The sequence below is a fragment of the Saccopteryx bilineata genome, chromosome 2 (assembly GCF_036850765.1).
Source record: "Saccopteryx bilineata isolate mSacBil1 chromosome 2, mSacBil1_pri_phased_curated, whole genome shotgun sequence".
NCBI classification, from domain to species: Eukaryota; Metazoa; Chordata; class Mammalia; order Chiroptera; family Emballonuridae; genus Saccopteryx; species Saccopteryx bilineata.
In genome coordinates, this window is record NC_089491.1 from 151,644,376 (window position 1) to 151,767,209 (window position 122,834).

Sequence of the window (122,834 nt, forward strand, 5' to 3'; positions counted from 1 at the left end):
CACATTAACCAAAATGGGTTTCAGGTCATTCATATTTAACTTTTACAAAAGGGGGTGCAGAACACAGCCCTGCTCTATGCTACTGAATAGTTAGCTGAATTATATAAAGAGAAGCCGGAACAACCTAAGTGTCTGTCAACAGATGAATGGTAAATTCTCTTGGTTTGTTTTGTCCTGCTAAAGCAGTGGGACTCCTTTGATGAAACAAAGTATTACACAGAAAGTCTAATAAACAAAGCAGACGAGGAGCAGAGCAGAGAGCCTGAATTCCTGCAGATGCAGCCCCTCTCCCTTGGAAAGCAGCAGGGGCTAATGGTGGGGGGGAGGCCTTCGGGCTCCACTGTGAAGCCCTTGAAAGTTAGAGCATGCCTGACCTGTGGTGGTGCAGTGGGTAAGGCGTGAACCTGGAGCGCTGGGGTCCGGGATTTGAAGCCACAAAGGAGAAGCAATGATGAGTTGATGCTTCCCATTTCTCTCTCTCTCTCTCTCTCTCCTCTCTCTCTAAAGTCAATAAAAAAAAGAAAGAGCAAGAGAGTGGTGAGTGAAGTGGGGAGGAGAAGGGTGTTGTGAATGGAGAAACACAGGAAACAAAAGGCAGATTGCTAAACAAAAAGGACATTATCAAGTATGACATTTTATAGAGCTGTTTTCTCATTGCTTTCTTCTAAATAATTTAGGCAAGAAGTGATGGGGCTTGAATACAAACGTCCCAGACCTTTCCGATATGCACTAATATGTGAAAACTGCTGCTCTGAACCTAAGGTGTTGAAATAAATTCCCAGGCTCAAGAGGGAGCAGCTCCCGCGAGGGGTGTCACATGAAGGAAATGAGTCAGAAAACTTCTGTGTTCCTGTAACCGCTCTGCTTGACCAGAAACGTGGTCTATCCTGTCAGCCAGCCACCAAATGCTAAGACAACTCTGGGCTCTATACTCACCTCCTTGGTCCTTCCTTATTCACTTTCTGTTTTTCTCTTCTTGGTTCCTCATTCTATCCTGTAAAAGCATCTTCCTTCCACCCCATTTTGCAGCTCTCTGGAACCTCCAAAATGAGACTGCCTGCTTCGTGAAGTGTTTGTATCACCTCGGTTGTCTTCTTTATTCTTTTTTAACACAAGACTCAGAAAAGAGTTCTCCTCTTCCTCCTCCTCCTCCCTCCATATCTCGTTCTGTTTCTCCATCTTCATCTTTTATTTTTCTTTCTTTCTTTTTCTTTTCCCTCTTTAATGTTAGCAAAGCATCCAATGCCTACCCAAGAACACACACTGTCTTTTCAAGCACCATTGTCTCGACTGCACTGTAAGCTCCTGAGTTGGCGGCCATGTGGGATGTGCCTTGAAGCCTCACATCTAACACAGTACCTGGCATACAGTAAGCACTAGATAAATGACTGTTGAATTATGAACGGCCTAAGGAGTAATAAGTACAATTTTTTAAAGTTTACTAATTTTAGATACTAGGTTCCTTTACTCTCATACATTTTTTTAAAAAGAATGAAGTATCAGCAGCACTTTTCAGGTGAGCATTTGCTGATGACATTCACATTCTCTCAGTCGGTCCCACTTCTAATGCCTAGCACTGCCTGGTTTCTGCAGAATAATGGTTGATCATACGCTTAATTATGAGCCTGCAGCTCTGCAACATTCTCAATCACTACAGGAGCACAAATTATGTTCAGTAGGAATTTAGAACACGTGTATATTGTGCCTGGCATATCCTGGTGGTGACGTCGACGCCCCACTGGAGAAACCAGCCAAAGACTGAATGGCGGCCGGAGATGGGGAGGAGAAACTCCTACAACCGCAAGGGAGAGGGGAGAGGTAGCCGAGATAGAGTGCGATCCACACGTATAATACCGTGTGTCCATAAAGTCATGGTGTACTTTTGACCAGTCACAGGAAAGCAACAAAAGACAATAGAAATGTGAAATCTGCACCAAATAAAAGGAAAACCCTCCCAGTTTCTGTAGGATGATGTGGCAGCATGTGCGCATGCGCAGATGATGACGTAACACCGTGTATACAGCAGAGCAGCCCATGGCCATGCCAGTCGAGATGTGGATGGTACAGAGGAAAGTTCAGTGTGTTCTGTGGCTCGCTAAATTCAAATCCGTGACCAAAGTGCAACGTGAATATCGGCGCGTTTATAACGAAGCGCCACCACATAGGAATAACATCACTCGGTGGGATAAGCAGTTGAAGGAAACCGGCAGTTTGGTGGAGAAACCCCGTTCTGGTAGGCCATCAGTCAGTGACGAGTCTGTAGGGATAGCTACCTAAGGAGCCCTAAAAAAATCTGTGCATGAGCCCACATCGAACTGCACTGAATAGATATTAAACTGGGAGAGTTTTCCTTTTATTTGGTATAGATTTCACATTTCTATCGTCCTTTGTTGCTTTCCTGTGACCGGTCAAAAATGCACCATGACTTTACGGACTACTGTATTTCATGGTCACGGTTTGTAATTACTTTAAATTGTCAGTAGAATACAGCTAGTTTTGTATCAACAGAACCCCAGTTGAATATATTTTGTCCTTCCCACAGGAGCACCCACACAAGAAAGAGGTCAGCGCTGTAAATACAGGCGTGGAAGGAAACCCAGGATCTGCCTACCTCAAATCACAGAAGATTATGTAAACAACTGAAATTTCAATTTTACAAAGTAAAAGTTGTGTGTTTAGGGGGAGAGAGAAGAGTTTTAAATATGCATAGAAGGGTCCAGGCTATACACTAGCCTAGTGGTGGTCCAGAGCTCTTAGGCAGGAGATGGGGGGAGGCCAGAGGTGGTGAGCTTTTGCTGTAATTTGTTTTTGTGCACATTCCTATTGTTTGAACTTTTTAGAAGTATGTAGCATTGTGAAAATATACACTCAGTCACCCAATGTGCGCTAGTTTTTCATGAGCCAGCGAACGTACAGATATCTTGTTTCTCACCCAGCAGAGCTCACTTTATATGGAGCAAGAACGAGAGGCCACATCTGCTCCCCCCACCCGGGGCCCCAACCAGCTGTGTGCCCCTAAGCAAGTCGAGGCACCTTTCTAGCCTCTATCAACAGGATGAAACCACATTTCCTCCAAAGCTCTGCCTGAACTCAAAATTCCTTAAGGAGGAAATGAACTTGATGTAAGTAAGTGTCCATTTAAAAACCTGATTCAGCTGAAACTACCCAAATAGAACATTTCCTTGGTGAATCAGGAAATTCAAATATTTAAAGAAAAAAGTTCAGTGAGAATTAAAAAACAAAAATCTATTGGACTTGACATCCAGTGCTGATTTTCCAATAAATATTTGCCACCCAGCTCGAACTTCCCTCAGTTCTCTGGTGCTGGGTGTGGTTCACCCAAAGTCACCTGGGCTGAAGGTCGCTTTCCACCTCCTCCTGCTCTGTGCATATCTATAACTTCCCATCCTCTTCTGTAAAAAAAAAGAAGAAGAAGAAGTTATATAAGGGTTTGCTGTGGGGGATAATTAACCAGCCATTAAGCCAAACTTTATATCAAAGTAAGAGTTAGAAAAAGAGACAAAATGATTTATTTTGAACCTAAACAAATATAGAGTGGATAATATATCAACACTATGAGATTTCATGTAAACTCCAGAAACAAGGAAATGGGTTCTATTTCAGCAATATTTTAATAATAAATAAATTTTAGTTGGAGCCAGTCTAACAGATTGTGTTTACCAGTCACAGGGAGCCAAACTAATAAATAGCCCTCAAATGCCCTTTTTAAAATGATCTGACTCCCATGCAAAGAACAAGACCTAGAGTGCAGATATATTAAATTGTCAACAGCGACATGAACACAGCGCTTCCACACGGCTGTGTGAAGTTCGGGGATGGTGGGTGGATAGATAATTGGGCTGAGACCGCACAGCCAGCCCAGCCAACACCACCCTCGTCTGGGAGAAGCCCTATTCTGATGGCCCCACTGGAAAAGTCCAGTCAGAGGTTGTGCTCCATGATCCCTGGTAGTTCTGGGCTTTGGAGAAAGAAAACAAAGTTTAAATCCATCTCCACTTCTTACTAGGGCAAGCCACATAACCTTTCTGAACCTCAGTTCTCTTCTCTGTAAAATGGGGATAACATATAACAGGAAAGTGGTCACACATGATGAAAAAATACAGGTAATATAACCGACCATGGGTGCGTTGGACACAGCGAGCACTCAGTAAATATTAGCCCCCTTCCTTCCAAGCAAAGACTCTATTTCCAAAGCCACTGGATCCCAGAGTAAGCTTAGGAACTATTTTACACTTCTGTTCTGATCATTTTGCTGAGGTAAAAATTGACCACCGTGTGTATTCCTAAGTAATTTGCTTAAGCTCTCTAAATCTATTTTCTTATTTGTAAAACTGGAATAGTGTCTCCTTGTCAGCCTACATCATTGGGATATTATAAACACTGAGAGTTTCTATTTCTATAAATAATAAAGTATTTATTCAAATGTAAGCAATAACATAATTATTTTATGCTCTTCAGATGGAATGGCAGGTGCTGCTTAAAACTCTAAGATGACAAAGAGCCATATAGAAGATGTAACCTCTCCCCTAGATTTTGTCATTATAAAACCAAGTCCAGAGAGGTGACACAACTTGCTCAAGATCACACAGTGGTTAGGAACAGAGCTAATGGTAGAGTTCAGTCTCCTGAATCTCAGAACAGTGGCCCTCACAGAACGGGGAGCCAAGTCCTAATAAACTGTGCATAGCATACCCCACCTCAAAGTCTACTTCTGGGTAACCTACCCTGCCACACAAAGCCACATCCAGCTACTCAGATGACTGATAAGTGTAGTATTTTAGCTGGTAGCCATATATATTCCATAGTATCCCCATAGTAGGCTTTATACAATGTCTAATGGATAGGAGGCACTCAAAAATACTTACTGAATGAATTGGTGAGATAGTAACTGAAAGAATAAATGAATAATAGGAATCTTCAGGGAAAGGAAAAAAAACCCCAATTAAATGTATTGGTCATGAGGGTGTATACATAAATACTTTAGTTATCAATAGTGAGAAATATACAAGTAAACTTTATGACACTCGTTCTAATTTCACTTGAAGAAAGAGAGAAGGATAGTTTCAAAGTGACTTTATCATATTTGTAAAGAAAAGGAAAAATATTTTAATGTCATTTTCTGTGAGAATTGCCATTATATCACACTAGTGGAGAAAAGGTATTTTTGTTTTGTTTTATTTGCTTGCTTGTTTTTGCCAAAGCAAAGCATTTAGGAAAGAAGCCTGCTGTCTTCTAGGAATCTTAATTCCCTGGGACAAAAGGGAGATTAAAAAAAAAAACTTTGTATTTTTCAACACATTTGGCATGCCAAGGAATTTTACAATGAAGGAGGAAATTAATCTATAAATGTATTTCACAAAAGTACATATACTTTACTCAGGGGAATAAAAAGTTGCCAGACCCAACAGTAAAGGCTCTGTAAATGCGGTGCTCCTGAGCGGGCAGGGAGAGGCAGCGAGGGGCATGGACAGTGGACAGAGAGTGGGAGGCCGCGGGGGCCTGAGGCCCGAGGTCTGCAGGAGGGATCTGGGGCCGCACAGGCCGCTGTACCCACACTGCTACCTCCAAGGAGGGGCACTAAGTACGAGGGACAAAAACTCCCATGTAGCTCTCTCTGGAGCTAATGGCTAGTGACAGAACTTTCAGCTAGCAGGCAGGGAAGATATTCGGGGACACGAAAGTCCTCAGAGTGGCCGAATTTTCTCAAGTCCTTGGGCATATAGTGCAGTGGCTTTATTATTATTATTTGAAGATTTTATTTATTGATTGTACAGAGAGAGGAGAAAGGGTGTATCAAGTCATAGTTGCTTCACTTAGTTGTTCATTGATTGCTTGTTGTATGTGCTCTGACCCAGCAAGCCCAGGGTTTCGAACCGGTGACCTCAGCATTCCAGGTCCAGTGAGGAGCTGCTCTTCCAGTGTCTCAGGGGCCAGGACGCTCCTACTCTGAAAGCCCGGAGCCAAAGCTGAACCCTATTGGTGACATTCTGTTGGGATTTGACATTTTTATTTAATGTCCAGCCCAAGACCAACGATATGATACACTTTTATTTTTCTTCCAGAAAGCAAACAAATTTAAAGCTTTGCAAAAAGGTAAGGGAACCAAATATGGCTATTATTATCTATTACAACTTAGTGTCAAGCTCTAAATGCCGAGGAAGATGCTGAGAGGTAATAGCTAGGAGACACTTAGTGACTGGAAAGAAGAAATGACAGATGGAAGAGAGGGTAATTCAATTTCCCCATCTCTCTCTGCTATGTGCAGAGTCTCACTGTGGGGAGGCTGCACAGTAGCAGGAATTTCCATCACATGCGTAAAGCCACATTTGTCATTCTGTAGCCCCAGCCACTGTCTCTGATCTCAGCCTCATTCATTCCTGGAGGGATGAAGTGGGAGTACTCTCAGCACAGCAAGGGCTCGGATCCAGACACCCTGACATTGCCCTGGCCGGGTAGCTAGGTTGGTTGGAGTGTTGTCCAATGCACCAAGATTGCGAGTTCAATCCCTAGTCAGGGCACATGCAGAAATTGACCAAACTCTAATAAAAACAAAGGTGCATTCTCTCATTTAATCCTTTCTACAACGCAATGGAAAGGTAATATTTTAATCCCCATTTTATGCATGGGGATATTAAGGTTTTGAGAGATTAAATAAATTGAAAGAGATTAAAACTATCAAAAGAGGACCCAGGATGCAATGGAGGAAGGGGATGGGTGTGGAAATGGCAAAAACGCCTCCTTTTAAAACAAAATATCTCCTACATTTCCTGTCTGCTCCCGAGCAACACAGAAAGGGCAGATATGTTGAGAAGGACACATGAGATGATGACGTAAGGAGACACAGTGGCCCACAGTGAGCAACAGGCCAGCGGTAGGTGACATCATTAACCCTCATAGCAGCCCCATGAGAACCTGTACCTTGGCCTGTTTACTCGTGAGGAGACTGAGTTTTGGCCAAATCAATACAGGCCGTCCAGGTAGGAAATGGAGTTGCTGGAAGGGGCCCCGATTTCCAATGGGCCTGGAACTCTTTCCACTCCCCTCAGCTCCTGCTAAGCCCTTCCTGCCCTCTTGTGTTATGCCCAGGCCACATCATGTGTTTATTATTGTATTTAATGCATACGACAGCCTGATGAAGGTGGTGTACTGTTATGCATGAAAATTACCCACTATTAGAGCTTTGAGACTTCCAAATGACATGCATGCATCTTTACTTTTCAATTCTTGTACTGTCATTAAGATTTGGGCTTTTTGAGAACATTCAGCCAGGGAACACATTGCCCATTTTTGCAATATTTCAGCTCTGGTTCTGAACGATCTAAACAGAGGGAAAAAAGCTTATTTCTTGTTTGATTCAACCAGCCCAGGTAACAAGCAGTGCCTCTGGTCATCTTTTAACATCGCTCAAAAAAGAGGACAGAGGGAAGGGGGATGATAGGATGGGATAAACCTGAAGGGAAGGGGGGAAGCCGCTATGGGAAGGGGGGTAAGGGAGATATTGGGGGAATACGGAAGAGGGAGGATGCATTTGGGGCAGCACTAGAATCTATGTAAACATAATAAATTAAAGTCAATTAAAAAAAAAAACATCGCTGCAGACAATGACTGCAGACGGCCTCTCCAGCTGGCTTCACTCGTATGAGGCTGGCACCGCTGTGATTTTAAATAACACTTTAATATCTTCATCCCACCATGAGAGGAGTATGCATTTATGTCTGAAGATTCTTTATGACATTATGTTCTCAGAATTAGATGTGAATCAGGAACAAGTCTGCCCCAGAGCTGCTCCATTGGCTTGCTATTACCAAGTGAAAAATCTCACCTGTAATAATACATGTCTGAGTGGTACTGTTTGGTAAAGCTCGGAGACAATAAAAACCTTTTGAAAGAAAGAAAAAAATTTAAAATCTCACTTTTAGAGGGCAAAGTAATACCAGAAGAATGTTAAGGGCAGGATTCTGAACTTTGTCTTTGACTCTTACCGTAGCGCTAAAATACACTCTTGATGGGAAGGGGACGTCATGATTTAAGGGAGCAAAGAAGGAAGCCCCCTGCTGATCGGCAGGGTGCTGGGAAGAGGGGAGGCAGGGTCGTGACTGCCTGACGATTAAGCTGTCTATCTGTATTACATAGTTTTCTGAGTTTGTGTTATATTTAACAACTTTTAAAAGTTAGTCTGAGAGAGACCTACTATGGACAAGGCAGGGTGCCTACTCCATGGGTTGAAGATCCCTTGTATCTGCTTTTTCACTGATGAGATTCAGCATCTAGCACAGTCCTTGGCCCACAGCAGGGACCTGACGAACACTTGCTGAAGAAGACTGCACAGATGACGGAAAGGAAGTTCGTTCACCCATTCCTTCACTGAGATGGGATACTTGATAAAATACAGATACCAATGAGAGGTTAAGGCTCCTTTGGCAGGTCTGGTTGGGGGCGTAGAAATAAGAATTATTTTTAGCTTTCTACACTGCTCACAAAAATTAGGGGATATTTTATTGCTTCATATTCATTTTGGCATATCCCCTAATTTTTGCGAGCAGTATAGTAGGCATATTTTCAAACATATGAAAAAAGAGTGTAATGACCACCCATATACCCCTCATCCAGATTAATAGTTGTTAACATTTTTACCTCGTCTGACTCATCAATTTTTTTGCTAAAGTTTTTTAAGTAAATTACCATATTTTTTGCTCCATAAGATGCACCTGACCATAAAACACACCTAGGGTTTTAAGGAGGAAAGTCAGAAAAAAAGTATTATGAACCAAATGTGTTAAAATATTTACTAAAATACTGTATTTTGGATTAGAAGATGGCAGCGGAGTAGGCGGATGCCCAGAAACCCAGCTCTCACCACCAAACTGGAATACAAATCAATTTAGGAAAAACCAGCATGTAAAACCAACTCTGGACTACAAGAACAGCTCTCAAAAACCAAGGAGCAAAGAAGAAGCCACAACAAACCTGGTAGGGAGCACCTGAATCTCCCCTGTTTACAGGAACGGAGGGGAGGGGGAGGCTGAAAGCCCAGAGGGGATCGCACCCCAGGGAAAAGAGCAGAAAATACTGCTCACAGCCACCTGCCTGGCGACCAGGGAGCGAGGTATGTTGAAAAGACCAGCTTGTCTCCCAAGTGGAAAGGACAGGGAGAGGGACAGACTGTGAGGGGCTAGGAATGCAAGAGATGAACTAAAAAAGCTGACTCATCCATGCTGGAGGTGGCCATAGCTGGGGGAGGGACTGAACCTTCCACAAAACAGAGCTGAACTGCTTCTGGATCAGAGATCTCCGGACATCTCTCCAGCTCCAATCAGCACAACAAGACACAGCTGAAAACAAGAAGTGGGGAGGAGGGGCAGTAACTCAGGTCTCCATGGAGATCTGAGATACACTTCCCCCTACTGAAGCTAAGAAAACACCCTGCCCCCAGAGAGATTAGTTGGTGGAAGAGACCTTCAGAGTCTCAGGTTACACCCATTGCATTCCTGGATACAGTTTCAAGAAAGCCCCCTGCTGAGATCAATAAACAAGACTATCACCTGTTAAGAAAACAAACAAATCAAGACTTCAAAGCTGCCCAAATCCGAAAGTGCATTACAAATAATAGCTGATACTATCCCAAGAAGACCTAGAAATAACACAACTGAAAACTGGAGGCAGACAACACCAAGCCTAGACTCAACCAACTCTACAAATAAAACACCCAAACACAATGAGAAGACAAAAAAGTGCAATCCAAATGAAACCACAAGAGATACCTTCAGGAGATGAACTGAGTGATATGGAAATAATCAAACTTCCAGATGCGAAGTTCAAAATAATGATTGTAAGGATGCTTAGGGATCTTAGAACAACAATGGATGGTCATTATGAACATCTAAATAAAGAAATAGCAAGTATAAAAAAGAATCAGTCAGAGATGACAAATACAATATCAGAAATAAAGACCACAATGGAAGGACTTAAAAACAGGATAGATAGAGCTGAGGATTGGATCAGCAAGTTGGAGGACAACTGGAATGAAGGCATGAAAGCAGAGAAGAAAAAAGAAAAGAAACTCAAAAAGTCTGAGGAAACTCTTAGAGAGCTCTGTGACAACATGAAGAGAAATAACATCCGCATCATAGGGGTTCCTGAAGAAGAAGAGAAAGAACTAGGGATAGAGACTTTGTTCAATCATATCATAGCTGAAAACTTCCTTAAATTAATGCAGGAGAAACTCTCACAAGTTCAAGAAGCACAGAGGACTCCATTAAAGAGAAACCCAAAGAAACCTACACCAAGACACATCATAATTAAAATACCAAAGCTAAGTGATAAACAGAAAATACTAAAAGCTGCAAGAGAAAAAAAAGCTATCACCTACAAAGGAGCCCCCATAAGGATGACATCCGACTTCTCAACAGAAACACTTGAGGCCAGAAGGGAATGGCAAGAAATATTCAAAGTAATGCAGAACAAGAACCAAGACTATTTTATCCAGCAAGGCTATCATTTAAAATCAAAGGAGAAATAAAAAGCTTCCCAGACAAAAAACAACTCAAGGAATTTATTACAACCAAACCAATGCTTCAGGAAATGTTAAGGGGCCTGTTGTAAACAGATCAAAGTGGGAAAAGAATATAGCAAAAAAGGAATACAGCTTTAAAGAATAAAATGGCAATAAACAACTACATATCAATAACCATAAATGTAAATGGATTAAATGATCCAATCAAAAGACATAGGGTAGCTGCATGGATAAGAAAACAGGACCCATACATATGCTATCTACAAAAGACACACCTTAGAACAAAAGATACGCATAGATTGAAGGTAAAAGATGAAAAAAAAGCATTTCATGCAAATGGAAATGAAAAAAAAGCTGGGGTAGCAATACTTATATCAGACAAATTGTACTTTAAAACAAAGGATATAGTAAGAGATAAAGAAGGCCACTACATAATGATAAAGGGAGTAATCCAACAGGAAGATATAACTATTATAAATATCTACACACCTAATATAGGAGCACCTAAATATATAAAGCAGACTTTGATGGATTTAAAGGGTAAGATCAACAGCAATACTATAATAGTAGGGGATTTCAATACTCCACTAACATCACTAGATAGATCCTCAAGAAAGAAAATTAACAAAGAAACAGCAGACTTATTGGACACACTAGGTCAACTCGATTTAATAGATATCTTCAGAACCTTTCACCCTAAAGCAGCAGAATATACATTCTTTTCAAGTGCTCATGGTACATTCTCTAGGATAGACCACATGTTGGGGCACAAAAGTGTTCTCAACAAATTTAAGAAGATTGAAATCATATCAAGCATTTTCTCTGATCACAATGGCATGAAACTAGAAATGAACCACAACAGAAAAGCTCAAAACATCTCAAACACATGGAAACTAAATAGCAGGTTGTTAAATAACAAATGGATTAAAAATGAGATCAAAGAAGAAATTTAAAAATTCCTAGAAATGAATGACAATGAGCATACAACATCTCAAAATTTATGAGACACAGCAAAAGCAGTATTGAGAGGGAAGTTCATAGCACTACAGGCACACTTTAAGAAACTAGAAAAAGCTCAAATAAACCACTTAACCCTGCATCTAAAAGAACTAGAAAAAGAACAGCAAGTAAAGTCCAAATGTAGTAGAAGGAAGGAAATAATAAAGATCAGAGCAGAAATAAATGACATAGAGGCTAAAGAAACAATACAGAGGATTAATGGAACTAGGAGCTGGTTCTTTGAAATGGTAAACAAGATTGATGAACCTTTAACTAGTCTCACCAAGAAAAAGAGAGAGAGGACTCAAATAAAATTAGAAATGAGAGTGGAGAAATAACAACTGACACAACAGAAATACAAAATATTGTAAGAAAATACTATGAAGAACTGTATGCCAAAAAACTAGACAACCTAGATGAAATGGACAAATTTCTTGAAACATACAACATTCCAAAAATCAATCTGGAAGAATCAGAAAACCTAAACAAACCGATTACCCCAAATGAGATTGAAATAGTTATCAAAAAACTCCTAACAAAGAAAAGTCCAGGGCCTGATGGCTTCACAACTGAATTCTACCAAATATTCAAAGAAGAACTAAATCCTATTCTTCTCAAACTATTTCAAAAAATTCAAGAGGAAGGAAGACTTCCAAACTCCTTTTATGAGGCAAGCATAATTCTGATTCCAAAACCAGGCAAAGGACACAAAAAAAGAAAATTATAGGCCAATATCTCTGATGAATATAGATGCTAAAATCCTCAACAAAATATTAGCAAACTGGATCCAACAATATATGGAAAAAATCATACACCATGATCAAGTGGGATTTATTCTGGGGAGACAAGGCTGGGACAATATTCGTAAATCAATCAATGTGATTCATCACATAAACAAAAAGGAGAAAAACCATATGACAATTTCAATAGATATATAAAAAGCATTTGATAAAATCCAGCACCCATTCATGATCAAAACTCTCAGCAAAGTGGGAATACAGGGAACATACCTCAAAATGATAAAAGCCATCTATGAGAAACCCACAGCCAACATCATACTCAATGGGCAAAAATTAAAAGCAATCCCCTTAAGACCAGGAACAAGGCAGGGGTGCCCCCTTTCACCACTCTTATTTAACATAGTCCTGGAAGTCCTAGCCACAGCAATCAGACAAGAAGAAGAAATAAAAGGCATTCAAGTTGGAAAAGAAGAAGTAAAACTATCATTATTTGCAGATGATATGATACTGTATATAGAAAACCCTAAAGTCTCAGTCAAAAAACTACTGGACCTGATAAATGAATTCAGCAAAGTGGCAGGATATAAAATCAATACTCAGAAATCAGAGGCATTTTTATACACTAACAATGAACAGTCAGAAATTAAGGAAACAATCCCCTTCACAATTACAACCAAAAAAATAAAGTACTTAGGAGTAAACTTAACCAAGGATACTAAAGACTTGTACTCGGAAAATTACAAAGCATTGATAAAAGAAATCAAGGAAGATACAAACAAATGGAAGCATATACCGTACTCATGGTTAGGAAGAATAAACATCATTAAAATGTCAATATTACCCTAAGCAATCTATAAATTCAATGCAATGCCAATTAAAATACCAATGATATACTTCAAAGATATAGGTCACATATTCCAAAAATTTATATGGAACCAAAAAAGAACACGAATAGCCTCAGCAATCTTATAAAAGAAGAATAAAGTGGGAAGTATCACACTTCCTGATATCAAGTTATACTACAAGGCCATTGTACTCAAAAGAGCCTGGTACTGGCATAAGAGCAGGCATATAGATCAATGGAACAGAACAGAGAACCCAGAAATAAACCCACAGCTCTATGGCCAACTGATATTTGACAAAGGAGGTAAGGAAATACAATGGAGTAAAGACAGCCTCTTTAACAAATGGTGTAGGGAAAACTGGACAGTTACCTGCAAAAAAAATGAAACTAGACCACCAGCTTACACCACTCACAAAAATAAACTCAAAATGGATAAAAGACTTAAATGTAGGCCGTGAAACCATAAGCATCTTAGAAGAAAAACATAGGTAGTAAGCTCTCCGACATCTCTCGGAGCAATATATTTGCTGATTTATCTCCATGGGAAAGTGAAATAAAAGACAGGATAAACAAATGGGACTATATCAAACCAGAAAGCTTTTGCACAGCTAAAGACAACAAGAACAAAATAAAAAGACAAACTACACAATGGGAGAACATATTTGACAATACGTCTGATAAGGGGTTAATAACCAAAATTTATGAAGAACTTGTAAATCTCAACACCAGGAAGACAAACAATCCAATCCAAAAATGGGCAAAAGAAATTAATAGACACTTCTCCAAAGAGGACATACAGATGGCCAACAACCAGATGAAAAGATGTTCAACATCAGTAATCATTAGAGAAATGCAAATTAAAACCACGAGATATCACCTCACACCAGCCAGAATGGTGCTCATCAACAAAACAACACAGAATAAGTGCTGGCGAGGATGTGGAGAAAAGGGAACCCTCCTGCACTGCTGGTGGGAATGCAGACTGGTGCAGCCACTGTGGAAAACAGTATGGAGATCCCTCAAAAAAACTAAAAATCGAAATTCCTTTTGATCCAGCTATCCCACTTTTAGGAATATACCCCAAGAACACCATAGAACGGCTCCAAAAGGAGAAATGCACCTCCATGTTTGTGGCAGCATTGTTCACAATAGCGAAGATCTAAAAACAGCCCAAATGTCCCTCAGAGGACGAGTGGATAAAAAAGCTTTCGTACATATATACTATGGAATACTACTCAGCCATAAGAAATGATGACATCGGATCATTTACAACAACATGGATGGACCTTGATAAAATTATACGGAGTGAAATAAGTAAATCAGAAAAAAAATAAGAACTATATGAATCTATACATAGATGGGACATAAAAATGAGACTCAGAGACATGAACAAGAATGTGATGGCAACAGGAGTAGGGGATGGGGGAGGGGGGATAGGGCAAGGAAGGAGAGAGGGGTTGGGGGAGGGGAGGGGCACAAAGAAAACCAGATAGAAGGTGACAGAAGACAATTTGACTTTGGGGGAGGGGTATACAGCACAATCAAATCTCAAAATAATCTGGAGATATTTTCTCTCAACATATGTACCCTGATTTATCAATGTCACTGCATTAAATTTAATAAATAAATTTTAAAAAATACTGTATTTTTTGCTCCGTAAGATGCATGGGCATTTTGCCCTCCACTTTTGGGGGGGAAAAAGTGCATCTTATGGAGCAAAAAATACAGTATATGGACACCATGAAAATAAGAACATTGTTCATCTTAAAATCAATACCATGAGATGACGTCAGAGTAATGGCGGGGTAGGAAGTGATACCGATAAATCTCCCCCAAAACTCAACAAGATCTTCAACCAGAAACAGAAAAACCTATACTTGGAGCCTCCAGATGCTTCGCAATACACCCGAAGGTATGTTCGAGTGAAAAATTGGCTAAATATATAACCAAACCCCGAAGGAAAAAGGGAGTAAGAAATGCTCTGCCTTCCTCGCTAACCTAAACAGGGCGGCTTTATCTGGTAACTGTGAATATAGAAACTGAGGCGGGCAAAGGGGGTGAATAGATCCAGGCTGCAGCACAAACGGCCGAACCAGGCTGTGGCACGGAGATCCAAGCCGAGGAAAAACTGATCCTGTGGCAACCCGGGTAATACAAGCTAACACTCGCGCCAAACCCAAACAAAGAAAGACAAGCGGGACAGCCATTTTACCCGATCTCCTGGTCGGCGCACGCGCAGTTAGTGGGCGAAAGATTTCTTCCTAAGACCCGGGATTGGGTGCCTGTGTTACCCCACAGAGAGGCAGAGTCAGAGGCCTTTGTGTGGGCCAAAAGCAGAATCTCTGAAAAACCCCAGCGCCTTGCAAAAGCCGCACACGGGAGGGAGCGAGAACTAATTCCAATGCTGCAACTTTTCCATGCGGTTGGGGGTTTCACTCAGAGCGTGAGACTGCTGGCCGGATATCCTGGTCTGCGCGTGCAGATAGTGAGCGAGAGTTTCCTCCAAACGCCCCAGAAGTGGGCGCCCGCCTGTGTTACTGGACAGAGTGGCAGAGCCAGAGGTCTTTGAGTGGGCGGAAACCCCGCCTGATTATGCTAGCAGCTCTGACTGACTGAGCCTTACCCAGAGCCCTGTGCTGAGTGGAAATAGAGTGGGGAGTTGCCAGCTCTTTGAACCTCTTACTATCCAGGCAGAGGCAGCAGCAACCCCATAGCTGGATTATCAGGCTACTAATTGAGGAAGGAAAGACTAGGAGAAAGGCTCCAGGAACACGGACTCTCTCACTGTCGGAGCTTATAAATGCTAATGAGCCTCGACTGCCAACGAGACTAAAGCACAATACATGACATTGCCATAGAGACTTATCAACTGCAAACCTCTACCTGAGCGTGCCAAAGGGGCAGAACCCGGGGTACAGAGTCACCGACCAGGAAGAGGGAGAGAAAAGAAAAAGCAAGAAGATAACCTCTCAAAATCAAGAATAATCTGCAGACTTTATAACCTATCCCATTTTATTATATTTGTTCATTTGTTTCTCTTATCTTCATTCTTGATTTTTTTTTCCTCCTCCAATTTGGCCCATTAACTCTCTGCCGGTCTTACTCTCATCTCTCCTTGAACTACACTACCCATAAGTGTTACATCTCCCACTATCTTTTCTCTCCTCTTCCTTTCTCTCTATGAGGGTTGCACTCCAAAACCCTTAACTCTCTCTCTCTCTCTCTCCTTTCTTTTTTCTTCTTTTAGTGGTTCCCTCTTTTTTTTTCTCTCTCTCTCTCTTTCTTTTCTCCCTCTATATTAGTTTCTTCCTTTCTCCTTTACATCTCCTCTCATTCAAACCTCAATAACAAACAAATTATCTTATCTGGGACTCAAACTTATGTTTGTGGCATTTTGGGGGGTTTTTACTTCACCTTTTTAACTCACTAGCAGTGCTCCCATCCCTGGCTCTCCATTTTATCTAGTTCTTGTTCCACTAAATAAAATAGTAATTTTTTAATTTGTCCCCCCATTTTTCTATTTTCCTCTTATTCCTCTCATCATAACTCTTAGACAACCAACACCTAAAAGCAAATCATTTTATTCTTGACCCAAATTTTTTCCTTATTTGCTTTTTGTGGGTCCATACCCCCTTCTTTTTTCTTTTTTTTTCTTTTTTTTTGCCCCTTTATTACTTTTCCCCAATTCAGGCCCTCCATTACAGGCATTGTTTGTTATAAATCACAGTTCACCACAAGATTTTCTCAAGAAAGAGGAGAGAGGCCCTGGCCGTTTGGCTCAGTGGTAGAGCGTCGGCCTGGTGTGCAGAAGTCCTGGATTTGATTCCCGGCCAGGGCACACAGGAGAAGCGCCCATCTGCTTCTCCACCCCTCCCCCTCTCCTTCCTCTCTGTCTCTCTCTTCCCCTCCTGCAGCCGAGGCTCCATTGGAGCAAAGATGGCCCGGGCGCTGGGGATGGCTCCTTGGCCTCTGCCCCAGGCTCTAGAGTGGTTCTGGTTGCAACAGAGCGACGCCCCGGAGGGGCAGAGCATCGCCCCCTGGTGGGCAGAGCGTCGCCCCCTGGTGGGCGTGCCGGGTGGATCCCGGTTGGGCGCATGCGGGAGTCTGTCTGACTGTCTCTCCCCGTTTCCAGCTTCAGGACAATACAAAAAAAAAAAAAGAAAGAAGGGAGAGGAGAGGAGAGGAAAAAAGGAGGGGGGAATAATTTCCTTTTTTAAAATTTTTTATTTTATTTTATTTTATTTATTTCAATATTAATTTTTTAAAAAAAAACCAACTCTTCGATTTTTTATTTTTTTAACTTTTTTTCTTTATTAAATCTCATTAATACTATCAACAAAACCACCCTCAGATGCCATTAAGGAAGAGAAAATCGAATATCATGGATACAAAAGAAAGAGAGGTAACACAGCTAGATGAGGAAAAATCTATGGAGAAAAAATTTAATATATTGGAAATCTTGGAGCTAAATGACAGAGAATTTAAGATAGAAATCCTAAAAATCCTCCGAGATATACAAGAAAACACAGAAAGGCAATTTAGGGAGCTCAGAAAACAACTCAATGAACACAAAGAATATATGTCCAAGGAAATTGAAACTATAAAAACAAATCAAACAGAGATGAAAAACTCAATTCACGAGCTGAAAAACGAAGTAACAAGCTTAGCTAATAGAACAGGTCAGATAGAAGAGAGGATTAGTGAAATAGAAGACAAGCAACTTGAGGCACAACAGAGAGAAGAAGAAAGAGACTCAAAAATTTTAAAAAATGAGATAGCCCTACAAAAATTATCTGACTCCATCAAAAAGAATAACATAAGAATAATAGGTATATCAGAGGGAAAAGAAAGAGAAAATGGAATGGAGAACATACTCAAACAAATAATAGATGAGAACTTCCCAAGCCTGTGGAAAGAACTAAAGCCTCAAGTTCAAGAAGCAAACAGAACTCCGAGTTTTCTTAACCCCAACAAACCTACTCCAAGGCATATCATAATGAAATTGACACAAACCAACGGCAAAGAAAAAATTCTGAAGGCAGCCAGGGAAAAGAAGAATACAACATATAAAGGAAGGCCCATTAGATTATCATCAGATTTCTCAGCAGAAACTCTACAAGCTAGAAGAGAGTGGACCCCAATATTTAAAGTCCTGAAAGAGAGGAACTTTCAGCCACGAATACTATACCCATCAAAGCTATCCTTCAAATATGAAGGAGAAATAAAAACATTCACAGATACAGAAAAGATGAGGGAATTTATCATCAGAAAACCCCCACTCCAGGAATTACTAAAGGGGGTTCTCCAATCAGATACAAAGAACAAAAAAAAACAGAGCCACAAGTAAAAGCTCCAAGAAGAACACAATAAAACCAAATTTAAACTATGACAACAACAAAAAGAAAGAGGGGGAGAAGATGGAGATTAACAGTAGCAAAGGATGATGGAGTGCAAAAGTACTCACAAAATAGTTCGCTACAATGAACAGGATAGGGACCCTTTTCATTACTCAAAGGTAACCACCACTGAAAAAACCACCACAGAAGCACATGAAATAAAAAAGATAGCAACAGAAGAAAGATGTATGGAATACAACCAAATAAAAACAAAAGACAGAAAAACGAAAGAGAAGGATCAAACAAGACACAAAACTAACAGAAAGCAAGATATAAAATGGCAATAGGGAACTCACAAGTGTCAATAATTACACTAAATGTAAATGGATTAAACTCACCAATAAAAAGGCACAGAGTAGCAGAATGGATTAAAAAAGAAAATCCAACTGTATACTGCCTACAGGAAACTCATCTAAGTAACAAGGATAGAAACAAATTCAAAGTGAAAGGTTGGAAAACAATCCTCCAAGCAAATAACATCCAAAAAAAAAGCAGGTGTAGCAATACTCATATCGGATAATGCTGACTACAAGACAGGAAAAGTACTCAGAGACAAAAATGGCCATTTCATAATGGCTAAGGGGACACTGAATCAAGAAGACATAACAATTCTTAATATATATGCACCAAACCAAGGAGCACCAAAATATATGACAGCTACTTATTGATCTTAAAACAAAAACTAACAAAAATACAATCATACTTGGAGACCTCAATACACCGCTGACGGCTCTAGATCAGTCATCCAAACAGAGAATCAACAAAGACATAGTGGCCTTAAACAAAACACTAGAGCACCTGGATATGATAGACATCTACAGGACATTTCATCCCAAAGTGACTGAGTATACATTTTTCCCCAGTGTACATGGAACATTCTCAAGAATTGACCATATGTTGGGCCACAAAAACAACATCAGCAAATTCAGAAAAATTTAAGTTGTGCCAAGCATATTTTCTGATCATAAAGCCTTGAAACTAGAATTCAACTGCAAAAAAGAGGAAAAAAATCCCACAAAAATGTGGAAACTAAACAACATACTTTTAAAAAATGAATGGGTCAAAGAAGAAATAAGTGCAGAGATCAAAAGATATATACAGACTAATGAAAATGACAATACGACATATCAGAATCTATGGGATGCAGCAAAAGCAGTGATAAGAAGGAAGTTCATATCACTTCAGGCATATATGAACAAACAAGAGAGAGCCCAAGTGAACCACTTAACTTCACACCTTAAGGAACTAGAAAAAGAAGAACAAAAACAACCCAAAACCAGCCGAAGAAAGGAAATAATAAAAATCAGAGCAGAAATAAATGAATTAGAGAACAGAAAAACTATAGAAAAAATTAATAGAACAGGGAGCTGGTTCTTTGAAAAGATCTACAAAATTGACAAACCCCTGGCAAGACTTACCAAGGAAAAAAGAGAAAGGTCTCATATAAACAAAATCCAAAATGAAAGAGGAGAAATCACCACGGACATCGTAGATACACAAAGAATTATTGTAGATTACTATGAAAAACTTTATGCCACTAAATTCAACAACCTAGAAGAAATGGATAAATTCCTAGAACAATACAACCTTCCTAGACTGAGTCAAGAAGAAGCAGAAAGCCTAAACAGACCTCTTAGTAGAGAAGAAATAGAAAAAACCATTAAAAACCTCCCCAAAAATAAAAGTCCAGGCCCTGACGGCTATACCAGCGAATTTTATCAATCATTCAAAGAAGACTTGGTTCCTATTCTACTCAAAGTCTTCCAAAAAATTGAAGAAGAAACAATACTTCCAAACACATTTTATGAGGCCAACATAACCCTCATACCAAAACCAGGCAAGGATGGCACAAAAAAAGAAAACTACAGACCAATATCTCTAATGAATACAGATGCTAAAATACTAAACAAAATACTAGCAAATCGAATACAACAACATATTAAAAAAATAATACATCATGATCAAGTGGGATTCATCCCAGAATCTCAAGGATGGTTCAACATACGTAAAACGATTAACGTAATACACCATATCAACAAAACAAAGAACAAAAACCACATGATCTTATCAATAGACGCAGAAAAGGCTTTTGATAAAATACAACACAATTTTATGTTTAAGACTCTCAACAAAATGGGTATAGAAGGAAAATATCTCAACATGATAAAGGCCATATATAATAAACCATCAGCTAACATCATATTAAATGGCACTAAACTGAAGGCTTTCCCCCTTAAATCAGGAACAAGACAGGGTTGTCCACTCTCTCCACTCTTATTTAATGTGGTACTAGAGGTTCTAGCCAGAGCAATCAGACAAGACAAAGAAATAAAAGGCATCCATATCGGAAAAGAAGAAGTAAAGGTACCACTTTTTGCAGATGATATCATCCTATACATCGAAAACCCCAAAGAATCCACAAAAAGACTACTAGAAACAATAAGCCAATACAGTAAGGTCGCAGGATACAAAATTAACATACAGAAATCAATAGCCTTTCTATATGCCAACAATGAAACAACTGAGAAGGAACTCAAAAGAATAATCCCCTTCACGATTGCAACAAAAAAAATAAAATACTTAGGAATAAACATAACAAAGAATGTAAAGGACTTATATAATGAAAACTATAAACCATTGTTAAGGGAAATCGAAAAAGATATAATGAGATGGAAGAATATACCTTGTTCTTGGCTAGGAAGAATAAATATAATCAAGATGGCTATATTACCCAAAGCAATATACAAATTTAATGCAATTCCCATCAAACTTCCATTGACATTTTTAAAGGAATCGCGCAAAAAATCATCAGATTTATATGGAACTATAAAAAACCCTGAATAGCCAAAGCAATCCTAAAGAAAAAGAATGAAGCTGGGGGCATTACAATACCTGACTTCAAACTATATTATAGGGCCACGACAATCAAAACAGCATGGTATTGGCAGAAAAATAGACACTCAGACCAATGGAACAGAATAGAAAGTCCAGAAATAAAACCACATATATATAGTCAAATAATTTTTGATAAAGGGGCCAAGAACACACAGTGGAGAAAAGAAAGCCTCTTCAATAAATGGTGCTGGGAAAACTGGAAAGCCACATGCAAAAGAATGAAACTGGACTACAGTTTGTCCCCCTGTACAAAAATTAACTCAAAATGGATCAAAGATCTAAACATAAGTCCTGAAACAATTAAGTACATAGAAGAAGACATAGGTACTCAACTCATGGACCTGGGTTTTAAAGAGCATTTTATGAATTTGACTCCAAAGGCAAGAGAAGTGAAGGCAAAGATTAATGAATGGGACTACATCAGATTAAGAAATTTTTGCTCAGCAAGAGAAACTGATAACAAAATAAACAGAAAGCCAACTAAATGGGAAATGATATTTTCAAACAACAGCTCAGATAAGGGCCTAATATCCAAAATATACAAAGAACTCATAAAACTCAACAACAAACAAACAAACAATCCAATAAAAAAATGGGAAGAGGATATGAACAGACACTTCTCCCAGGAAGAAATACAAATGGCCAACAGATATATGAAAAGATGCTCATCTTCTTTAGCTATTAGAGAATGCAAATCAAAACAGCAATGAGATACCACCTCACACCTGTTCGATTAGCTATTATTAGCAAGACAGGTAATAGCAAATGTTGGAGAGGCTGTGGAGAAAAAGGAACCCTCATTCACTGTTGGTGGGAATGTAAAGTAGTACAACCATTATGGAAGAAAGTATGGTGGTTCCTCAAAAAACTGAAAATAGAACTACCTTATGACCCAGCAATCCCTCTACTGGGTATATACCCCAAAAACTCAGAACCATTGATACGTAAAGACACATGCAGCCCCATGTTTATTGCAGCATTGTTCACAGTGGCCAGGACATGGAAACAACCAAAAAGCCCGTCAATAGATGACTGGATAAAGAAGATGTGGCACATATACACTATGGAATACTACTCAGCCATAAGAAATGATGACATTGGATTATTTACAGCAAAATGGTGGGATCTTGATAACATGATACGAAGCGAAATAAGTAAATCAGAAAAAACCAGGAACTGCATTATTCCATATGTAGGTGGGACATAAAAGTGAAACTAAGAGACATTGATAAGAATGTGGTGGTTGCGGGGGGGAGGGGGGAATGGAGAGGGAAAGGGGGAGGGGGAGGGGCACAGAGAGAACAAGATAGAAGGTGATGGAGGACAATCTGACTTTGGGTGATGGGTATGCAACATAATTGAACGACAAGATAACCTGGACTTGTTGTCTTTGAATATATGTATCCTGATTTGTTGATGTCACCCTATTAAAAAAATAAAATTATTTTTAAAAAATCAATACCATTATAGAGCTAACAAAATTAATGATAATTTTTATCATTATCTAATGCCTGATCTATGTGTAAATTTTGCCAATTGCTCCAAATTGTGTGCTACTGACAGTGCAGTTCTACCAGGATTCTGCCCACATTTCGTTTGTCTCCTAAGTCACTTACAACTAGAACAGAGCGCCTCCTGCCCCTTTCTTTGGCATGACATTAACTAGGCGAAGAAACCAACCAGTCTGGCTGTCCTGCAGAACAGCCTTCTCTCGGAATTTGTTCCACTGCTAAATTTGTAGTGTCATTACACCTATTCCACTCTCCCATGCAGTCTCAGTAACATAGAGTTTGGATCTAGAGACTGGATTACATTCTCTAGTAGGTTTAAATGTTTTAGGTCAGATATGATTACTGAGGCTGTATGATACTGCAACACATCACAAGGTGCATTATATCTAATTGACCCACTATCAGTAAGGCAGAGGCAGCTTTATTGCTCCATTGTAAAGTTTCATTTTTCTTTTTAAACCATTAGGTAATCTGTGGAGTAATACTTCAGCAGCACTAAAGTATCCAAGTGTTCATTACCTAATAGCTTTATCATCTACTAGCTATTCTTGCCTCAAAATGGTGACTTTTCTATTTCTATCATTCCTTCTACATTTACTGACTGACAATCTTTATAAGACAAAGAACAAGATAGGGGGTGATTTTATCTCATCAACTGCAACTGGAAAAGCAAGATAAATAATTATATTGAGTCACCTCTTTTCAGAGTAAGGAATAAGTAACATGGTGGTTTTTTGTTTTGTTTAGTTTCTCTTTGTTTTTTTTTTCTGATTATTACTTTATAGATTTACAGAGTTGTATGTATTCACTGTGTTTCATTCCATTGCAGTCATCCTTTTTGAAGCTCAAATTGTCCCATTTTTGGCTCTTATTAGAGTCCCTTCAAATTGACTCTTTTTCAAGCACAGCAAGATGTCCCAGCTCACCTTATACACTTGCTCACCCAGACCCAGAATCAGCCATTTCTTTAAGGAGCCCTGATTCCTTCCAGTGGGAATGGTACTTAGAGATCTAAATCAGGATGCTAAGGGTACTCACACATACTGGGTTGTCAATGCTTTCAGGTCCTTCAATAGACAGGGTTGGGAGAAATATACATGTATATATTTTTAAATAATATGTTATTATTGAACTTTTCAATTTATATTTAACAATATGAAGGTTTTACTTTAACATTTTTTAATATTTGTACTAACATTGCTTTTCTCTTACACAAATATCTTAGTTGTTAAGAACATTAACATATCGCTTATTTGTGTTTTATCTTATAGTATTCAGGGATGGGCAAAGGTGGTTTTACATGTGTTTATATGGAAAAAGACATGCAGGTTATGAGTATTACAACAGCTTCATTAACTCTGTTTCATGTACTCACAACTATAAATCTACTTTTGCCTGTATATTAGTTTCAAAATAAAAATATCATTATTACAACTTGCTTTAAATTCCTCAATTAAATTTAAAATTTCTTTTATCTTGAGAACGAATTCCATTAAGCATGTTAAAATAGAGTCTTCTAAAGCATTTGAAATAATTATTTCATTGGTATGTTTGTTACCAATTTAATATAATTACATTTATTTATTTTCAGTTCTGGGAACTCTCTTTTTAAATACTAAAATATTTGTCAAAAACAAATCAGGCCCTGGCTGGTCAGCTCAGCAGTACAGCATCGACCCAGCATGTGGAAGCCCTGAGTTCAATTCCTGGTCAGAGCACACAAGTAACCATCTGCTTCTCCACCCCTCCCTCTTCTCTCTCTCTCTCTCTCTCTTTCTCTCTCTCCCCTTCTCTCCTACATCCATGGCTCGAATAGTTTGAACAATCTGGCCCCGGGCACTGAGGATGGCTCCATGGTCTCTGCCTCATGTACTGAAATAGCTTGGTTGCCGAGCAACAAAGCAGCGGCCCCAGATGGGCAGAACATCACCCTGTAGTAGGTTTGCTGGGTGGATCCTAGCAGGGCACGTGCAACCCCCCACCTCCCCACCTCTCACTTAATAATAATAAAAAAAATCAAAATTATATAAAAATGTACATGAGTTTTGATTACATTTGTCTTCTAAGTCTTATAAATTTTTTTGTGACAGAGACACACAGGAAGGGAGATAGATGAGAAGCATCAGTTCATCATGGCAGCACCCCAGTTGCTCACTGACCACTCTCCCATATGTGCCCTGACTGGGGGGCTACAGCAGACCCAGCGACCCCTTACTCAAGCCAGCGATCTTGGGCTCAAGCTGGTGAGCCTTGCTCAAACCAGATGAGCCCGCACTCAAGCTGATGACCTCGGGGTTTCAAACCTGGGTACTCTGCATCCCAGTTTGACGCTCTATCCACTGCGCCACTGCCTGGTCAGCCTCTATCTTGTAATTTTTAAAAATGTTTACAAGCTTCTACTTTCTCACTTTCTTCCTTCTTCCCTTGCCTTTCTGAACTATTTAGTCCTAAAGCTCTCATGCAGGTCAGAGTAAAAGTAAGCAGCTATGGCAGAAGGTAGGGATTGCTGTAATCCAAAGTAAGGAGCCAGAGCCCAAGCCTAGTAAGGACAGATCCACAGGGGCAGCAGCCTGGCATGTGTCATCAGGGCCTGAGAAGGAGCAGGAGGGCATTCACCTTCAAGGGCTATCAGAAAACCCAGCAAGGCTAGTACTGATGCAAGAATCAGATGGAGTGAGGAGGGCCTCTGAATGGGGAAACAGGGAACAGGCAGTGATGGAGATTGGTTACATACAGGTAGATTGAATAAATAAGTGACTATATTAAGAAAAATTGGGGCCTGGTTTCTCAGTGTCAGAAAAAGATTATAAATAATGGAAAGGAGCATATTAGAATGAATCCTGTGGTGTTAGATAGGAATTGGAGATATCAAGGTGAACTCAGTTTTCAAGATATATTCTAGACATGGAAGTCAGTAGCCTGACCAGGAAGTGGCACGACGAATAGATCATCAGACTGGGATGCAGAGGACCCAGGTTCAAAACCTCAAGGTTGCCGGCTTGAGTGCAGGCTCATCTGGTTTGAGCACAGCTCACCAGCTTGAACCCAAGGTCTCTGGAACCCAAGGTCACTGGCTTGAGCAAGGGGTCAGTTGCTTTGCTGTAACCCTCCCCCACCCCCATCAAGGCACACATGAGAAAGCAATCAATGAACAACTAAGGTGCTGCAATAAAGAATTGATGCTTCTCATCTCTCTCCGTTCCTGTCTGTCTGTCCCTATCTGTCCCTCTCTCTGACTCTCTCTGTCTCTGTCACAAAAAAAGGAAATATAGATGTATATTTATATGCACATAAACACATACGTATATTCATCTGTCCACTGAGATCTCCTGAAGATGAGAGCAGTAACACCTCAATTGTATTGAGCACAGCTAGCACATAGTCTGAGGGTTTTTTTGGTTTGTTTTTTGTTGTTTTTATTTATTTTTTACAGAGACAGAGAGTGAGCCAGAGAGAGGGATAGACAAAGACAGACAGACAGAAATGGAGAGAGATGAGAAGCATCAATCATTAGTTTTTCATTGCGCGTTGCAACACCTTAGTTGTTCATTGATTGCTCTCTCATATGTGCCTTGACCACGAGCCTTCAGCAGACTGAGTAACCCCTTGCTGGAGCCAGTGACCCTGGGTTCAAGCTGGTGGGCTTTTGCTCAAACCAGATGAGCCCGCGCTCAAGCTGGCGACCTTGGGGTCTCGAACCTGGGTCCTCTGCATCCCAGTCCGACACTCCATCCACTGCGCCACCGCCTGGTCAGGGTAGTCTGAATTTCTAAACACCATTTCCATTAAAAAGAACCAAGGATCCTTGGAGAAATGGTTGATTACAGGGTTGAAGCAGGGAAAGTTTAACATTAGAACATCTTGTGCCAGAAAGCAAGGATGTACTCTAGGAATAATGAAAACATTTCAAAAGGGCACAGAAACCAACTTGAAGATACTCCCACTAATTCAATCTGGGACAATTTGAGTCTCCAAATAAATGATTATTCATGATAATCCATGAATAAAATAGAAAATTATAATATTAATTAATTAAAATGTGTTCAGAAACAGAATATCTACATAGTTTCAACAGCTCTTCCCACAAATAGTTATTAATTACAAGGGAAAAAGAGTAACTACAGTGGACCACTTAATCAAATCATCAATAATGAAACCACGAAGAATTATGCGCCATCTGATAAGATGTAACAAGAACATGTATCATTTGTATGAATTATGTGCCATCTGATAAGATGTAACAAGAACATGTATCATTTGTATGATATTTTTGCAAAAACCACACAGTCATGAATGTCATAGGGAGGAAACACCAGACAAACCCAAACCAAGGGACATTCTTCAACATAGCAGGACTGCAATATTCAAAATCCTCAAAAGGTCCTGAAGTGAAGAGGAAAAAAAGTGAACAAATCAGAATACTCCCAAGGGGTATCTCATATGTCAGTTCAGACTACATAGCTTTATGGATATAAATCTGTTTATCACCCATCACGTGCTATAAACAGATTTAGATTCACTTTTCACTCCACTCCACACCCTAGCATATTAGTTCAGAGAAAAAATAACTATTTGGTCAATTAAACCAACCAACTGTTAAAAAATGACACAAAGCAGCAACTTGGAGATTGGATTGTAAAAGCTTTAAAATAAAGATGAGAAAGAAAAAAGAGGGAGAGCAGCTTACAGAAACCTGCAGCTCATGTTGTGTGTGGGGTGGGGGGATGCTCAGGGGCCATGGGGAAGGGGCTGGGGAGGAAGTCAGGGCTTCTGGTGACCTGAGGCTACACAGTCTGATGACTTCCTCACTTGCTTTTCTGTTCACTTTTCCGTTAATCTCTGAAGTTCCTGAAAAAGTCAACATTGATAGTACATAAGATGCAACTAAACAAATATTCATGTTTTTTGAACAAGCTCAAAAATTTTTTTAAATTGATGCTGCTGCCACCAATATCTAGCTTCTATTTCTACATTTCTGTTTGGTTACACTTTAACATTTTCTTATAATAAAAGATATCCCAGCCTCCCCTGAAACTTCCCTGATAGGGGTTCTACTTGAATAATTCTTTTCTTCTCCCTCTGTGCTCAGGGATCTAGAGAAATCAGACAAAGCTAGCTCACCATTCGCTAATACTGTGACCCAGAGCAGGCCTTTTTTATTTAATGAGCAGGAAGAGTTTTAGTCTCTGGCTAGCAATCCATGTAAGGCTGCAGTGAACTGGCATTTTGCCGAGGGTGAAATGTGAGCATCAGCTGTTGTGTTCTTCTGAGTTTGTAGAATGAATTTAGATTCAGAAAAAAATTTTAATGTTTTCAAAATGCTCACCAAAGTGTTATTTCTGTCTCTTAACACACTCAAGAAAATTTGTAAGGTTCTTCCTCAGATAAACTTGGCAATTTCTGTCCCCTTTTGGTAGCAACTAATGGAAGGAGAAGATACAGCCCGTCCACCCTGAGTGTAGAGATAGCACTCAATGCCTTGTTCCCAAGTCTCCTCCATTCACTTTGATAATGTTACATCATATCCGCACAACTGTGGTAGTAACTAAGTCGTATTTATTGAGCACTTACTACGTACCATGTTTAGCGCTAAGTGCTTTACATTCATTAACTCATGGAAGTCTCATGAGATGCTGTTCGTCAAATAAGTTTGTAAATATGATATACAGGTTTGCTCGCTTATAGTTTGCATTGGGTGTGGGGGACAGGCTGTAAGCAGGCAGGGTTGTTATAGCCTAAGGCTTAGTTTTAAGACTAAGCCTTTCCCACCCTAAGTGACTTTGTATCAGAGACCTCCTTGTTTGTATATTGGATTAAAGGTTTTGATTTCCACACTATAAAGTGGGGCAGACCGGGAGCTTGCTCTCTCTCAGTTCCTGAGATTAGCATTAGAGGAGAGAGCAGAGAAAGGGGAGCAGAGAAAGGCCATGTGGAGGAGAGAAGAAGCAGCCAAGATGGTGGAGTGCTGAAGGAGAAGCCAGTTTGTACAGAGTTGGTACAGACAGAAGGAGATGGGAAACAGAGATGAATAAGGCTGGTGAGGTTAGAAACCTTTGATTCTAGGAAACTCAGATAAGTCAGTGGCTTTGGGAGCCCTGAATGGAAAGGGAAGTGTTTTCCCACTGTGTGTATTTCTTGCCCGCCAGGTGCAAGCTAGGATTAAAAGGTAATGGCGCACCAGTTCTTGGCTCCATTGTTTCATTGCCATCTGTCCAAATCCAATGCAAACCTGCATGGGCCAGGCAGCTCTGATGGTGGCCGTGCCTACTGGCTTTACAGATGCTACAAGGTAGATATCATTATTATCTCATCCTATGGATATCCAAGAACACACATCTATTAAGCAGAAGAATTAAACCTGGATTTGCTGTACTTTACACATATTTAACTCTTATGGAACTAATTATTCCAGGAGTGTGCAGGACTACAGATTCTAAATCATTTTAACCATTGTAATAATGGAGTTCAGGACATGCTACCCAAGAATATGGCACCTTGGCATATTGACTATTTTGGCATATTGACTATTTTAAGCTGAAGGAGTGTGAGAAAACCAAAGACGCAAAAACGTCACTTTAAGCCTGACCAGTGGTGGCTGGCGCAGTGGGATAAAGTGTTGACCTGGAACACTGAGGTCGCCAGTTCGAAACCCTGGGCTTGCCTGGTCAAGGCACATATGGGAGTTGATGCTTCCTGCTCCTCCCCCTTCTCTCTCTCTCTCTCTCCCTCTCTCTCTCTCTCTCCCTTTTTTCCCTCTCTCTTTCTCTCTCTCTCCTCTCTGAAAACTGAATAAAATCAGCCCTGGCCAGCTGGCTCAGCGGTAGAGCATCGGCCTGGCGTGCGGGGGACCCGGGTTCGATTCCCGGCCAGGGCACATAGGAGAAGCACCCATTTGCTTCTTCACCCCCCCTTCCTTCCTCTCTGCCTCTCTCTTCCCCTCCTGCAGCCAAGGCTCCATTGGAGCAAAGATGGCCCAGGCGCTGGGGATGGCTCCTTGGCCTCTGCCCCAGGCGCTAGAGTGGCTCTGGTCGCGGCAGAGCGACGCCCCGGAGGGGCAGAGAATCGCCCCGGGAGGGGCAGAGCATCGCCCCCTGGTGGGCAGAGCGTCGCCCCTGGTGGGCGTGCGGGGTGGATCCCAGTAGGGCGCATGCGGGAGTCTGACTGACTGTCTCTCCCCGTTTCCAGCTTCAGAAAAATACAAAAAAAAAAAAAAAAGAAAACTGAATAAAATCTTTAAAAAAAAAGGGTCACTTTAACGCTCTTCCCTGAAATAAGTCATTAAACCCTCATGTAAGAGATGTCTTCCCTATAATGCAGGAGAAAGGCGCATCCTTATCTCAAAGACAAAGGGACATGGAGAAGAACCCTAACAAACAGGCGGGGCTAAGCTCCCCCAGTTCATCCACTTACCGCAGCTTCCTTACCGCCAGCCCTCTGCATCAGCCCAGCGTAAACATACTCGATTTGATTTCTCCTGGTCTTCAATTCCCCATGGAGGCTTGCATGTCATGTAAAACTTATACAGAATAAATTTGTATGCCTTTCTCTTGTTAATCATTGTCAGTTTAATTTTCAGACCCAGCAGAGACCCAAAAAGGGTGGAAGAAAACCAGCTTCATCCTGCCGTGACCCCCGCTAGAGCAGGCACAGCCTCTAAGGTATCATTCCACCTGTCTTTCCCATGAGAAAATGGAAGTTCTAAGAATTTAGGTAATTTAAAGTAGGGTTGGCACTGCAGGCTAAGAGGGGGAAAGTACAGGATACGCAGTTCAGTTTGGATTTCAGATTAAGTTTTAGACAATGTTTTAGAAGGAGTATGTCCCAGTTATTATTCATTACGCACAATTCAAATCTAAGTGGGGGCCCTCTATTTACCTGGCAGCCTTAGCTCGGCGCCACCATGGTGTGAGGCCATGTGGACTGTAAGATAGGGCTTCCCCTGGCCCAGAGCTCTTTTAGTCACCCCGGGGAAAGGAGCCTAAACTCCCCACCCAGATTTTAAATGGACAGTGACAGAAAACAGCTTCTATCAGATACTCAAATAGCTGTGTACAGTACCATTTCTATCACTAACTCCACCTTGTAACAGGTATGAACTTCAAGCCATATACCCTGGTATCAAAAATTATAGCTTTCCAGTGATAAGAGGGAAGTTCATATCACTTCAGGCATATATGAACAAACAAGAGAGAGCCCAAGTGAACCACTTAACTTCACACCTTAAGGAACTGGAAAAAGAAGAACAAAAACAACCCAAAACCAGCCGAAGAAAGGAGATAATAAAAATCAGAGCAGAAATAAATGAATTAGAGAACAGAAAAACTATAGAAAAAATTAATAGAACAAGGAGCTGGTTCTTTGAAAAGATCAACAAAATTGACAAACCCCTGGCAAGACTTACCAAGGAAAAAAGAGAAAGGTCTCATATAAACAAAATCCAAAATGAAAGAGGAGAAATCACCACGGACATCGTAGATACACAAAGAATTATTGTAGATTACTATGAAAAACTTTATGCCACTAAATTCAACAACCTAGAAGAAATGGATAAATTCCTAGAACAATACAACCTTCCTAGACTGAGTCAAGAAGAAGCAGAAAGCCTAAACAGACCTCTTAGTAGAGAAGAAATAGAAAAAACCATTAAAAACCTCCCCAAAAATAAAAGTCCAGGCCCAGACGGCTATACTAGTGAATTCTATCAAACATTCAAAGAAGACTTGGTTCCTATTCTACTCAAAGTCTTCCAAAAAATTGAAGAAGAAGCAATACTTCCAAACACATTTTATGAGGCCAACATAACCCTCATACCAAAACCTAGGAAGGACGGCACAAAAAAAGAAAACTACAGACCAATATCTCTAATGAATACAGTGCTGAAATACTAAACAAAATACTGGCGAATACAACAACATATTAAAAAATAATACATCATGACAGTGGGATTCATCCCAGAATCTCAAGGATGGTTCAACATACGTAAAACGGGTAACATAATACACCATATCAACAAAACAAAGAAAAAAACCACATGATCTTATCAATAGATGCAGAAAAGGCATTCGATAAAATACAACACAACTTTATGTTTAAGACACTCAACAAAATGGGTATAGAAGGAAAGTACCTCAACATGATAAAGGCCATATAGGATAAACCATCAGCCAACATCATATTAAATGGCATAAAACTGAGGACTTTTCACCTTAAATCAGGAACAAGACAAGGTTGTCCACTCTCTCCACTCTTATTTAACGTGGTGCTAGAAGTTCTGACCAGAGCAAGAAATAAAAGGCATCCATATCAGAAAAAAAGAAGTAAAGGTATCACTTTTTGCAGATAATATGATCCTATACATCGAAAACCCCAAAGACTCCACAAAAAGATTATTAGAAACAATAAACCAATACAGTAAAGTCGCAGGATACAAAATTAACATACAAAAGTCCATAGCCTTTCTATATGCCAACAATGAAATATTAGAAAATGAACTCAAAAAAATAATTCCCTTCACAATTACAACAACAAAAAAATAAAATACTTAGGAATAAACATAACAAAGAATGTAAGGGACCTATATAACGAAAACTACAAAGCATTGTTAAGGGAAATTGAAAAAGATACAATGAGATGGAAGAATATTCCTTGTTCGTGGATAGGAAGAATAAATATAATCAAAATGGCCATATTATCCAAAGCAATATATAAATTTGATGCAATTCCCATCAAAATTCCTGACATTCTTTAAAGAAATGGAACAAAAAATCATCAGATTTATATGGAACTATAAAAAACCCTGAATAGCCAAAGCAATCCTAAGGAAAAAGAATGAAGCTGGGGGCATTACAATACCTGACTTCAAACTATATTATAGGGCCACAACAATCAAAACAGCATGGTATTGGCAGAAAAATAGACACTCAGACCAATGGAACAGAATAGAAAGTCCAGAAATAAAACCACATATATATGGTCAAATAATTTTTGATAAAGGGGCCAAGAACACACAATGGAGAAAAGAAAGCCTCTTCAACAAATGGTGCTGGGAAAACTGGAAAGCCATATGCAAAAGAATGAAACTGGACTACAGTTTGTCCCCTTGTACTAAAATTAATTCAAAATGGATCAAAGACCTAAATATAAGACCTGAAACAATAAAGTACATAGAAGAGGACATAGGTTCTAAACTCATGGACCTGGGTTTTAAAGAGCATTTATGAATTTGACTCCAAAGGCAAGAGAAGTGAAGGCAAAGAGAAATGAATGGGACTACATCAGACTAAAAAGTTTTTGCTCAGCAAGAGAAACTGATAGCAAAATAAACAGACAGCCAACTAAATGGGAAATGATATTTTCAAACAACTGCTCAGATAAGGGCCTAATATCCAAAATTTACAAAGAACTCATAAAACTCAACAACAAACAAACAAACAATCCAATAAAAAAATGGGAAGAGGACATGAACAGACACTTGTCCCAGGAAGAAATACAAATGGCCAACAGATATATGAAGAGATGCTCATCTTCATTAGTTATTAGAGAAATGCAAAACAAAACTACAATGCAGTACCACCTCACACCTGTTAGATTAGTTATTACCAACAAGACAGGTAATAGCAAATGTTGGAGAGGCTGTGGAGAAAAAGGAACCCTCATTCACTGTTGGTGGGACTGTAAAGTAGTGCAACCTTTATGGAAGAAAGAATGGTGGTTCCTCAAAAAACTGAAAATAGAACTACCTTATGACCCAGCAATCCCTCTACTGGGTATATACCCCCAAAACTCAGAAACATTGATACGTAAAGACATAGGTAGCCCCATGTTCATTGCAGCATTGTTCACAGTGGCCAAGACATGGAAACAACCAAAAAGCCCATCAATAGAAGACTGGATAAAGAAGATGTGGCACATATACACTATGGAATACTACTCAGTCATAAGAAATGATGACATCGGATCATTTACAACAAAATAGTGGGATCTTGATAACATTATACAGAATGAAATTAGTAAATCAGAAAAAAACAAGAACTACATGATTCCATACATTGGTGGGACATAAAAACGAGACTAATAGACATGGACAAGAGTTACCGGGGATGAGGGGGGGAGTGGGAGGGAAGGAGGAGAGGGGGAGGGGGAGGGGGGCAAAGAAAACTAGATAAAAGGTGACGGAGGACAATCTGACTTTGGGTGATGGGTATGCAACATAATTGAATGACAAGATAATCTGCACATGTTTTCTTTGAATATATGTACCCTGATTTATTGATGTCACCCCATTAACATTAATAAAAATTTATTTTAAAAAAATATAGCTTTCTTTCTTTCCTTTCTTTTTCTTTCTCTCTCTCTCTCTCTCTCTCTCTTTCAACTCAGATTACTTTCTATTTTAAATTCTCTTTCTGCTGGGAGTTTAGCAACACTGCTTCCTGATCCTCTTCCTGGAATTTGCCTCGGAGCAATAATAGGAAATCTATGTATCAGTCTCTGTGGCTGGTTCCTGGCACAGAGCTCCTAATATCCTTGTAATCTCCTAAGTGATAAGAGCACTAGGAGCATCTTTTGTCCTAATATTTGGTCGTTGACCCAGGTCCTTGACACAGAGCTCCAAAATACCTTACAATTTCCTGGATGATAGGAGAGTTTTCTGTGCTGATGAGTAACTCTGGCGGCTCCTGGATGAGGGCTGGTCACCAGGAAGACCAAGCCATGATTAGAAGCTTGGAATTTTCAGCCGCATTCTCCCATTCTCCAGGTAGAGGGAGCAGGGCCGAAAGTGGAGTTGATAACACTGGAGAACAAAATTTTTGTTGTATCCACAAAAACACTTGTTCTTACCTAATTTGAGTGTGCTAATCTCAAATCTGACATTAGTTTTTCTCTATACACTACAGGTTTTTTTGCAATTCAAGATTTTAGGTTTTCATCTTGTAAAATTTTCAACATTTAGTTTAACATAATGAAGTAGAATGTCTTCTTGGGCATCATCTTTGTGAAGATATAATCATTTATATAAAGCAGTAAATACACTAATACACTAAAAGATATGATTGCATTAGAATTTGTCTACAATTTCAAAATAGAACATATTAAAACACTTATTTTAATGATAAAATTTGGGCAAAACTTATTTAAATTCTATTCGGGCAAAAATTTGCGTTTGTAGCTCTTGCGTTTGTGTACTTGTTGAGGACAATTTTGTTTGATGCTCCAGCAGTAGTCTGCTCATCACTAATCGCTCCAAGATTTATGGGAAATTTATCAGGTGACTGCTCAGGAAGTGAATCTTTTTTATTTTTAATTTTTTGTTTGTTTTTAATTTATTCATTTTAGAAAGGAGAGAGAGAGGGAGAGGAGAGAGAGACAGAGAGAGAGAAGGGGAAGGAGCAGGAAGCATCAACTCCCATATGTGCCTTGACCAGGCAAGCCCAGGGTTTCAAACCGGCGACCTCAGCATTTCCAGGTCGATGCTTTATCCACTGCGCCACCACAGGTCAGGCCAGGAAGTGAATCTTAATGCTCATTATACATCCAATGTCGCGGAAAGCCAACAGCATCCTTTGAACCAGAAGTTTATAGTTTTCTACTTTTTTGTTGCCAAGGAAGTTCTTTGTAACTGACACAAAAGATTGCCATGCTGCTTTCTCCTCCTTATTCATCTCCCTAGCAAATTCTTTGTCACGTATGAGGGTTTGAATTTGAGGTCCATCAAATACACCTGCTTTTATCTTCTCGAAAGACAAGGCAAGAAAAGCAGAAATAATATGTTGAAAGCATTCACTTTCTCTATTCAAAGCCTGAACAAACTGCTTCATTACACCAAGTTTGATGTGATGTGGGGGAAAAATGATCCTGTCTCAATTAACTACAGGTTCATTCACAATATTTTGCATCCCTACTTCCAGAGCTTCACGTTTTTGGCCACTTCTTCTGTGTCCAGTGTTTCTCCCGAGCTCGGCTGTCCCACAAACACAGAAAACAAGGATACTTTGTGAAACCTCTCTGTTGTCCTAGCAGGAAATTTACCATTTTAAGATCCACACAAATGATCCAGTTATGCTCCTCATACTTCAGAAAGTCGAGGACAATTTTTATGTCATTATAATCTTCTCACAGATGAGTTGAATAACCAATTGGAACCACTGCATAAACATTACCATTGTGTAGGAGAACACATTTCAGATTCCGTTTAGAGCTGTCAAGAAATAGCCACCAATCTATTGGACTGTAAGTGGTAACATCTAGCTGGCTGAGAAGACTACTGATATCATGACAGTAAACAAAGTGTTTGTCTTTGGAAAGAAAGTCCACAAAAAAAATTTTCACGCTTCCTGAAATGGGATACGTTAGCTGATTGGTGAAGTATATTCTTTTCTTGAAGCTGGAGGCTAATAACTCAGCTGCTTTCTTTGATAGACCCAAATCTCTTACTAAGTCATTCAATTCAGGTTGGCTAAATTGCTGAGGGGTTAATGACTGCTTGGCATCAGAAGAAGACCCTTCAGATTCTACAACCATTTCTTCATGCATCTTATCAAAATACACTTGATCACCATGTTCACTTTCTTTGTCCTTAGAATAAATAAAACCATTGAAAACTGGAACCAGGAGTGTCTCAGAGTGTGGGATAGGTTGTATTGCTGAAGGAATATTAGGACGTGTGATCATATGCCATTTTTTCTTGCCAATGCCCTTTGCATGGATCAGACAAAAATAACAGTCACTGCTGTGGTCCTTAGGTTCACGCCAAACTATGGGAATACCAAAAGGCATTTCTTTGCATTTTCCTTTTGTTCAGTCATAAAGCATTTCCTCACAATTATGACACTCAATATGAGAAGCTCAATTCTTGTCTTGATCGCCAAAGGGAACTTGAAAATAGGCAATATATGCACGTGTCACAAATGATGAAATATTGCGCTTTTGACGTTGAAGTGTATAACAGCCACATATATAACAGAAGGTGTCAGGACTATTCTTACATTTATGCCTACTTGAAGAAGCCATGATTCAATCTTAAAACAAAATAAGAGGGTGTTTTTATCAGATAGTAATTTTTTTACATTTAACAACTACAATTATGTAAAAGTGATGTTTGTAAAATATTAATTGCCTTGTGGTTGTGTTCAATCCAAGAGTCATTGCCCTCTAACTCCAATTTAAAAACCAATGCATGCCATTAACTGTAACAAAAAGAAATTAAAATTGCATAAAAACTAGAGCATGCAGCAAAAAAAAAATTTCAGATTTGGAATCAGCGATGCAGAAATATATAGAAACAGTTCTAAAATCTCATGCAACAGAAAATGAAAAAAAATTGTTCCCCGGTGCATTGACCATGCCTATGTGAGGAAGCCTCCAGGGAGAGCACAATTGTAGAGCATTTGGGAGCTTCTAGGTGGGTGAGCATATCAACATGAGAGGGTGCTGCACCCCAACTCCACAGGGACAGAAGCTCCTGCACTCAGAACCTCCCAGACCCCTGTGTATGCCTTCATCTGCCTGTTCATCTGTATCCTTTATCATATCCTTTATTATAAATTAACCAGTTAAAAACATGTTTCTCCAAGTTCTGGGAGCTGTTCTAGAATAATAGAATCCAAGGAGGAGGTCATGGGAACTCCCGATTTGTAGCCAAGTCAGACATAAGTGTGAATAGTCTGAGGACCTACTACTTGTGATTGGCATCTGAAGTGGAGGCAGTCACGTGGGACTGCTATCTCCAGGTAGATAGGGTCAGAATTGAGTTAAATAGTAGGTAGTATCAGGGAAAACTGCTTGGCATGGGAAATACTGCCATACATCCAAGGTCAGGAGTGTTGTGAGAGTAACAGAGAGACACACAAAAGTGTATGTTTCCAGCCACAATTCTGGAACCTTACCCAGTGCCAGGTGCTATGGGGACAGGGTTTCCTCTGGTGACCATGTCATTTGCTCATATTGGGTACTGTCCATGAAGCCCTTCAAGTCCCAGCCTTTTTTTTGGAGAGGGATGCCGAAGGCCAGTTTCCAGGAGACTCGCTGCCTCCGTGGGGCTGACTGGGGGGTTCCAGCTGGAAAGTAGGGTACACTCACCATCTCCCTACCCTTGAGGACAAGATGGAGACTTCTTTTTCTAGCCTTGAAAAATGACACTTCCCTTCAGTTTCTGGCCAGAAACTTTTATCTATTCTTCATAATCTTTTTCCTGTTCCTTGGGGTTTTGACTTTTGAAAACAGAAATCTCTACCACATCCCTTTCCCTGTGGTAAGGAGCACAGGACCAACTAATTGCTTAAATGAGGAAGAGACAGAAGGAAATTCAGGGAGGGAAAAAAGTATCCGTTCGTATCTGAAAATATTCTCCTGCCACAACATCATGTAAAAATTATGCTTTTTGTAAATAAAATAGTTGTATGTTATGGTTTCTTCATTCAATGCACTGCTGTCTACAACTCAGCAATTAAAATTAATGCAATCATCTTACACATCGTAGTCAAACCAATTTCCTAACGGCAGCCTCATCAGATTACTTCTGAGCTCAGATCCCTCTAACTCCTCCTCAGCTTGGTGCTTGAGTGTATCCAGATCTGCCCCATTTCAATTCTATCTTCCATGACTCCTCAACACAGCCAGTCAGAGCCCTGCCTTATCCTGCCTGCAGTGCCCCTGTCCTCCCACTGCCTCTTCAAACTCATCACACCTAACTGTTGAGTTCAAGTTCCAGCACCCACAACTCCTCCACCCCATGCCAACAAATTTCAGTTTACATAACCAACTCCTCCTTCAGCCACCTTACTTGGTGTCCCTTTAAGAAGGATACATTGCTATTTTATTTATTTATTAATCTTTATTTAAGTGAGAAGAGAGGAGATAGAGAGACAGACTCTTGCATGCACTCCAACCAGGATTCCCCTGGTGACCCCCCTGTCTGGGGCCAATGCTTTGCCCATCTGGGATCATACTCGAAACTGAGCTATTTTTAGTGTCTGAAGCAGAGGCTCCATGGAGCCATCCTCAGCATCCGAGGCCAACACACTTGAATGAATCAAGCAATGGCTGCAGGAGAGGAAGAGAGAGAGAGACATGGAGAGAAGGGGGATGGCAGAAGGGAGAAGCAGATGTTCACTTCTGTGTGTCCTGACCAGGAGTCGAACTTGGGACTTCCACATGCCAGGTCAACACTCTGCCACTAAGCCAGTTGGACAAGGCCACATTGCTATTTTAAAACATGAATAAAAATGACAAGTGCTAACACAGCGTAGCTAGCTGTAACTAATATATCCAAGATTCCTTGCTTTGCACTGGAATCACCACCTCAATGTAATAACACTGGTTATGTGAACAAATAAATGGCTGACAAAGACCTGGATCAAAAAATAAAGTAACCACCATACTGTTGTCTGTGTCTGAGTTTCAGTTTTATATTCCAAATATGAGTGAAATCACATAATTCTCAGCTTTTCCTGACTGACTTATTTTGCTTAGCATAATATTCTCAAGATACAGCCATGTTGTCAAAAATGGCAGAATTTCATCTTTTCTTATGGCTGAGTAGTATTCCATAATATATATGTACCAAACCTTCTTTATTCAATCCTCTATCAAAGAACACTTTGTCTCTGTGTCTTGGTGACTGTGGGTAGTGGGCACACAATGCAATAAATAGATCATGTATCATAAAAATGTACACTTAAAATTCTATGTTATCTTATTAACTAAGGTCACCCCAATAAATTCAAATTTTTAAAAAAGTGAGAAAGTTGGCCCTGGCTCGTTGGCTCAGTAGTAGAGCATTGGCCCAGTGTGTGAATGTCTTAGGTTCAATTTCTGGTCAGGGCACACAGGAGAAGTGACCATTTGTTTCTCTACCCCTCCTCCTCCCCCTGCTCTCTCTCTCTCTTTCCCTCCCACAGCCATGGCTCAATTGATTCTAGTGCATTGGCCCCGGGTGCTGAGGATGGCTCCATGGAGCCTCCACCTCAGGTGTTAAAAATACCTCAGTTGCAAACATGGCCCCAGATGGGCAGAGCATTGGTCCCAGACAAGGGTTCCCTGGGTGAATACCAGTCTGGGCACATGTGGGATTCTGTCTCTCTATCTCCCCTCCTTTCACTTGGAAAATAGAAGAAAAAGAAAAAAAGTGAGAAAGTCATCTAAAACTTGTATAAAATAATACTGAATGTCAGCTGTAATTGAAAAATACTTTTTTTTAAAGAAAAAAGTGAGAAAGCAAATGTTTTATTCAATGCAGTGTGTCTGGTAGAAAGACAAGGGGCTCACTGAGATATGAAAGGTATAAAAGTCACCTTTAGGGGTAAAAATGCAGAAACCATCCTGGTCAGTGCACCCTTCATCTGAGGGTGAAGAAAGTACTTCCCCACCCTCTTATTCCCCAGAGACAGGATCCCACCCCCTGCAGTGAAGGTGATATTTCTCACATGCCACACAAGGTGGAAAACCCACCTGCTGAGAAGCTTATAAAAGCTCGAAGGCATAATTAGTGACAGAAATGTATTAAATGTGTGCATGTCATGAATGACACCAAAACAAAGACACGCTGAGAAGGGTGTTGAGGAAAAGGGAAAGTGCTCCAAACTGTGTCTTTCTAAGCCTCCACTCTCTAAATTTCCCCCATTTAAATTTGCATTATTTATCAGAAATTCCTCCATGAAGCTTGGTGGGCAGTCCTTGAATGAATATTTTTTAAATTTGTTGTGTTTACATAGTTCCAAGTGCTCCCCCAAATATATCTCCCTCCCTCCCCCACTGTATTCTCCTTAATACCCCCTTTGCCCCCTCCCCCACCACCTTCTCCCCTTCCCTCCATGATTTACTATCCTGCCTTCTATCTCTCTGTGTTATGTGTATATACTTTCACTAATGTCTTTCCTTTCTTTGATCCCCTCCCCTCACCCCCTTTCCCTCTGTCCGCTTTCCCTCTGGACTCTTTGACCCCTTCTCTGCCTCTCTTCCATTCCTCAGTTTACAATGTTCATTGGATTCATCATATGACTGAGATCATATGATTTTTTTTTTCTCTGCCTGGCTTATTTCACGTAGCATAATAGTTTCCAGGTCCATCCATGTTGTTGCAAAGGGTAAGATTTTCTTTTTTTTCGCAGCCACATAGTATTCCCTTGTGTAAATGTACCACAGATTTTTTTTATTTATTTATTTATTTATTTATTTATTTATTTATTTGACTGTTTTTACATAGATTCTAGGGTCACCCCAAATGCATCCTCCCTCCCCCATATTCCCTTCAATATCTTTCTTGCCCCCCCTCCCTATGGCGCCCCTGCCCCCTTCCCTTCAGGTTTATCCTATCCTGTCATCCCCTTTCCCTCTGTCCTCTTTCCCTCTGGTCCCTTTGATCCCTCCTCTGTCTCAATTCCATTCCTCAGTTCTCATTATTCCTTGGATTCCTCAAATGAGTCAGATCATATGATATTTTTCTTTCTCTGCCTGGCTTATTTCACTCACCATAATAGTTTCTAGGTCCCTCCATATTGTTGCAAAAGGTGATATTTCCTTCTTTTTCATGGCCCCATAGTATTCCATTGTATATATGTACCACTGCTTTTTAATCCACTCGTCCACTGATGAACACTTGGGCTGTTTCCAGATCTTTGCTATTGTGAACAATGCTGCCATAAACATGGGGGTGCATTTCCTTTTTTCAGTTGGTGATATGGTGTCCTTGGGATATATTCTTATAAATGGGAGGGCTGGGTCAAAGGGCAGTTCCATTTCTAATTTCTTCAGGAATCTTCAAACTGTTTTCCACAGTGGCTGCACCAGTCTGCATTCCCACGCAGTGCAGGAGGGTTCCCTTTTCTCCACATTCTTGCCAGTACCTATCGTGTGTTGTTTTGTTAATGAGCGCCATTCTGACTGGTGTGAGGTGGTATCTCATTGTGGTTTTAATTTACATTTCTCTAATGATTAGTGATGTTGAACATCTTTTCATCTGGTTATTGGCCATCTGTATGTCCTCTTTGGAGAAATGTCTATTCATTTCTTTTGCCCATTTTTTTTATTGGATTGTTTGTCTTCCTGGTGTTGAGTTTTACAAGTTCTTTATAAATTTTGGTTATTAACCCCCTATCAGATGTATTGTCGAATATGTTCTCCCATTGTGTGGTTTGTCTTTTTATTCTGTTCATATTGTCTTTAGCTGTGCAAAAGCTTTTTAGTTTGATATAGTCACATTTGTTATTTTGTCTTTTATTTCATTTGCCTGTGGAGATAAATCAGCAAATATATTTCTGTGATAGATGTCGGTGAGCTTACTGCCTATGTTTTCTTCTACGATGGTTATGGTTTCCCGATTTACATGTAAGTCCATTATTCATTTTCAGTTTATTTCTGTGCATGGTGTAAGTTGGTGGTCTAGTTTTATTTTTTTACAGGTAACTGTCCAGTTTTCCCAACACCATTTGTTAAAGAGACTGTCTTTACTCCACTGTATGCTCTTAACTCCTTTGTCAAATATCAATTGTCCATAATGATGTGGGTTTATTTCTGGGTCCTCTGTTCTGTTCCATTGATCTATATGCCTGTTCTTATGCCAGTACCAAGCTGTTTTAAGTACAATGGCCTTGTAGTATAACTTCCGAGATCAAACGAGATCGGGTGCGTTCAGGGTGGTATGGCCGTAGACATTGTATTATAACTTGATATTAAGAAGTGTAATATCTCATACTTTATTCTTTTTTTTCAAGATTGCTGAGGCTATTCGTGTTCTTTTTTGGTTCCATATAAATTTTTGGAATATGTGTTCTGTATCTTTGAAGTATGTCATTGGTATTTTAATTGGTATTGCATTGAATTTATAAATTGCTTTGGGTGATATAGACATTTTAATGATGTTTATTCTTCCTAACCATGAGCACGGTATATGCTTCCACTTGTTTGTGTCTTCCTTGATTGCTTTTATCAATGTTTTATAATTTTCTGAGTATAAGTCTTTAACCTCCTTGGTTAACTTTACTCCTAGGTACTTTATTTATTTATTTTTTTGTTGCAATACTGAAAGGGATTGTTTCCTTAATTTCTCTTTCTAACAGTTCATTGTTCATGTATAAAAATGCCTTTGATTTTGTGTATTAATTTTATATCCTGCCACCTTGCTGAATTCATTTATTAGGTCCAGTAGTTTTTTGACTGAGACTTTAGGGTTTTCTATGTATAGTATCATATCATCTACAAATAATGATAGTTTTACTTCTTCTTTTCCAATTTGGATGTCTTTTATTTCTTCTTCTTGTCTAATTGCTGTAACTAGGACTTCCAGTACTATTGATATGTTGAATAAGAGTGGTGAAAGGGGGCACCCCTGCCTTGTTCCTGATTTTAGGGGAATTGCTCTTAATTTTTGTCCATTAATTATGATGTTGGCTGTGGGTTTGTCATAGATGGCCTTTATCATGTTGAGGTATGTTCCCGGTATTCCCACTTTGCTAAGAGTTTTGATCATAAATGGGTGCTGGATTTTATCAAATGCTTTTTCTGCATCTATTGAAATTATCATGTGGTTTTTCTCCTTCCTTTTGATTATGTGGTGAATCACATTAATTGATTTAGTTAGGAGTTAGTTCTTCTTTGAATATTTGGTAGAATTCACCAGTGAAGCCATCGGGCCCACAGGGTTTTATTTTTTGGGAACTTTTTGATAACTGTTTTGATCTCTTTTGTTGTAATTGATCTGTTTTGGTTTTTTTATTCTTCCAGATTAATTTTTGGAAGATTATATGTTTCAAGGAATTTGTCCATTTCATTTCATCTAGGTTGTTTAATTTTTTGGCATACAGTTCTTCATAGTATTTTCTTACAATATTTTGTATTTCTCTTGTGTCGGTTGTTATTTCTCCACTCTCATTTTTAATTTTATTTATTTGAGTCCTCTCTCCTCTTTTCTTGGTGAGTCTTGTTAAAGGTTCATAGATCTTGTTTACCCTTTTAAAGAACCAGCCCTTGGTTTCATTGATCCTTTGTATTGTTCCTTTAGACTCTATGTCATTTATCTCTGCTCTGATCTTTATTATTTCCTTCCTTCAACTACCTCTGGGCCTTACTTGCTGTTTTTTTTTCTAGTTATTTAAGATGAAGGGTTAGGTTGTTTATTTGAGCTTTTTCAAGCTTCTTAAGGAATGCCTGTAGTGCTATGAACTTCCCTTTCAGGACTGCTTTTGCTGTGTCCCATAAATTTTGAGTTGTTGTATGCTCATTATCATTCATTTCTAGGAAATTTTTATTTCTTCTTTGATCTCATTGTTAACCCATTCATTATTTAATAACATGTTATTTAGTTTCCATGTGTTTGAGTATTTTTCAGTTTTTCTTTTGTGGTTGATTTCTAGTTTCATGCCATTATGATCAGAGAAAATGCTTGATATGATTTCAATCTTCTTAAATTTATTGAGACTGCCTTTGTGCCCTAATATGTGGTCTATCCTAGGGACTGTACCATGAGCACTTGAAAAGAATGTATATTCTGCTGCCTTAGGGTGAAAGGTTCTAAAGATATTAAATCAAGTTGATCTAGTGTGTCCTTTAAGTCTGCTGATTCTTTGTTAATTTTCTTTCTTGAGGATCTATCTAGTGATGTTAGTGGGGTATTGAAATCTCCTACTATTATAGTATTGCTGTTGATCTCGTCCTTTATATTCATCAAAGTCTGCTTTATATATTTAGGTGCTCCTATATTAGGTGCATAGATATTTATGATGCTTATATCTTCCTGTTGGATTGCTCCCTTTATCATTATGTAGTGACCTTCTTTATCTTTTACTATAGCCTTGGTTTTAAAGTCCATTTTGTCTGATATAAGTATTGCTAGCCCGGCCTTTTTTTCATTTCCATTTGCATGAAATATTTTTTTTAATCCTTTTACCTTCAGTCTATGTGCATCTTTTGTTTTAAGGTGTGTCTCTTGTAGACAGCATATGTATGGGTCCTGTTTTCTTATCCAAGCAGCTACCTTATGTCTTTTGATTGGATCATATAATGCATTTACATTTAAGGTTATTATTGATATGTAGTTGTTTATTGACATTTTATTCTTTAAAGCTGTATTCCTCTTTTGCTATATTCTTTTCCCACTTTGATTTCAATCTTCTTAAATTTGTTGAGACCGCTTTTGTGCCCTAACATGTGGTGTATCCTAGAGAATGGGGACCTTTACAACAGCCGCTTAATATTTCCTGTAGCATTGGTTTGGTTGTAATGAATTCCTTGAGTTGTTTGTTTGTTTTTTTTGTCTGGGTAGCTTTTTATTTCTCCTTCAATTTTAAATGATAGCCTTCTGGATAAAGTAGTCTTTCTTGTAGGCTCTTGTTCTGCATTACTTTGAATATTTCTTGCCATTCCCTCTGGCCTCAAGTGTTTCTGTTGAGAAGTCTAATGTCATCCTTATGGGGGCTCATTTGTAGGTGATAGCCTTTTTTTCTCTAGCAACTTTTAATATTTTCTCTTTATCGCTTAGTTTTGGTATTTTAATTATGATGTGTCTTGGTGTAGGTTTCTTTGGGTTTCTCTTTAATGAAGTTCTCTGTGCTTCTTGAACTTGTGTGACCCTTCCTTGCATCAATTTAGAGAAGTTTTCAGCTACAATTTGATTGAATAAAGTTTCTATCCCTTGTTCTTTCTCTTCTTCTTCAGGAACCACTATGATGCAGATGTTATTTCACTTCATGTTGTCACAGAGCTCTCTTAGAGTTTCTTCAGACTTTTTGAGTCTCTTTTCTTTTTTCTGCTCTGCTTCCATGCCTTCGTTCATCTTGTTCTCCAACTTGCTGATTCGAACCTCAGCTTCATCCATCCTGCTTTTAATTCCTTCCATTGTGGTCTTCATTTCTGATATTATATTTGTCACCTCTGACTCACTCTTTTTAAATATTTCAATGTCCTTTTTTATACTTGCTATCTCTTTATTTAGGTGTTCATAATGACCATCCATTGTTGTTCTAAGATCCCTAAGTATCCTAACAATCATTATTTTAAACTCTACATCGGGTAGTTTGGTTATTTCTATATCACTCAGTTTCTTTTCTGGAGGTTTCTCTTGTGGTTTCATTTGGATTGCACTTCTCTGTCTTCTCATTATGTCTGTATGTTTGGGTGTGTTGTTTGTAGGGCTGGTTGAGTCTAGGCTTGGTGTTGTCTGCCTCCAATTTTCGGTTGTGTTATTTCTAGGTCTTCTTGGGTTGGCATCAGCTGTTGTTTGTAATCCACTGTCCAGTTTGGCTTTTCTAGTAGAGTGCTTGGAAATCTTGATTTGGTTTTTTTTCTTCTCAGTTATCTTTTCTCAGTGATAGTCTTGTTTACTGATCTCAGCAGGGGCTTATTTGAAACTGTGTCCAGGAATGTGGTGGGTATAACCCGAGACTCTGATGGCCTGATCTGCCAGTTATTCTCTCTGAGGGCGGGGTGCTTTCTCTGCATCAGTAGGGGGAGGTTTATCTCAGATCTCCATGGAGACCTGAGCTACTGCCCCTCCTCCCTATTTCTTGTTTTCAGCTGTGTCTTCTTGCACTGATTGGAGCTGGAGAGATATTTTGAGATAAGTCTGTACCACAGCTTTTTAATCCACTTGTCTACTGATGGACACTTGGGCTGTTTTTTGATCTTGGCTATTGTAAACAATTCTGCAATAAACATGGGGTGCATTTCTTCTTTTGAATCAGTGACTTGTTATTCTTAAAATATATTCCTAAAAGTGGGATAGCTGGGTCAAAAGGCAGTTCCATTTTTAATTTTTTGAGGAATCTCCATACTGTTTTCCACAGTTGGCTGTACCAGTCTGCATTCCCACCAGCAGTGCAGGAGGTTCCCTTTTTCTCCACACCCTCGCCAGCACTTATTATGTGTTGTTTTGTTAATGAGTGCCACTCTGACAGGTATGAGGTGGTATCTCATTGTAGTTTTAATTTGCATTTCTTTAATGATTAGTGATGTTGAACATTTTGAATGAATATTCTTAATTATTGCTTCATTGTTGGACATGTTAAGGACAATCCTGCTTTCTTTAAGCAGAGAAAGGATTGCACCTGAAATGCACCATCCTTTTGGGTGGCTGGAGAAAGATCCATCTAATTCAGACAAGCATTTAAAACTCAGTGAGCAGTCCTTACATGAGAGGCAGAATTAACATTTTTCCTTGGCTTTGGCCTTGACCTTGAAGAACTGGAAGTGTGAGGGAAGCCAAGCGCTGACATCTGGGAAACCAGATTCTGGCTAAGGGAAGCATGAAGGTGCTCTCCACATGGAGGCAGTCTAGGAGCTGAGACCAGGGGACACTGGACTGAATGGTGCAGACTACTCATTGACATAGGGACCTGAACCATGTGAGCTAAACTTTTTATTACTCTAGTAACATCTTCAGTTATAGTCTATTCTCTCTTAGAGCTTGATAAAATCCTCTTGAAAATGCCAGTTTGTCCATGTTCTGCTGAGGGGAACCAAAGTAATGAGTTTGCATCTGTTTGTGGGCCTCAGTTTTCAAGTTTAATCCCTTGACCATGGGAGCCAGGCCTAGTGGTAGCAGTGGTTATTCTAGGATAAGTGCTCCAAGGGAAAACCAAGCCATAGCCCCGTGGTCCCACCACACTTCCCCGTCTGACAGGTCCCTTCAGCCCTGTAAGAGAGACCTCCATATACTTGGCCCACAGTAGCACCATCAGTTACCCTCATCCCCACCCCCAGCTCTACCCACAAGTGTGTTACTGAAAAGAGCAACAGTGCCCAGGACTGTTCGCAGCTGGCCTCCGGCAGTGTTCTCAATCCAGTACGGAAGTCTGAGCTTCCAGGTTCACTTCCTTGACCTGTAGATCTCTAGCTTGCTATTTCATGTCACTTTTTCCCTGGGAGTTTATCTGTTCATCCAAAAAAGAGCCAGGCAAGCATGAGAGGCAGAACCTCAATGCTGTCCTTGGGACTCTGACTTCAGAGCCTGTGAGGGACGTTCTGGAATTACTGGTGGACAAGGACCTGACTTCATGATAACACTAGTGTCACTGGCTGACAATTTCCCAGTGAAAGGAATCAAAGGAAGCACTAACCTTTAGAGCCACTGTGGTCTGGCTGAGTATGCAGAACAGTCAGCAGGGAGCCCAGACTAAAGTAGGAGCCCTAGGGGCACTTGTTTTTGGAGATGCAAGTCTTGACTACTGTTTCAAAAATAGGAGCTGATAGCCAAAGGGCTCCCCAGTGAAACAGAGATTTAATTTAGATAAAACATACAGAGGGAAACATGAAATCTGAACAGACAACAGATAAAGGCCTAATATGTTTCTTTTAATACATGACCCCAACTCTAAATGAGAGAAAGGGATCTCAAACACATCCGATTATTCAGGTCGCTCACTGGCACCCCTAACCACAGAGTGTTGCTGGAGGGCTGCTGCCTCCACCATGATGAAGACCTCGATTCTTGGGCTGGTGTTGAATGGACAAGAGCCAGCAAGGGCCAAAAAAAACTTGGGTATAATTCCTCCAGTACTAGGATGCCAACGAGGATTCTCATCAAAGTGGTTTGTTGGTTTGGGTTATGGGCATTACCAGCTGGATATGGCTCTTTAATGAAATTCACTGGGGGCAAGCCTGCCCTCTACCTCCTCTCATCCTATTTACTACCATTTCTTACATGCTGCTACATTTTATTGTATTATCATTAGATTCACTCCCAGTAATAACAAAACATAAATTTATTGTCACTATGTTGCACACCCAATGCCAAGCACTTTAGATGAAAATTCTTATTTAATGATCAAACCAACTCTGTGAAGTAGATGTTTTATTATCTCCATTTTAAAGATGCAGAATCTGAAGCTCAGGGACTTTGGATCATTAGACTCAGAGCTGGTATTCAAACCCCTGGCTGTCTGACTCTTATTTTTAAGTTCTCTACACTGTAAGCACATAGGCAGGAACAGTGCCATTCACTCATTCATTCATTCATTCATTCATTTATGCATGCAACAGAATTTATTGAACAACTACTATAGATGCTTCTGAGCTATTCAAAGTGCCAGCAGTATAGTAAACAGGCAAGTTTCCTGTTTGCAAGAAGCTAAGATTCTAGAGGTTAGAAAACAAATAAGAAACAAGTAACATTTAAATAAAAAAGATAAATCAGGTAGTGATCGATAGTAAGACTGCAATAAAAGAAGCAGATATGCTGGCTAGAGAATGACCAATGTGGGTATGTGGCTGCAGAGAGAGTGTAGCTTCAGTCTGGATGATTGAAGAGGACTCTCTTAGGAGGCAACTTTTTGAGCTGAGACTTTCAAGATGAGGAGGGAAGAGAATCTCAAAGAAAGGTCTCAGGCATGTTCAAGAAATAGAAAAAACTATACTGGCTGGGCAGCTCAGTTGGTTAGAGCGTCATCCTAATAGTGGGTTTGATCCCTGCTCAGGGCACATACAAGAATCAACCAATGAATGCATAAAATAAGGTAACAGCCTGACCAGGTGGTGGTGCAGCGGATAGAGTATAGGCTGGGGATGCTGAAAACCCAGGTTCAAAACCCCAAGGTTGCCAGCTTGAGCACAGGCTCACCAGCTTGAGCCCAAGGTCGCCGGCTTGAGCAAGGGGTCACTGGCTTGGCTGGAGCCCCCCCCCCCAATCAAGGCACATATGAGAAAGCAATCAATGAACTAAGGTGTCACACTTAAGAGTTGATGCTTCTCATCTCTCTCCCTTCCTGTCTGTCTCTATCCCTGTCTGTATCTCTCTTTCTCAGGAAAAAAGAAAAATAAGTAGAACAAATTGAGTTCTCTCTCTCTCTCTCTCTCTCTCTCTCCCCCTTGCACCCTCCCCTCCCCCAAAGTCAATCCATTAAAAAAGAAAAAGAAATAGAAAGGAGTGTCTGGAGTAAAATAAATGAGGAGAGTCAACCCGATACTGCAGGTGAGATTTTATTGTTATTGTAATAAAGAGCCACACTGTCTCCTTTACCACGGAATTTAGTGATGTGTTCAAGCTAAAGGTAAGAGTCACTGAATAAAATATTTGTTAACTAAAGGCGTAAAAGAGTGAACAATATCCAGCTTCCAGCTGTAAGGAAGAAGGTACAGAACAATGTGTCCTACAGGGGACTGAGTCTGACAGTGACCCAAGGTGCATAGGGAGAGCCTGCCTCACTTGGTGGCACTTTGTTGCACACCTATACTATAAGGAGTAGGAGATGGGTGGGCCATTTGTGTGTGTGTATGGTGTGCTCCTACTCGCAACAATCACAATAGCTTCCTTGTTTGGCTGTGTGTACAATCACCTTTAATCAGTGCTGGGATTCATATAATTTAACAACTGGTTCTCTGCCCTAATAACTGTTTTAAGTATAAAAAAATAAAATACTGAAAGGTAGGTTATTATTTCACGCATTTAATACTTAAATAAGAACAATAAAATAGGTACACAAAACTAGATAAGAGATTTTAAATATTAATGAAAAAAATATTAAATAATACCTGACAAAAAACAATACAATTGTTATTTAAGATATTTCCATATTGCTTCTTGATTGGCATCCGCACTTGCAACTTTTTTCACCTGTGGACGGAATGAACATTATTACTATAGGCACTTAGAATATGCTGTTGTGCAGATGAATGTTAAAAAAGAGTAAGGAATATAAATTTGTGATTTCCATATTGGGCGGCTGCCCAGGAACCCAGAGTTAGAGAGAACTCTGATTACAAGTGCCATTTTAACAACCGGTTCGCTGAACTCAACATAAAATTAGATACTAGTTCTGACGAACTGGTGTGAACTGGCTGAATCCCACTACTGCATTTGATCTTCATCCTTGTTCTCTCGTCACTCCCCCACAACCAAGGACCCATTCCCTTGCCATTCTCCTGAAGATGTTAATATCCAATATTATTTTTATGTGTTTCCTTTCCTGGTGATATTTGTGCTCCAACCAGTAAGATGAGTTCCACAGCAAAAATTTCTAGTTAAGGATTTCATGCTATGTGGACATATTGGCAGGGTTAGTAAGAGAGCCTTCCCTCAAGCCAGCACGTCCCCCTGAACAAGACCGGGCTATTGGTGAGCTGACCATACCCTTATCCCCACTTCTACATGGTGCAACCTAGTCCATTCAAACAGCAGAGGCCAATGGAAGAAAACTATATAGAGCTTTAAAAAATACTTACACAAAGCAAACTTTAATTGACTCTAGGAGACAGGTCAAAAGGTCATTCACTCTGAAGAATGAAAGTCCATTCATAGTTTTTCAGCCAGAATTCAATTTAATGCTGACTTTAATAAATGTGTGGGCCCTGGCCGGTTGGCTCAGTGGTAGAGCGTCGGCCTAGCGTGCGGAGGACCCGGGTTCGATTCCCGGCCAGGGCACACAGGAGAAGCGCCCATTTGCTTCTCCACCCCTCCGCCGCGCTTTCCTCTCTGTCTCTCTCTTCCCCTCCCGCAGCCAAGGCTCCGTTGGAGCAGAGATGGCCCGGGCGCTGGGCATGGCTCTGTGGCCTCTGCCTCAGGCGCTGGAGTGGCTCTGGTCGCAATATGGCGACGCCCAGGATGGGCAGAGCATCGCCCCCTGGGGGGCAGAGCACCGCCCCTGGTGGGCGTGCCGGGTGGATCCCGGTCGGGCGCATGCGGGAGTCTGTCTGGCTGTCTCTCCCTGTTTCCAGCTTCAGAAAAAAAAAAAAAAAAAAAAAAAAGATTAAAAAAAAAAAAAGATTAATAAATGTGTGAAAGTCCAGTCCGCTTTCAAATCGTTAACTAGCTGAGATGAGCTCTTTCAAGCCTCTCTGCTTTCACATCTCCTCTCTCTACCTGGAAGCTCTTATCACCCCTTCTGCACTCGGCAAAATCCTACTCCTTTTTGAAGGCCTAGCTCAACTGCCATCTTCTCTGTAAAGCTTTTTAAAATCCACATCCAACCATCCCACAAAATTAGCCACACAATTCTTTATCTTTTAATGCTTTGTTCCTACCTTTTGAATAAGGTTTACCACTGGCTGGTTCACACATCACCTTGTAGTACGATGAGTGGTTTGTGCTCAGACTCCCACGCCAGATTGAGCAATCAGAGGGCAGGAGCCTGGCTACATTCCCCTCTGTATTCCTGGTCTCATGCTCTGTGCCTAGCATATAGTGTGCCCTCAGTAAATGTCGGCAGAATTGAATTCATTAACATCGGGGGAAGTACAGAATCTCCCCAAGCCTCAGTTTCCTCCTTAATAAGAAGTGAGAATGATATTTGTAACAAAAGGTCAATGTTCAGGTTCAATGATATGTCAGATATGAAATTCTGTCTTGCATCCAACATAGACCCTTATATATAATTCACTCAATATTTGATTAAATTCATCCTTTCAGTAAAAATGATTGATACTGTGTCCCCCAGTGCATCTCAGTAGACAAAGTAGGTAATGACCCTGATCTCATAAAGTTTATATGTCAGAGGGAAAAGAGAGTTGATGACTAGTAAGCAAATAAACAGACCAGAGATATTAGTGATAGATACTTTGTAGAAAATTAAGCAGGGTGTTGATACAAAGTTATTTGGGTAAGGAAAGTGGTAGGGAAGGCTTCTCAGAAGAGGTTGTGTTTAAGCTGGAATTCACACGAGCAAAAGGAACTCCGTGAAGAGCTGAGAGCACTCAGGGCTCTGTAATAACAAGTACAAAGGCCCTAGGGCAGGTACAAGATAGAACTTGGGAGAGAAAAATGAGGTAAATATGATGGGAACATTTTGATTTAAGGAAGGAATAGAGGAGATGCAGTTGGAGACATAGGCAAGGGGTAGATAATTTTGAGGCTCTCATAAGGTGCTCCGGCACCCAGAGGAGATATAAGTAAAGTCCTGTAGGGAGCCAGGAATTTTATCCCCACTGGCCAGTAACTAGCATGCCTTCCCTTCCTGGTATCACTGGAGACCACTGGACTTTGTCCCCACCCAGCAATAAAGACATGCCCATCCCCCTCCCTGCTGGGGTGGGGTCAAAGGAGGCCTCATGGAGAGTCAGGGCTTTATAACATTGGCTGATGTGGTTCTAAATATGTAAAAAAAAATGTTTAAGACTTAAACAAACATAAAAATCTCCATGCCCAGATTGTTTCACTGGAGAACTTAATCTGATATTTGAAAAATAATTAGTACCAATTGTACACAATCTCTTCCAGAAAATAGGAAGTAACATTTCCAAATTCATCTGATGAAGCCAATATTATTCTGGTACCAAAATCAGACAAAGACAGTCTCAAAGAAGAAAACTAAAAATCAGTAGCCCCATGGATATAGATGTAAAAAAATCCTTAACAAATTATCAAAAAATTCAGCATTATATTAAAAAAAAATCTGTACCTTGACCTGGGTATATTCCCTGGTATAAGATCCTGGGGCTTATTCCAGGGGTATAATCCTAGTTTATTATTTAGATATCAATCAGTGTAACCCACCATGTTAAAAAGCTAACGGAGAAAAAAAAATCACATGATCTTATCATGTACAGAAAAAGCTTTTGAAAAAATTTAACATTCATTCTTAATATTTTTTTAAAACTCTCAGAAAAAACCTGACCAGGTGGTGATGCAGTGGATAGAGCGTTGGACTGGGATGTGGAGGACCCAGGTTCAAAACCCCGAAGTCACCAGCTTGAGCATGGGCTCATAGACATGACCCCACGGTCCCTGGCTTGAGCCCAAAGTTGCTGGCTTGAGCAAGGGGTCACTCGCTTTGCTGCAGCCCCCCAGTCAAGGCACATATGAGAAAGCAATCAATGAACAACTAAGATGCTGCAACAAAGAATTGATACTTCTCATCTCTCTCTCTTCCTGTCTGTCCCTCCCTCTTTTGACAGAGATTCTTTCTGTCTCTGTCAAAAAAAAACCCAAAAACAAAACCAAAAAATCTCTCAGAAAAATAAAAATAGAAGGACCTTTACTCGACTTAATAAAGAGCACTTACAAAACAAAGAAACAAAAAACTCCAACCAGTATTATACTTAATGGTGAATGACTGCTTTCCCTGAGACTGGGGGCAAGGCAAGGATGTCTGTTCTTCTTCAGCATAAGATGGAAGATCTGGCCACAGCAGTTTTCACAAAAATCAACTCGAAATGAATCACAGATCTAAATGTAGAACACAAAACTTCCAAAACTGAAATGCAAAGAGAAAAAAATATAAAGACAGAATAGAATATTCAAGAACTGTGGGACAATTACAAAAGGTATAACATACATATAATAGGAATACCAGAAGAAGGAGCGAAAGAAATCTTTGAAGCAATAATGACTAAGAACTTCCTAACATTAATGATAGACACCTACCTATTGAACCTGGTATCCCATAGTCCAGAGCCTCTCAAATGTTCTAGAAAGTAGAGTACCTTCTGTATTAGCTTGCTAGGGCTGCCACAGATAAGTACCACAGACCATGACTTAAACAGTAGAAATGTATTTTCTCACAGTTCTGTCAGCTAGAAGACTGAGATCAAAGTTACAAGGGTTGGTTTCTTCTGGATGCCTTAGCTTACAGATGGCCCTTCTTCCCAGTATTCATGTGCTCTTCCCTCAGTGTATGTTGTTTCTTTTTTTCTTTTTTTTTTTTTTTTTTTTAGATCTAGAAGTTTCCAAACCTGTCTTATGAGGACAACAATTATCTTGGATTAGAGTTGTCTTAATTACCTCTTGAAGGACCCTATCTCCAAATACAGTCACATTATGAGGTGCTGGGGGTTAGGACTTCAACATATGAATTTTGGGGATGGAGCCCAATTCAACCTGTAACACCTTCCTAATGCTCCTTCATGCAAATCCTTTCTAGAACTAACTCCACCATCATTCCAAAACTTATCTCATTTCCTAATGTTCTATTGCCTTTCTGCTGTTGATAATTTTCTCATTTTTAATCCTGTACTATTACTTTAGTGGGATCTGAGGAGAAAAGAGAAATAAATGTGCTTATTCCCCCATCTTTATCCAGAAGTCTCTATCCGTCCTTCAACTTACCACCTCCCTCTGAGAAGTCTCTTGCCAGTGTCAGGCCATAGCAATCTCCCCTTTCGGTTAATGCCTAACTTAATATAAAACTGCTTTGTTTCATTTGTGAGTTCACAAATTCCTATTTTACCCAGAGTATCCAGTACATTATTAAGTGTTCACTATTTGATTGATAAAGAGGTAATTTTATAAATCTATAATATAACCCCATTCTTATCATTGAGATTCAATTTTTTATTGTTTTAATGTAGATCAATGAACACATTACATCATGATTTAACAATGTCATCCTATCATACAGGACATCTTACAGGAGGAGTTTCACATCCAAATTCCAAAATAAAAGGCATACCGCCATCTCCTGGATCAAAGCTAATAAAGCAGCCCTTTAAAGGACAATAAACCAGGTAGGTCCAAGTCAAAAGCAGGTCTAAGAAAATTATACACATGAACTCTTCACTTTCCTTCTAACAAATTCTGGAGGTAATGTAACTAAAATCAATATTGATCTCTATAGTAATGAAAACCTTAGACATGAATGCAAGTGATTTACAGAAAATTAAGTTGACCTGTTAACAAGTTCATCTAAGGAGCCTCACTCTCCTATGTGATTTCCTGAATTTCTTTCAGGCCTGTATTCATAATTCTCTGGTGGTTAATGTTTTTGCTTGCCTGGTTAGCGAGAACTTTGTTCTGCTTTGCTCAATCAAATGCAGTGACAAATCAAGTGTGGTGAAAACTGAGGTAGTAAACACGCCGCACAGCCCGAGGTCGTCACATTTTAGACTTGGGCTGGAGTCAGCCCAATAGATGATACACCCATGGTGAGGATTTTGACTGACTGACTCTTACTCTCTAAATCAGGCTTTTCTAGCTGGAAAAGAAGGGAGAGGCTACGTTAAAAGGGCAAAGTCAAATCCCACCTATCGAATATAACAGACATGAAACAAACAAAAAGTTCCAGTCACCTTTGGGGAATCACAGCACCTTCTCCCTTGGAAGATTCTCCCACTGTTCTGAAAACACAATTTATGTTTTGGTCAAGCATGTCTAAAGTTAAGTGCCCACTCATTTTTTGAGGGAAGTCCTGACAGCAGGAGCGATTCAAGTGCAAGAGCAGAGGCTGCAGACTGAGATGCTGAGGAGTTTCTAATGAAGCCCATCTCCACGGAGCTCAGTGAGCCTCTGCGGGGACTGGCTTTTGCTTCCTCTGCCTTAGGCTAGCTGGTGGAGAATTCAGGACTGGAGGCAGGAGGGACATGAAAAGAAGCAGGGGAGCACAGACGCCTTTCCTTTTCTCTGTCCCATAATCTGACAGCATCAAGTATTTGGTTATGTTGCATCAGACTCTGCCTTCCAGTATAACCTGTGAATGGGAGGCGAGCGGCGAGTCCTGCGCCCATGGCTGGGGTTATCAGGTCTGTGCAGGAGCACAAGCAGGGAGAAAATAATACCCGGTGGCCACGGCAGGGAAGCCTGCAACAGCAGTCCAGAGAGCAGACAAGGGACAGTCAGGATGAATGTGTGCCCTGGAATCGGTGCTTCTGGGACCCAGTGAGGCTGACCTTCCAAGGACACAGGAAGGAGGTTCAGGTTGTTTTGTGCCACCAAAGGGATGAGAGACCCCTGGAGCTGGAGTCCTGGAGGCTGCCAGGTGACAGTTATGTTATGTATATAAGTCAACCTGAATCTGATGCTCTCTGGAGTCTGCATAATGGGGGCTTCAGACAGCTTTGCTATTTGGTTTACAGAAGGGTCGAAGGCAGTGGAGACCACCCCACCCTTCCCCCTCAATCTAGTCATTATCGAGTTAATAATAACCAGAGCTCTAAGTTAAGAGTGCCTGGCTCTGAATCAACTCAGAAGGCTCGCCCTAGAGAGCCAGATACTCTCGTATCAAGTTGTGAACCTGAATTCTCAGCATCGCAGGCCCCTCTCATGCAAAACTCAGCCTGTGGGAAGGGGAACAGGATTTACCTTCCTCTTCTCTGTTTTCTCAGATCACTCCGCTTTCGCTCTGGATTATGGTAAACTTCACTTTTGCTTTGGCCTCCCACAGCCTGCTATGAACTCCTTCAGGACCTCTTCTCCAAAGCATGAAGGCGGCATGGGCGTTATCAGATAAAATGACTTCTGCTGACCAATTAGCTCATGTTATTACTTGTCACATAATCATATTATTTAATAGTAATTTGCCCGGGCCAAGGTAAATCTGTTGTCTCCAAGAGGTCTACAATAGGTTTTCAGGCACTGCAGCCTGCCAGAGGGAGGATATAACTGGCAAGGGGGTGTCTGATCCAGGGCCGGAGAACAGGATGCGGTCAGGTATAGAACACAGCAGAGCTTCCAGCCAAACTTCCAGATAACACTGCCCTGAATTTTGAATTGAAGGCTTTAAGGCTAAACTCAGGTTAGCAGCTAGAGAACCAGAATAGCATGTCAGTTGTCTCTATTTATTGCTGGGTAATAAATAGATGAGTCCTTTCCTTTGGTCCTCTCGCCATCCTAATAAGCTACCACCTGGCCAATAAGCAGTAACTAATCAGAAAAAAATTCAAGGATGTTTAGCACTCACAAAAGCTCAGTACAAAAAGTAGAAAAGAGAGGATTGAACATGGCATAATCTTTAGAGTATCAAACCAATGACCACAGAACTATAACAACTTCTTGGTCTCAATCTGGCCTTGTGCCATTGCAAATGCACTATTTTACCCTAATTTAGGATCTGCCTTGACGTCATACTTTTTGCTCTGATGTTATATGCATAGTCAATTATCCCACTGAGAATAAACACCAAAATCTCTGTATTAAATGGATTTCATAAGGTTAACATTAAAACAATTTATTGATGATGTAAATGGGGAAGACACAGGAAGTAGGAGAGAAACAGACCCATGTATCCTGTCCAGGCTCTTAGCCATTTCCCTCCGACATAACCACAAACCTGTGGACAAGCACACATGCCACCGCACACCTCTGCAAGGAAGAACTTGTGCAGTCTTTTGTGACTGCCTTTCTGTGACCTCTCTTCCTCTTCAAACTCCAGTATGACATTTACTTTAGATCTAGGTCCCATGCACTAAAGTACTCAAGGAAGAACTTTCCTCACACACACCCTCCAAGTCCCTGTGATGCACCAGAAAAGGGGCCTCTGCTTAGTGGAGGAAGATGGACTTTCTGATGTGGCCATGGCTTGGCACTGACTTTGAGGGGTCCTCCCTGCCTTTGAGGTGACACCCCATAGTGATCTCAAAGCCTCCTAGTGTGCCCGAAGGCACAGAAATCAGGCAACTATGGCAGGACAGAGTGAATGAGACTAAGAATAGAGCCCAGATAAACACTAATTCCTTTCCCATGTTCCAACTACCAATCCAACCACCGCAGTGATGGGCATGGGCAGAGGCCTCCAGGACCTGTGATCGAATGAACTGCAGAACTCTTTCTTGCAGGACTGTCAGCCACACTCCCTCCTCTCACCATCTTCTCTTCTCAGGTGTCAATATTGGACAACAGGATCAAAGATTACACCTTCAAGTTTGCTGGATGCACTGGAAGAATTCTACAGACACGGAACAGCCTTGCTAAGAAAATTCACTTTCACTTTCTAGTCAGCATGCTTTTAGCCATGTACATTCTATTTTCAAAAACGCCAGTGGGTGGCAGTAATACCAAAGACATGCCAGCTGCCAGCCTGCTTCTCTGTTACCAGGACTTACTTGTAGGAGAGCCTGAGTGTCTGCAGACTCCTCTGCCTGACTCCCAGCTTTGCAGGACAACTTACCTCTCAGAGCCTGTTTCTAGGATTGAGATGATACATGCAAAGCCCCGGTACAATGCCTAGCACACAACAGGGTACATATAAGTGGCAGCTACATTAATCACTAAGCTTATTTGAACTATGACCAATAAGAGAAACAGAAAATTCCCATTCCCTTTAAAAGCCATGGGGGGGGGGGGGAGGGTGAGGAACACAATCCTGTAAAAGAATTAAATTACTCCCCAGTGATGATGAAAGTCTTCAATATTCAGGCAAGTTCTTTGGGCCAAATTTTGTTTGGAGACTTCCATCTTTCTTTTGTGCTTGAACTCATTCATTCATGTATTCAGCAGATATTAACTTTGTATTATATGCCAAGTAACATGCTCTGGAAAGTCATCTGGTGAAAACGCACTGTTTATAATTCCACTGATATGAAGTCTTATCCTAGTTCCCACTGAATCCACTCAGGTCATCCATGCATACAACCTTCAGGACAACTTGCTTGTTGTAGGACAATGACAGTCTTTAGAACTTAATCTTGGAATACATGATGGTATGACAAAAGGTCTTTCAGATTTGTGGACTGAATTTTAAATTCAGCAACATATATTATACACCAGGCACTGTGCAAACTGCTGCAAATATAAAAATTAAAAAGCTATAGCCTCTGCCTTCGAGGATCTCAGGGCCCAGAGGGGAATCAGCAACTATGATAAAGGGTGACAAATGCAATGACAGAAGCCCAAGATGCAGGACACAAAGCTCACCTGATAGGATGGAGGAAGGCATCCCCAAAGAGGAGACATCTAAGTTCAGACATGGAGAATTAGAGAAAATAGTCCAGGTGAATATGTATTATGCTCTGCATGGTCCAGGCAGAGAACAGCCTGAAATGGAGGGGCATGAGAACAGGACACAAGCAGGGATTTGCAGGCAGCAGGATGCTTGTGGGGACTTGGCAGTGGGGAGATGGGGGAGCCAGATCATGAAGGGTCTTCTATGTAGTAACAAAGCCAGAAGTGACATATAATTTGAGTCTTAAGATCATTCTGGTAGCGATGGTGATGGGTGGGTGAGCTGGGAACAGAGACCATATACAGCAGGAATGGAGGAGTTAACTAATGCACATTTAAACTAGTAATAATGAAAAATAGACTAACATTAAAAAAATTTTTAATGCAAATTCTAAAGCAAGTCTTAGGATTTATTCTTCTTCAGGCCAGTCCCTACACAGTAACACAACATAAATAATGTAACTGGATTAGTTAAAAAAAGCTGTGGATGGCCTGACCAGGCAGTGGTGCAGTGGCTAGAGCATCAAACTGGGATGCAGAGGACCTAGGTTCGAGACCCCGAGGTCGCCAGCTTGAGCGTGGTCTCATCTGGTTTGAGCAAAAAGCTCACCAGCTTGGACCCAAGACCACTAGTTCCAGCAAGGGATTACTCGGTCTGCTGAAGACCCGCGGTCAAGGCACATATGAGAAAGCAATCAATGAATAACTAAGGTGTTGCAACACACAACAAAAAACTAATGATTGATGCTTCTCATTCTCTATTCCTGTCTGTCTGTCCCTGTCTATCCTTCTCTCTGACTCTCTGTAAAAAAAAAAAAAAAAACAAAAAAAAAAACTGTGGATGAAGAGTTAGAAGACAGCATGTTCTGAACCTGCTATGTATTTTTAAAATTTATTTTTACTAATTTTTAGAGAGAGAAGAAGGAAAAAGGAGAGGGAGGGAAAGAAAAAGAGAAACATTGATTTCTTGTTCCTTTTATTTATGCATTCACTGGTTCTTCTATGTGCACTGACCAGGGATTGAACCCACAATCTCAGTGTATCTGAATGATGCTCTTAACTAAATGAGCTACCCAGTCAGAACCATGCTCTGCTATTTTTAAGCTTCGTAATCATGGAAACATTTACTCTAAAGCTTTTCTGACATTAAAAATGGCAATAACACTACTACCCTATCTTATAAGTTTATTAGAAGGACCACATATGAAAATATAAGAACTTTTCTGCCTTTGGGGTACTTTTCTATTCATCTAAATCAGCAATTGTCCAACCAATGTGCCACAAGAGTTTTTAAAACATGCAATACCTGACTATTTAGTCAAGGGCTCTGACCTTTTTTTCCTTAGAATGTCAAATTAAAAAATGACAACAGCCAACACAACAGCCATGCAGTGTGACTGAATTATACCTATTTTTTTGCCAGATAGAGAAAAATATATATTTTTGGTATGCCACAGAATTTTAGTAATTAGTTTATGTGTACCATGAGATGAAAAAGGTTGAAAATCACCTATCTAAATCAATTTATTAATGACTTGAGAAAAATTCATGTAATTCAAAATTCAATACACATGTAGAAGCTACATAGAAAAGGCTAAATAAAAGGACAATACATTTAGCAATGTATAACATTAATAAATTCTATCTTAAATGTATTGCAAAACACTGAGGCTATAGAAATTATGATCATTTCAATAATTTATACCTGGAGAAATTATCTTTGTAAATAGATTTTGATTGTTCAGGTAATTGTAAGCATAGTAATTTATAATACAACAAAAATTATCAACAGTATAAAATAAAGTTTTAAATTTGATTGTATTATTGATGCTGAAAACAGCTATAAGATGGTGATGCAGTATTTTTTAACAACTTGTATTAAGTTGATTTTAACATATAGGATGCCCAATTTGCTAGGCTGCTACTTTAAACATTTACTAAAATTAATTCTTGCTGTCAAATTAAATTAAATCATAAATATCAACTGAGCACCTAAGCACGTAAAATGGACTATGCCAGGTACTGTACAGAACAAGGGAGAGTAGAACACCAGCTTTGCTTTTACAGGCTCAGAGATGCCACACTCACACACAACACATGTGTGCAAGCTATATGCTAATTACTATTTACACTTATGGGACACTGGAAAATGTGTATATATCTAACACAATGACTTATAAAATACTGATCTTTACACGTATACCTCATTATTTATATTTTTATTTTCAGTAGAAGACTTATAAATACTACAGTTCACTTGAATACATTTCTCACTAGTTAAATCACAAGTCACTTTGTAATTAACTGATATAAGATAGTATCTTCCCTGCATTTCACTTTCTTAAAAGCAAAACAAAACACTTTATTTCAATAGGAAAAAATTTACATGTAAAAGTCAAAGACAGTAATTTCAGTAAAAATGGAAATCAACCACCATATCTTTTCTTGAGTTCTTCAACAGAATTACCCTTCAATCCTGATTTCTCTAAGTGATTGAATAATACATGTGCAACTGAAAAAGAAAGAAAAAAGTATTCATTTTTAATCTCAATTTTTAAAAGTTTAGTGAAACAAAAATTAAAGGGAGTAATTTGATTTGACAGATAAAACTTCACATATGAAAGCAATAATCATCAAGAAGATTCTTAATAAATTCTAACTCAAATGTTTAAAAAGCCAATCCAAGAACAGAAAATTATACAGCAATCCAACAATGTTTCTTACCAAAATATTTTGCTTCAGAGGTAAAACATTTCCCCTATACCAGTGGTCCCCAACCTTTTTTGGGCCACGGACCGGTTTAATGTCAGAAAATATTTTCACAAACCAGACTTTAGGGTGGGACGGATAAATGTATCACGTGACCGAGACAAGCGTCAAGAGTCTTAAGACGGATGTAACAGAGGAAATCTGGTCATTTTTTAAAAATAAAACATCGTTCAGACTTAAATATAAATAAAATGGACATAATGTAAGTTATTTATTCTTTCTCTGCGGACCAGTACCAAATGGCCCACGGACGGGTACAGGTCCACGGCCTGGGGGTTGGGGACCACTGCCCTATACCCTCAATGACATTAATCTTGCAGAATAAACAACTCATTCTGAGCTTCCAAATTTTTTTACTCTATTTAAAAGTAGACTTTTATTTATTATAAATTGTTTTTCAAACTTGTCATTTTATTTTAGATAATTTTATTTTATTACTCTAAATTGAAAACTAGCAATAACATCTACAAAATCATGTTTGATGGGCTAAAAATACACTTTATAGTATATAAAAAATAAAATATATATTGAGTTAAAAGATCTTTCTATGAACCATGTAAAATCTCCCTAGGCCCTGGCCAGTGGCTCAGTGGATAGATGGCTGGCCTGGCATATGGACATCCCGGGTTCGATTCCCAGTCAGGACACATAGGAGAAGCGATCATCTGCTCCTCCATCCCCGTCATCTCCTCCTCTCGCAGCCAGTGGATCAAATGGTTCAAGTGCGGCCCCAGGCACTGAGGATACCTCCATTGGAGCATTCAAGCCTCAGGCACTAAAAATAGCTCATTACTCCAATATCAGCCCTAGAGAGGGGTTGCCAGGTGGATCCCGGTTGGGGTACATGTGGGAGTCTGCCTATCTCCCCTCCTCTCATCTAAAAACAAAACAAAACAAAAACAAAAACACTCTCTAAATTGCCTGACCTGTAGTGGAGCACTAGATATATAGCATCAGCCTGGAATGCTGAGTTCACTCGTTTGAAATTCCAGCCTTGCCCGGTCAAGGCACATATGAAAAGCAATCAATGAACAACTAAAGTGAAGCAGCTATGATCTTGCCTGCCTGCCCCCAAAATCAATAAATAAAATCTTAAAAAAAAAAAAAACAAAAAAAACCTCTCTAAATTATATATTTACTTGCCTAAGTACAACATAAATTTATTTTTTTTAGTTACTGAGACTCATTCAATGTCACTGCTAGAAACATAAAAAAGAAGAAAGAAAAGGAGCCCAAAGTATGTTTCCTCTAGGAGGCCTGAAAATGGTGTGAGTTTTTGCTATCTTTAAAACAAAAAGAAAGGCCCTAGCCAGTAGCTCAGTGGATAGAGCATCGGCCTGGTGTATGGATGTTCCAGGTTAGATCCCTGGTTAGGACACACAGGAGAAGCAACCATCTCCTTCTCCCCCTGTCCTCTCCTCCTTCTCTCTTTCTTCCCTTCTCTCACAGCCAGTGGCTCAACTGGTTTGAGCACTGGCCCTAGGCGCTGAGGATAGCTCAGTTGATTCTAGCATTGGCCCCAGACAAGAGTTGCCAGGTGGATCTCAGCTGAGACAAAGGCGGGAGTCTGCCTCACTATCTTCCTTCCTCTCACCTAAAAAAAACCCAACAAATAAAAACAACAAAAATACCTGGCTCTGGTTCTAATGATTTTTCCCCCTAAAACTACAGCATAACCCAAAACTCTTAAGTGAATGAAATTTCTGCAGAGTTCGATCTTACTTATACTAGGGTTTCCCTCCCCAAAAACGGGCATTCTGCCAAAGACTGAGGGAGATACAGAAGTAAGGGTCTAATTCTTCAGGCTCATCACCTGCCACTCTTTCCCCCTAACTCTACAATCCAGCCACACTGCACTTCTTTTATTCTCTAAACTCAATTTGCTTTCCGGCCTCAGAGCCTCAGAACACATTACTTCCTCAGTCTTAAACTCTTCCCTAACCCCTTCATCTAATTGAATCCTGCATTTGAGCTTAAATCAAACAAACTCCAGGAAATTAGTTCTCCCAGAACCGGTTAGATTTCCAGTGTACCGATGCCCAGTTCCACGCCCCTTGTGGCAGGAACCTTTATAAGTTCCATAACGGCAGGAGCACACAAATTCTGTATTATTGCATTTTTAAGTACAGCAGCCTAGACCCCAGAGCAGGACTGCCTGAGTTTAAATCCTGCGTCTGACTCCTAGCTATATAACATTGATCACATTACTTATCTCCCTTTGCCTCAGTTTCCTCCTAGGTAACAGCTGAATGTCATCATACCAATACCTCAAATTGTCATTGTCAGGATTAAAATTTTTAATTTTATTTAATTTTATAATTAATTTAAATTTAATCATATGTACTTTGGACATAATAAACATTCAACAAATGTTTATCATTTGATTAAAAAATAAACAATGTAAGAATAAAGAGATATGGAAAAGCTCTCTACACAGAACTTACTTTTTTTCTCAGGTTCTGACATAAACATTACTGCCATTTCAAACCTTTTCAGTTCAGAAAGCCTTTGTAAAACTTCCAAGATGAGTGATGGCTTTTCCCGCCTGAAATAAACCAAATGTGAAACAAATGGCCCATTAAAAGTAGCTCATTTAATTCTTTACTAACACAATATTACTAGTTATATATAAATAAGGTCTTTGTCCTTCTTCCTGAATACTATCTTTAAATGCCCAAATGAAGAAATGTATCAAGTCAACTAAAGAAATTATAATATTCTCATATGTGGGGCTTAGCACAGATGTTATTAATCTGCTCTACCACTTGCCACTTACATACCCTACTTTTTTCCAAAAAAAAAAAATATCAAAGTTCTTTTTCCTCCTAATCATTTCCCTTATTACTGCTTGCATGCATCATCTCTTTCCAACTTCTGCAACTGTAAAATTTACGAGAGCTAATTTTGCTATATAGAAAGTAGTAATCATATCAAAATGAATTTCCCATACCACTAGAAATAGAATAGCACAACAAAATGAAAGTATAACTAAAAAATTCAACTTACTCAATGTAAGAGTCATGCAGAATTTTAATGATTTGGTTGAATACATCTGGATCTAAATTTTTCTGAAACAACTTAGGATACAAGGATGGTTCAATTTTCTTGGAAAAAATAAGAGTTAGAAAATTAAATTATGACAACATTCACCTATAAATCACTTATATAATAATTGGTTAGGTGAATAGTAAAGAATAACAGTAAGCATTAGTACATAATGAATAATAGGGGGAGGGCCACACCGAAATGTAATTGACAGAAGAAAGAAGGTTAAAAGAACTACAAGATAATCACTCTGTACAAGTCGGAAAAAAACCTCATGAACAGATAGTGGTCCACCGCCCTAAGAAAGACTGGAAACTTGAAAGCTCTCAAGGAGCAATAAAAATAGAGTTTAAAAAGTAAAATTACATAAGATACTGTATTTGGAAATAACTGTATACTGCATAATTATAAAGGATTATTACTATAATTATTCCAGAGAAAAACTATGTTAATTCATTATTTGGTAAATTTCATATGATTTGATTCTTAAAGCAAATGAAAGCTCATTTTCAGAATGACTGCCTAAATATTGCAAGCATTACTTGACACAAAGAAGGCAGTCAATGTATTTTAACTTCTTTCCTCATCTTCTTTTCCCCATCTTGAAGAGGAAAAATTAAGTTGAGGCCCTGGCCGGTTGGCTCAGTGGTAGAGCATCGGCCTGGTGTGCAGACGTCCCGGGTACGATTCCCGGCCAGGGCACACAGGAGAAGCGCCCATCTGCTTCTCCACCCCTCCCCCTCTCCTTCCTCTCTGTCTCTCTCTTCCTCTCCTGCAGCGAGGCTCCATTGGAGCAAAGATGGCCCCGGTGCTGGGGATGGCTCCTTGGCCTCTGCCCCAGGCGCTACAGTGGCTCTGGTTGCAACAGAGCGATGCACCCGGAGGGGCAGAGTATCGCCCCCTGGTGGGCAGAGCGTCACCCCCTGGTGGGCGTGCCGGGTGGATCACGGTCGGGCGCATGCGGGAGTCTGTCTGACTGTCTCTCCCCGTTTCCAGCTTCAGAAAAATACAAAAAAAAAAAAAAAAAAATTAAGTTGACGTTATGATATATGAAACCAGGTAAATTATCTTTAGAGAAGAGAATTTAAAACAGAATCTATTTACACAGATTCCCTGACTGTAAATATTTAAAATGTTCTGGCTAGGCTGATATATGTGTCAGGCAAAGGATAAGAGCATTTTCTATAATCATAATATACAAAAAAACAAGTAAAACACTATTATCACATAGTGACAAAGATGTTCTTTAACCTTTTATTTACAATAGAACTACTAGCTTCCTCTTTCTTACCTTCAAGTACTGATATAACATATCAGGACAACTTTTCAGTTGTCTGAAGTCAGATTCAAGCTGGAATGAGTTGGCAGGAACTAGAGGAAGAGCAGTTGGCATAAACTGAGCAGGTGTTCTGTCTACCTCTATAGAAATCTTCTCACTGAAATACTGACATACATCCTGTTTCAAATTAACTTGAGGGCTGAAATATTTCAGAGACATCAGTCAAACAACTGAAAAGAACCAAAATTAGTCAAAGCTTACATAAGACAACATCAATGGAGATTTTTACTTTTCTGATTTTACTAATGTTGTATTATCTATTTATATTGAAAATAATAGGTTTATAAAAAATAATATACACATATGTGTATTTCACAAGACAGATTATGTATGCCTCTGTAAATTTTTCACATGCTACACATGACTATTCTCATCTGTGGGCTATTAACCTGGCCACATTTTGAGCACACTATTTCTATACACTGCATTTACATCACATATACTTCCAATTCAGCCTTTCAGAAATCTCAATTATGAATTTCAAGAAAGATATTCTGAGAAGGAAGAAATGCTTCCTCCTTAAAAATAAAACCAAAACAGCCTGCCTGACCAGGGGTGGTGCAGTGGACAGTGTTGGCCTGGGATGCTGAGGACCCAGGTTTGAAACCCCGAGGTTGCTAGCTCAAGCACAGGCTCACTGGCTTGAGTGTGGGATCATAGATATAACCCCAAGGTTGCTGGCTTGAGCAAAGGGTCATTGACTTGGCTGGAGCCTTTCCCCATACCCAAAACAAGGCATATATGAAAAGACAATCAAGGAACAACTAAGGTGCTGCAACTGTAAGCTTCTCATTTCTTTCCCTTCCTGTCTGTCTGTCCCTGTCTGTTCCCCCCCTCAAAAAATAAATAAAAACAAAACAAAACAAAACAAAAAAACTACAAGCTAGTTTCCCACAATCCATACTAACACTTTAAACAGAATTACTAAAATTCAAAAAAATTTTTAAACTACCTAATAGGATTATTGAGTGCAATGCAAGAATATATGAATCAAGTTTCAATACTCTAAAATAAAATCTAGTCAACATCTTTTATATTCTCATCATTAAGAAAATATGTGAATATTTTTTAAAATTCCAAATAAATTTAAACAGCCCACAAATCATCTTAAATATGAATGACTGGAATAATGTTAATGTCTGAATTCTACATTTTTAGATGCTTCCTTTTAAAAAATCTTTTTTTTTTTTTTGCCAAATTAACAATGAAATAATACACTGATGTTCTAAGAAACTGAACAAAATCAGTTTGTTAAAGACAATGTCTTATCCTCTTTCAATTCCCTCTATAGTAAAGAATTGTTATCATTTCTTATGTAAAACATCTCTGAAGGCCCTGGCCGGTTGGCTCAGCGGTAGAGCGTCGGCCTAGCGTGCGGAGGACCTGGGTTCAATTCCCGGCCAGGGCACACAGGAGAAGCGCCCATTTGCTTCTCCACCCCTCCGCCGCGCCTTCCTCTCTGTCTCTCTCTTCCCCTCCCGCAGCCAAGGCTCCACTGGAGCAAAGATGGCCCGGGCGCTGGGGATGGCTCTGTGGCCTCTGCCTCAGGCGCTAGAGTGGCTCTGGTTGCAACATGGCGACACCCAGGATGGGCAGAGCATCGCCCCCTGGTGGGCAGAGCGTCGCCCCTGGTGGGCGTGCCGTGTGGATCCTGGTCGGGCGCATGCGGGAGTCTGTCTGACTGTCTCTCCCTGTTTACAGCTTCAGAAAAATGGAAAAAAAAAAAAAATCTCTGAAGAGTTAAGAACAAATAAAATAAAAAATCAGAATATGAAGGTTGACAATTCAAAAAAATTATAGTGATAAATACAAACCAAAACTCTCATTGATAATAACAATTTTCTAGTGGAATTAATAAATCCTACTTACTGCAGGGCTGAAGTATCACTGGTTTCTTCTATTCTCAACATTTTTGCTTTTGGAATATCACTTGTAGGCAAAAGGTCATCCTGGCTTGAATTCTTCTTACTTGCAGTGCCTGCGGTTGCTATGGCATTTGCCAGATTAACAGGATCCCTCTCTGGGGCAGCAACAGTAGTGCTATCTGGCACATCAATAGTCTGTATCAAATTACCAGTTTCTTCAATAATAACCTTCTTGAGTGGTTTCTAAAATAATTAAAATCAATTCCTTAAATCAACACATACAGGTTTTCTATTTTAGGGTTGCAAATTAAAAGATTGCAGTGTTCTTACAGCCAATATTCCATTTACAAGTAAAGTCAATTTGATGGCTAGACAGACTTAGGAGTTGTACTCAGAGAATACAAATAGAAAGATGCACAGTACTTAGCGTATGTAGTTCTAAATGGGGGGAGAGAAGATGTACATATATATAAATAAATGCAAGGCAATGGGATACACACCACACAAGGGGAAAGCACAGAACTGCAAGAGAACACAGAGGAAGGTAGATCATCACTGGCCTCAGCAGACTTCCCAGAAAGAGCACACAAAGATGGCAGTGTGGAAGAATGATTATGGTCAGTGAAAAGCAGGTGAGTCCAGTGGGGCTGGTGATAGAGACAAAGCCAAAAAGGCTCCTTAAAAACAGCTTATAAAGGCACTTGTGAGCCAGGTCAAGGAGTCTGGACTTTGTCCTAGAGGCAATAAAGCCAAAAAAAAACAAAACCCGACCAAACTTACTGCAATATTGTGGGCTGACCGAAGGCAAGAAGAACAAGGTCAGGTAATAACCAAAGTTCAGTATGAAACAGACCAACATTCAAACCTAAGTATGTTTTCTATATAAATAGTAACTGGATAAAACCAGCCCAGGATTAAAGGTTTGCCAAACAATATTCACAAACTCAGTAAGTACTTGGCCAAAATAATGGTTTATAATTTAATAAAATAAATTGCATCCCCATTTCAATCATTACAAGTGTCAAACATTTTCAATTTCTTCTAAACTTTATATATAGATAGTACTCTTATTTTTAATGAAAAACTTTCTTCAGTATGCTCTAAGTGTTCAATTCAGTTTTAGAGCTGAAGTGTAAATCAGAAAGTTATAAATATAAAAACTTTTGATATATACGAAATTCAATGTTAAAACCAGACATTCTATTGGCATAGCTAACATCCGTTGGGAACACTTGTTACTGGATCAGTACACATAAATAAGAAAGCCATTAGCAAATTTGTTAAAAGAATCCTGTTAGCAGTTGTATTTTAAAGGAGAGTCATATTAAGCTAAGGCCTCTACTTTGTTGATAACTATCATCAATAGTTTTCTATCAAGATATTGATCAAGACTATAATTTGATAGACAGGCAATAATTACTAAATAATATCAATACAGTATCATTTAACACCAAATTCTTTCACTGATAAAAGATATGTAAGCATGATCCTAATTAACAAGTTTCCTAATAGATCATCTCCATTAATCACAGAGCAATGGGTACTGAGAGCTGCTGAAGGCTACTACTGATGTCTGGGGGGATGGGGAATGACAGGTGTGCTGCTAACAGGAGTAAAACTCAAAAGATACCACTACAGAGAAATTCACAGAAAGATATGACAGGTTCAATTCATTACTTTTTAAAAATTAAAATTTCGAAGAATGACATTTTACTTAGCTCTTTATTACGGCCATTTCAAGAAAAAAAAAGAAATAAGAATAAAGGGAAAGGGGGGGGGAGGCTAAGGATCAAATAGAAAGGTGAAGTTTTTATTTATTTAATTGTTTTTTGAATTTTTCGGAAGTTAGAAGCGGGGAGGCAGTCAGACTCCCGCATGTGCCCGACCGGTATCCACCCCACATGCCCACCAGGGGGCAATGCTCTGCCCATCTGGGGCGATGCTCTGTTCCTGCAGGAGCCATTCTAATGCCTGAGGCGGAGGCCATGGAGCCATCCTCAGCGCCCCAGCAAACTTTGCTCCCATGGAGTCTTGGCTGCGGGAGAGGAAGGAGAGAAAGGAGAGGGGGAAGAGCTGAGAAGCAGATGGGCGCTTCTCCTGTGTGGCCTGACTGGGAATCAAATCCCAGACTTCCACATGCCAATCCAACACTCTACCGCTAAGCCAACAGGCCAGGGCCAGAAAGGTGAAGTTTCAATATGAGAAAACAGAAAAATGAAAAATTATTTTAGCGAGACCAAGGAAGCTGGAAAAACTTGCATTAACTACCACCCTATCAAGGAGTCCCCGGCCCTACCTTAGCTGATACACTTCACTGGTCTCCCACACTCTCTCTGCAGATTTGCAAAAAGTACTCCCAGGCTGCCAGCCCTGAAGCACAGGCTACCCTCTGGCCTACCTCCTAGACTATCTTCCTTTCCTGACCAATTTCCTCAGTGATAAGACAGACTTACAATTATGTAACTAGAAAGAAAAGTAACATTTGTTTCATCTGACACTGCCTTAGCATTAAAGGACATTACTCCTTTGATCTCAACTAATCTGTGAGGTATTCTCAATTTGAGAAAAAGTAAGGATCACACAGGGATTGGGTAATTTGCCTAAGATTTCAAAATTTATAAAGCAGGGCTCAAATCAACTTTAAAAAGCATTATGACAAACTACACCTTCTATTTTGAAATAAATACCCACATTTTTATTATACAAACATAAAAATAAACAGCCTTTTCCCCTTCTTTCTCAGTAGGATAACAACTTTTGTTTTTCATGAATCATTTATAGAGTGGTTTACCCAAACATCTCATTTCATAGAGGTGTTCTATTTTAAGATTCTGTCACAAGAGACTAAAATTCATGTGGCATTTTCACAACTATTAATATAAGTTGATTTTAAAGTGAGGGAGAAGAGAACCAAACAGTTTTATAAAAGCTGCTAAAGGTATATGGCCTGAAATATTACTGTACATATACCAATATCTGACTTATAACAAGGCAATGTCTTTATAATTATGATAGCAAAATCTGGTAAAAGTTTTTTTAAAACCTGTGAATTAGTCATACAAAAATGCAGAAGTCTCAGTGATATGTAATTAAATATTTAATCACTTTTATTGAAAAAAGTAAAATTACAAATAAATATAATATATGAAAGCAACTAGATTTATGCCTGGCACATGAAACAAGTACTAGAAACAAGTAACAGAAAATTTAAGAGTAATATCACAAGAACATTGGAAGTACTAAACCAAGGATTCCTCCATCTGCTACTAACCTGAAATATGAACTTGGCAAAATAAACATTCTTTATTTCACTTTCTATGTAAAAAAGAGGAAAAAAATATCTGCTCTGACTTCTTATAAAATTGTTATTTCTGTCAAAGCAATATCCATGCATAATAGTTAATTATAGGGCACAGGGAGGGAATCATAGTCAGTGCAGGGCATGCAGGGAAATTTTGGGGTGCTGATGCTTTTCAATTTTTTAACTTGGTTGATGGTTTCACGGGGGTTCACTTTAATTATTCTCTAAATCTTAATTTATCTTGTATACTTTTCTGTATGTATTTTATCTTCCAAAAATTTATATATATATAAAAGCATGCTCCAGTGGCGCAATTGGTCAGCGCGCGGTAGTTATACAAAAATTTATATATTATATAGACATATATATATTTTAATTTATATATATGTTTTAATATACCAATGTTGGAAACTACCTTAGAGTCACATTATACATTTGTCTTAAATTAATTCAATTTTTAAAGTTTAGCACAAAATAAACTGCTGAATTCATGCCAGCTATTCTTTTTGTTCTGATATTAGCAGGAAAGAACTTGGCTTTGTTAGATTTAATGAAAATCAGTATGGTATACCAAAAACAATGTACAGCACATATAATCCTGCCTATACAAGATTTTAGATGTAACCTCACACAAGATCCAAGACTATTATAATCCTAACTCTTGGCCCTTGGCGGTTGGCTCAGTGGTAGAGCGCTGGCCTGGCATATTGACATTCCAGGTTTAATTCCTGGTCAGGGCACACAGGGCCCCTCTCCCTTCTCTTTCTTTTCCTCTCCTGCAGCCATGGTTACATTGGAGCAAGTTGGCCCCGTGGCCCCAGGTGCTGAGGATGGCTCCACATGCTCCATGGTCTTGCCTCTGGTGTTAAAAATAGCTCAGTTGCCAAGCAACAGTCCCAGGTGGGTAAAGCATAGCTCCCTAGTGGGCTTGCCATGTGAATGCTGGTTGGGGTGCATGTGGGAGTCTGTCTCTCTGCCTCCCCACTTCTACTTAAGAAAAAAAATTAAAAATAGAATAAAAAACAATCCTAATTTCAAATAATAGTAATAGAAAATTTCTAATTACCAAATGTAAAACTCCTTCAAATTCCTTTATCAGAAAATAATGTGGAAATATTTAGCTTTACAGTTTAAATTGAAGGCACTTAAAATGATCCTAGTGCCTGACCTGTGGTGGCACAGTGGATAAAGCGACGACCTGGAAATGCTGAGGTCGCCAGTTCGAAACCCTGGGCTTGCCTGGTCAAGGCACATATGGGAGTTGATGCTTCCAGCTCCTCCCCACCTTCTCTCTCTCTCTCTCTCTCTCTCTCTTTCCTCTCTAAAATGAATAAAATAAAATAAAAAAAAAAGATCCTAGAACTCTACATAGCTAAATTTTCCCCAATTTTGTTCCATCAATACTCCCAAAACATTTTTAAAACATTCTAAAAATGGCCTCAAGAAGAGATTTATGAGATTTTTTTCCCTTTCTTTCATTTATCAGGGCTAAGTTCAGAACCACTCCTTCCAAGTGTTCTCGAATTCTTCCTCAGGATTTGTAACCTGTTAGGTTGTAAGCATGGTGACAACGGTATACCTTGCATAGATCTTGAATGCATGAAGGCTACATCATTTTGCAATTTGTCAATTTTAGTTTCAATAACTCGAAGCTGCATTTCAAAAGATTTTTCCAAGTTGCTTATTGATCCCTTTAATTTATTTACTTAAAATTTTTGAGTGAGAAGTGAGAAAGCAGATCCAACATGCATCCCAACTGGGGTCCACCTGGCAAGCCCCCTATGTGGCGATGCTCTGCCCATATGGGGCTGTTGCTCCAGTGCTCAGCAACCGAGCTATTTTAGCGTCTGAGGCGAGGCCATGGAGCCATCCTCAGTGCCTGGGACTAACTTGCTCCAAACCAAGCCATGTCTGCGGGGAGGAAGAGAGAGAGAGAGAAAGAGAAGGGAGGGGGGAGGGGTGGAGAAGCAAACAGTTGCTTCTCCTGTGTGCCCTGAACGGGAATTGAACACAGGACATCCACATGCCAGGCCGACGCTCTACTGCTGAGCCAACTGGCCAGGGTTCCTTTAATTCTATAACATACTATAAATACTCATTGGCTGAGTGATTACATTGTTCCTTACTGCTGGACACACTCTCAGGTGAGGTGCTGGATTGCTTGTGCTTGGTATCAGTGACTCATAAGTGTTAGTTCTTCTGTGTATGTTTCTTCAGTCATCATTTTTGGTTCAGGAACCATAAGAAATAATGCCCCTTTGTGGTCATCATCCACTTGGTGGCATATCATGGCCAGTTGGCAATGCAGGTGACCTGGGGTATACAGGTAGAAGGGGGAAGTTTGTTGGGTGTGGCTTCCTTAGCACTGAAGATCTGCTGGGTAATCACCTTGTAGTGCGGCTGTGTGGTGGGCTTGCCATGGTGGGTGTGAATGTGTTGTTCCTCTTTTAAGAGATTATAATTCAGTAGTTTGTTTCCAACTCTTATTCATATCACAGACACTTAAATAGCAAGGAAAAAAACAAAAATGTTTACTTACAGTTGATCCAAGATGAGGTGGATTATCAGTGGGTTTTATCACGTTTTGCCTTTGAGTAGAATCAAGAAAGACATCATCCCAGTGCCCTTTCTCAATTAATTCCTTAAAAATAAATTTGCAACTTTGACCATAAAAATATTCTCAAGTTAATTAAGCAACAAACAAATGTCTTTATGTTGCAAAAATAAAAGCATATTTTGGTGAAAAAGAATATTACCTTTTTAATTTTGGAAAGTTCAGTTACTGCTTGCTTATTTCCAGGTTCCAAAAGTAAAACAGTTTCAAAATCTAAGATGAATTTTTAAGAAATATAATAAATTAATGAAAATACTTTATAAAGTTCAGGATAATATATTTAGTTACTTTAGTAACCCCATGTTTATCTCAAGAAGTTTTACTCAGGATGCTTGGAAACAATTGGGCAACAACAAGGACTAACATTTACTGAATGCTATTCTTTGTAAGAATTCTCAAGTATCCTTCATTATAACCCCACTTAACAGATGATACAACTGAGGCCTAAAGGTCATCAACCAACCAAAGCTACACTCTTTTAACAAGTGACAGGATAACTCACTAAATGTCAAACAGAATGAAGATAATTCCATATAATGGAGTTATCATTCAATAGCCATAAAAAGGAATTGAATTGTGATACATGTTATAGCAGAGATGAACCTTGAAGACTTGTGAAATAAGACAGACACAAAAGGTCAAATTACTGTATGATTCTACTTATATGAAGTACAGTCGTCCCTCGCCATATCGCAGTTCACTTTCTGCAGTCTCACTGTATTCTGGAATTTTAAATTGTATATATCTAATTTTGTATTGTGGTTTTGCTATATTGAGTGATTTTGTAGTATATATAGGTATTTTATATTTATTATTTTAATTATTTCTGCAGTAAAATAAGCACTTTCTACCCTAAAAAACTGAACATAAAAATATTAATTAAAAGATATTAAAAGAATATTAAATTGAAATAAAATATGTAGCATATATGTTGTTAAAATTACATAGGTTTAAGAGAGTAGAAAATGTTTAAGAGCATAGGAAGTGTTTATAGGAGTGTGGGAAAGGTTTATAAGAGTGGGGAGAGGGTTTATAAAGACTTAAAATACATATAAATAATAAATATAAGGTCACAACTTCACAGACTTTCGCCTATCATGGGGGGTTCTGGAACCTAACCCTTGCGATAAGATGAGGAACGACTATAACTAGAATAGTCATATTCTATTCAAGGACAGAAGGTAGAATGGTGGTTATCAGGGCCTGCAGAAAGAGGGAAATGTGAAATAACTGTTTAACAAGTAGTTTTCAGAATAAAATGATAAAAAGGTTCTGGAGACAGATAGTGGTGATGGTTGCACAACAAGGGAAATGTACTCAATGCCACTAAACTTAAAAATAGTTAGAACAGTACATTTTATGCTATGTGTGGTTTATCATATGAAAAATACATGGGCTACAGCTGAAGCCAGGCTTAGAGAGAAACTGACAGACTTAAAATACATGTATCAGGGCCCTGGCTGGTTGGCTCAGCGGTAGAGCGTCGGCCTAGCGTGCGGAGGACCCGGGTTCGATTCCCGGCCAGGGCACACAGGAGAAGCGCCCATTTGCTTCTCCACCCCTCCGCCGTGCTTTCCTCTCTGTCTCTCTCTTCCCCTCCCGCAGCCAAGGCTCCATTGGAGCAAAGATGGCCCGGGCGCTGGGGATGGCTCTGTGGCCTCTGCCTCAGGCGCTAGAGTGGCTCTGGTCGCAATATGGCGACGCCCAGGATGGGCAGAGCATCGCCCCCTGGTGGGCAGAGCGTGGCCCCTGGTGGGCGTGCCGGGTGGATCCCGGTCGGGCGCATGCGGGAGTCTGTCTGACTGTCTCTCCCTGTTTCCAGCTTCAGGAAAATGGAAAGAAAAAAAAAAAAAGAAAAAAAAAAATACATGTATCAGGAAAGTAAAAAAGACTGAAAATCAACTATCTCAGTATTGATGTTAAGAATTTAGAGGGCCCTAGCCGGTTGGCTCAGTGGTAGTGTTGGCCTGGCGTGCAGGAGTCCCGGGTTCGATTCCCGGCCAGGGCACACAGGAGAAGCGCCCATCTGCTTCTCCACCCCTCCCCCTCTCCTTCCTCTTTGTCTCTCTCTTCCCCTCCCGCAGCCGAGGCTCCATTGGAGCAAAGATGGCCCGGGCGCTGGGGATGGCTCCTTGGCCTCTGCCCCAAGCGCTAGAGTGGCTCTGGTCACAACAGAACGAAGCCCCGGGGGGGAGGGGGGCAGAGCGTCACCCCCTAGTGGGCGTGCCAGGTGGATCCCGGTCGGCTGCATGCGGGAGTCTGTCTGACTGTCTCTCCCCGTTTCCAGCTTCAGAAAAATACAAAAAAAAAAAAAAAGAATTTAGAGGTAACTCAGTTGGTTAGAGCATTGAACCAATATATCAAGGTTGCAGGTTCAATCCCTGGTCAGGACACATAACAAGAATCAACCAACGGACCTAGCTGGTTGGCTAAGTGGATAGAGTACTGGCCCAGTGTATGGATGTCCTGGGTTCAATTACCAGTCAGGACATACAACAGAAGTGAGCACCTGCTTCTCTCCCTCTTTCTCTCCCCTCCCGCAGTCAGTGGCTGGACTGGTTTGAGTGTTGGCCCTGGGAACTGAGGATAGCTCAACTGCGGTTTGAATTTGGCCTTAGGCACTAAAAACAGCTTGGTTGATTCAAGCATCAGTCCGAGACGGGTGTTGCTGGGTAGAGGGTGTTGCTGGGTAGATCCCAGTCAGGGCGCATGCAGAAGTCTGTCTCACTATCTCCCCTTCTCTCACTTAAAAAAAAGAAAAGATAAAGAACCAATGAATGCATAAATGAGTGAGACAACAAATCAATGCTTCTCTCTCTAAAATCAATGAACTAAAAAAATAAAATAAAATAAATAATTTCAAAAAGCAGCAAATTAAACCTAAAGACAATTGGAGGAAGAAAATCAAGACCAGAAAAAAAAAAAAAAAGAAACAAAACATGCAATAGAGACAAACTGGTTCTTCAAAGACTAATAAATACCTAAGAGATTATGGAAAAGTAAAAGAACTAGTATCAAAAAAAAGATGGGTGCATCATTACAAATTTCACATTATCCTCTATCCCTAGTTGCTGATTTCCCTTCCTTATCATTCTTGCCTCTTCTTTTCATTTTCACCTATAATTCAAATCTTTCACTAATTTTGACTGGCAATTAGCCAGATTGTTCTATGCTATCAAAATATAATCAGGTCTACTATGGAAACTGTATTCCTTCAAATCTACAAACCTATTCATGATCTAAACCATGTAAGAAAATGTACTTCTCTAAGTTGTGTATCCCTGAACCATGAGAAGGCTACACAAATCTCTGCTTTATAAATTGGGAGTCTTGTCAGGAGGAATAGGTACCTACTGTTATAAAAAGTCAGGCCCTGGCCGGTTGGCTCAGCAGTAGAGCGTCGGCCTGGCGTGCGGGGGACCCGGGTTCAATTCCCGGCCAAGGCACATAGGAAAAGCACCCATTTGCTTCTCCACCCCCACCCCCTCCTTCCTCTCTGTCTCTCTCTTCCCCTCCCGCAGCCAAGGCTCCATTGGAGCAAAGATGGCCCGGGCGCTGGGGATAGCTCCTTGGCCTCTGCCCCAGGTGCTAGAGTGGCTCTGGTCGCAACATGGCGATGCCCGGGAGGGGCAGAGCATCGCCCCCTGGTGGGCAGAGCGTCGCCCCTGGTGAGCGTGCCGGGTGGATCCCGGTCGGGTGCATGCGGGAGTCTGTCTGACTGCCTCTCCCCGTTTCCAGCTTCAGAAAAAATACAAAAAGTCATACCTTGTTTGGCCTCATTTAACTTTCCCAAAAATGTTCTTGCAGTTCCTCTTCTGGCAAAAGCTTTAGAATATGAGCCATCTAGTAAAATTGCTTGTGTGCAGTCTTTTTCAGCCTCTTCATATCTTTAAACATAATACAATTACCAACTGCAAAAATGCGGCCTATAAAAAAACTTGATATAAACTGAATTTCTAATAAAAAAGCATGCATATAATTTCAATTACCAACCCCCAAATCTGTGTTTGAGGGAAAAATGATTGTAAAATTTTATATTCTCACCAAATCTTGGAATCATCTGCTAAGGAGGGAGAAGGTACCAGATTAAGGGAAAGTCAGAGAGGGTGGCACTAGGGTGGTAGACTATGGGCAGGGCAGACAAAAGACCAGCACTGCTGGCAGTCTACCTCCCGTCCATCCCTCAATATGCACGTGCACTACATTAGCAATCGTAAGTGGCATTAATTTTCTAATAAAACTTTGTATTTATCTATAGTCCATATCACTTAAAAGAAAAACAATCCACACATAACATTGTATATGTGAGGATATATATAAAATATATTACCTGACGTTTTTCATAAATTCTACTCAGGCATGCAACCAACAATCAGCTCAGTCTGACCTGGTACTGCTCTCAAATCACAGAGCTAAGCTAAACCACAGAAAATTGAGACTTTCCTATATATTGACAGCATTAATGAATTACTGTGAATTTATTCAGTATGATAACAGTACTGTGGTTTACAAATTATTCTTTAGGGATGAAATGTCATATCTACAACTATTTACAATAATTCAGGGGGAAAAAAATCTGAAACAAATATGACCAAAATAAGTATGGCTTTTTGAAACAAGATGACTTGGTACATGGACCATATTATACTACTTTTATGGAAGTCTGAAAAGTTTCATAATAAAATTACTTTTTTAAAGACTTCCTGGCCCCAGCCAGTTGGCTCAGAAGTAGAGCATTAGCCTGGCATGGGGATGTCCCAGGATCAAATCCTGGTCAGGGCACACAGGAGAGGCAACCATCTGCTTCTCCACCCCTCCCCCTCCGCCTTCTCGGTCTCTCTCCTCCGACCTGCAGCCATTGCTCAACTAGTTTGAGTGCATCAGCCTTAGGTGCTGAGAATGGCTCCAAGGAGCCTCAGGCATTAAAAATAGCTCAGTTGTCGTCGCCCCCTGGTGGGCAGAGCGTCGCCCCTGGTGGGCGTGCCGGGTGGATCCCGGTCGGGCGCATGCGGGAGTCTGTCTGACTGTCTCTCCCCGTTTCCAGCTTCAGAAAAAAAAAAAAAAAAAAAAAAAAAAAATAGCTCAGTTGTGAGCATGTGAGCATGGCCCCAAATGGGCAGCAAATTGACCCCAGATGGGGGCTGCCGGGTGGATCCAAGTTGGGCTGCATGTAGGAGTCTGTCTCTTTATCTCCCCACCTCTCACTTGAAAAGGAAGAAGAAAAAAGAAAAAATCTCCTGTGATTACCATTCTCCCTAAGGTCTAAATCAGGGGTCCCCAAACTATGGCCCGCGGGCCGCATGCAGCCCCCTGACACCATTTATCCGGCCCTCGCCGCACCTCTTTCACTGGTGGTCAGTGAGAGGAGCACGTTGACCATCTCATTAGCCAAAAACAGGCCCATAGTTTCCATTTAAATACTGGTCAGTTTGTTGATTTAAATTTGCTTGTTCTTTATTTTAAATATTATATTTGTTCCCATTTTGTTTTTTTACTTTAAACTAAGATATGTGCAGTGTGCATAGGGATTTGTTCAAAGTTTTTTTATAGTCCAGCCCTCCAACGGTCTGAGGGACAGTGAACTAGCCCCCTGTGTAAAAAGTTTGGGGACTCCTGGTGATCTAAATGAATACCACCCCCATCCTCAAAACAAGACCTAGTATGATTTTCTAATGAACTTAAACATCTATGAATTAATTCATTTTCAACAAGAAAAAGAATATGTCTGTGTGTATATGTTTCTATGCCCTTACCAACATATTTCCTACCCGACTGATTTATCATTCTCCCATTCATGGCACCTGCATAGCCCCCACACTTCCCAAGATAAAGTCAAGCTCCTTTGTAGAACCAAGTCAGGGGCCTGACTGACCCTCCAGCCTTGTCCTTGTCATTATCCCTTGCATAACAGCCAAAGTATTGACCACCTGCCCTCTCCAGGAGTTACTATGAAATTTTCCACCCCGAGACTTTGAACCTCCAGTGAGCGGGACACTTGACCTGTTTTCTCACATCTCTAACAGACTAACCCTTTAGATCTCAGTTCAGTTCCAATTCCTGTTTGGAAAGCTGCCCCTTTTGATATTCCTCAGCTAGTCTGTAATGTCTGAAAAGTCACCATATGGTAGAGAAAACTTCTGTATTAAGTGTGAATCTAAAAGATACACTAGAAAAAAATACAAATAAGAATCACATGTAATTTAAAACACCATTAACTTGCTATAATATCCTAATGTGATTATCAATTAAAAAAATGAAATATTACAGTAAACTAGAGCTCTCATATGTAGATTTTATCTCTCACCTATTAGAAGGTTATTATTCTTAGCATTAGTTAAACCTAAGAATCCAGGTCTTACAATTTTTAAATCATACATAGTTCTTCAATAACAAAAAAAAAAAAATTCTTTACTCTGACTAATCAAAATAGTGTATCTCTAGTTATGTCTATTAGTTTCAATGAGGTTTAATAACCAAATTTTACTTCTACGACATGGGTTCCTAACAAGACCCTGTGAGATCTAAAAACTTTGGTGGAAAAAATATTACATTCTTATTGTCACTAACTTTTAAATTAAACTTCAATTTTATTTATTTATTTTTTTTCTTAGAGACAGAGGAATTGATAGGGACAGACAGACAGGAACAGAGAGAGATGGGAAGCATCAATCATCTGTTTTTCGTTGCGGCACTTTAGTTGTTCATTAACTGTTTTCTCATATGTGCCTTGACTGTGGGGCTACAGCAGACCGAGTGATCCTTTAGTCAAGCCAGTGACCTTGGGTCCAAGCTGGTGAGCTTTGCTCAAACCAGATGAGCCCACGCTCAAGCTGGTGACCTCAGGGTCTCGAACCTCGGTCCTCTGCATCCCAGTCCGACGCTCTATCCACTGCGCCACTGCCTGGTCAGGCAACTTCGCTTTCCTTTCAATTGTAACTGTAGATCAGTGGTTTTCAACTACCGCTGACCACTGCCGATCCACCAGAAATTTAGTGCTGGTCTGAGAAAGAGTTAACCACCCTGATGCTGTATAAGATTATAGACCCACAACATCAGGATGGTTAACTCTTTCATGGACCAGCACAAAATAGGGTCTCCTCTGAAAGAGCTAGCCAACAACTGGACAACTCTATTTCTAGTAGTCACTCAGATGCCAAAGAATGAAGTCATATACTATCACACTTGTAATATAATCATCAGTGTTTCTTTCTGAGCACTCTTTATCCACACTTAATACTTAATCAGTATGTAGAAGATGTGTCAAAGATCACCCCAAAGTCTAGTGTCCTTATTAAAACCTTTATGTTAATGTCTTTAAAAAAATTTTAACTTTATCTTGCCTATATTTTAAATGTAGTCTCTCATTATGTAGTGTTTTAAAAAAAGTATATAGGGGCCTGACCTGTGGTGGCGTAGTGGATCAAGCATCAACTTGGAACGTGAGGTCACCAGTTCAAAACCCTGGGCTTACCTGGTCAAGGCACATATGGGAGTTGATGCTTCCTCCTCCTCCCCCCTTCTCGCTCTCTCTCTCCTTTAAAATCAATCAATCAATAAAAATAAAGTAATGTGGACTGATTTATTAATCAGAAGACCAAAGATTTTTTAAAAAGGTATATAGGCCCTGGCCGGTTGGCTCAGTGGTAGAGCGTCGGCCTGGCGTATGGAAGTCCCAGGTTCGATTTCCGGCCGGGGCACACAGGAGAAGCGCCCATTTGCTTCTCCACCCCTCCCCCTCTCCTTCCTCTCTGTCTCTCTATTCCCCTCCCGTAGCCGAGGCTCCATCGGAGCAAAGATGGCCCGGGCACTGGAGATGGCTCCTTGGCCTCTGCCCCAGGCGCTAGAGTGGCTCTGGTCGCGGCAGAGCGACACCCCGGAGGGGCAGAGCGTCGCCCCCTGGTGGGCGTGCCGGGTGGATCCCGGTCGGGCGCATGTGGGAGTCTGTCTGACTGTCTCTCCCAGTTTCTAGCTTCAGAAAAATACAAAAAAAAAAAAAAAAAGGTATATAGGTATAGTACTATATCAAAAATTTTAATATTTTTAAAACTAATTTCAATATAATTAATTTCCGTTATAATCCTAAAAGTAAATATTTAAAAATTATTTTGAGAAAGGTTCACAATGAAGCCAAAGGGGGTCCATAGCACAAAAAAGTTTAAAATTCCAGCTCTGGCCAGTTGGCTCAGTGGTAGAGCGTTGGCCTGGTATGCAGGAGTCCCAGGTTCAATTCCGGGCCAGGGCACACAGGAGAAGCACCCATCTGCTTCTCCACCCCTCCTCCTCTCCTCTCCTTCCTCTCTATCTCTCTCTTCTCCTCCTGCAGCCAAGGCTCCATTGGAGCAAAAAGTTGGCCCAGGCGCTGAGGATGGCTCCACAGCCTCTGCCTCAGGCGCTAGAATGGCTCTAGTTACAACAGAGCAACGCCCCCTGGTGGGCATACCGGGTGGATCCCGGTAGGGCACATGCAGTAGTCTGTCTGACTGCCTCCCTGTTTCCAACTTCAGGAAAAAAAAAAAAAGTTAAAATTCCTATTTATAGTATTTTTTAAAAAATTTTGTCACTAGTGTGTGAAGTATTATTACAAAAGATAGAAAGAAATATAAGAAATAGTTTCTGCCATCAGGTATTATAATGCTGACTGCTCAACCTAGAGACCCTGAGTGTGTCCAGAAGCAGCTTGTGAATATCACAGGACAAAGTTTTAGTTGCATATATAGTCACAGTTAGCAATTTCAAGGATAGCAACTTCCTTTTGTTATGTGTGTGTGTGTGTGTACACATATAGAATACATGTAATATAAAAGTATACAAAAAAATACTTCCACATAAGACTTTCTCCAAAGGATTCTAAGGTTAAAAATAATTTTCAAGTCACTAAATTCAGAATAATATGCATAAAGCAACTTAAAAAGTGTTAAACTGTGTAATGCCTGACTACTGGGAGTGGACAACTATTACAAGAGCTAAATGTACTTAAAAGGTACTATAATACAAAACATACACACTCTCTTTCTGTCTCTCCTTTTAACTTTAATGCTTAAGAGTAAATATTTAGCCATATACCAATTTATGGTAAATTTAATTTTCAACCTGAAAAGCACTATATGTACTCAATACTTACTTCTGAATCTTCAGATAGGCCATTGCTCTGTTAGCTGGAAGAAGGGCATTAGCACCATCTGCTGCTATCCCTCGAGTATAGCATTCAATTGCTTTTTCATATTTTCCCTCTTTGAAAAATCCATTCCCCTATCATTTTAGAAAGAAGTGAAGAATAAAAACATATGCACAAGATTAGTTTAAAAAGTTCAAATCTTAAGAAACACTGCAAGAATACTCATCAATTTAATATATAAATAAAGTATATTTTAATTGTTGAAAATCTAGTCCATGATATATCTTTCAGAATCTGTTAGTTTGGTTTGTTTTATAAAATGGTGTTGTTCTCTTCAGTACTAAAAAAAAAAAAATGTATACTACTCTTATTTTGCAGCTTAACCATGATTCTACTAATTAACTATTAAACAAAACAAATTTAAAAGCACATTTTAATAAATACAGGCCCAAATGTTGTAATATTTAGTTATATTAGAAGCTGTAAAAATAACTTTTGTAAAAGAACTCACTCCTCAGTAAAATGCGTATATCTAAACACAGGATAATTTTAAATTGTATTAAAATGTGTATACTAGATAGCCCTGACCAGATAGCTCAGTGGATAGAGCGTCAGCCCGAAATATGGATGTCCCAGTTTTTTTATTTTGTTTTGTTATTTTAACAGGGACAGAGAAAGTCAGAGAGAGGGATAGATAGGGACAGATAGGAACAGAGAGATGAGAAGCATCAATCATCAGTTTTTCGTTGCGACACCTTAGTTGTTCATTGATTGCTTTCTCATATGTGCCTTGACTATGGGCCTCAACAGACCGAGTCACCCCTTGATCGAGCCAGCGACCTGGGTCCAAGCTGGTGAGCTTTTTTTTTTTTGTTGCTCAAGCCAGATGAGCCCGCGCTCAAACTGGCGACCTTGGGATCTCAAACCTGGGTCCTCCGCATCCCAGTCAGACGCTCCATCCACTACGCCGCCACCTGGTCAGGCTGGATGTCCCCAGTTTGATTCCTGGTCGGGATACACAGGAGAAATGACCACCTGCTTCACTCCCCCCTTCTCTCTCTTCCCCTCCCACAGCCAGTAGCTTGGTTGGTCCAAGCTCATCAGCCTAAGGTGCTAAAAAAGAGCTCTGTTTATTTGAGCATATGGGGTCAATGGGTAGATATTGCTCAGGGCGCATGTGGGAGTCTGTCTCACTATCTCCCTCCTCCCCTCACTAAAAAAAAAAAAAAAAAAAGCTGTAAACTATATTTCAATGTAATATTTATAATTAAAGTGAGGTATAATCACAATCAATAATCATTCCATGAGAGTATTTATTAGCAGTCCTCTGTGGGCCCATGAAAAGATATATATAAAAAATTGAATCTCAACTCAAGATTTCTATTGGAAATTTTGATTAGAAATAGTCCAGTGTAAACTAATGAAAAAAATTATATAAATAATAAAATATAATTTCTGTTCAATTTATAACTACATATAAATATGTATATATGTTAAAATGCTCAAAATTAAATTTTTCCCTACAATTAAATTTTTTAAAAATTATGTATTAAGTCACCAATTACTCTAATTTTGAATTAGTAGGCTTCAGATGTTTTATATTTAATTTTCAGTTCCTACTAAAAAGGAATTTTAATATAAAAAACAGAAACTTAACTGATACATAAGAAACTAAAAGTAAACTCAGCAAAACACATATATGTTGGAATTCCTCTGGGTTACCAGATCTTTCTCTGAAATGGCCTGCTGCTTATTCCATTGCTCTTCAGTTTGTTTTTTCTGTCCTTCAGTTGACATAATCACTGTGTCAGCTTCCTTTGGGTGTGAGTTTTCTTTGGATGTTAAAGCCTAGAAGACAAAGCAGCTAAACAAATACAAGTAATGCAAGATGCACATATAATTTAACTCTAAAATATTAAATTACTCAAATATACTAGAATTTCTGCCACAATTCGCAAAATATATTTACCAATTCAAAGTCTACTTATTAAAATAAAAAGCAAAATACTATAATAAATTTAATGTGCATCTTATTCCAATTAAAATAAATAGTATCCACTAAAGGTAGGTGTTCATTTTATTCATTCAACAAATATTTACTGAATTTCTACACAGGCCAGGTACTGTTCTAGGAACTATTTCCAAAAGTGAAATAGGTAATTAAGACCACATCACCAAATTTCGTAGATTTAATACTCATAGTCATTATCTGTAATAATTTAGGACAAAATAAAAAAAATACACAATATAGCTCACAATTATATTCAAGTTGATACATTTATCAAAAGCTTTTATGTGTGGCCCTGGCCAGTTGGCTCAGTGGTAGAGTGCCGGCCTGGCGTGCAGGAGTCCCAGGTTCGATTCCCGGCCAGGGCACACAGGAGAAGCGCCCATCTGCTTCTCCACCCCTCCCCCTCTCCTTTCTCTCTGTCTCTCTCTTCCCCTCCCGCAGCGAGGCTCCTTTGGAGCAAAGATGGCCCAGGCGCTGGTGATGGCTCTGTGGCCTCTGCCTCAGGCACTAGAATGGCTCTAGTTGCAACAGAGCAACGCCCCAGATGGGCAGAGCATCGCCCCCTGGTGAGCATGCCGGGTGGATCCTGGTCGGGCCCATGCGGGAGTCTGTCTGACTGCCTCCCCGTTTCCAACTCCAGAAAAATACAAAAAAAAAAAAAAAAAAAAAAAAAAAGATTTTATGTGCAATAAATAATAGCAATATTTAAAAGATTTTCCCCAATCGTTGTCACAACTTTTTTTCTCAAAGTTTCTTCAGATGGCAAAATAATTATAACTGATTCAACAGAAAAGTGAAAGAAATACGTAACTGTTCAGTACCATTTGATAGCAAATTGACATTTAAATAATAAATATATTCTTACTGTTATAAAAATTAGTAGCCCTGGCTGGCTGGCTCAGTGGACAGAGTATTCACCCATCATATGAACATCCCAGGTTCAATTCCCAATCAGGGCACATAGGAGAAGTGACCATCTGTTTCTCTCCCCTTCCACCTCCCCCTTTTCTCTCTCTTTCTCTCCCTCAACCAGTGGCTTGATTGGTTCTAGCATTGGCCCCGTGTGCTGAGGATGGCTTGGTTGGTCTGAGCACATTGGCCTCAGGTGCTAAAATAGCTCAATTGATTCAAGCACCAGCCCCAGTCAGGGGTTGCTGGGTGGATCTTGGTTGGGGTGCATGTGGGAGTATATCTCCCCTCTTCTTACTTAAAAAAAATAAATAAATAAGAAAAATGTCTATGTTAATCTATAGTACAAAGTCTTTTTTAAAAATAAAAAAACCTTACATCATCAAATAAGGTAATAAGTAATTCACCTAATTTAAATAACTAGCTTACCTGATTAATTTTCCTGAGTTCATTTGTTGCCTCAAAGTTATTTGGTTCTAGTTCTAATACTTTTTCATAATCTGAGTAAAACAGAAAATAAAGAATTTTTGAAAAACATATATTTAAAAACAATAATCATTTGCTTCCATATGTAACAAATAGGCAACTCTCCTATAGCAAAATTAAAGGGAACTAAGATATACTAACATTAGACTACTGGGTTCTCCTCACACTCCCCTAAGACAGAAAAATCCTGTTAGATCACCTTCTTCTACCAGCCCCAGGAAGGACACTTGCTATTGTAAGTCATACATCATAAATCCAAAAAGCAGCCCTGGACGGTTGGCTCAGCGGTAGAGCGTCAGCCTAGCGTGCGGAGGACCCGGGTTCGATTCCCGGCCAGGGCACACAGGAGAGGCGCCCATTTGCTTCTCCACCCCTCCGCCGCGCTTTCCCTCTATCTCTCTCTTCCCCTCCCACAGCCAAGGCTCCAATGGAGCAAGGATGGCCCGGGCGCTGGGGATGGCTCTGTGGCCTCTGCCCCAGGTGCTAGAGTGGCTCTGGTCGCAACATGGCGACGCCCAGGATGGGCAGAGCATCGCCCCCTGGTGGGCAGAGCGTCGCCCCTGGTGGGCGTGCCGGGTGGATCCCGGTCGGGCGCATGCGGGAGTCTGTCTGACTGTCTCTCCCTGTTTCCAGCTTCAGAAAAATGGAAAAAAAAAAAAAAAACCCCAAAAAGCAGCAGAATCTTTTACATATCAGCCTTACTCAGACTATATAGCACAAACCAATTATATGGAATAATAAAATGCTTACAAATTACAAATAAATAAAAATGTATTAAGAGCTGTGCATGCATTACCTCTAGCCTCACAAGAGCCAATAAGATGTTTTCATCCCTATTTTACACATGAGAAACTGAAAATCAGAGAAGATACATAACCTTCCCTCATCACACAGCTAATACACAGTGGAATGAGAACATGAACTAAAGTCAAACAGGTGGCAAATAATGTATTCTTTTCTAAAGTATCAATATAAACTTTAAATTATAAAAATGAATTTTATTCAAATATAGAAAGCTCTCTGAAGCTAGTAACTGTGATTTCCAATATTCTTTTATAACAGCTATTAAATTAAATTATTAACAAATTCCTTTAGACAACAATGACCTAGAAAATATTAATACCATTTTTGGCATCTTCTAATTTTTGCAAAGCAAATCGAGCAGCACCTCGTCTTGCATAAGCCTTTGTATAACTTCTATTCAAGGCAATTGCTAAACTATAATCAGATTCAGCAACAGCAAACCTGCAATTTAAAAAATTTAAGTTAATAAAAATAATTTGTTAAGCTAAAACTTCAAAATTTTTCTAAAATTAACAAAAAGAGGATTAATTTCCCAACTGAAGGAATGTTTCCCACCTCTCTTTTACATAGGTAAGCCTATTAAAAAACAGTAATGTTTGATGGTGAAATGTTAAGTAGCAGTACCTTTAAAGCAAAGAACAAGAATGCCCACCATCACTGTTTTCTCTCACTTTTATATTATAGGTCCTGGTAATTTAGTTCCATAAGAAAGAAAAACAGCTAAAAAGACTGTAAAGGAGGAACAAAACTGACATTCTCAGATGATATGATGGTCTACCTAGAAAACTCAAAACAGTCTAGAGACATTGCTAGAAATAACTTGTTTAGCAAGGTGGCTACTTTATTAGAGATCAGCACAAAAAACAAATCTAACAAAAGATGTACAAGTCCCAGATGCAGAAAACTGCAAGACTGTCTTCAAAAATAGTAAAGAAGACTTGAGCGGAGATATTTCACATTCATCTATATGGCAAAAAACATAACAATAAAATTCTCTTCAAACTAATTTATAAATCCAAAGCAATTGTAATCAAAATCCCAACAGTATTTTTCAAGGCATTTCACAAGATGATTCTAAAAGTTATTTTGATAAGAAAAAGATCAAGAACACCCAAGACATTCCTGAATAATAAGGTAGGGATAACAACAGTCCCTACACCAAATACCAAGACTTATAATTATAATGCCAAAGTAACTCAAGATAGTATGAAATGGTTACAGTAATAGGCAAGAAAAAATGCAAAGAATAGAGAGATGTGGCCCTAGTCAATGGCTGAGTGGAAAGAGCACAAGCCAATGTATAGATGTCCTGGGTTCGATTCCAGGTCAGGGCACACAAGAAAAGTGACCATCTGCTTCTTACCCCTCCCTCTCCCCTTCTCTTCCACTTCCCCTCTGGCAGCCAGTGGCTTGAGTGGTTTGAGTGCGGCCCTGAGCACTGAGGATGGCTCAGTTGGTCCAAGCACATCAGCCTTAGGTACTAAAAATAGCTCAGTACTTGAGCATCAGCCCAAGAGAGGTGTTTCTGTGTGGATCCCAGTTGGAAGCATGCCGGAGTCTGTCTCACTAGCTCCCCTCCTCTCACTTAATATAAATAGAAAAATAAATAAACATTAAAAAAAAATAATAAGAGTTTCATGCAAACTTGACATATGACATGATGCCACTTCAGACCCACGGAGAAAGCACGGATATTCAATAAACAGGGTTGGAACAAGTGGTATCTTCATATGAAAAGATATGAAATTGGAATTCTACTTTTTGCATACATAAAAAGAATGAAACGTGAAAAGTAAAACATAAAAACTTTTAGAATATAGGAAACTAGCCTAAGCAGTGGTAGTGCAGTGGATACAGCATCAACCTGGGACTCTTAGGGTCCAAGGTTCAAAATCCTAAGGTTGCTGGCTTAAATATGGGATCATCAACATGATCCCATGGTTGCTGGCTTGAGCCCAAAGGTCACTGTCTTGAGCCTCAGACTGCTGGCTTGAGAGCAGTTCACTGGCTCAGCTGGAGCCTCCCAGTCACAGCACATATGAGAAGCAATCAATGAACAACTAAAGTGATGCAACTATGAGTTGATGCTTCTCATCTTTCTCTCTCTTCCTGTCTGTCTCTCACACACATATACACACACAAAAGAATATAAGAGACTATGTTGAGCTCAGGAAAGGAAACTAACAAACTATATATTTAAGTGCTTATATTTTTAAAAAAATCAAAATATTGGAATACAGTAAAATTATGAATCTGTTTCTCAAGACTCTAGAAGAAAAGGAAAAAAGATATCTACAAATTGGGAGAAGATAATTACTATAAACAAACACTAGAGGATCCATATCCAGAATAAAGACCTCTTAAAAAATCAACAGCAAAACAGCCTAACAGAAAAATGACCAAAAGACAAAACAAAAAACACAAGTGGTGAATAAACATATAGTAAGATCCTTAGCCTTATTAGAAACTAGGGAAATGCAAATTAAGACCAGAGTTAAGAAACCCTATTATATCAATATTGGTAAAGATTTAGAATAAGCATTCTTATACACTGCTAACAAGAAATGTAAACTTGTACAACTACCTTTGTAATAACTGGTCACCACCATTTTTTTTTTAAGTGAGAGGAGAGGAGGTAGAGAGACAGACTCCCACATGCACCCCAACTGTGAGATCTACCTGGCAACCTCCATCAGGGACCAACTGAGCTATCCTCAGTGCCAGAGGGGGCATGCTCAAACCAATCAAGCCACTGGCTGTGGGAGGGGGAGAGGGAGAGGAGGAGACTGAAAGGAAGGAGAGGAAGAAAGAAATAAACCAACAATTCAGCAACAGGAGATTGAATATATAATGGCATATTACATAAAAAAGACTTTTTAAAAACTGTATTTAACAGTGAAAATGAGAGCTCTACACATTTATATGTAAAACATAATGAATCAGAAAAATTTAATATTCAGAGAAATTTAAGATTACATTCAGTATAATATATATAATAGTGAATATAATACTGACTATATTCAGTAGGCAGTTATATATTATGTAAGGTACATATAAATGAACATTTTAAATCAAAAGAACAATAACTATACAACTCAAGATAATGGTTAACTGAGAGGGAAAGGGTCAGGATATGGAAAAGAGTATCAAGGTAGCCTCAAAAATAATAATGTTCTAGTTCTTAAATTGTGTGAGGAGTTCATCTGAGATTATTTAAAATTCTTCATCACTTATATATATTATAGATTATCAAATATTATAAAATGTAAATATTCTAATTTGTCAGATACTAATAGCATAAATTTCAAAGATCTAAAAATATGATGTTAAAATAGTAAAAATTCAGACACCAATATAATTATTTCCAAATCATAATTAAAACAGTAAGAATACTTTCCTTGATAGTATTTTTTTTTCATGTGGGTCCGTTCTCTTGTATCTTTATTTTTTAAATTATTGGGGTAACAATTGGGGTTATTGGGGTAACACTGGTTAACGTAATTACACAGGTAACAAGTGCCCAATTCTACAACACATCACTGTACTCTGTATTGTGTTCACCCCCCCCCCCCATGTAAGTAAAGTTTTCATCCATCACCATTTATCACCATCAGTTCTATACCCTCCTCCATACCCCCATCCCCACCCCGGGCGATCACTACACTGTTGTCTATGTCGTGAGTCTTTCTCTCTCTCTTTTTTTTTTGGTCCTTTTCTGTTCAATCTCTCCATCCTCTTCACCCAGCCCCCACCACCGACACCTGTCTGCCTGCTCTCTATGTCTGAGTCTGTTCTACCTTGCTTTTTAGTTCATCATTTTGTTCATTAGATTCCACATGAGTGAAACTGATATTTATCTTTTAAAAATTCTTATGATAGCTCAGTTCCCTGCTTATGATAAGACCATAACTCATTTACATTCTTCAACAGGAAGAATGTATTTTAAGAGGCAGTATGACTTAAAGATCAATGTTGGAATATATTTTAAGTTACCACAATGAAAGTTCTCTAGGTTAAATAGTGGATAACTTTTCAAAAATAACAGAGGAAATTTAATTTCTAAAAATTTTTATCTAGTTAACTTCTTTCTTCTTTTGAGAATTAGGTAAAGAACATCATTATTTGATTTCTGGAGTAGGACACAACCAGTAAAGTGATAAGGCATGGTTTGAGCACCTGAATATCTTACGATGGCTTAAATACCACATTTTTCGCTCCATGAGACACACTGCACTTTCTTTCCCCAAAAGTGGAGGGGAAAATGCCCGTGCGTCTTATGGAGCAAATGTTCATTTTTTTTAGCTGCTGCGGGTTCCCGGACAACTAGAAGAGTATTTGAACATTAAAGTCTCTTCTCATTTGTTAGTAACAGTGCTAATGGTTGTTAATACTACTGTTGAGTTTACATTGTTGAAATATTGTGGTATATTTTATTAAATATTTTAACACACCATTTGGTTCAGAATATTTTTTTTCTTATTTTCCTCCTTAAAACCCTAGGTGCGTCTTATGGTCAGGTGCGTCTTATGGAGTGAAAAATATGGTACTACAACTCAGAAAGAGTACGCGAAAAAAGAAAAAGAAGAAAAAAGAGAAGAAGAAAAAAAGAAAAGAGAAAAAAAAGAAGAAAAAAAAAAGAAAGAGTACGCTATAAGAACGTACAGCTGAAAAGAAGTGTTGTACTTTTTCAATCTTTCCCACACTGTTTATCATGAAAATATTTTTAAAGTATCAGTCTCCATATATACATAAATATGAAGGCATGATGGAAATTCCTTACTTTTTCATTCTAAAGTATGCTGATGCTCTGTTTGTTGGCAACACAGGATTATATGGATCGGCATTCATGCCTTTGGTGTAGCATTCAATTGCTTCATCATATTTTCCTTGTTTGAAGTACTTATTGCCCTGAAAAAGCACATACGTCAGATATACACTGGCACAGAATTACAGAACCAATTTTTTTTATTATTTCCCATCTCTTTATAACTCATTAGCTGTGCGATCAAGGCTGACAGGAAAGGAGAGGCTAAAGCAAAACGGTCTTTTTTCAAGTGCTGAAATTCATTATACAGACATAGTGTGGGTATAATCTGAGAATTCTGGCAGAAAAATGAGTAAAATACTTAGCATTATATACTTTTTATTGACAATAATAATCCAGAGAAACATAACCAAAAAAACCTATCAAGAAGAAGTTTAATCTGAAAAGAATGCCACCTTTTTGAAAAGCAATATAACTAGTTTTATAATGAGGCCTTCATTAGGGACATGGACACTCCAAAAAATAACACAGATGGCCTGTGTTATGGAGGAGTGGAATATAATACTCATGTTAAGAAGTCACACGATGATTTTAAGTTACTTCAGTCTACTACTAAAACCCTAGAACAACAACTCTCTATATGGTCCAAGCACTTCGAAAGAAAGAAAAGGAAGGGAGGGAGGGAGAAAAAAAGAAAGAAAAGAAAGAATTTTATTTATTTATCTATCTATTTATTTATTTAGACAGAGATAGAGATAGATAGGGACAGACAGACTGGAAGGGAGAGAGATGAGAAGCATCAGCTCTTCACTGTGGCACCTTAGTTGTTCAATAAATCCTTTCTCATGTGCCTTGACCAGGGGGCTACAGCAGAGCGAGCGACCCCTTGCTCAAGAAAGCAACTTTGTGCTCAAGCCAGTGACCTTTGGGCTCAAGCTAGAGACCATGTGTTCACATCTATGATCCCATGCTCAAGTCAGTGACCCTGTGCTCAAGCTGGCAACCTCGGGGTTTCAAACCTGGGTCCTCTGCGTCCCAGTCTGAGGCTCAATCTACTGTGCCGCCGCCTGGTCGGGCCATGTAAGACTTTATATAATATTCACAACCCATTGATATTTATTAAAAATACTAATCTTAAGAAAAATTAATACAGGCAATTTAAAGAACTGTCACAGAATTTGAACCCAGGTAATCTGGTTTCAGTATACTCCTAACCACTAAACTAAAGCCTCCCAATAAGGATATAGCCAAAAACAACTTAAAGTATGAACATCCCCCCTAAACTATATTGAAGAAATCTTGTGATCCACATGATTTCCTATATACATTGCCTAGCAATGCTGAAGAAACCTAACGCTAACCTAAAGAGTACCTTTTCTTTTAGAGCAAGGGCCTTTTGTGAATCTACACGAATTCCATCTTCTTCTGACTCTGATTCCTGAGACACAGAATCATGGGTACTCTCTTCTTTGTCAAGTTCATCAAGGATACTTTCCTGAAATCATAAGTAGAACAGTGCTCATAACTAAATGAACATTAAAAAAAAAGACAAAAATATAAATTCAACAGAACTTAAGTTGTTATGCTCTAAGGACCGAAAGGCCTATAAAAGCAACCCAAATAATCTCTCACTGTTAAGATTACATCTAAAAAAAGGGTACCAAGATCTACAAACCACTTAAAGAATCTGACTTTGAACTCATAAAGTGAACTAAGTCAATAGTTTACAAACCACCTCTAAATAACACTCAATCAGCAGTGAAGTATTATGGTTAGACGTAAGTGAAATTTACAAATAATCCCACACTAACATAAGAGCAACCAACATCAAAGAAAAGTTTTTTGCTAAAAACATTTTTCCTGTTTTTTTCTTCCTTATTTTTAAAACAACAACAACTGTTTATAAAGCACCATTAACAACACCTATGAAGTAGGTATAATTACCCATGATTTTCAGTTGAAAGATCTGAAACACAGAAGTTAGTTAACTCTCTCCAGGTCTCTCAGCTAGTAAATGGCCAAGTCAGGATTTGAAACCTGGCAGTATGCCCCTCCAGGGAGCTTTCAGCGACCATGTTACACTGTACACTGTCTTTCAGAGTATTACGAAATATAGATGACTCTACCAAAGAAAATATGTAATATGCGCCAGCAATTCCTAATCTTTTTTGACCCACATATTCCTTTTATGGTAATAAATCATTTCATGAGCCCCATCAGATTTTTTATCATATATGATAGAAGAATCATTTTTAGTAAAAGATTTTTAAACCAATAACTATAAAAAAGTTCACTGAAGCTCACTTAAAGTAAAAACTTTATCATATAAACAAAATCCTTTTTGCATTTAACAAATAACATGCTATTTAAAATAATTTATGTAAGAAAAAACTGCTGATAAATTAAAACAATATATGTATAAAATCTATACTTAGCTTCACTGAATGAACATTAAAAGATGGACTGAAATTCAGCTATGTGTTTTAGCATAAAGGTTCTAGAAATACCACCAGCCTAACAACATTAAAGCCAAACTGTCCAACCCTGCTATGCTGACATGTATAGAAAACTTGTGGTAGCAAAGCACTGATGGAGCTGCTGGGATCTGAACTTGAATGGAATGGTAAGTAAACATCTATATCTTGTCAAGCAGTACAGTACAACCATGATATATTGGCCACACAAAGCTGGAGTTCATTAATATCTGTTGAATGAGTACATGACTGTAGAAAACATCTAAGATATCATCTCAGATGGTACCTTTCAGGACAAAGCATTATAAGAAAACAACAACTTAAGACAAGAAAAAGGCTATATAAGAAGGGGTAAAGTTACAAACAAATGAAAGCAGACTACATAATACTAAGCAGAGAATAAATCCTATGTTCAGAAAGTATCATTTCCAACAGACCCAAAATCATACTTCTCTTACATTGGGAAAATACTGAAACAGATGGCAAACTACTTAAATACCACTGCCAGCTCTCTCTTGAGTTAATTCGCCTTGCTTGATTTCATTAAGAAAAATACAACTAATTTGGAAAACCACTTTGCAGTATCTTCTAATGCTTAATGTATATATAAACTATAACCCAGCAAATTCCACCCCAGGTGCTTGTATCTATCCAAAGACGTGTATACAAATGTTCATAGCAGATTTCTTCATAATAGCTCAAAACTGAAAACTCAAACGTATGTCAACAAAATGGATTCACAAATTGTGACATATCCATACAGTGCAATTCTAATTAGCAATAAAGAAAAACAAACTACTGATACTCACTACAGATCAATCTCAGACAATGCTGGCAAAAGAAACCAAACACTAAAGAGTATCATGCATACTGTATGATAAATTTACATGAAATTCCAAAACTGGCAAAACTGATGTATAATATAGAGATCACAATAGTGGTTACCTTGGAGGTAACCAACTGAAAAGGGAGGCTGGTGGAATGCTGGAAATGTTCTGTATTTTGATCTGGGTGGTGGTTTCTCAGGTGAATACATGAGTAAAAATTCAGGCAGCTGTACACTAAAGATTTTTGGACTTTATGTATGTTATATCTCAATAAAAACAAACAAAAGTGCAAAGAAAACAGTAAACAGAAATTAGAACAGTGGTTCATCTGGGGGTAGAAGAGAGAAAAAATGGGATAGGAAAGGAGCAAACTGGCAGCTTCAACAGGTTTGGATAAATTCTCTTTAAATTAGATGATGGGTTCACACATTCATTTTATTATGATTTAGAACAGGGGTCCCCAAACTTTTTACACAGGGGGCCAGTTCACAGTCCTTCAGACCGTTGGGAGGGCTGGACTATAAAAAAAAACAATGAACAAATCCCTATGCACAATGCACATATCTTATTTTAAAGTAAAAAAAACAAAACAGGAACATATACAATATTTAAAATAAAGAACAAGTAAATTTATTTTTTTTTTTTTTACTTTTTTTTTTTTTTTTGCATTTTTCTGAAGCTGGAAACAGGGAGAGACAGTCAGACAGACTCCCGCATGCGCCCGACCGGGATCCACCCGGCACGCCCACCAGGGGCAACGCTCTGTCCACCAGGGGGCGATGCTCTGCCCATCCTGGGCGTCGCCATGTTGCGACCAGAGCCACTCTAGCGCCTGGGGCAGAGGCCACAGAGCCATCCCCAGCGCCCGGGCCATCTTTGCTCCAATGGAGCCTTGGCTGCAGGAGGGGAAGAGAGAGACAGAGAGGAAGGCGCGGCGGAGGGGTGGAGAAGCAAATGGGCGCTTCTCCTATGTGCCCTGGCCGGGAATCGAACCCGGGTCCTCCGCACGCTAGGCCGACGCTCTACCGCTGAGCCAACCGGCCAGGGCCAGAACAAGTAAATTTAAATCAACAAACTGACCAGTATTTCAATGGGAACTATGGGCCTGCTTTCGGCTAATGAGATGGTCAATGACCGGTTCCATATTTGTCACTGCTAGCCGTAACAAGTGATATGACGAGCTTCCAGAGCCGTGATTCATGCGTCCTGGTCACCGGAAGTAGTACTGTACGTGAGCAACGCCGCGCTTTGCCACCACATACAGATGCATCCTGTGCTCCTCTCATTGACCACCAACAAAAGAGGTGCCCCTTCCAGAAGTGCGGCGGGGGCTGGATAAATGGCCTCAGGGGGCCATAGTTTGGGGACCCCTGATTTAGAACATGTATCTCCATGTGCTCTTTTGTATGAATCAAATATCACATAAGAGACATTTTAAAAAAGGACTAAAAGGGAATGTATAGTTCAAAACAACTTTTTTTTTTTTTTTTTCCCATTTTTCTGAAGCTGGAAACAGGGAGAGAGTCAGACAGACTCCCGCATGCGCCCGACCGGGATCCACCCGGCATGCCCACCAGGGGCGATGCTCTGCCCACCAGGGGGCGATGCTCTGCCCATCCTGGGCGTCGCCATGTTGCGACCAGAGCCACTCTAGCGCCTGAGGCAGAGGCCACAGAGCCATCCCCAGCGCTCGGGCCATCTTTGCTCCAATGGAGCCTTGGCTGCGGGAGGGGAAGAGAGAGACAGAGAGGAAAGCGCGGCGGAGGGGTGGAGAAGCAAATGGGCGCTTCTCCTGTGTGCCCTGGCCGGGAATCAAACCCGGGTCCTCCGCACGCTAGGCCGACGTTCTACCGCTGAGCCAACCGGCCAGGGCCCAAAACAACTCTTAAGATGGGTCAGACTCGCAGGCATCCCCAAACTACAGCCCGTGGGCCGCATGTGGCCCCCTGAGGCCATTTATCCGGCCCCTCACCGCACTCCCTGAAGGGGCACCTCTTTCACTGGTGGTGAGAGGAGCACTGTATGTGGCGGCCCTCCAACGGTCTGAGGGACAGTGAACTGGCCCCCTGTGTAAAAAGTTTGGGGACCGGCCCTGGCCGGTTGGCTCAGCGGTAGAGCGTTGGCCTAGCGTGCGGAGGACCCGGGTTGATTCCCGGCCAGGGCACACAGGAGAAGCGCCCATTTGCTTCTCCACCCCTCTGCCGCGCCTTCCTCTCTGTCTCTCTCTTCCCCTCCCGCAGCCAAGGCTCCATTGGAGCAAAGATGGCCCGGGCGCTGGGGATGGCTCTGTGGCCTCTGCCCCAGGTGCTAGAGTGGCTCTGGTCGCAACATGGCGACGCCCAGGATGGGCAGAGCACCCCCCGTGGTGGGCAGAGCATCGCCCCTGGTGGGCATGCCGGGTGGATCCCGGTCGGGCGCATGCGGGAGTCTGTCTGACTGTCTCTCCCTGTTTCCAGCTTCAGAAAAATGCAAAAAGAAAAAAAATAAAATAAAAAATTGGGGACCTCTGCTCTAGAGGCTAGCCAAAAGTTTCTCTTTCACAGGTTCCCTGACTTGACAGTGGCTGCCTGGAGACTAGGTAGGGGGTTCTGAGGCAGCATACAGTACTGGTTTCTCCAGTTACACTGTGTGCCACGGTGGGGGAAGGGAACCATGCACTACACTTCTGCTATCCCTGGCCTAAAAAGATGAAGCCCACCTTCCTGGGATCAAGACAGGCCTACTTTAATGGTCATATAGCCCCAGCCCTAAGATTAGACACAAAGACATTCCCTTTTACTCAGTATTCAACAAGTCCTTCAAGTCAAAACCAGGTATGGACAGTTATTCTTTTCTGAATTCTACCTTAGAATTCAGGCTGTTTGGAAATTAGAGATTGTGAGGAGGAGGGAACTGGGTGCAACTACAAACTGGTAACACAAGAAATACCTTGGTAGCAATACAAAATTTCTGTATCTTCATTGCAATGGTGCTTACCCAAATCTACACATGATAAATGGCACAGAACTATATATACATTGTACCAAGATCTATTTCCTGGTTTTGATACTATACTATATAATTAAGATGTAGCCATTGGAGGAAAATGGGTGAAGAGTACACAGGACTTCTCTTTGTGCAATTTTTTTGGGGGGTGTTAATTAGGAAAAAACAAAAGAATCCTGGCTGTTTTAGCCATTATTTACTAAAAGAGGACTGACTACAAGAGAAAAAATAACCTGGTTAATTGAAGAGCCATTTAATTAAATTTTTATTCCACATACAATGTTTGTAAGAGAAAGACACAGGCTCTAAGAACTCGACATTTTTCATTTAATCCATGACTCTTAGCTAATGCAAAGAAAATTTTACTCGAATACTAAGAAGCCCACAACTAGATTAACTTACCACATCAAGTTTTGCCCATGCCTCATAATCATAAGATTTTATCCTGTTTATTGTGTTTTCATCTTTGGTTTTTTTAGAAGACTCTTTGGCTTTACCTTTCTTCTTTTTCCTAAAATTCCTATTTCGAATAGGAGGAAAATTCTAGGGAGGAAAAAAAAAAGATGTTTTGAGCACTGCTCTATTCCTTTTTTGTATAGCTAGACATCTTTAAATTTTCACAAATTATTTCATGTAAGAAGTATTTTTAAGTTTAATTTTCAAGTACGCATTTCCCCATGTATAAGATACATCCTCTTCCAAAAAATTTGGGGTCTCAAAACTGGGTGCGTCTTATTCAATGGTTGTAGATTATTCTACTTGCATTTCCTGCTTTTTTGAGGTTGTTGAGTTGTAGGAATTTTATGATTAACATAACTTAAGTTCAGTAACATTATATAATTCTTTTTTTTTTTCAAATTTCAGGCCCCAAAATTAAGGTGTGTCTTATACATGGGAGTGTCTTATACATGGAGGAAATATGGTTACTTAAAAATGCCAATTTACCACCTCCATTTAGAATGATAATTTATACTTGAAAAGTTTAATTCATCTTTTGACAAATGTTGAACATTGTTCAGTCACAAAAACCATATTACCTAGAAATTTTAATTACATATCTAATTTGCAATCTTAAATTCGAATTTCAAAAACTACCTCATCTTCAGCCTTAGTACAATGAACTAGTGCTAGTACACAGCAAACTGAACCGCCTCCACATCATTGCAGACAGTAAGAAAATGCAGTCTTTAGAAAAATGTTTGATGGAACAGGTACCATCTACATTTTTATGGCAATAGTGCAGGTTAATGTCATTAGACATATAATTATACATGCTATATACACCTACATATTCTATATATATATATTTTTTTGTATTTTTCTGAAGCTGGAAACGGGAGGCAATCAGACAGACTCCCGCATGCGCCCGACCGGAATCCACCCGGCACGCCCACCAGGGGGCGATGCTCTGCCCATCCGGGGCGTCGCTCTGTCGCGACCAGAGCCACTCTAGCGCCTGGAGCAGAGGCCATGGAGCCATCCCCAGCGCCCAGGCCATCTTTTGCTCCAATGGAGCCTCGGCTGCGGGAGGGGAAGAGAGAGACAGAGAGGAAGGAGAGGGGGAGGGGTGGAGAAGCAGATGAGCACCTCTCCTGTGTGCCCTGGCCGGGAATCGAACCCGGGACTTCCGCACACCAGGCCGATGCTCTACCAGAGCCAACCGGCCAGGGCTATGATTTTTTTTTTTTACTTTAAGAATTATCATTCGTTCGCCTGACCAGGCGGTGGCGCAGTGCATAGAGCGTCGGACTGGGATGTCGAGACCCCGAGGTCGCCAGCTTGAGCGCGGGCTCATCTGGTTTAAGCAAAAGCTCACTAGCTTGGATCCAAGGTCGCTGGCTCCAGCAAGGGCTTACTCCGTCTGCTGAAGGCCCGCGGTCAAGGTACATATGAGAAAGCAATCAACGAACAACTAAGGTGTCACAATGTGCAACAAAAAACTAATGATTGATGCTTCTCATCTCTCCGTTCCTGTCTGTCTGTCCCTGTCTATCTCTCTCTGACTGTCTCTGTAAAAGAAAAAAAATTATCATACGTTCTTCCTTTCAGTAGCTATTCACTAAGCCTTAAAATGTCTTTCTATAGTTAATACAATTATTACAAAGACTTTTAAAAGCAGAATTTTCCCAAAATGTAGGCAGAAAGCAAATCACTTCAATTTCAGTATTTTCACAAACCATTTTAAAAAGTGCTTTATTTTAAAATAAATAGCTTTGCTAGATTCTGAAGTAGACAATTAATAAATTTAATTAAGAAAGTTACCTCTTCAGGAACACCATTCTGTTTTCTTAGGTCCATATCCTTTTGTTTAATATCTTTCTCCCAATTTTCTAAATCCCTCATGAAGTTTTGTAATTCTTCTGCATTTTGCTTCACTTGTAATTGTAATTCAACTGCTTTATTAGTTGAAGTCATTATGGCCTGCAGTTTTGATCAACCAACACCTAGTAGGAATTAAATTGAATTATTTACTTTGGTTTATTTTTTTGAAACCTAGCTAATTACTTTTTACCTCTTTATAAATGCCCAAGATATCTGGATAGAAGAGAGTGTAAAGTGATGTTGAAGAAAGAAAATATAGGTCAATCAACATCTGCCGAATAAAAAATATATTACAAGTTTCGGCATCCCCACAATGCAATGTCAGTGAAAGACAACAGGGAGGGAATCACTAAGATTAGCAAGTAGCTCACAGTAGCAAATTGGCTGCTCCTCTCTAGAATTAATAAATTTATCCTAATTACTTCCTTTCCTCCTTTTTCTTTCACCATTTATTGAACTGCTGCTATGTGACAGGTCGTGTTTCAAGATTTAAACATTGCAAAAACAAGAACAAGTTGCCTATATTGTGAAGAAGAAAACAAGACAATCAAATTACTGAGTAACAAAATACTATGCTAGATAGGGTTTTTCAACCTTGAGACTGACACACCATGGGCCGAATCATTCTTTGTTGGAGCAGGACTGTTCTGTGTGTTGTAGGATGGCTGGCAAGATCCCTGGCCTCTACCAATTAGATACCAGTATCACCACCTCCCCTCCAGACTGTGACAATCAAAACTGTCTCCAGATATTGTCAAATGTCTCCTGGGAGTCATAATAACCCCTGGTTGAGAACCACTGTTCTAGATACATACAATTGCTATGGACTGACCGCAAAGGACTGGCATAAGTCAGATGGTAGGTTCAGGAGAAAAATTCCCCGAGGTGCTGCAACTTTAGCAGTTTCAAAAGGTGCCAGCCAAGTGATTTACGTGAAGAAATGGGCAGGTAGAGTGAGGGACTACAAGGGACTCTACTCAGAGAGAAAGCTAACAAGGTGGGAAATGAAACAGATCTTGAAATGCCAGAAAGGGATGTGGAAGTATAAGGTGGTAAAATAAAAGAAATATGACGACTGATGACACAGAGGGACTGGGAAGCACAGAAGACTCGGGGTCTTAGATGTCTTGTTTGGGAGCCTGGTAAGAAAGTGGTGACCTTTTGAGTCAGGAATCACAGTTTTAAAAGGATAAGAGGTTTCAAGATTGTAGACAAAAGACAGACATTTCAAGTTGGGGTATGTTTTATTTGAGTGCTTACAGGACATCAGGGGGACATATCTAGTAGGTAGTAACAAAAGTGTAGAGTTATAAATTTTGGATGTCTTTGGCATCAAGATGGAAGGAAGCCAAAATCATGAGATTTAGACTTTTTAAATAATTTTTAATTTTACTTTTTATTGATTTTTAGAGGGAGGAGTGAGAAAGAGGGGAAGAAAAGCAAGAAGCATCAACTCGTAGTAGTTGCTTCCTGTATGTGTCTTGATCAGGCAAGCCCAGGGCTTTGAACTGGCAACCTCAGCTTTCCAGGTCAAGGGCATGCTTAATCATTGTGACTACTGAGAGGTGGAGTTGGAGAACACTAATACTTAGGAAACAAATGGAGGAAGAGATGCCGATATAGGAAAAACTAGGCAGTAGTATCTGGGAAGCTGGGAGGAAAACCAGGAGAGCACCATCACAGCAGAGTACTTTCAAGAGTGCAAGAAGGTGAGGTGTGTCAGCAGTGCCAAATGGCAGAGGTCTATGGGGGGAAAGTATTTTAAAGATTAAAATATAATCTTTGTATTTAGTCAGACAGAGATTATTGAGAGTTTTGTGGGGGTTTTTAAAAGAATGGAAGTAAATGAGATTATTATATGGGGATTAAGACAATTCTGTCTTTGACAATGTAAGATTGTTCATGAGCCACATAACCACGTTTGGGTCGACAACGAACTACACATACAAACATGGTCCCATAAGATAATACTGGAGCTGAAAAGTTGCTGTGTGTGTCTTCACTGCTAAGCTCTGCACGACTCCTGGAGGGGTCTGGGAGAAACGCCTGATTAAGAAGCTAAGTGATGGGGCAAGGTCACCAAAGCTTAACGGGGGAGGGGGGCGGGGAAGTAGGATGGGAGCGAGAAGCGATCAGAAAAGGAATTCCTTCAGGGAGAGAAAGATGGTTGTAAATGCAGTTAGGTCTTCTGACTCCCGGCCTAGACTCAGAAGCCAAGCTCTCTAAACTCCTTCCGGGCAATGCCCATGTCTGATTACACATGTATAGCTCACTAAAACAACAACAACAAAAAAAACCTAGCACAATGCTTTGCTGGGGACTCAAAAACATGAACAAACGTGCAGCACGCCACAGAGATGCTGTGGTGCGGGGTGGGGGTGGGGATAGGGATGGGTGTCAAAACCTTTTCCATTTCACCCATCACTTTCTGCCACTCCTGCCGGCGCAACTACTCCCACGGAACCAGCGATGGGCCGAGGGAGGTCCAGCCAGCTACCAGGAACTTCCAGCGTTTCCAACGCCCGGGAGAGCACTGCACACCCACGCCGAGAGGCAGCGGCCCCACCGCGGTCTTCCCGGCGGAGTGAAGCTGCGGTCCGACTACTGCAGACGGCCCAGCGCCCCGGACGCTGGGTGGAGGGACTGGCCGAAAAGCAGAGTCCGGACCCAGGCCGCGCGGGGCGAGCCCCTAGCGGAACGCGTTCCCGGTACGCCGCTCCCCGGGACCCCGCCGCACCCCTGCCGCCCGCCCTCGCCCGCTCCGCCTCCCACAGCACCCACAGCCGCGCCCCCAGGCGACCCCAAAAACCTCCTCAGCGATAGCGGCAAACGCGACTCACCTCAACAGGCCGTTACAGTGCGCACCTCCGCCGCGGCCCGCCTGCAGCAGCTGGGCCCCGCCTCCCTGGACTTGCCCACAAACCCCCGCGCGCCCTCGCCCCGGCGCTGGAGCGTGCGCAGAAGCGCAAGTACAACGCGCGGTCTCCGCCCATATACAACCTGATTAGGTAATTAGCGGGTGGGCAAAAGCAGTCTAATGCTTTTCCGTTTCCAGTATGACTAAAACATCACAAGTGGTAACTCTTGTCACCCGGACATGTTCCCAAGATAGTAACGCCTTGACTATTTCTTTGAACGTCCCTCAAACAATTTAGTCCCTAATATATGTCTTACTGGTGTCTAATGATATGTCAAGATCTTTGTTTGAAAATCATTTGAGAAAGTGTTTCTCTACCGTGAACAAAGTATGTAAACTTGTAACTGGCAATTTTGCAAGGCCTTTTTTTCCAACCCTACAGTAAGTACTTGTATTTGGTAAAGCAGTTCTTCAGTCCGATCCCCTGAACCTTTCCATTCTTCTATCCTTCAGTCTTTCTAAAACGTGTGTAAGAATTAAGGTCTGTCTCTATAGATACCCTGGCTTATACAGCAGAAAGAATATGAAGTTTGTAACATTTCTTGCTTGTGCTATTCATGAGTGAGCTTTCTCTCACCTTCATGAAAACTAATAAAATTGTAAAGCAAAAATAATTTTTAAAATCCACGAAAACAAACAGAAATGGGCAAAACTTTCCATCTGAAATAGCTCTATGATTTCAAACATTAGCTCATAAATTCAGCTCAGTGCTTCTCAAGCTTAACTGAACTTTGGAATTACCTACAGAGCATGAAGAAAAAATTATTTTCTGGGTCTCATACCCAGAGATTTGGTTTAATTAGTGCACCCTAGGCATCATGATTTTTTAAACCTGTGCAATTGAGACTGGGAACCACTAATCCAGATAACGATCATGAAAAACTACCCTGTGGCCTTTCCATACAAAGTCAGGTCATTAACATATCTTTTCCACAGTGTAATTATTTGGTATCTTTGTATTTTAAAGTTATGGTAGTCAAATGATTGCAAGACAAAGATTTTACTGTTTCCCTGCATATTTCTAATGTGTATCTTTTCTCTCTTTCCCATGTGGACATGTTTGGATTTGGGAATCTCTTCCAGTCTCCTTCATCCCCCTCCAGCCCAGAGCAGATAGCACCTCCGTCCTGTATGAGCTCTCACTGACCTCATGCCCCTTTCTGGCTCCAAAGTCTGTTGGGTAGAAGACACCACATAGGCTATAGCGATGTACTTCTTGCCATTTCCATAGGTGGGCTTGTCCCAGGGGTAGGTCTGGGTGGCCAAGGGATGTCCACCCAGGCTTAACTGGTACCTGTGAAGAAAGATCATCAAATCATGGGGCCCTGTTTCACTCTGCCTCTGTCCCCAGATAGGAAGGACAAGCCCAATTCATGCAGAAGGACTCCACTGTTTTGGGGGGGGTTGTTTTTTTGTTTGTTTGTTTGTTTATTTTTTGGTGACAGAGACAGAGAGAGACATAGATTGAGATAGACAGGAAGGGAGAGAGATGCGAAGCATCAATTCTTCGTTGCGGCACCTCAGTTGTTCATTGACTGCTTTCTCATATGTGCCTTGACTCGGGGGGCGGGGGAGGCTACAGCAGAGCGTCAAGCCAACGACCTTGGGCTCAAGCTGCTGAGCCTTGCTCAAACCAGATGAGCCTCACACTCAAGCTGGTGACCTCGGTGTCTTGAACCTGCCCTCTGTATCCCAGTCCGATGCTCTATCCACTACGCCACCGCCTGGTCAGGCTCCACTCTGGTTTTTTTTTTTTGGGGGGGGGGAGTTGTGGGGTTTTTTTTGTATTTTTATGAAGCTGGAAACAGGGAGGCAGTCAGACAGACTCTCACATGCGCCCAACCGGGATCCACCTGGCACGCCCACCAGGGGGCAATGCTCTGCCCTTCCGGGGCTTCGCTCTGTTGCGACCAGAGTCAGTCTAGTGCCTGAGGCAGAGGCCATGGAGCCATCCCCAGCGCCCGGGCCATCTTTGCTCCAATGGAGCCTTGGCTGCAGGAGGGGAAGAGAGAGACAGAGAGGAAGGAGAGGGGGAAGGGTGGAGAAGTAGATGGGTGCTTCTCCTGTGTGCCCTGGCCGGAAATCGAACCTGGGACTTCCGCACACCAGGCCAACGCTTTACCACTGAGCCAACCGGCCAGGGCCTCCACTCTGTTTTAAAAGGCCTCCAAGAAAGCCGTCACAGCTTACTTCATCTACTGCTCCCCGCATGGATGGAGCCTTTTCAGAATCTATGCCTTATTTTCTATCTTAAAGAACACTGCTTCTCATCTTCCCCAGAGCAATATTCTAAAATCCCAGACTCTAGAGCTGAACCCCCACTAGAGTTTTAGAAGTAGCAGGACCCAGAGTCCTCAAATGTTAGAGCACATGATGCCCAGTGATTTCAACTACTCTCTAGGGCTCTAAGGTTCCCCCAACCAGACTCAGGGAGCAATTAGAGAGGCTTGGAGCACAGGGGCAATATTTCCCACTGTTTTACACATTAAGGTTCTGTATAAGATTTCACTTGGGGGAAAGAGGGACAGTGGTTCTGCTGCTAAGAGGAAGTTTGGTAGCCACCTACCTAACAGCTTCATTACCCAAGTGAGAAAAACTGAGGCCTGGAACTCTGGTTTATGCCCTCTGAGCCACCAAGTTGCAAAATATAAGTCTCCTGCTGGTCCTGGCTGAGGACAGCCTGTGGCCCCAGCCCCAACCTGCTCCCCACACCTGGTTGGCCCAGTACTTACGTTTTTCCCGGCCTGACAATGAAGCACAGGGAGTAGAGCGCAAATTCAAATCAGGGCTGCTGCCGATGAAAGCCGAGCCCACTTCCTTATAGTAGCCGTCCCAGTTGAACTGCATGGCTAACACGTCGGGGTAAGCTTCCTACTGCGGACAGAAGGAGAGAATGATGAATGCCATGCAGTGGAGGCTGGTGGGGGGTTGGCAAATGGCAGCAGTCAGCGAGGATTTGTGGAGGGCTATTAGGTGTCTGTGTGAGCTTTCCAGTGAGGCTGGATTCTTTAAGTCAACAGAGTAAACAGTCTCTGCTGCTATGGAGGTTAAGCCCCACTGAGATGCTGTCTGGAGCTGCCAGTACGTGTCTCCCAGGGAGGTCAGTGTCAGCATCCATGTGCCTGGCACCTGGGAGCAGGGACAGAACTGTTTCCTGTGGTCACACATGGAGAAGAAGAGGGCTGTTTATTGCACCCAAATAATTTTCTGGCACCAGGCAGCAAAGGTTTTATTTTTATAAAATATAAGGAGTTTAACCAAGACTAGCCAAACTGAAACTTCCAGTTGACACCACAGTCTAAGCAAATTCAGGCAGAAAGTAACTGCATGTCTGGTTCTCCCCTCTGAGAATCCTCCCCTGTCCCCACCCCTATCCAGAGATGGTGCCCTCTGCCTCCTGCACCTTCGGTTGTGGAGCCTTCTGTGTTTGGAAAGGAATCCCAGTGTCCTGGCTGGCTAAACCCTCTGTCCAGCAGATGGAGAAGTCATATTCACAATCCCCATTGGCTGCCGGTGAGGGTTAGGGTGAGAGAGAAGTCTGACTATTCCATTGAGGGCAGAAGTCTGGGCTTTACAGCACCGGGGAGTCCGCACTCAGTACTCACAGGCCCGTTATAGATGTAACTGTAATAGTCAACCAGGCCCTCCTTCTCTTACATGTAGAAGCGGATCCAGTTTTGGAAGCCAGTGATCTTGCCTTTTTAGACTTCACCTGTAATAAAGAGTCCAAGGTGGGTGATCTGGGCCTCCCTTTCCCCTTTCCCCCCTCCCATGCCAGGGCTGTCTCCCTTTTCGAGTCTCTGACTCCTAGATTGTCCACCTGCTCAGCCCCTTGCCTAGACTTCTCAGAGTCCCTTGCATCCCTTACTTTCACCTCAGGAAGGCCCCCCTTTCAGTCAAGCCATTGGGAGGATTCCTCCTCCTGGCTGACTCTGGACTAATCTGAGATACTCCTCTCAGTCATTTCTCCAAGAGCAAGCCAGACTTGCTAGGAGCTTTATGGGTTAGTGCAGTGGGGAGAAAGACCAAAGCCCTCTTAGGAAACAGCTGACCGAGACCTGGAAGCAGAGGACTCCATAGGTAGACAGCTGTGGCCCCAAAGACGTGTCCCTTCCTACATGTGCCCCTTGGGAGCCCCAGCATCTGGTCTTCTTTCTCCCTTGGATGCTCCAGAGCGGGGGCCCCCAAACTATGGCCCTCGGGCCACATGCGGCCCCCTGAGGCCATTTATCGGGCCCCACCGCACTTCCAGAAGGGGCACCTCTTTCATTGGTGGTCAGTGAGAGGAGCATAGTTCCCATTGAAATACTGGTCAGTTTGTTGATTTAAATTTACTTGTTTTTTATTTTAAATATTGTATTTGTTCCCGTTTTGTTTTTTTACTTTAAAATAAGATATGTGCAGTGTGCATAGGGATTTATTCATAGTTGTTTTTTTTTATAATCCGGCCCTCCAACGGTCTGAGGGACAGAGAACTGGCCCCCTGTGTAAAACGTTTGGGGACCCCTGCTCCAGAGAAACTGCTCCCCAACAGTGGCTCCTCAGACCCCGCCCTCCTGGCCTGGGGGTAGGCTGCCCCTCCCTGCTAGCTGGTGTGGCTGCTGGGTCATCAGTGCCCAGTGCTGCCCTGCTCCTGACTCCTGAGGGAAGCTGCATCTGTCTTTCCAAGCAGAGTGATCCCATGGGCTTATCTTTGGGGGACATCATCTTCCAACATCCACCTACCTGCAGGCCACAGGCCTGATAATTCTACAGGGAGGGGGCTTCAGACTGGCTTTATCTTTGAATTACTGGTACTTCACGTGAGGAACATAGTAAGATAATTGTTAACAAGTTTGACGAACAGCGAGCGCTCAGGCAAGCGCTGGGGTTAGTGGAAGGAGAGATATAAGAGGCGTGGGTCAGGAATAAAGGTTGCGCTCACTGCCATCAAACCGCATACAGATAGATCACCTGAGAAATATTATACAAGTGGGCCTGTGACTCTGACCGAGTCAGCATCTCAGCTCTCACGTGTTTCATGTGCTCATGGGCTCCAGGTTTATGAGGTCGGAAAGAGCAGGAGGCCTCTTAAAGGCAGCCAAGGGACCCACCCTTCCTCTTCTGGGATCCAGGGCCTCACTTCCTTTTTCCTCTCCTCACACCCCTCTCTCCCGAAGACCCTCCCAGGGGGAGATGAGGCCCCGCAGGGCTCCTTTCTTCCTAAATCTGAGAACAGAGGTGCAGCCCCTTGGGGCTGCCAAGCTTTCCCCTCTTATACTGAAGGTTAAACCTGCCATATAAAAGGCCCTTTCTGGCCTGACCAGGTGGTGGCGCAGTGGAAAGAGCGTCGGACTGGGAAGCAGAGGACCCAGGTTGGAGACCCCGAAGTTGCCAGCTTGAGCGCAGGCTCATTTGGTTTGAACAAAAGCTCACCAGCTTGGACCCAAGGTCGCTGGCTCCAACAAGGGGTTACTCGGTCTGCTGAAGGCCCGCGGTCAAGGCACATATGAGAAAGCGATCAATGAACAACTAAGGTGTCGCAACGCGCAACGAAAGACTAATGATTGATGCTTCTCATCTCTCTCTGATCCTGTCTGTCTGTCCCTGTCTATCCGTCTCTCTGACTCACTCTCTGTCGCTGTAAAAAATATAAATAAATAAATAAATAAATAAATAAATGCCCTTTCTGGAAAGAACACTGCATGGGGATCCTTAGCCCTCTCAGAAAAGAGAACTCTCATTTAAAAATGCAAGAGTTATGAACAACTGAAGACAACTCTACAGTGATTTTTTTCCCTTTGTGGTGGGGGTGACACGTCCCCCTCAGCCAGTGCAGTTTAACAGTGTAACATTCCCCCTCTCATTTTCAGTTTTCTCTTCTGTGAAAGGACGGGGTTGGGTCTGACAATCCCTGCCAAGTTCTCAGACCATCTTTAGAGGCTCCCTGCCCATGGCCCAGGTCAAGCTGTTGTCAGAGGGTTAAGGAGAACTTCCCAACCCCTTGCTGTATGGAGATGAGATCAAATACGTCATGGTCTCAGGAGTGGACCGGAGAGCCTGGGCAAGCCACCTGGCAAGGGACTTGCCCCACAAGCACAACTAAAGAGTAAGCCTGGGCCTGTTCTTAGGAAGGAAGCCTGGTCAAAGGGAGTAGGAGCAGAGATGCAGTTTTGTTTGCATGAGTTCCGTTTGCACAACCTGAACACGGGTGCTGAGCCGCTGCCCGCCAGACTTCTCATGCTCCCTAGACTACAGCACGTAAACATGGCTCAGAAGCTGGTTAGTTTAGGGAACAAAGGAGAGTGTCACTGGCTGAGCCAGGAAGCAGGAACACATTAGAATCTGGGATTGGTCTGTTCCTTCCAAAGGCCCATCTGGGTGGATCCTGGCTGAGGCCAAAGACATTGTAGTGGGAGTGCGTTTTGGCTAGCATTGCCCTGATGTCCAACTGAAATGACTGTGGGATGAAGCTTCTAGAGTGGGCACGCTGCCCTCCATCAGGGGAATTGTAGGTCGGGAGCAAGGCTGGAGGCTGGGCAGACAGTTAGGCTGTCCCCCTAGAGCCGTACTGGGTCTTCCAACAAGAGCCAGAATGTCGACTTAACAACCACCAGCAGCACTGATGGAATCCTTACCACGCGTGCACACGGAGAGCCTCCTGTGCTTTCATTCTCACTACAGTCTGCGCAGGCATTCTTGTCATCCTCAGCTCACATATGAGAAAGCCGAGCCACAGAAAGTTTGGGAGATGTGTGTTAAGCCTAATTCGGAGGGACCCGAAACATTGAAGACAGGAACAAGGTCCGTCGTTTACACATCAAAGCTTTATTGTCTAGTTTGGCCAAGCGGCAGCAACTCTGACAGGAGAGCGCGCTGGCCCTTTATTCTACTTAGTTTTTATAGTTTTGTAAATGGGAAGTACAGAAGCAAAAATTGTAATTAGGAGCCCCTTACCACTATTGGTTATAGTCATATGTCCTTTAACATGATAGGACCATGTTCAATTTGCAAGCCATACATCCTTTTGGAGAAAACAAATTTACAAGCCAACACAATGGTAGAAAGATGTCTCTTTACATATTAAAAGGCATTCCCATATTATCTAGTGTTCATCTGCTATCTCTCTGTCCAGAGTCACACGTGTTAACCACACGCATTTACATAGGAGAGGTAGTTTCGGTGGGGACAAATGCCTGCAAATGGCTCATTGCTATAAGAAAAGGTTTATTTTGGCTTTTCTCTCCCTGTACCTGGCTAGTTATTCACCCCTTTCCCCACAGGCATGGTGGAATGTCTGGGGATCTATGTTTTTCTCCCCTTGCATTTACAGTACAATGCCAAGGGCCATCCTGACTATACCAGTCACACAGTACAGAGACTATTCTCACAATTTCTCTGCACACCTTAACCCAAATTAATAAAATGTTCTCCAAGCCTCTTAAAATATTAATATTAATTCTGTAGTGTTGGGCAGATAAAATGTATTATGCTCACTTTGTTAAAGATAACACGAGGAGGCCGTTGCCCAGGTGATATTAATGTGTGTTGGGGTGGGCTAAAGGCAGGCAGAATCCTTGTAGCCTGGGGCTTGGTTTTGGGATTAAGCCTTTCCTACCCTTTTTGATGTGGCTTCTGGTGGTACAATCCAATCATGCCTCAGAAAGTGACTTTGTATTAGAGACTTCCCCATTATGTATATTGGATTAAGGGTTTGGATTTCTACACTATAAAATGGGGTCGGAGTGGGAGCTTGTGCTCTTGGTTCCTGAGGTTAGCATGAGAGAGCAGAGAGAGTAGAGCCAGCAGCGGAAGGAGGCCACGTGGAGGAGGCCAGGAAAAGCAGCCAAGACGGCAGAGTGCTGAGTGAGATGCTAGTTTGTACAGAGTTTGTATCTGGGATAAGGAAGGAGATGGGGAACTGAGGAGAATAAGGCTGGTGAGCTAGAATCCTTTGATTCTAGGAAACTCGGATAAGTCAGTGGCTTTGTGAGCCCTGAATGTGATTGGGTTTTGGAGCCCAGTGTGTATTTTTACTTGCCCGCCGGGTGCAAACTAGGATTAAAGGCTATGGCCCATCTGTTTTTGGCTCTGTTGTTTCTTTACCGACTGTCCGAATCCAATGCGAACCTGCATGTGCCAGGCGGCTGTGATGGTGGCCTTGGCCGTGGCTTCTGGCTCTACATGTAGTTTTTGGTACCTTACAACACCTGCAGGTGAAGTGGCTCATTGGCTCCTCAATGTGCCCGGGAGCACACAATTACTAAGCTATGCAGTCAGGTCTCTGATCAAAGTTGCCAGTGGTGAGCACCAAAACCACATCGCCCCCAAACACCACACCTTCCAAATGCAGCAGCAACCGTTCTGTGAGTTCTGCATTACTGTGAAAAGTGGCCTGGAATCAGTCAGTGGAATTACAGGGACCTCAGAGGTCACCTATTTTCATTTCTTATATGATGGAGCAACACTCTAAACAGTCCAAGGTGGCCACAGTGCCTCCACTGGGATACTTGTGTGCTAGGGGACCCCATCCTCTCCGGGCTGCTCATGCCCCCTCTCCAGATCTTATTTCTAAACCCCAAGATTTTGCAACTCAAGACATGCTGACATAGATGACAGTAGATAGAAGAATAGGAAAAAATCCATTCAGCCAATAAATGAGCACACAACCCTGCGTACATTCATGCAAAGATACCTCATAAATACATGTATTTGTATATACGTGGGTGGGCAAAAATAGGTTTACAGTTGTGAGTATGCGAAATAGTTTATTCTTGTGTTCCTATTTATTAACCTGCATGCCTTTTTCCATACAAACAACTGTAGGCCTACTTTGCCTACCCCTGTGTGCATTGAAAGACACATTAAACTGTATGGCAGCCAGTTTCTCTTCTTGTCTGGCCTGATCTGGATGGAAAGCTCTGCTGCTTGTCTTTCTGAGTTCTCCCTCATTTAGGTCCTCCCAGGCACTTTCCACCTTGACTGAAGGCTCTTCCCAGGGAGCCACTATGGCAGGTGGCCAGCGAGGTGAGAGTCCTGGAAGATTGGGTGTGGGAGACTGCAAACTGACAAAGAACCATGCAGTTTAAGGATTAAGCCAAAGGCTAAACTCTTCTCCACACCTCCATGGTAGCTGTGATGCTGATTGTTTCTACTCATCCCATCCTCCCACTTTACTTGCTTGATTAAGTGGCTAGAGGCAATTTACATGCCCTTCCTTTCACCCTTTGTTTTTTCAACTTTTGGTTGAAATGTTTTGCATGGTGGGGGGATTCCTGTTTATGCCTCAGATTATGTGACTTTGTATCAAACACTTCCTTATTTTGCAAATGGCTCTGCACTATATAATAAAGCAAACTGGGGATTTCTCTTTGCTCTGGCTCACCATCAGCTTGCAGAGACCTCCTGATCTCATACTTTTTCTGAGTTTACTTCTTCATTCTTCACCATTCTCACTCAGGATGACCTGGACAATTATAAGTCGCGCTGATCCACGGCAACTGGGCCCCGACACTGGGATGTGGAAAGGGTGGCAAGAAGTGCATGGAGGTGTGTAAGTTCAGGAGCCACAGTCACCATCACAGCCGCCTGGCCTGTGCAGGTTCGCATTGGATTCGGACAGTTGGTAAAGAAACAATGGAGTCAAAACTGGTGGGCCATCCTCTTTAATCCTAGCTTGCACCCGGCAAGCAAGTAAAAACACACACTGGGCTCCAAAACCCACTCATTCAGTGCTCACAAAGCTACTGATTTATCTGAGTTTCCTAGAATCAAAGGTTTCTAGTTCACCAGACTTACTCACCTCTGTTCCCCATCTCCTTCCTTCTCTCTGCACAAACTGGCTTCTCACTCAGCACTCCACCATCCTGGCTGCTTCTCCTGGCCTCCTCCACGTGGCCTTTCTCTGCTCTCCTCTCTAATGTTAATCTCAGGAACCAAGAGAGCAAGCTCCCGTTCTGCTCTCATTTTATAGTGCAGAAATCAAAACCTTTAATCCGATATACAAAATAGGGAAGTCTCTAACACAAAGTCTCTTATCTGAGGCATGATGGGATTGCACCACCCCACATCAAAAAGGGTGGGAAAGGCTTAGTCCTAAAACCAAGCCCCAGGCTACAGGATCCTGCCTGCTCACAGCCCACCCCCAACACACATTAATATCACCTGGGTGACAGGCTTCCATGTGGGCAGCACCATCTTTAACAAAGTGAGCATAATATATTTTATCTGCTCAACAAGGTGGCAGACCCATAATGATAAAGAACACTGATAGTAGAGGCCTAGAAGGTGGGGACAGGGTGAAGCTGCCTGGACAAGGCTCTCGGGGTCAGTCAGCCGTCAGCGATGTGGGGAGCGGGAACTTCACCAGTAAATGTTTGTGGGGTGCTCACTGTATGCCTGGTTTCTGCTGTTAACTGGACTGACTGTTCAGACTGGGCTGGAAAACGATTCTTGAAACTGATTGGTTTCAGGTGGGACAGAGGACAGTGAGGCCACAGCATTTGGCCACTGTTTGATGTAGACCTCACTCATCTCTGGGCTACCAAAGGTGTCAAGGGTCTGTCAGGACCAACAGGCTATGGGAGAGACTGACATTAGGGACATATGCCCCAGGCAACCTATTTCACCACCCTTGTCTTCTGTAAAACCAAGACAGAGTCTTTTCAGCACAGGACTGAGACTGGGAGGACTCTGCAGCTGGTGCAGCTCCACCAGGCCTCGAGTCACCTCCCAAGGGGACCCTGGCACCTGAAGATGCTGGGCCTCCAGCCTCCATCCCACTGTGGCACGTGGGTGTCCCAGGATGGAGGCCCGGGACAGTCACCCACAGCGGGTCACTTATGAACCACATCAGTCTGTCATGTCCTCTCACTGAGTGAGTCTTGGCCAGGCTCCATGTGTGCTTTTCTCCCGCACTGGTGTGTGTACTGTGTACCACATGTGGGTTTACAGGCATTTCTTTTTAAGTTTGCTGGCAGTGCTGACATTCAGCATCACACTCATGGCCTACCCTGGGCACATCTGTCAGACACGCCGCCTAAGCCATTCATCACAGAGTCCCAGGCTGTGCGTCTAGTCCTGCTGGCCAAACCCGAGCCAGTCCTCTGCCTGGAATGCCATCCCCCCACTGTTCTCCTGCTACTCATCCCCCAGCCCCAGAGCAAATCCATCCTCCCGCAAAGAATGACTTCCTCCCTGTGTCCCGCAGGACCCCTCCTGCCTATGGACTCAGTTCTTGCTATCTGTCCTGTGTGTGCTCCGACATATCACAGCCACTGCTGATGGATGTTGCTGCCAACGTGCTGTCAGTTAGCCCGTGCACTGCCATCTAACTTTTCATTCATACAGGTATTTTTTCAGCTCACCTCCTTGAGACTGATACCTGCCTCATGGGTCCCCTCTACTGCTTTGTACTGTCATCCAACTTGTGTTAGATGTCAACATGTGCTTGGGACTAGGAATAAATGAATGAATGAATGAATGAATGAATGGACAAATGAACTAAGCCTTCCAGCCCCACTTGTTATAAAGAGAAGGTGATGAGCAAAACAGAGAAAGCAGGTACATCCCTCTAGGAGACCTAGAGGCTCCAGTTTGTTCATGGGGGAAGAAGGGTAGTGGGTATAATGGAGCCCAGGGATTCATGTGTGATTTATAGTACAAACCTCATTTTTAGCTATATTATATGTTTACTTGGGACTAATGAAAACTTTGGGGGACCTAAACCCTCACGCCAACCCTAGGCACCACCAGTGTGAAGGGTAGCCACCACAGAGATCAGAGAGAATGTGGGATTCCAGGGGGTTCCACACCCACAACGTTACAGATAATTCTGCTTGATCTAGTTTCTTAGGATCCCACAGTAATCACCTGCCTCCACATCTTGCCAGCTATGCTAACGTTTGTTTCACATTGCCTGAAAATGAAATTCTATCTCATGTCCTCAAACCCCAGTGGCTTTGGAGAGGGTCTGGAAGCACAGATGGGAACAAAGGGAAGAGGATGAGACAGGCAGACAGTGACAAGATGGCTCAGAGAGACAGAGAGGGCGTGAGCAAGGGCCGGATCAAGACAACGCCTGGTGGAGCCCAACCAAGAGCCAGGCGCTGGCATGAGGCACCCCCTGGCTGCTCGCCCCAGGTGTGTTGGCACAGCCAGCTGTTCTGTCCTCACAAAGATGATGACAGGACTGGCAGGAGCCGTTCCTGACCATGGTCTGAAAATCTGTCAAAATTATATGTAATTATTGTGCTAAGGTAGTTGGGTTGTGGGCAATTTCCCCCTTTTTCATTCACTTGTTCATTCACTGGACTGTGCTACGCCAAGTGGATGCAAGGGCGAGGAGCTCCGTATCTGGGGTGGAAGGGAGATGATGGACAATGAAGACTGAAATCTATGATTGGGGCAGAACACCATGCTGAGACCACCGGTTCTAAAGGCAGACTGCCTGTGTCCGCGTCCTAGCTCTGCCACTCACCAGCTCTTCATCTCAACCCTAGGCAATTTTCCTGACCTCTATGCCTTCGTTTCTCCCGTAACTTAAAATGAGCAAGAGTACTTTACAGGGATTTTGTGAGGATTGAATGAGTTAAGACTTGAAACGCTCTTAAAACAGTGCTTGGCACAAAACAAGACCAGGTAAGTGTGTATTAAACAAACAAACAAACAAATAAAATAAAGCTACATAAAATCCAATTTAAATAGGATAGTTAGGAAACTACTCCCTGGAAAACTGACATTTAAAACAGAGACACAAAGCAGCAGCTTCTTGAACCTCTTCATAAAGTGATTTTTAAAAAAATATTCCAAAAATAAATGTACACTTAAATTTTTTTTTGAGTTCTGGGGTTGAGTCTTTCAGAACTACACTGTCTACTCACCTGGTTTGGTTGTCAAAGGTGACCACCTACTTACCGGGGTGCCTGCAGCCTGGGGAGTTGAGCCTTGCCCTGCGGGAGGCCAAGAGCATCAGTGGGGAACGAATCCGCAGCTCAGCCTCCTGCACCTTGTGCTGTATTTATGACGTTACCAACAGCTGCCTGGCACAGAAGCCAAGAACCAAGAGAGAAGAGAAACGGAGAAGGCTGACCTCCTCCACGGGCCAGCAGAGCCAGTCTCCCTCCAGCATACAGGTTGTTGCCCCTGCAGAGCTGAGTGGGCTCCCTCTAATTCTCTCCCTCAGGGGCCCTGTGCTCCCCAGGGACACCACAATGTGCCCCAAGGAATACTCTGGACTGGCCCCTCGCCCAATGGCACCACTCCCCCAGTGCCATTGCCTTAAGGCTCTCCTTTCCCTTTCTCCCCTTTAAAGGGTCCTTAAAGGGACCATTAGAATCCTCCCAAAGGTATAGCTCTACACAACCCGGGCTTCCTACAGACAGGCAGGGCTCAGGCGAGCTACAGGAGGTGACACTTAGGGACAGGGAACTCTCTGAGAACCCATCTAATAACTGTGCTTGCAGCTGGCCCTCCCTCCGTGGACAGTCTGGCTGGAGGCCATGGCTGGGAAGATGCTTGGAGGGGTTGCCAGCCTCGTGACCAAGAGGGGTCTGTACCCTCACAGCCCTTTAGATGCCTTGAGCTGCCCAAGTCAGAGACAGTAATTGCAGGAACACATCCCCAAACCCTCCTAGTCTACATCTCTGTTTATAAATAAGAAAACTGTAATTTCTCCATCCCTCATCTAATAAAAATTCCATATGGAATATCTTCCTTCCATCCCTTTATCTTCAGTCTGTGTGTATCGTTTAATCTGTTGTGGGTCTCTTGTAGGGACCATGGGTACAGGCCTTTTCTTTTTATCTTTTCTATCTGTTCAACCACCCTATTTCTTTTAATTGGAGCACTTAGTCCAGGGGTCCCCAAACTTTTTACACAGGGGGCCAGTTCACTGTCCCTCAGACCATTAGAGGGTCGGACTATAAAAAACTATGAACAAATCCCTATGCACACTACACACATCTGATTTTAAAGTAAAAAAACAAAACGGGAATAAATACAATATTTAAAATAAAGAACAAGTAAATTTAAATCAACAAACTAACCAGTATTTCAATGGGAACTATGCTCCTCTCACTGACCACCAATGAAAGAGGTGCCCCTTCCGAAAGTGTGGCGGGGGCCAGATAAATGGCCTCAGGGGGCCACATGCGGCCTATAGGCCGTAGTTTGGGGACCCCTGTTCTATAGTGTCCTACTTGGATTTATTTCTATTTCTTGTATATCTCTTGTCAATTTTTGGTTTGTGGTACTATGGGCTATAACAAGCTATGTTTATAGTGGTCTGTTTTAAGTTGATGGTCACTTATACTGGAATATATTCTAAAAATCACAAAAATTTTTACTCATCCCTTCTATATGTATGTTCCTGCATTAATTTTAGTTCTTGTGTGTCCCTTAATTTCTGTTGTATTTACACATGACGTTCCTTTGTTTTTCTTTTAACCTTTGTATTAGCTTTATAGTTGGTTGATTTACTGCCTTTTTGTGTGTGTGTGTGTATTTTTCCGAAGCTGGAAACGGGGAGGCAGTCAGACAGACTCCCGCATGCGCCCGACCGGGATCCATCCGGCATGCCCACCAGAGGGTGATGCTCTGCCCATCTGGGGCATTGCTCTGTTGCAACCAGAGCCATTCTAGCGCCTGAGCCAGAGGCCATGGAGCCTTCCTCAGCGCCTGGGCCAACTTTGCTCCAAAGGAGCTTTGGCTGCAGGAGGGGAAGAGAGAGACAGAGAGGAAGGAGAGGGGGAGGGGTGAAGAAGTAGATGGGCGCTTCTTCTGTGTGCCCTGGCCGGGAATCGAACATGGGACTCCTGCACGCCAGGCTGATGCTATACCACTGAGCCAACTGGCCAGGGCCAAATTTTGCTTTCTTATATTTTCTTACTGATATATACTGCTCACAAAAATTAGAGGATATTTTAATGCTTTATATTCATTTTGAAATATCCCCTAATTTTTGTGAGCAGTATATTTTGGATAGAAAAGATAGAGAGAAAGGGGGGAGGAGCGGGAAGCATCAGCTTGCAGTAGTTGCTCCTCGTATGTGCCTTGATTGGGTTCCCAGGGTTTGGAACCTGCAAATTTAGCATTCCAGGTCGGCACTTTTTCCACTGCGCCACCACGAGTCAGGCACTCATTTTTTATTGTTTCTTTTCTCCTTAAAGAAATCCCTTTAACATTTCATGTAATACTGGTTTATAGCTGATGAACTAACTCCGTGAGCTTTTTTGGGTTTACCTTGTTGAAGTTGTTTACACTTTCTGGACTTGTATGTCTGTTTCCTTTGTCAGAATTGAAAAGTGGCTTTCTTTTCTTTTCTTTTCTTTCTTTCTTTCTTTCTTTCTTTCTTTCTTTCTTTCTTTCTTTCTTTCTTTCTTTCTTTTTGACAGAAACAGAGAGAGACAAAGAGAGGGAAGATAGGGACAGACAGGAAGAGAGAGAGATGAGAAGCATCAATTCTTCATTGCGGCACCTTAGTTGTTCATTGATTGCTTTCTCATATGTGCCTTGACTGGGGGGCTACAGGAGACCAAGTAACCCCTTGCTCAAGCCAGCAACCTTGGGCTCAAGCTGGTGAGCCTTGCTCAAACCAGATTAGCCCACAATCAAGCTGGCAACCTCAGGGTTTCAAACCTGTGTCTTCTGCATCCCAGTCCAACGCTTATCCTCTGTGCCACCGCCTGATCAGGCTTGAAAAGTTTTAAGTCATTACAGTGGTACCTTGAGATATGAGTTTAATTCGTTCTGTAACCGAGCTCGTAAGTCAGTCAACTCATATATCAAACAAATTTCTCCTATTTAAAATAACTGAAATAGATATAATGTTCCAGCCCTGTGAAACATCCCCAAACCATCCTAAATTATGAAAAAGGTCATTTTTTTTTTTTTTTTTTTTTTTTTTACAGAGACAGAGAGTCAGAAGAGAGGGATAGACGGGGACAGACAGACAGGAACGGAGAGATGAGAAGCATCAATCATTAGTTTTTCATTGCACGTTGTGACACCTTAGTTGTTCATTGATTGCTTTCTCATATGTGCCTTGACCGTGGGGCTACAGTTGACCGAGTAACCCCTTGCTCGAGCCAGTGACCTTGGGTCCAAGCTACTGAGCTTTGCTCAAACCAGCTGAGCCCACGCTCAAGCTGGCGACCTCGGGGTCTCGAACCTGGGTCCTCTGCATCCCAGTCCGACGCTCTATCCACTGCGCCACCGCTTGGTCAGGCGGTCATGTTTTTAATTAAGAAACACACATGTATACTTTACCAATGCATAACAAAACATATGAAATAAAAAAAGTGTTATTTAGTACTGTATTCTTACCTGGAGACAGACGAGTGCAGCTAACAGGTGAATGGTGGATGAGGAGGGAGGGAAGAAGGGATGCAGGCACTGCAGACACAAATTAAAACTGCACTTTCTTAACACTAAATGTAAACTAAAACTGCATTTTCTTTACTTAAAATGAAACCACAAAAACTTAATTGTAAAAAAAATGCACTTTCTTTACTTTAAACTTAACCTAAGCTTAACATTATGTATTTTTCATTTAATCATCACCTGTTTTGCCTTTTTGGCTGCACTTTCAGCACTTTCACTTGCAGGACTTTTGAATAAAAATCTATCCAAAGAGGTTTGCTTTTGCCTGCCTTTTAAAATGTTACAGAAATGTGACAAACAAGTGTCATTAAAAAGTGCTGAAGCAGGACCAGTTGAAACTTTTTCTGGGTGTTTCTTTTCAATGTAACTTGAAAGCTTCTCCCACATTGCCAGCATGTCTTTAATTTCACTTGCAGAAATCACTTCCTCCAACTCTACCTCCTCCTCACTACTAATCTCTTGCAGAAGCTCGGTATGTTGCATTATCTGTAGCTCCTGCAACTCCTCAGTTGAAAGTTCCTCCTCATGTTCCTAGACAAGCTCGTTTATGTCACCCTTATCTACCTCCAGACCCATTGACTTTCTGAGGGACACAATTTCCTCCAACGCTTCCACCTCGGCTTCGGTCTCTGGTTCGAATCCTTAGAAGTCCCTGTCTGCAACACATCAGGCCATAACTTTTTCCATGCCGAGTTCAAGTTTCTCCTTGTAACCTCTTGCTATGCCAAGTCAATAATGCATAAACATATCATGATGTTATAGTGATCTTTCCAAAACTCTTGAAGGGTTAGATTTGTATTCTCAGTAACCTCAAAGCAGCGGCGGAACAAGTGCTTTGTGTAAAGCTTTTTAAAGTTGGAAAGGACCTGCTGATCAATAGGTTGCAAGATGTTGGGTGGGAAGTAGAGGACTTTCATGAATTTGAACTCATCCAGAATGTCATCTTCAAGACCAGGTGGGTGGGCTAGAGCATTATCAAGGATTAGTAATGCTTTCATCAGGAGTTTATTTTCTTTCTTTTTTTTTTTTTTTTGTATTTTTCTGAAGTTGGAAACGGGGAGGCAGTCAGACAGACTCCCACATGCACCCGACTGGGATCCACCTGGCATGCCCACCAGGGGGCGATGCTCTGCCCATCTGAGGCGTTGCTCTATTGCAACCAGGGCCATTCTAGCACCTGAGGCAGAGGCCATGGAGCCATCCTCAGCGCCCGGGCCAACTTTGCTCCAATGGAGCCTCGTCTGCAGGAGGGGAAGAGAGAGACAGAGAGGAAGGAGAGGGGGAGGGGTGGAGAAGCAGATGGGCGCTTCTCCTGTGTGCCCTGGCCAGGAATTGAACCTGGGACTCCTGTACGCCAAGCCGACGCTCTACCACTGAGCCAACCGGCCAGGGCAGGAGTCTATTTTCTTGAAGATATTTCTTCACTGAAGGACCAAAGATGAGATTTACCCATTCAATAAAAAAACTGCCACATAACCCATGCCCTAGCATTGGCGCACCACATAACCTGCAGTTTTTCTTAAAGAATCTTGTGAATTTAAAGGCTTGATGATTTTCGGAATGATACACTAGCCGTGGCTTTACTTTACAGTCACTGCTAGTATTTGCACACAATGCAAGGGTCAGATGGTCCTGCATGGGTTTATGGCCTGTCAGCTTCTTCTCCTCTGCAGTGATGAAAGTCCTCTGGGGCATATTTTTCCCAAACAATCCTGTTTCATCACAGTTGAACACTTGTTGGGGGATGTAGCCTTCCTTTGTGATAAGCGCAGCAAAATGTGTGATGTACTCCTCAGCTGCCTTAACATCAGCACTTGCAGCTTCATTATGCTTCACCACAGAGTGGATGCCAGATCTCTTCTTGAAATTTTCAAACCAGCCGTGACTTGCCTTAAACATATTTTCTATTGCCTCTTTCGAGGTTGATGGTTCTTTCATCTTCAAGCCATAAATAATATGTGCCTTAGAAAAATAGACACTCAGACCAATGGAACAGAATAGAAAGCCCAGAAATAAAACCACATATATATGGTCAAATAATCTTTGATAAAGGGGCCAACAACACACAATGGAGAAAAGAAAGCCTCTTCAACAAATGGTGTTGGGAAAACTGGAAAGCCACATGCAAAAGAATGAAACTCGACTACAGCCTGTCCCCGTGTACTAAAATTAATTCAAAATGGATCAAAGACCTAAATATAAGACCTGAAACAATAAAGTACATAGAAGAAGACATAGGTACTAAAATCATGGACCTGGGTTTTAAAGAACATTTTATGAACTTGACTCCAATGGCAAGAGAAGTGAAGGCAAAGATAAATGAATGGGACTACATCAGAATAAAAAGTTTTTGCTCAGCAAGAGAAACTGATATAAAAATAAACAGACAGCCAACTAAATGGGAAATGATATTTTCAAACAACAGCTCAGATAAGGGCCTAATATCCAAAATTTACAAAGAACTCATAAAACTCAACAACAAACAAACAAACAATCCAAT

The 122,834-nt window shown here is 41.0% G+C and overlaps 1 protein-coding gene across 1 annotated transcript; it reads right to left on the bottom strand.

Annotated features, from left to right (window-relative positions):
* Positions 1-59,789: 59,789 nt before the first annotated feature.
* Positions 59,790-103,961, bottom strand: RPAP3 (RNA polymerase II associated protein 3). Its single transcript, XM_066258195.1, has 17 exons — positions 103,899-103,961; positions 100,999-101,180; positions 99,139-99,279; positions 93,823-93,945; positions 92,466-92,593; positions 88,005-88,126; positions 86,825-86,895; positions 85,198-85,323; positions 83,482-83,609; positions 78,126-78,247; positions 74,503-74,573; positions 74,286-74,387; positions 68,450-68,688; positions 66,533-66,719; positions 65,203-65,300; positions 64,641-64,741; positions 59,790-61,939 (listed from the first exon to the last, which is right to left on the bottom strand). The coding sequence occupies exons 2-17, from the start codon at positions 101,149-101,151 to the stop codon at positions 61,854-61,856; spliced, it is 1,998 nt and encodes a 665-aa protein (XP_066114292.1). The 5' UTR covers positions 101,152-101,180; positions 103,899-103,961; the 3' UTR covers positions 59,790-61,853.
* Between the last annotated feature and the right edge of the window lie 18,873 nt (positions 103,962-122,834).

Excerpts from the sequence above, each read along its gene's own strand:
- RPAP3 (XM_066258195.1), bottom strand. The coding sequence starts at position 101,151 with ATGACTTCAACTAATAAAGCAGTTGAATTACAATTACAAGTGAAGCAA. Across the intron at positions 99,280-100,998 it reads AGAATGGTGTTCCTGAAGAG|AATTTTCCTCCTATTCGAAA; the intron begins GTAACTTTCTTA and ends TTTCCTCCCTAG. Across the intron at positions 74,574-78,125 it reads GTTAAATGAGGCCAAACAAG|ATTTTGAAACTGTTTTACTT; the intron begins GTATGACTTTTT and ends AATTCATCTTAG.